This window comes from Phragmites australis, chromosome 3 (assembly GCF_958298935.1).
Source record: "Phragmites australis chromosome 3, lpPhrAust1.1, whole genome shotgun sequence".
In the NCBI taxonomy this organism is placed as follows: domain Eukaryota; kingdom Viridiplantae; phylum Streptophyta; class Magnoliopsida; order Poales; family Poaceae; genus Phragmites; species Phragmites australis.
Genome location: NC_084923.1, coordinates 44,615,409 through 44,752,118, shown reverse-complemented (window position 1 = coordinate 44,752,118; position 136,710 = coordinate 44,615,409). Strand labels below are relative to the sequence as shown.

At 45.7% G+C, this 136,710-nt stretch overlaps 15 protein-coding genes and 2 pseudogenes across 20 annotated transcripts; 9 read left to right on the top strand and 8 right to left on the bottom strand.

Moving 5' to 3' along the window:
* Positions 1 to 1,725: 1,725 nt before the first annotated feature.
* On the top strand, positions 1,726 to 5,580 carry LOC133913323 (oligopeptide transporter 3-like). The gene is made up of 6 exons (XM_062356451.1): positions 1,726 to 2,376; positions 3,354 to 3,451; positions 3,575 to 4,150; positions 4,261 to 4,516; positions 4,628 to 4,810; positions 4,904 to 5,580. The coding sequence occupies exons 1-6, from the start codon at positions 1,864 to 1,866 to the stop codon at positions 5,516 to 5,518; spliced, it is 2,241 nt and encodes a 746-aa protein (XP_062212435.1). The 5' UTR covers positions 1,726 to 1,863; the 3' UTR covers positions 5,519 to 5,580.
* A 4,369-nt stretch (positions 5,581 to 9,949) lies between these two features.
* On the top strand, positions 9,950 to 18,520 carry LOC133913322 (uncharacterized; annotated as a pseudogene).
* On the bottom strand, positions 15,032 to 25,688 carry LOC133913321 (protein TORNADO 1-like). 2 transcript variants are annotated; one of them, XM_062356449.1, is made up of 4 exons: positions 20,610 to 25,688; positions 18,437 to 20,053; positions 16,876 to 18,101; positions 15,032 to 16,723 (listed from the first exon to the last, which is right to left on the bottom strand). In XM_062356449.1, the coding sequence occupies exons 1-4, from the start codon at positions 20,683 to 20,685 to the stop codon at positions 15,341 to 15,343; spliced, it is 4,302 nt and encodes a 1,433-aa protein (XP_062212433.1). In that variant the 5' UTR covers positions 20,686 to 25,688; the 3' UTR covers positions 15,032 to 15,340. The 2 variants fall into 2 exon arrangements, with proteins under 2 accessions (XP_062212433.1, XP_062212432.1); XM_062356448.1 differs by having other exon boundaries at positions 18,437 to 25,688.
* A 17-nt stretch (positions 25,689 to 25,705) lies between these two features.
* On the bottom strand, positions 25,706 to 27,785 carry LOC133910774 (uncharacterized). Its single transcript, XM_062353047.1, has 6 exons — positions 27,776 to 27,785; positions 26,457 to 26,603; positions 26,269 to 26,339; positions 26,084 to 26,164; positions 25,951 to 25,994; positions 25,706 to 25,844 (listed from the first exon to the last, which is right to left on the bottom strand). Exons 1-6 carry the CDS (start codon positions 27,783 to 27,785, stop codon positions 25,745 to 25,747), a joined length of 453 nt encoding a protein of 150 aa, XP_062209031.1. The 3' UTR covers positions 25,706 to 25,744.
* Positions 27,786 to 27,843: 58 nt separating this feature from the next.
* Positions 27,844 to 31,259, top strand: LOC133911245 (uncharacterized). The gene is made up of 4 exons (XM_062353445.1): positions 27,844 to 28,624; positions 28,724 to 28,825; positions 29,787 to 29,897; positions 30,834 to 31,259. The coding sequence occupies exons 1-4, from the start codon at positions 27,932 to 27,934 to the stop codon at positions 31,056 to 31,058; spliced, it is 1,131 nt and encodes a 376-aa protein (XP_062209429.1). The 5' UTR covers positions 27,844 to 27,931; the 3' UTR covers positions 31,059 to 31,259.
* Positions 31,260 to 56,707: 25,448 nt separating this feature from the next.
* Positions 56,708 to 62,998, top strand: LOC133913320 (transcriptional adapter ADA2-like). Its single transcript, XM_062356447.1, has 12 exons — positions 56,708 to 56,992; positions 57,083 to 57,326; positions 57,962 to 58,027; positions 58,102 to 58,227; positions 58,307 to 58,382; positions 59,324 to 59,390; positions 59,476 to 59,534; positions 59,644 to 59,709; positions 60,132 to 60,354; positions 60,703 to 60,913; positions 61,936 to 62,250; positions 62,383 to 62,998. The coding sequence occupies exons 1-12, from the start codon at positions 56,940 to 56,942 to the stop codon at positions 62,587 to 62,589; spliced, it is 1,713 nt and encodes a 570-aa protein (XP_062212431.1). The 5' UTR covers positions 56,708 to 56,939; the 3' UTR covers positions 62,590 to 62,998.
* A 3,324-nt stretch (positions 62,999 to 66,322) lies between these two features.
* LOC133913319 (protein STRICTOSIDINE SYNTHASE-LIKE 3-like) lies at positions 66,323 to 68,706 on the top strand. Its single transcript, XM_062356446.1, has 3 exons — positions 66,323 to 67,218; positions 67,731 to 67,898; positions 67,986 to 68,706. Exons 1-3 carry the CDS (start codon positions 66,605 to 66,607, stop codon positions 68,395 to 68,397), a joined length of 1,194 nt encoding a protein of 397 aa, XP_062212430.1. The 5' UTR covers positions 66,323 to 66,604; the 3' UTR covers positions 68,398 to 68,706.
* Positions 68,707 to 69,596: 890 nt separating this feature from the next.
* LOC133910772 (ubiquitin-like-specific protease 1A) lies at positions 69,597 to 70,604 on the bottom strand. Its single transcript, XM_062353046.1, has 3 exons — positions 70,599 to 70,604; positions 70,077 to 70,142; positions 69,597 to 69,908 (listed from the first exon to the last, which is right to left on the bottom strand). Exons 1-3 carry the CDS (start codon positions 70,602 to 70,604, stop codon positions 69,597 to 69,599), a joined length of 384 nt encoding a protein of 127 aa, XP_062209030.1.
* Positions 70,605 to 70,816: 212 nt separating this feature from the next.
* On the top strand, positions 70,817 to 72,103 carry LOC133910771 (ubiquitin-like-specific protease 1A). Its single transcript, XM_062353045.1, has 6 exons — positions 70,817 to 70,832; positions 70,900 to 71,039; positions 71,353 to 71,478; positions 71,559 to 71,689; positions 71,778 to 71,853; positions 71,945 to 72,103. The coding sequence occupies exons 1-6, from the start codon at positions 70,817 to 70,819 to the stop codon at positions 72,047 to 72,049; spliced, it is 594 nt and encodes a 197-aa protein (XP_062209029.1). The 3' UTR covers positions 72,050 to 72,103.
* A 1,949-nt stretch (positions 72,104 to 74,052) lies between these two features.
* On the bottom strand, positions 74,053 to 75,282 carry LOC133913318 (uncharacterized). The gene has a single exon (XM_062356445.1). It carries the CDS (start codon positions 75,016 to 75,018, stop codon positions 74,587 to 74,589), a length of 432 nt encoding a protein of 143 aa, XP_062212429.1. The 5' UTR covers positions 75,019 to 75,282; the 3' UTR covers positions 74,053 to 74,586.
* A 787-nt stretch (positions 75,283 to 76,069) lies between these two features.
* On the bottom strand, positions 76,070 to 85,861 carry LOC133913317 (kinesin-like protein KIN-12G). Its single transcript, XM_062356444.1, has 21 exons — positions 85,567 to 85,861; positions 85,265 to 85,420; positions 85,074 to 85,157; positions 84,849 to 84,968; positions 84,642 to 84,755; positions 84,336 to 84,428; positions 84,042 to 84,131; positions 83,800 to 83,870; positions 83,602 to 83,676; positions 83,364 to 83,451; positions 83,165 to 83,223; positions 82,998 to 83,061; positions 82,848 to 82,913; positions 79,956 to 80,108; positions 79,768 to 79,872; positions 79,438 to 79,673; positions 79,010 to 79,079; positions 78,834 to 78,887; positions 78,637 to 78,696; positions 78,467 to 78,546; positions 76,070 to 78,331 (listed from the first exon to the last, which is right to left on the bottom strand). Exons 1-21 carry the CDS (start codon positions 85,681 to 85,683, stop codon positions 76,450 to 76,452), a joined length of 3,837 nt encoding a protein of 1,278 aa, XP_062212428.1. The 5' UTR covers positions 85,684 to 85,861; the 3' UTR covers positions 76,070 to 76,449.
* Positions 85,862 to 90,113: 4,252 nt separating this feature from the next.
* On the top strand, positions 90,114 to 92,311 carry LOC133910770 (uncharacterized; annotated as a pseudogene).
* A 604-nt stretch (positions 92,312 to 92,915) lies between these two features.
* Positions 92,916 to 94,101, top strand: LOC133913316 (universal stress protein A-like protein). Its single transcript, XM_062356442.1, has 4 exons — positions 92,916 to 93,332; positions 93,409 to 93,515; positions 93,606 to 93,724; positions 93,821 to 94,101. Exons 1-4 carry the CDS (start codon positions 93,101 to 93,103, stop codon positions 93,909 to 93,911), a joined length of 549 nt encoding a protein of 182 aa, XP_062212426.1. The 5' UTR covers positions 92,916 to 93,100; the 3' UTR covers positions 93,912 to 94,101.
* A 114-nt stretch (positions 94,102 to 94,215) lies between these two features.
* On the bottom strand, positions 94,216 to 95,965 carry LOC133913315 (uncharacterized). The gene is made up of 3 exons (XM_062356441.1): positions 95,406 to 95,965; positions 95,217 to 95,298; positions 94,216 to 94,566 (listed from the first exon to the last, which is right to left on the bottom strand). Exons 1-3 carry the CDS (start codon positions 95,904 to 95,906, stop codon positions 94,403 to 94,405), a joined length of 747 nt encoding a protein of 248 aa, XP_062212425.1. The 5' UTR covers positions 95,907 to 95,965; the 3' UTR covers positions 94,216 to 94,402.
* Positions 95,966 to 96,089: 124 nt separating this feature from the next.
* Positions 96,090 to 107,734, top strand: LOC133913313 (serine/threonine-protein kinase TOUSLED-like). 3 transcript variants are annotated; one of them, XM_062356439.1, is made up of 16 exons: positions 96,090 to 96,754; positions 97,024 to 97,113; positions 97,230 to 97,436; positions 98,126 to 98,176; positions 98,678 to 98,785; positions 98,870 to 98,914; positions 99,892 to 100,004; positions 100,247 to 100,313; positions 101,025 to 101,091; positions 101,501 to 101,598; positions 101,679 to 101,858; positions 102,478 to 102,688; positions 104,039 to 104,303; positions 104,654 to 104,708; positions 106,636 to 106,797; positions 107,308 to 107,734. In XM_062356439.1, the coding sequence occupies exons 1-16, from the start codon at positions 96,542 to 96,544 to the stop codon at positions 107,401 to 107,403; spliced, it is 2,028 nt and encodes a 675-aa protein (XP_062212423.1). In that variant the 5' UTR covers positions 96,090 to 96,541; the 3' UTR covers positions 107,404 to 107,734. The 3 variants fall into 3 exon arrangements, with proteins under 3 accessions (XP_062212423.1, XP_062212422.1, XP_062212424.1); XM_062356438.1 differs by having other exon boundaries at positions 97,227 to 97,436; XM_062356440.1 differs by lacking the exon at positions 98,126 to 98,176 and having other exon boundaries at positions 97,227 to 97,436.
* Positions 107,735 to 112,880: 5,146 nt separating this feature from the next.
* On the bottom strand, positions 112,881 to 115,381 carry LOC133913312 (large ribosomal subunit protein eL19x-like). Its single transcript, XM_062356437.1, has 5 exons — positions 115,200 to 115,381; positions 113,984 to 114,106; positions 113,600 to 113,913; positions 113,205 to 113,251; positions 112,881 to 113,111 (listed from the first exon to the last, which is right to left on the bottom strand). The coding sequence occupies exons 1-5, from the start codon at positions 115,309 to 115,311 to the stop codon at positions 113,087 to 113,089; spliced, it is 621 nt and encodes a 206-aa protein (XP_062212421.1). The 5' UTR covers positions 115,312 to 115,381; the 3' UTR covers positions 112,881 to 113,086.
* A 5,010-nt stretch (positions 115,382 to 120,391) lies between these two features.
* LOC133913311 (uncharacterized) lies at positions 120,392 to 125,536 on the bottom strand. 3 transcript variants are annotated; one of them, XM_062356436.1, is made up of 7 exons: positions 125,184 to 125,536; positions 122,528 to 122,991; positions 122,337 to 122,427; positions 122,099 to 122,244; positions 121,759 to 122,002; positions 121,560 to 121,664; positions 120,392 to 121,449 (listed from the first exon to the last, which is right to left on the bottom strand). In XM_062356436.1, the coding sequence occupies exons 2-7, from the start codon at positions 122,950 to 122,952 to the stop codon at positions 120,580 to 120,582; spliced, it is 1,881 nt and encodes a 626-aa protein (XP_062212420.1). In that variant the 5' UTR covers positions 122,953 to 122,991; positions 125,184 to 125,536; the 3' UTR covers positions 120,392 to 120,579. The 3 variants fall into 3 exon arrangements, with proteins under 3 accessions (XP_062212420.1, XP_062212418.1, XP_062212419.1); XM_062356434.1 differs by lacking the exon at positions 125,184 to 125,536 and adding an exon at positions 124,961 to 125,105; XM_062356435.1 differs by lacking the exon at positions 125,184 to 125,536 and adding an exon at positions 124,494 to 124,641.
* Positions 125,537 to 136,710: the final 11,174 nt, after the last annotated feature.

Below are 136,710 nucleotides of genomic sequence, written 5' to 3'. Positions count from 1 at the left end.
TGCTGGAGGCAGTTGCCGATGTCACGGATCGGCAAAGGACAGCCACAATCTTCAGCACAGTAGAATACGGCGAGGAAACCGATTCAACTGGAGTTGATCTAATAATATTGTAGGAGATAAATTTTTAAAGTTTCTATTGAAAAATGATCTTAACATAGCTAACATTGGAGAATGATTTTAACTCTCTCATGATGACAAGACGAGCACGCACACCAAGACAGCGAGCTTACGATCCAAACGCGCCCTGAATCCATTCTTGCTCTTGTGCGTACCTTCGAAAAGCTGACTGCTGACCTCCGAGCTCTGGATTTCATTACAGCAGAAACTGCGAAACGCTGTTCACTCCACGTGACCGCACAAGAACACCTTTAATCGATCCCTATGCCAAAAGTGATTGGTACAATGGTACTGCCCGCCTGCATGCCGGCCATGGCAGTCTGGCGCGCTGCCTTACTCGTCCTGTGCTGTGCTGCTGTCCTTCTGCGGCAGATGGAAGATCAGGCACGCACACCAACGCGGCGCCGCCGCCGCCCATGTGTGCTGGCAGAACCAGATGCCGTCTTTGTCGGCGTCGTCCACTTGCTCGTTTTCAGCAGCTCAGTCCCAACAGTCGTATGGATGACGAATATATGCGCGAGTCAGATAAGGAGGTATGCGTGCGTGACGCTTGCGAGGGCTGCAAGGGGGAGCCTTGCTTTTTTTAGCACACGCCGGAGGGGGAATACATGAGCACATCAGTCACTGAAATAGCTTGCTCGGCATGCAGTCGACACTGTGACGGCACCGGATTCCGTGTTGAAGGTCCAAGGTTTCATCTCTGGTTTTCTATCCGAGAGTTGATGTTTGATGTCATCCTAATCTTTAGACAACACTAATATATTAGTCTCAATCCAAAATAAATATCATTTTAGATATCGATATATATTATTTAACTACTACTTTTTTATAATATATTGATAAAATATAGCAAAATTATATTATTATAAAAATATTTCTAAGACAAATCTACTCATATTATTTTAATATATTTAAACTCAATACATAAAAAGTAATATGTAGTAGTTAACTATATACAATTTAAAATAACATTTATTTTGAACTAAAAGGAGTATATGATATAGCATGAACCGTTGCAGATTTTAAAACCTGAGGAGTCGCAAGAATACGTGTGCTCATGCAGTACTACAAGCAGAGGGTACAAATGCTCTGCCTGGGCCGAAACAAATCAAATTTTAACCTGCAACGTGTAGGCTTAGGCTCTCGAGTCGAGTCAGCTTGCACGTTGTAGCGAGAGGGTTAAAGGCGGGCACTGTAGCCTAGCCACTTTCCAAAGCAGTGAGCCGAGCGCGATTAGACTAAGATCATGTGTCCATGCGCGCCGCGCGCGTGCCCCCGCGCGCCGGGGGATAAGCCGGCGCGTGCCCCGCGGGTGCCCAGGTGGCCGCTCCCGTGCCGTCCGTGATGCACCGGTGCAGTCCTCGCGGTCACTGAAAGTTCGCACAGGAAAATCAAATTTTGTAGGACTGTATTGGAAAGTCTCTCGTGTGATTTTATTTATATTATTTATTATATGATCTAATAGTTAGATTAAAAAGAAAAAAAAGAAGAATATTTTTAAAAAACTGGATACTATTAAAATTTGCTTACCCGCACTACACTCGTACGAGGAGCAACGGAGCGGGCAAGTGCGAACGGAATATAAATAGGAGCGAGCAGGGGTCAAGCGCTACCATCCAAGAACCAAGAATCTCTAAAAGCGCCGCTCCCGTCCACCGCACACCGCAGGCAGCAGCGAAGCATCCATCGGCTTCAGAGACCGAACGGAAGCCAGTGGAGCGGAGAGAGGGAGGAGAGAGAAAGGGGATGGGGTCGCTGAAGTCGCCGGTGGCGGCGGAGGAGCTGCAGGCGGGGATGGAAGGGGAGAAGGGGGAGCGGTGCTCGGTGGAGGAGGTGGCGCTGGTGGTGCCGGAGACGGACGACCCGTCAGCGCCGGTGATGACATTCCGAGCGTGGACGCTGGGGCTGGGCTCCTGCGTCGTGCTCATCTTCCTCAACACCTTCTTCACGTACCGCACGCAGCCGCTCACCATCTCGGGGATCCTCGCCCAGATCCTCGTGCTCCCCGCCGGCCGCTTCATGGCCGCCGTGCTGCCCGACAGAGAGGTCAGGATCCTCGGGGGCCGCCTCGGCAGCTTCAACCTCAACCCGGGGCCCTTCAACGTCAAGGAGCACGTCATCATCACCATCTTCGCCAACTGCGGCGTCTCCTACGGCGGCGGCGACGCCTACTCCATCGGCGCCATCACCGTCATGAAGGCCTACTACAAGCAGACGATCAGCTTCGTCTGCGCCCTCCTCATCGTCCTCACCACGCAGGTACGATTACTTGCCTCGCTAGCTAGCTCCATGACTTCACTTAGCTGCTGCGGCAAAGATTAGCACGCGCTAAAAATAACCCGGATCAATCGAATTAAACTGTTCATCCACTTCTTCAGTTTAATTTTTCTAATCGTATGATATACTCATGTAATGATGTAAGCATCAAAGAACGGATGAAATTCTGTCGCTAGTACTTAGATTTGACTAGTTTCTTCTGTTTGGTTTCATCTCTGGGACGCGAATGTAACGTGCACACTTAGTCCACAAATGAAGGTACGGATGATACTACGTGTCAAGATGCGCAAAACCGATCAATATTATGTTGCGTTCTAGTTTGCGTAGGATTTACTTACCAGACCACCAATCAATCATGGCCCGGGGCAGAAAGCGCAAAAGGGGGTTTGAAAAATCCCATGCCCATAGCGTCACCGTGAGACCATGTGCCGGAGGGCCTACAAATAATCAGCGAGTTTTTGTTCTCTTTTGCACATATGTCTTTGTAAATTCCATGGTGGGGAACTTTAAGATTCCTGTCTGATTACTGGATCTACTTGCAAAATATGGGTATAGTCAACATTCCTAGTAGAGTATTACTCCATCCGATTTTAAATATAAATGAGTTGTATAATGACATGGATTGGTCAAGTATGGAGGTAGATATGGAATAATAAAAACAAAAATGCGCATTGGAGTTATGATGGATTTATATTTGATGTATTTGGAAGAATTTTATATGGTTATATTCGTGGTTGGATGGGTACATTAAAGGGAAGCTCAAACTCTTTTCTTTAATTTTAATTTGTATAAGTTAATCGGTCTTCGTGATACTGATTAAGTGATTAACCAATCCAACGGAAAATAGCTCGTGCATCTATCTTAATAAAACTAGAAAGGCAATGGATGCTGATGTACTGCAGATTGCTGACGTTTGGACTAGTGTAATACAATCTGCACTTGGTGGTTGCGCACTGCAGATTCTGGGGTACGGCTGGGCTGGCATGCTGAGGAGGTACCTGGTTGACCCTGCCGAGATGTGGTGGCCTTCTAATCTTGCACAGGTCTCACTCTTCAGGTGATTAAACTAAGCACTCTGTTAAGTGTTAAGTAAACCAATTACTGGCTAAGTAGCTCAAGAACCCTGCGTGAGTGGGTGCTAATGATCTTTGGGTGCATGTGCGTTTGCGTGTGCATGCAGGGCGCTGCACGAGAAGGATGAGGGCGGGAAATCGAGGGGGCCGTCGCGGATGCGCTTCTTCCTCATCGTCTTCTTCGCGAGCTTCGCCTACTACGCGCTGCCGGGCTATCTGCTGCCAATCCTGACCTTCTTCTCGTGGACGTGCTGGGTGTGGCCTCACAACATCACGGCGCAGCAGATCGGGTCCGGGTACCACGGCCTCGGCGTCGGCGCCTTCACACTCGACTGGGCGGGCATCTCGGCGTACCACGGCAGCCCGCTGGTGGCACCGTGGGCGTCCATCGCCAACACGGCCGTGGGATTCGTCATGTTCATCTACGTCATCGTGCCGCTCTGCTACTGGCGGTTCAACACGTTCGACGCGCGCAGGTTCCCCATCTTCTCTAACCAGCTCTTCACGGCGTCGGGGCAGAAATACGACACCACCAAGGTGCTCACCAGGGACTACGACCTCAACGTCGCCGCCTACGAAAACTACGGCAAGCTCTACCTCAGTCCGCTCTTCGCCATCTCCATCGGCTCCGGCTTCCTGCGATTCACCGCCACCATCGTCCACGTCCTGCTCTTCCATGGCAGGTCAGTCATTCAGTAGTTCGCTCGTGTCATCATGCATTGATGAGCTTGCTAATCTTGTGTTCGATCGGTCTTGGACTCATCCATGAACTGTTGTCCTGTTCCGTGGGCAGTGACATGTGGAGGCAGAGCAGGTCGGCGATGAATGCGGTGAAGCAGGACGTGCACGCGAAACTGATGCAGAGGTACAAGCAGGTGCCGCAGTGGTGGTTCCTCGTGCTGCTGCTGGGCAGCGTGGTGGTGTCGCTTCTCATGTCCTTCGTCTGGAAGGAGGAGGTGCAGCTGCCGTGGTGGGGGATGCTCTTCGCCTTCGCGCTCGCCTTCGTCGTCACCCTCCCCATCGGCGTCATCCAGGCCACTACCAACCAGGCACGCACGCGGCTGATTGTGTTTCATCTATTGTCCTGCATCGTACAAGATTATCGCCATCGTCGTCCCGACGTCGTCTGACTGAGTTGTTTCTCCATGAATTTTGTGCAGCAACCGGGGTACGACATCATCGCACAGTTCATGATCGGCTACGCGCTGCCTGGCAAGCCCATCGCCAACCTGCTCTTCAAGATTTACGGCCGGATCAGCACCGTGCACGCGCTGTCGTTCCTCGCGGACCTCAAGCTCGGCCACTACATGAAGATCCCCCCACGGTGCATGTACACCGCCCAGGTACTGATCTCAGCTTCAGACACGCGGTCCATTTCGGCCGTCGCCACATGAAACTGAGCCTATACATGTATGCACGGCGCTCGTGCGTCGCAGCTGGTAGGGACGGTGGTCGCCGGGGTGGTTAACCTGGCGGTGGCGTGGTGGATGCTGGACAACATCGAGAACATCTGCGACGTCGAGGCGCTGCACCCGGACAGCCCATGGACGTGCCCCAAGTACCGAGTCACGTTCGACGCGTCCGTGATCTGGGGCCTGATTGGCCCCGAGCGGCTCTTCGGTACGCACGGGCTGTACCGCAACCTGGTGTGGCTGTTCCTAGTCGGCGCCGTGCTCCCCGTGCCGGTGTGGCTGCTGAGCAGGGCGTTCCCGGAGAAGAAGTGGATCGCGCTCATCAACGTGCCCGTCATCTCGTACGGGTTCGCCGGGATGCCGCCGGCCACGCCCACAAACATCGCCACCTGGCTCGTCACGGGCACCATCTTCAACTACTTCGTGTTCAGGTACCGCAAGGGATGGTGGCAGAAGTACAACTACGTGCTCTCAGCGGCGCTCGACGCAGGCACGGCGTTCATGGGGGTGCTCATCTTCTTCGCGCTCCAGAACGCGCACCACGAGCTCAAGTGGTGGGGGACGGAGGTCGATCACTGCCCGCTCGCCTCCTGCCCCACCGCACCCGGCATCGCCGTCAAGGGCTGCCCTGTGTTCTAAGTTCTAAGCCGAGTAGCTGCCCGCAGTAATCCGTGTATGTAAAAGGCAGCATTTGCATTGGGAACCAAGGATTCAGCCATGCCTGTTACTATTGAATGCAACAAGTTGTTTCATCACACAAAGAGACACCATAGCAGCGGTGGATTTAGACCTGGCAACGAGACGGGTCAGGGCTGGGTATAGCAAGAACACATCCGACCCGAATCGGAAAACCGATCTGACCCCAATTTGCCTAATAGGTATAAAAATGCCCTTGGCCCTGAACCTGATGGGACCCAAAACCCACGCGGGTGCGAGGGCAGAAGCCGAAGCGGCTAGGCGAGTGGGCCAATGACGACGGTGATCGGGAGGTGGGCGCGGCGCGGGCCACGATCGGGAGGCGAGAGGTGGGCAGTGGCAGGCGAGCGGCGACGGGAAGCGGCGGACATGGGGCTGTCGACGACGAGCGAGCAGCGACCGGGAGGCGCTGAGGCGGGTGACGGCGGGAGGTAGCGGACGCGGGGAGGTCGATGGCGGGCGAGCAATGGCCTAGAGGACGGCGGCGGCAGGTGGTGGGCACGAGCGAGCAACAACGGGTGCGAGTAGTGTCTGATCACCGAGAGGTCATGGGCGCAGGGCGCATGCTCTTAGGCGCCCACCGAGAGCTTGCGGGCGAGCATCTAGCCCCACCCTGACCCGACCCGTAATAGAGGCTTCGACCCGTAACCCCCACGGACGAAAATCCGACCCCACCGGGTGTAAACCCATGGGACCCGACCTAGTCTGCCCCATTACCAGCCCTAGGTGGATTCATAGGAGAGAAAAAAAGTGAGTCTATAAAACATAGGTGTTTGAAGGCTTCTTACACGGATTTTTGAGCTATTGGATCTCCGACCAACAGATCAGACTTGATGCAAACGAGAATATAGCACTTTGTTATTTTTCTTTTTTTTTCTATTGCCATGAAGAGGTAAACATAACTCACCATTAATTTGAAATAGTTACCGTATCAGTATTCGTGTGGTGCCCTCCTAATATTTTCAAGGACCATCCTTGAAGCGGATCCTGTGATGGAACCTATCCACTCAGGTTTAAGTTCTAGACTCCGTATGCGTGTTTTTTTAGATTAAATTGTAAGAGAAATAATACATGTACACGTGAGTATGTGTGTACATCTAACTTATTTTTTTAAAATAAACTATCCTTGAAAAAAAAAGTAAGACTAGCTAAGGTGGCTAGCGCCTTTTGTTTGCATTTCCAAGTCCAACTTAGCGATGCGAGGCGGGAGAGGAGGTGACAACGTGAAGGATGTCCACTTGTCCAGTGGTACATCCAGGCTATCTTGCCCCTAATATGGAAGTGGAAGGAGCACAATAGTGGAGGCACAATGGCACAAGTTCCTCTACTTGGTGCATAATGGCCAATCTGATAACAGATGCTAGGTGCCTACGACACGGTTGCCTAGTATTCCAAGAGTCTATGTTTCAAGCTGAGTTACCGGAGCAGTTGTCTAGTATTTTTGGGATGTTAACGCTATGCCACTGCATCAAGGCGGGAGAGGGGTTGATGAGATTATTGGTGTGGTAACCTTTTTATAAGTCCCATCTAGTCACAGTAATTTTACAGGAATATAATAAAAAGTATTATAAAAACATATATAAAACAGTTTATTCTTCTTCTTCTCTATTGCAAAAATAGGTGACGATTACTGTGCTCCAAACATAGTTAGGGCCTGTTTGGATATAGCAGTTTCCAAAAATTATGGTATTGAGAAACTATAGTTTTAGAAACCAGAGCTACGTAATACCACGTTTTAGAAATAAAAGGCCATACATTTGGTCTCCAAAACTCTAAAAGACCACACTTTTGGCAACTCTATGAGTTTCAAAACTATAAGACCTGTTACATCTAAACACCTCTAAGGGCATGTTTCGATGTTGAAGTATTTACATACCACAATATTTGAAAACTATGGGTTTTAAAGTATCATTAGTGAAATACTGCAGTATATGAATGCCATAGTTTTTTAAGTACCAGTAAAAACTACAACATGACAGTTCCAGTATTAATGTAGTATTTTGTTTGGAGAAGTACGCTAATCAATATATACTTAGGGATGAAAACGGAAATGGAAATTCCTATCTAACTGGAGATAGTTTCCATCTAAACTGAAAAATAATAGCATGTATCCATTTCCGATAATTTCTTGGCTTATTGTTTTTTATTCCGATTCTGAGAAAAAATGTGAAATTGAAAATGGTTTGAGCAATTTCCGATGTTTTCACTTTTCTACCGTTTTTGACTATTTTACTACTTCATTTACTGGCCACCCAACATCTCAATCACATTATCACACCGTTTCTACCTCTACCCTATATATAATTTTGTCATTTATGTTAGACATATACTATTATATTGGTTGTATGTCGTTGAAACAGTTTACTAATATTTGGATGTATTCTTGTAGTGTAGTCAGTCAGGTCTTAGTGTGAATCATAAGATGACAATCCTATATATCATGTATGAATTTATCATTTGTGTTAAACACTTCAATATAATTTATCATGCACGCCGTTATGAATTATCTATTCCCGATCGATAACGGTATGTTTCCGTCCCGTAATATTGCTTTAGATTTTTCCGTAATACCAATGCCATATTCGTTTCCGACATTATCGTTATCGTATTCGCTTCTAAAGGAAAATATGAAAGTGAAAGTAGTTGAGGCCTTTACCGATTGTTTTTGAACCGTTTTCATCCCTATATATTATAGCTTTTATCAAAGTTATATGTGTATATCATAGTACCAATTTTGTTACGTGATTTTACACGATTAGTGTTACTTGACATATATGTTAGAAGTGCATATATATTACATACCATAGATTACAGTACCATATATATATTACAGCAATAAAATTTCATATGAGCTTAAGTGCATATGGTCCTCCAATAAAGATAACAATAGTGAACCACGAACAGTACCATAGAAAGAATGCAATGAAAAGAGTCTGTCAAAAAAAAAAAAGATACAGTACAACATGTGTATGCGTGTATATGAAGAATGATGCAGGCACGTATGCATATTAGGGAAACTTCACACACGAGCGTGCTTGCGCAATGGACACGCTGCAACGTGTACGTGAGGGAGCAGTGAGGCTTGGTTTTAAAATAAAGAGGATGTGAGTGGATTTTTTAAAACTCTAAAAATACTAAGATATTTCATATACTACGGTTTACCGAACAATAGTTCTATTGCATCTAAACACTTAAAGTTTTTAATACTATCATATTTTTTAGAAACCATGGTATTCCCTCAAAACTCCAAAAATATTTTACATCCAAATACGACCTAAGTTTTTTAAAACCAAATTTTTTTATAAAACTATAGTATTTTTTTTTTTCAAAACTAAAAAAAAACTTATCATCCAAATTGGGCCTGGTATATGTGACCTGCTCTACTCGAAAACATGTCCCAACGGTTTTGGGCGTTTGGCCCAGAAAAAAAAGACCGACCGAGCCACCGAGGGGAGTCCAGCGGTTGACCTCGCTCCGTCCCTCGCCGTTTTTATAGGCGGATATAGTGGGTAGTTTAGTGAATTTAAGACTACTTAACGATCCAATCTATTTTTTTAAGTATGTGAAGAGGTTATAAGGTATGAGACTATGAGCACAGAGCATAGTCACTGAGTACAAATATTTGAGATTTAATATTACAATGCTGTGAGTTTTAATTGATCTTGTAATCTTGTATATTCAATGTTGAATGCAATTTTTATATTTACAATGATGTGAGTCTCAATATTTATCCAATACAAATAGTTGATGATCATTATAGAAGAGAATGTATCTTAATATCATTAATAAAATTTAGTAAAAACTTAACAATAAGTTACTAATTGTTTTATCTTTGTCTAGAAAAAGAGAAAAGAGGGAAGGAAGCGGTATTAGCTAGTAGCTAGAGTGATGCATTGCACGATAGAGTACTAGTTGTTGTGGTTGAGATTGATTGATCTTATTAGTTGTTTTAATATTTGTTTGACAAATATCGATGTTATTGTTTTTTACTCACATGATATTTAATTAGCAGAATTTTAGAACTTAGCTTGTGTGTTTTGTGCTAACTTTGAATCATTATATGGTTTAATTATATTTATTGAGATAGATATTTTCTCAAAACATAAATGAGGATGCATAATTGAAACTTTCGTTGCTATAAAAAAACGTAAAGTGAAGAATCTATAGTAGTATTGTAATATTCTATTTATATAAGACCTTATTTCATATTTGAACAATTTATATTGTAATTTTTACAAAATTTAAACTTATTTATTAAATTTATGATACTATGATATATACATTTTAATATATATGTATTATGTTTTTAGGAAATTTTTACTTATATATTGATTTCACAATCTAATGAAAAGTTAGAGTGCCTAACAGGAAAAAAAAAAATCCTAGCTACGCCGTGGCCGCTCCGTTCGCCGTGATCCGTCCGCCTCTCTGGTAGACCCTCTCCACGGCGCCGCCTCTACGCCTCGTCTCGCGAGGCGCCGCCACCGCTCAACCCGCTGGCTCCGTCACGCATCGGGCGTCATCAGGGTATGCTGCCATCTTGTCCTTGATTCTGTGCGGTGAAGTTGGATAGTTTTCATCTGTAAGCCTTTTATCTGTAAGCTGTAGCTTAACTAAGATTTACGGAGTCCAAACTTCTGGTGCAACTTAGGACTATCGTGTTATCTGTTCCCTGAATCCCTGTTGTAGTATTCGCCAACAAATCAATTAACTAGCCGTGCGCTGTGCGCAGATGACGAACTTAACCCCACCAGCTTGGATAACTTCACAATCTGAATTATGAACTACTGGTTAGTTCAGCTTAGATGGAAATTAATGGTTCTGAAGATTGTCGGCATGCCGCCTTCCCTAGTTTCCTGCAGTGTTTTCTTTGAAAGCTACTTGCTTTTTTTTTCCTCGAACGCAAAAGCTACTTGTTTCTTTGCCCTGTCTAGTCTCTAGTGTCAATTTATGGTTATGGTTGAGGAGGGCCGCAGCGAGGCTGGCAGCCTGTGACTGTATCCTACCAGGTGAGCCAAGAATGTGCAATCTGTGGCTGAGATTTCTGTCCTAGGCATAGCTAAGGTCCCTCAGTTTATTAGTAGTACGTGAAATGAAATTGCCACTGGTTGGGAAATCATGAATTCATATGTTCTGAACAAATTTTCGTTGTTTTGCATGATCTGATGAAGTTGTGACAGATAATATAATTGCTCCTGTTGCTAATTCTGACAAAATGATATAAATTATGCTATTCATCACTTTGATGAATGTTTGTTGCTGAATACAATGCCTGGGCGTGTTTACCAGGATACTGCATATTGCAGCAATGGTACTATGATTGTTCAAGATGAGTATAGTAGTTCTTCTGCTACGGCATATTGCAGCAATGTTACTATGAAATTTTCAAGACGAGTATAGTATTTCTTCTGCTATGTTGTGGCACAAAGTTTTTGTTATTTGCAGTTAAAGATCGATGAAGAATTGCCTTCTTAGGCCATCTCCAGGAGAATCGGCTTTTGCCGATCTCTATCCCTGTGCCGTGCGTCAGAAACCGATTGCTGTGCTTTTTTGCCGATTGCCGAACTCCAGTAGCTGCTCTATTCGGCTGAACAGCGATGCGGGAGCTGCTATTTTGCCGGACGTTGGCCGCTTCTTTGCGGGGGAAAAAGAGCACCGCATCACTGTAGATAAGTGTATGCATGTGGGTCCGAGGGAAGGATGAGAGGAATAGAAGGTAGAAAATAGGGTGTCTGTTGGAGATGAAAAAAATAGAGGATGCTGCAATAGTGTTAGGGGATGCTGTAATAGTGTTATAGGGAACGGATTTTTAGGGTATTTGCTGGAGTTAGCCTTAGGAAAATGTTTCCTGTGAATCAGTATGTTATGTTTGTGTCCTTTTGATGCGGATGAAAACAATTCAGTGATGAATGCAATGTCTACACTACATCTTTTCCTGAACAGTATTTCTAGTGTTGATGTGATTGATTAGTAGCAGTAGAATTGCATGACTGCATCTTTGGTTTCATGGTGATGTCCTTATGATTTAGCTTCACTTACAGGTGTTACATATGTACTAATTACTGCAGTTATTTCAACATGCATGCCTTCCAATATCTCGGTCACTCAACTCCCCATTTTACTGTTTTATGCCTCTGTTTTGGTGGGAGTAGCAGGAAGAGATGTGCATGGGTGAAACAAGACATTGAGGTGGATGCCTGGACGGGAAGCTGGTTGAAGGGAGGAAGAATATGGAGATGCCTCACATGCAAGAAGGAGGTGAGCCTGGCGACGTAGAGGAGCAGCATAGAACCTGCCGCCCAACCAGTCCGCAAGAAGGCGGAGCAACATTACCGTCGTCATCGGCGGTAAGAGCTCCAGTGGTCATGTCCTCCATGGCGAGGTCTACTGCAACGAGGCACACACCGGTTTCCCATGGTGATCTTTCTTCCTTTTCTTTCTATGCTCTCTAGCAATCTCTTAAGCACCATTTAATTGTTGTAGCAAACTGCTTGCACTTTTGATTCCAAGGACACAGTGTGCACACACCGGTTTCCTATGGTGAGGCTGCAGTTATTTGAATGTTCGGAAAGATATGCAATGCAGTTTTCAATTGCTCAGAAATTCAAAAAAGGGCTCAGAAAATTCAAAATAGCTCTGGACTCCCTGGCTGCCGCCTCCTTCTCCCTCCTCTCTCATCCCTAATCCCCTCCAATGGATCCATGCACATAACACTATGGTCACAAGTTTTTACGCTTTCATATATGTACAGAAAAAACCTGGAGGAGAGCTGCTGGTGAAGGTTATCTCTAGCTACAAGCATATGCTGAATGTTCCTATAGACGAGGACACCCTGATGCGGAAATGCCAAGCTGCTCTTAGCATTTTTTACAGTCTCAACAAAGCGTATGGAAATAACTCTTATTTAGGTAAGATATATACTCGCAAGATGTTCCAATACCTCAATACGTCCTGTTTAGGGTTAATATATTTAATTAATGTACAGCTCATAGCATGCGTATAGTAGTGAATATCTGGAATTTCAATTTTGTTCTGGTGTTCTGCAAATTCATAGTCTGCACATAACCGTCCAATAACTATAGCTGATCCAGCCATAGACTTTAGTAGTTACTACATTATAACGCTGCAAGTGAATCTACTAGGTTTGATCGTTTTCTTCCTTAGACTGCCTGTAGTTATCAGTCATTGCAGCTTAAATATCTTCTCTTGCATATTGGCAGGTAGCAGTAATGGATCTGGCTTTATGGAGGAGCTGCAGGAACAACATAGCATCCTCAGAAACTCTATGGAACAACTCAAAATGTCAGTCTCTCAGGGCCACTCTGATTTCTCAATTGAAGGAAGTGTTAAATGAGCAGGTGTGTAAAAGTAAATGGCTACCGAAAGTGTAAGATCTCTTTGGTTGAATGAAGTATTTGTTGGATGGGTCGTCTGATGCTTGCGATGTTCATTTGTTTTCAGGAATTCAAAACGGAACAAGTCAGAAGCCAGCTTCAGGTATTTTCCTACATTCAGCGTCGCATTTTTGCAGTCATGTATTCACAAGAGGGAAATGGTAGTGAACACAATGTCACAGCAACTAATGTTGCGACAGAGCTTGCTGCAGGTGCTGCTTCAGATGAGATCCTTAGTGGCGTTTTGTCTTCAGGAGCCAATGGGGGCAACCTTGCGTGGCAAATAGAAGAGCACTCTTTTGGTAATAAGAAGCAGAAGCTGGAAGATGGCACGTATATTTCTCAGTCTCAATCACAGCCACCCCCACCCCTACCCCCGTTCCCGCATCCTGATACGTTTCAACCACCGCTACCTGAGTATCCTCCATCGCCAGAGCCTAGCCCCCCACCACCGCCAACTTTGATGTCACCCCAAATAATCCCACCACTGCCGATAACTTCAATCCCACCCCAACTAATCTCACCTCTACTACCTACAGCAGGTTCATTCGCACCCTTTCCTGGTCCAATGACTGGATCGCCATATGCCACTTTTCCATCATATACTCGTGCAGTCAACTTTCCCACGACCAACATGCCATCTGGTTTACATGCTCATGGTTTTGGTGTCATGGCTTAATAGTGCATACATAGTGCCACTCGAAGTTTCATGAAGCAAAACGTATGCAACTTTTTTTCTGCCCATCTAGTCCTAGTCGTAGGCCTCTACTGTTTTTTTCAGGTGAATTACTTGTGTTCTTAGGCAGTATAGAGTAGCTGCTCATCTCACGGTGCTTTGATTTGCGTCACTATCGACATACAGCCCGCCATGAACCTCGTTTTCTTTCACACATTTATTTTCTTCTCCGTGTTCTTATATTTTTTAGAAAGAGGCATATGCCGATTTCTATTAATAGAAATCATCGATCTTTTACAGCAAGTTTTAACGAACTCTAGGTAAAGCAAACTAAACTTAAAGCTAGAGTATCACAAGCACTTTTGTTGGTCACCAACATTTGCTCCTCTAGCATCCAGTAACAAAACCAACAACGACTGCCAAACAGCGCCAAAAATTCATTCCATCAATATCAGAATTTGGTTATCCGCGCCCAGAAACTTTCACCCAGCACTCGTGAAGAATGCCTTGTAAGCGGATTTGGAGGAGTACTTGCCTGATGCCAAATTTAAATATGGATCTTTCTTAGGTCTTTGCCCACTATCAACTAAGAAAGGAGTATGATTAGCATAAGCACTTACTCTCTCCAAAACCTTGATTTCAGTTGAAGGGAAATGCTCCTCCCATTCATTACTTACAAGAATTCTATCCAATTTTTCAAATGTAGGGTTCTCATGATCATTACTCCAAGTGTAAGCTCTTCCATTTAAATCAATCTCTCTTAGACCAACCTGGTCTATGATAGAATTAAACAAAGAGCTCCACTTGTTGTAATCCCCTTTCTTATTTTTTTTTTATTTTCTTTTCTAGTAATGTTAAAATCCCCACTCACTAAAATTGGTAAAGAACTGTGTCGGCATACACTAGCTAGCTCAACAAGGAAGTCATTCTTCCCTTCATCTTGAGTAGCTCCATACACCACCACCAGGTCCCAAGTAAACCCATCACTTTTATTCTGTAATTTAACCCTCACAAAATGATCCCCATTTTGAGTCTCTAAGTACACTAATCCTTATCCCCACCAGTATGCCACATGACCTCCCTTTGGCTGCAGCCCATTGCCAAAGAAAATCACGGCCTCCACAAATTTCATTTAAATTCTGCCCAGAAAAATCTTGCCTCCGTGTTTCCTGTAAACCTACAAAGTCAACTCTATTATCCAGGAGAATTTCTCGAAGAAACCTCCTTTTATCTATTGGACCTATGCCTCTCACATTCCAAATCAAACCTTTCATTATTTACTTTTCTTTTCCCTACCACCCTTTTTCTTAGATGGCTTCACAATTGTAGATCAAGCAAACATAGGTTATGAAACTTACGAGAACTACACCAACAGAACACCTTCAAGGTCCATATATTGATCCCTATATATTTTCAAATAATCAATCTGCGATACATGAATGGTATATGGTACTGTTTTCACTTCACGTTATAGACACATGGATCCATACACGCAGAGAAAGAAATATGCATGCATCATCCACATTACAGGGTGATAACTGGCAAGTACTTGTACATGCTGCTCTATGAACGCCTGATTCTGGGGGTATCACCATTCATCACCATCATCATCACAGAATAACACACTTTTCACCTGAAAGCACAAGGTCCTTTCATGGCTTCTTTGGAGTCTGGACCACTGGGGCTCTGGATGGCTCAAAGTGGTAGCTCGAAGATCTCCTCTTCTCTTGAGGCGATATGCTTCCTGCAGATCCACGCAATGTGGCCGTCATCTCTGTACCGAACCCGCCACAGACCAAATCTCTGTGCTATGTCCATCCCTGTCAAGATCCCTTGCCCTTTCAAGAAATCCACAAGCCACTGTCTAGCCGCTTTCATATCCTCTCCCATGTCACTTGCACCACCCTGGTTGCTGTTATTCCTCCCTTTTCCATACAGTGCTGCTGCACCTAGAGCCCCCACTGACGCGGCGGATGCAGCCGCACCATACATGACTGAGGAGTCTAGCAGGTGCACCACTTCCCTGCTCAGGTCAGGTATCATCTCCCCCATGCCGACGATGAAATGTGCACCGATCTTCAGAGCAAAGGTTAGCAGCTTCATGAACTTGCTCATGTAAGGCAGCAAGGATTTCACCACTTGGTTGTCCACTTGAATCAGATCACACCCGACCTGATCCTCCACCACATGCAACTCTCTTCGGAACTCGCACAACATGTGCACCCGTAGGGACTGCATCCCAGGCAGTATTCTTGTGACAAGTTGTTTGGAGCGGTTGTCCAGGCTTACAAAATAGAACAACTGAGGCACTTTTCTTTCCTCCAACTGGATGTTGTAATTCATCACATAGTCCATTTTCCGGTGGAGTTCAGTAACAAGGTGATACTCATAGTACCTTAAGCTTGCGATTTCCTCCTTCAAGTCCCTTATTCCTTGTTCCACTCTCTTCAATCTTTGTAGAACCATCTCAACACCTTTTGCAATGCCTAATATGGAAGGATCAACCATGTCTGTTTCAGGGATGATTTCAGATTGCTGCTGATTGTCTGGGGTGACGGCAAGTTCAGTTGCGAGGTGCTGTAGATCATAGTACCTACGGTGAAGAACTTCATGGAAGTCATCATCTGATAGCATATCTCTGGCATGATCTGATCCTGATTGTAATATGATCCTTTTACTGCTTTCAATTGCACTCCATGTATGCTCATAGTCGTACATGCTTTCTGCCGGCAATGCCAAAAGAATTTGCTTTATTTTTTTCAGAGGCAGCTGCTGCGTTTGGAGGAACCTATGTGGTATGAGATATTTTACACAGTCCGACCTGATAATGCTTTCCTCGAACGTTATACTGGAAGACAAGTTTAGTATGGTAGGGATTATTAACTTGTGGAATAGCCTCACCATGTCAGTAACACTTTTGCTTGAGCAGGCAAGCACATCTATGGATGAGTCTAATTTCACTCCCAGCTCCACTCTTACATGCACACCATTGATCACTGTATAAATAAGGTTTTTCTCCAAGTTGTAGACTGCACCCTGTTGTTGTCCCAGACACATGATTTTGTTGTGCAGACGAACCTGGAAAAGGGTATTCTTTTAGAAAGTCAAAGGGGCATTTGCAAATTTGCCACTAATTCTTGTATGTTCAGGTGTTGTCAATACGTATCTCTAAATAACATGCATATCACTTTGGCAGCTATACTAGTAGTCAGAAAAACAACATGCTTTACCTGTAGTCTTGGAAAGAAATCACTTGTCAGAAACATGTGTGTATCTTTGCATTCGAGACGCCTTCCGACATATCTGCAATCTGGCATGGTTGAAAGCCACCGTTGGGTCCCTTCTTTGCTTTCCTCAAGCATAGCTGGTACTAGAAGTAATGTGTTTGGATTCCTAGGATCCTGTTCATAACACAATTCGAGTTCCAACAACATATTAATGACGTCACTGCTCTGGAAGGATGCACCAGCTCTCCAGTTTGACCCTGGAATTTGGTTGCACAGCTTCTCTTGTAGAATCCTCTCCAGCTCTTGTTTGCGGACAAAACCACTTCTTTCTGTCTTGATTGATTTCAATGTAGCTAGTTGGCTGAGGACATCTTGATAGAACCAGTCACAATCCATGATCAGTACTCCAAGTTCCTCAAAAAATATTATTTCACCCAAGTTATGCAGTGCTTTTGCAACAGCACGTCTTCTTGTGTCCACTTTCTCCACATTATCACGCCTTGATCTCAATCTTAGTACTGGAACGTTGAATTGGCATATCTCGCGGAACTCAGACCATCTGATTACAGCTTTGTTATTCTTCAACCTCCAGTCATGCAAAATTCGAACCAAATCTTTGCATACTTCATAAACTTGAGGTACTTGCTGGAGAATTGTCTTTGTTGTCATCCGCAAATGATGAGAGAGTCTACTTACTGAAACCAATGATCTTGCATCCACGGCAAAAACAGTGGGATAAATCTCTGCATATGAATGGAAGTCTTCTCTGAGCCTTTGTACAAGAGTAGCGATTGGCTGCAGCCCTTCTGGTAGATGAGCTACCTTGTCATAATGGGTGAGAACTATAGTTACACAAGGAAGAAACAATTGTGAAACTCTCCTGGCATTTGAAACCAAAAACTTCAGCCAATATATCAGCTCCCATTCAACCTGATCTATGCTTTTGGGATATCTATTAGCAGGCTTTACAACCAAGCTAGACACAACCATGAAAAAACATGGACCACCATGCACCATAAACATAAAATCGTGTAAGGCGAAACTCTCCTCGTGTCCACCAAGATTACGCATAGTCAATTTTGTGTTGCCATCAAAGATAGCATTAATCTTATTCTCGTTGGTGCACGCCTTTTGCTCAACTGGAGTCTTCAGAGTACTTGTTACATCAATGTCAGGTGACTTTATTGGGTTCATGCACTCATTTATGGACTTATGTAGTGTGCTTTTACCTGCATGACCACATGAATTGAATCATCAGTAGCAATGGAAATCTCAGTTTTTTTTCCTATTTTCTTTCCTTTTCCTTCTTTTGGCGTGTGTGAGGTGATATTCTATAGCATCAAGTGAACAATCTATAAAACCTAGGTATTAATTTAGCAGGCTAATATTGCCAGTGAACGCGAACAAGATTACAGGAAAAAAAAGATCAGACATGATTTAATTAGCAATTCCCCAAATTAAAAGAAAAAAACATGATGGACAGCATATGCTAAATGATTTAGCTGCTTCATTTCTGCTTACAGACAATAAAGAGGAGGGCAGTACTGGACAATGCTGATGGTACCTGCTAATGCTTGGCCACATAGAAAAACTCGGCAGCAAGAAGGAGCACTTAGTGGCAAATCGAGAAAATCATTTGGCAGAACAAGACTCCCATTCTGACAGAGCTTCTCATAAATTTGGCCTGTTTTACCAGCAACATGCAAAGGTGTTTCATGCAGGTCAATTTCTTCAATCCAAGGATTAACCTCTAAAGTGCCCATAATGGTCTGCAAGATTACCTCCCCCTCAACTCCCTTGCAACCTCTCAAAGACAGGCTTCGGAGAGTGGCATTCCTTTCTAAACTTGTAAAGATTTTGACAACATCATTCGGCTTCAAGCTTGCATCATTGAGTATTGCCAGCTGAATTAGGCTCTGGTTTGTCTCCAACATCTGCAAGATTGCAGTTACACCATACCTCCCTATATTCGCTCGCTCTCCTCCGAAACTAAAAATCTTCAATGTGGTATTGGCTTGTCTCTGAAGTGGAGAAAAAGTGCTAAGAGGGCATAGCAAATGCTCCAATCCTACTCCACCAAATCTATTTCCATCCAAACTCAAGCTTTCTAAATGGGTGTTCTTGAAGAGCCCTGCAGCTATATACACCACTGCTTTGTCCCCAAGGGAACACTTGGTAAGCTTGATAGCTCTTAGGCTCCTATTTCGTTCAAGGACTCCTCTAAGCTCTTTGGTGCATCTGGACTTTAGCAGGACACCTGACATGTCTAAGGTTGTCACCGTTGTATTCCATGCCAGAGCACACACAACCCGTTGCAGCCCTTTGGAGTTAATGTTGTCGTAGATCCTCATGCTCCCAGTTTCAGGCAGGAATTCAACAATTTTACAGCTGTTCATGCCACCGCTAATGCCACGACTGCGACCCCATATGTGCACCTCCACTCTGCGGTTGCGTGCCAGCACAGCAGAGATAAGTGGGGCTGCCGCAATGGAGCTGTTGTCAAGTATGATCAACTTCTTCAGAAAATAGTTCACCTCAATCATCTTGGAGAGTTCCTCTGCCCCTTTGGAGCCAATGGAGTCCTCAAATACTTGGAACTCCTCCACGCTTCTGTTGTTTGCCAAAGCTGAAGCAAGCAATGTGGCTCCAGCGGATCCAATTCTACAGTCAGAGAAAACAACTGATTTGATGGTGTTGTTCCTTTGAAGCATTTCTGAGAGTGGAACGAGAGCAAGTGCTGATTTTGTGCTGAAAACATTCTTCTGGAATTCCATCTGCCTCACGCTCGAGCCAGGGACTAAAAATGAACAGAGAAGTTGCACCCCCTCAATCTGCCATTCAATACCATGAAATAGGAGGTTCGTCACATTTCTGTACTGCTCTTTGTACTCCACAAGGTGATGAAGAAACCTGAGCAAGAAATTGCCATCATTGTAGTCTGTGCAGATATGGACCCTTAGTGATCTCTCACTTTCCAAGGACAAGCCTGATCCCAAGTTTGCCGGAACCTGGTAGAACGCGATGTTCTCCACATCCTTGTAGGCATGCAAATCAATCTCTGCAACATCTCCTGTATACTGCCTCCTAGATGGAGATGCTATCGTGTTCGCCCCATCACCCATGCTTGGGAGGGGATGGTGGAGGGTAGATGAATAAGGGAGGAAGCAAAGACGAAGGTTGTCTTTACCATGCAAAGAGAATTCAGATGTCACATACTGCAATACTGAAGGTGGTTTGGAAAGAATTAAGTATGACAACACATGCAGAGGCATCAGATTCCTGCCTTGTCAAGGGAGCATCATAAAAGAAAGGAATAACCTTTATCTTGCTTTGCTGGCATGAAGAGAGATAACTAATGAATGAAACAAATAAAGTTCAACTATACAAGAATCTGAATGCAGAAATCTTGAGAAAGGATAAACATCAGCTCCAAAGCAGACCCAGAATTATTTAATTTGTTTCATATACCAAGATCTCAAAGTAGTCTGTTGTCATGCTGTAAATGTCATAATTTTTGCTCTGATCTTATGCACACCATGTGCATGTCCCATGATACCTAGGTGCACCCCATCCAAGCTAAAACATGAACTTTTGCAACATCAGCACATGCATTATTCAAAGAAATAAACTTTGTGCTATTCAGCCTTTTAGTTTCATCGACACCATTCAAAAAGCAAAAAGACTTATCTTCAATTGAATTTGCATCATTGGAACAAATGATGGTTTGATGTAATTACCTTTATATATTGTAGTTTTGTATTGGACTGTGGCAGCATCATGTGCTTCATTCAAAGGGAAGGCAGATTCTTCCATTTATGCATGAAGTAAGGAATAGGAGACCTTTAATTTTTGGACAAGCAAAGGGACTCTATCGTTTATCCCTCGTATTATACACAACCATTGGCATTAAAGAAAGAGGAGACACAGTTTCATTGGCATGATCAATTGATCACATGTCATAAGCAGCACGTCATGTTTTGGTGGAAATGAGAAAGTATGAACTCAAAGTAACATTATTTAACCAAAGGTGCATACCATACAAGTACAATTGCATAACCTAATAAAGCACTACATACAAGGCTTTCAGAAATTCCACCGTCCTATTGGTGTTCATTGGGTGGCCGAGGTGCTGCTTCCTTCCTCGACTTACGTTCAGATTCCTTTCAGCTCCTTTCAATGCGTGTCGTACGAGGCGCTACTCCCTCACATGCCTATGCCTATCAAATCGGCGAACAAATCTTCCGCAGCTGGACCCAATCCCTGTTCACTTCCCATCTCGGGACCCTGGTTGTCCGAGGAGCTTTGACCCTATGTCTGCTGAGCTCCGGCCCTACGTCAAGCTTCCCGTTCAAGACTCTGCCAGGCCTTTGGCCGCTCGACACATCTGCCTAGTGTACTCTAGGCGCCGATGTCATGCCAAGCCTGTTCCTAGTACGTCTGGGCACGATGCTCCACCCCCCTTGGTGGCCAGCGCTCGGAGGGTTGTTCTCATTTCGACCTCCTCTCCTGTCGCCACACGCTCTATGGCCTACTCTCCCAGCAGTTCTCTGCTCTTGGGCTGCGGTTGCCGATCCAGTCCACGCACCGCTAGGCGCTCTGCTCTGCGATTGGGCTCTCGTCCTCGACGGCCATGTTGTCGGACGACCTACAACCCTCCTGTGTTGCGGGTTCAGCAGGCTATCCTTCATTCTGGCACAAAGATAACTGAGTTGGGCATTGACACCCCTTCCGCAGCGGGCGCCCCGACGGATGTGGAGGTTGTTTCGGGGGTGCGTTCATTTCTTCAAGGACTCACTCGTGAGGTCCCCACCTCCTTGGCACCTCCTGCCCGCAACCTCTCATCAATACCAGGTCTGGCTTCGGCACCGCGGAGAAGTGCTCGGCTGGCGGCTCGGTCCAGCCTTTCGGCCATCAGACCATCCAAGCGGAGGGAAATCCTGCTCATGCGCCGCCTCGGCTTACTAAAAAATGACTAGACGACCTCGCCTCAACTTCACCACACACTCGTCAAACTCTTTGAGAAACCCATGTCTGATCAACATCTAAAGGCCATCAGAGATCTCTTCCCTGAGCACGGGCTCCCGGGCACGATTACCTCGCCTGCTGAGGGCCCTTCATATTGCTAAGTGTTGGATCCCGGTTGTTGTTGTGCCCTATGGATAATTTTAATATCTTTAGTTGGAATGTTCGCGGCCTTAACTCCAGAGCTCGCTGGGATGTTGTCCGCACCACGGTTTCTAACTGTAATGCCTCGATTGTTTGCCTACTTGAGTCTAAGCTCGAGGTTGTCAATCTGTTCTTAATTAAAAAGGTATGTGGCCCGATGTTTTCTAATTACTCCTTTTTGCCTGCGATCGGCACTAGTGGAGGTATAATCGTGGCATGCAGGCAACCTTTTACCCTATGTGTGGTTCAGGTGCTTCATTTCTCTGTTAACGTGCAAGTCTCCTCTCCGAACGAGCACACCTTCTACATGTCTGTCGTTTACGGTCCCAATGACGACAGTCTTAAGGATGCTTTCCTTGCCGAGCTCTCCAGTATCCGAGCGTCGTTACCGGGACCATGGCTCATTATTGGGGACTTCAACATGATCTACTCCGCGGCTGACAAGAGCAATGCTAACCTAAACACTCGTTCCATGTCAAGGTTCAGGCGCTTTATCTCAGAACAGGAGCTCAAAGATTTGCACCTGTTCAGCCGCTGCTACACTTGGTGAAACGAGAGGGCTCAACCCACCCTCGTGAGGCTTGACAGGTCCCTTGTCTCCTTCGAATGGGATAACGTTTTCCCCGACTGCTTACTTCAAGCCTTATCCTCATATTGCTCGGATCTCTCCCTATTGGTGCTCTCATCTTCAGTGGGTTCTCGGCATCATCACCGTTTTCACTTCAAATCGTTTTGGTTGAAAATGCCGGGGTTTCTTGAGACGGTTTAGAGTGGTTGGGTGTTGTCGAACGACGAGCAGACCAAGCCTCCGCTTACTCACCTTGACATCCTTTTGAGGAGGACCGCCAAAGTTCTCCAACGTTGGAGTTGTTCTCAGATTGGAAATATCTAAGAACAACTCCTTGTCGCTTGGGGGGTCATCGTGCGGTTTGATGTTGCGCAAGAGGTCAGGGCTCTCACCACTGCTGAAGCAGAGCTCAGGAAGTGCCTCAAATTTCGCAGTTTAGGCCTCTCCTCCCTTGAACGCTCGATCGCAGATTGGCGTGGATCAAAGAGGGGGACGCAAACACCAGACTCTTCAACGCGTTTGCCAGCTTCTGCGGGCGCAAGAACATCACGTTCTTGTCCACAATGGACAACCTGGTTTCCACGCACTCTGAGATAGAGGAGGCGTTGTACTCCCACTTTTTCTCTACTCTTGGTTCAGCCCCTCCAAGGAAGCACTCTATCTACCTTTCCCATCTCGGCATCTCACCCATTGATTTGAAGTCGCTCGACCTTCCATTCACTGAAGAAGAGATTCTTGGGGCGATTAGGCGTTTGCCGCTCAACAAGGCTCTGGGTCCAGACGGCTACACGGTAGAGTTCTAACGTGCAACCTGGTCCGTCATCAAGAGAGATGTGACCATCGCCATCTGCGCTTTCAGAAGTGGTGACCGTCGCGGGCTCCATCATCTAAACAATGCCCTGGTCACGTTGTTGCCCAAGAAGGTTGATGCAGCCTCGCCGTCCGATTACCGCCTCATGAGTCTCATTCATAGCTTTGGCAAGATCATCACCAGGACCATGGCCTTGCGTCTCGCACCCTGGCTAAACCATCTCATCACGAGCAACCAAAGTGCTTTCATCGCCGAGCGATCGATACATGACAATTTCAAATTGGTCCATTCCACGGCGTGCCAACTCAAGAAGGCCAAGAGACCTAAGGTTCTTTTTAAATTGGATATCTCTAAAGCATTTGATTCGGTTAGTTAGGCTTTTCTCCTTGAGGTTCTTCGTGCTTGGGGTTTCGGCACTCGATGGTGCAGTTGGATCGATGCCGCCCTTTGCTCTTCCTCTACCCGGTTTCTCCTTAACTCAGTTCCTGGGGCTCCTCTTCGCCTCGCTCGTGGGCTGCAACAAGGCGATTCACTATCTCCTTTTCTTTTCGTCTTGGTTATGTACACCCTCAGCAGAATTCTATCCAAGGCAGGAGAGGCTTCTATCATTGATGACATCGATCATGGCTCCATCTTACATTGATGCTCTCTGTACGCAGATGACGCCATCATCTTTCTCTCCCCAACATCGCATGACATCGGAGCGCACCTATTGATCCTTGATTTCTTTGGGGAAGCTTCTGGGCTAAGAACAAACCTGCCGAAATGTGCTGCGGTGCCCATCTGTTGTGCTGATAACGAAATCAGAACAATCAGTGATCATTTGCTATGCGGTCTTCCAACCTTCCCAATCCAGTACCTGGGCGTTCCCCTCACAACCGTCCGTCTTCGGAGGCATCACTTGCAGCCTCTGGTTGACAAGGTTGCCGCCAAGCTGCCAACATGGCAAGCAAAGCTCATCTCTAAGCCTGGTCGCAACACCTTGGTGAAAGCGATCCTTTCGTCGACGCCTCTGCACATTCTCATCTCCATCCCTGTCCTGCCGTGGGTTATCAAAGATATTGACAAGATTCGGAAGGCTTACCTCTGGTCCGGTGACAAAGAAACATTCGGAGGGCGTTGCACCCTTGCTTGGCAACGGGTGTGTAGACCGGTGACCTTCGGTGGCTTGGGCATTCTGGACCTCCGGCTGTATGGCATCGCGTTGCGACTCCGGTGGCTCTGGCTTAAGCCATGGGCTAACCTTCCTATGCATCATGAACGGGAGGTCATTGCTCTTTTCAACGCTTCCACCATAGTTGTAGTTGGCAACGGAGATGATGCGTTGTTCTGGTCTGACAATTGTTTTGATGGTCAACCCGTTCGCGCTCTAGCGCCGGACCTCCTCAATTGTGTCCCTCATGCGCGTCAGAAGAGCAGGACAATCAAGGACGCCATTCTGCACCACAATTGGGTCTAGGACATCACAGGGCCTCTCTCAGTCTCCGCGATAGTCCAATACTTGCTGCTCTGGGCACGACTTGAAACTGTGGAACCGAACAACGACAGAGACCAATTCATATGGAAATGGACCTCCTCTGGACAATACACAGCTAAATCAGCTTACCATCTCATGTTCCAAGGGTCTATTCGTATGGCTGGAGCCGAGTGGCTCTGGAAGGTGTGGGTGGCGAAGTTTTTCGGTTGGCTGGCGCTCCATGATCGCTTATGGTGTGCGAAGGAAAAGACATGGCCTACAACCTGCGGACACTTGCGCGCACTATATACAACTACCGGAAACCGTCGATCACTTGCTTATGCAATGTGTGTTGCCACGGGAGTTATGGTGACGCGTTCTGGGCGTTCATGCTCTGGCATAGGGCGTTTCTTTCATGGATTGGTGGCTTGAACTCCGGGGCCGAGTGACCCTGGATCTCCGTATAGGCTTGGATTCCATCTTTCTCCTCATCCCCTGGCACATTTGGCTCTCGCGCAATAGCATAGTCTTCAATAGTCGCTGCTCCTCTACTGATGCGTTGACGGCCAAAATCAGAGAAGATGCGGAACGGTGGTGCGATGCTGGGGCCAAGAACCTGACTGTAGTGTTGCAAAGGTTGCTCTCCTTTGGATCAATCATCTGAGATCGGTCAATGTTTCTTGCTTCTCCATTAGTTGTATTACTTTTTATATAAGCACGCTCTATGCTTCCCTGTTTTTCTTTAGACCTGCTAAAGGTCGTTGTACAAGACTCGTTTCTCTCTCCTTCTTAATATAAAGATACGCAGTTCTCCTGCATATTTGAGAAAAAAAATTGAGATATTGTTTTCATTGGCTAAAACAAAATTTAATTATAAGAGAAGACTGGCCCAAGCAGCAATGAATGCAAAGCCACCCAGTGGCGCCAGTGAAGAAAACTTCCTGTCTTTAAGATAAGCCACAGTGTAGCACCTAAAGTGAAAATGATAGATCCTCCGTCAGTAATGGTTTTGCAATCCACAATTCAGATACAACGCAAGATAATTTGAATTACAATTAGAGAGGACCATATGCTTACGTTCCAGAGAAGAGCACGATTCCAGCACTGAGGAGCCCTCCAAACTGCAAGCACGGCAAGAATCGTGTAGCGCGTGTAAATCACAGCGAACAGAGTAACACCAAAGTGTGAAGCGGACGGCACTAGTACTCACAACGTTGGGGCGCTTGGTGATCGGAGCTCCGAGTAGCGCCGCGGTGTGGACGAGATGGTACAGGGACGCCGTGTGCCAAACCTGTCGATTTCCCCCTACCCCCGATCGCAAGAAGCAGGTCGATAAATTGGAAGAAACAAGTTGGAAATTGGAGAAGAAGGCGGATTTGGGAGACCATCATCTACCTCTTTGTACGCAGGGTTCTTGGGGCGGAACATGTGCGCGCCGTAGGTGCCGAGCCCCAGAGCGGCGACCCCTGCTCAACTCAACCGCTCACCCAGTGGTCAGTCAGATTAAGGAAGCAGGAAGCGGAGAGGGGGGGGGGGGGGGGGCGAGGAAGAGGAGGAGGGTGGGTTACGGAGACGGCGGCCACCTTGTGCCACAGCATCGGACCCGTCGGCAACACCATCGTCTTCTTCCTCTTCTTCTGGTTCGTCTTCTCGGCTTGCTTCTGCTCTCTCTGTCCCTCGTCCGCTGCGCTGGTCGTCGGCAGTCCAGTCATCTTGCAGGCGCCAGTCACCTGGGTCGATGCCGCAATCCGGCACAGGCCCAATGCGACGTGTCCAAGGCCTAGCCCAGCTTCAAGAAAACGGGGCCAGACGACGAGGAATTCGCGTGCATGGCGCTTGATCCGGTTCGAAAGTTTGAAACCCCCTTCCGGCCCTGTTGGCCTCTGCTCGGCGTGCAGCAAAGGCGCTGCCACTAGTGGGAGACGTTCGCCAGCTAACACCGAGGCGAAAACGCTACGGGATAGCACAGGAGCAGCAGTATTAGACCATCTCCAATCGAGTTTCTCATTTCCTAAGCATTGTAACAGTTTTGCTTCACAATTTTTTTTAAAAAAAATTCCCTCTCATATTTCATTTCTTTCAAAATTATCTCTCATTTCACTTCACTAATCCTTTCGAAAAAGAGTTGTTAAAGGTGAGAAAAAATAAAGAATATATGAACAAAGAAAGAATTCAGAAAGGAAATAAAATAAAGATAATACGGTTAGAGATGGTTTTAGATGTGTTTGGTTCGTCGTATCTCTTCCACTTTGACCTGTTAGATACTTAGAATTACGAAAAGAAATGTGTTTTATTGTTTTCATCCACTTGACAGCCTAATTCTATAGGTGTAAATATACCATCTCACTCTGTAACTTGGTCCAACAAATACATGTTTTTGCATCTATTTATATAGACGGACGTACTTGTTAGTGTAAAAAAATAGTTTCGTATAAGTAACTAATCACAATCTTAATTTTTACATCCGTTCATCCGACATCAAATTCAATTAATTAAACAAAAAATTAGCTCATTATATTTAAGATACAACAGGTATGACTTTATTTAATTGAATTTGATGTTAGATGAGCGGTGCCAGAGTTAAGACGTATTTTTTATTTAAACTTATACTTTCTCTGTTTTTCAATACTTGTCATTTTTAATCATTTTATTTGTTTTCAAATACTTATCACTTCATATTTTTTAGACGCAGTTTCCAATTTTATTCTAATAAAATATCTCTTATCCACTTATTTACGGTAGGTTCTAGAATATTTTAGCTAGTTTCTACGATATTTTTGTTATTTTACATTTAAAATTTATACTATTTTTGATATATCTTGGTATGCGTGTTAAGTTAAAAGAGATAAGTATTGAAAAACGGATGGGTTAAAGAATAAGTGTACGGAAAACCAAAACATACCTTGCCACATCGGCAGGCGACAAAAGGAAGAGCGCCCGTTTGAATTTCGAACGCCGCCGGCCGCTTCCCACCCTCCTCCTCTCCCCTCCGCCACTCGCTCGACTTACGCAGCCAAACACCAAGGCGAGGCCGAAACGCGGGCGGCGGAAGAGGGAGATGAAGAAGGCGGCCGCGGCCTCGCGCTACGCGTCCTACGACTCCCCGTCCCCCTCGCTGCGCCGGGCCGCCGCCGATACTCCGACGCACGGGAGCAGCCGCGCGCTGGTGGTTGCGCTGAGATCTGGCCGCGACCTGCTGGGCGCCAAGACGCAGCCACAGCCCCACAACGGCGGCAACCTGGGCTCCGTGCTCCGGCGGCTAATCTCCATGGACAAGAAGCCGCCCGCCAAGAACCACCTCCCGGTCCCTCCTGCTGCCGCCGCCGCCGCAGTGAAGAACAACGGCGGCGGGAAGCTGCCGGGGTTATCGCGGAAGCTGCTGTTCCAGAAGGTCTCGTCGGAGGGGAGCAACAAGAAGAAGACGGCGGCCCTGACGGACGTCAAAAACGGTGGCAACAACGCCAACACGCGGACGCTCGCCATGGTGCTGCGCAGCGAGCGGGAGCTCCTGGCGCAGAGCAAGGCGCAGGACGACGAGATCGCCGCGCTCCGCCTGCAGCTTGAGAACAAGGACAGGGAGGTGGAGCGACTCAAGGACCTGTGCCTGCGGCAGCGGGAGGAGATCAGAGCGCTCAAGGACGCCGTCCTGTTCCCGGACGCCGAGCGGGAGCCGGAGCCGGACCGCCGCCTCCGGGGCGAGATCTCCACGCTCACCGACCAGATCCAGTGCCTCGCGCAGGAGCTCGCCCAGGCACGTTCCTTGTCACGATCATGCCGTGAGTTCTTGCCTTTTGCGCCTCGGCAGCAGACTTCTAATGCTCGGCCGCTGCTGCCGTTTCGCCATGTGCAGATTAAGGCTGATAAGCACACGGCAAGGTCGTGCTTTGACGATGATGGATACTGCTCTCCCCCGAGGACGCCGGGGTTTAACGAGGAGACCGCTTTCTCTCTGGTGTGTTCGATTGCTCCACCATTTTGTTTGCTGCCACAATTACCTGATGTGCATTTTGATATGCTGTTTGCGAAATTACGCTTCTTGAGGTTAAACTTATGCGATCTGGTTATCAATTAGCAATAAGCTTGCTGTTTCGGAAATGATTATCAATTAATAGTTCTAGCACAGTAAGGTGTTGAAATGGTGCCTTACTTTTATTGATAACGTTTTCACCGTGTGTTTTGCGTTTGTTGACATGAGCAGATTTTGAAGTTAGGTCGTTTGGGTCGTTGCTGTCATGTTTTTTGGGTTAGAAGGATTAGTTTCGTATCTATAATAATAGTTTGTACTTATTTTGAGTTAATCGGTTGTATGTATTACTTGGTACAGCAGAAGAAAACCGGGAAATGGTTTCTTCACACATTAGCTAGTAGCTACGTATTAAGAAGTGCATGCCTGTTATCTTTCTAATTCCAATGATGATATGGCCGGCGGATTGCAAATCGGTGTTTGCCTTGTCTATACTAGCTTCCGTTTTGACCTGCTTGGCATGGCATACTTCGATCCTTGACTCTTTGTGTAGTACAACAGCATTTGCGCACCACAATTCAAACAATCTTCAGGGGCTCTTTACCTTGTTTTCTTGATAATTTGAGTTAGTTAATGTCGGGCTTCTAGTTCATACTCTTCGTAGTTGCAAGTGATATTTTTTAATTTTTTTCTGAACACTGTAAACGTTGTGTATTCGTTCTTGATCTATATACTTCATGAGTAATCTGGTTAGTTGGTTTCAGCTTTCAGTTCTTACTTCATTTTTTTAGAAACAGATGAGTTAAGTTTCTTGTATCATTTCTGCAAATAATATTTGTGCTCTTCTAGCTCTGAATATGCACGAATTGTGTGTCACGTCAATGAGTGCCTAATCCAGTTCTATCTGACTTTTGTGACGATCCATTCTTGATATTTGTTGTCAACACAGGAGTGTAGCATTGGGGAAGCTGAGACGCCAAACTGCGGTAGCCCAGATGAGATGTTCAGCAAGGATCTTAATCCTTGCCTGACCCCACGCATTGCCAAGAGCAAATCTGATGTATCCGCACATTTCCATTCTTCTTCCCACTCCACATGAATTTCTTCATCAATCCTTATTTTAAAGGAAAAATGCAAAATCCTCCAAAGTCACTTGGATTTTGACTTTCCCCCCTAAAAGTTGTTTTCTTGCGACCCTCAGTTTGACTTTGTTGCAAAAAACCCTCAAAAATTAAAAAAAATAAAAAAATCATAATTTTTTTTAAAAAAACTAGAAACAATTCTAAGACCTTCTGTGAAATTTGTTTTCAAAAATCCTTTGCATCATATTTCATAGAGAGGAGGTTTGGAAAAAAAAATGTGCAGCTCATTTTTTAACTTATGTTATTTTAACTTTTTTTATGTCTACCATTATTTTTTTCTACACAAATAATTGTTTAAGTAAACTAATAAAAGTGGTTTCACTAATTTTGGGGGTGTTATAGATTAGTTATAAATTAATCTATCTGTAACACATTTACTCAATCATGTACGTTACAATAACTATTTCAAGATTTCATGTATTTTTAGAAGATAAGGATCATATAAGAAGATTAAAAAATTTATTTCATGATTTTTGGATTAGTAAATAATTAACTATGCATTTAACTCGAATTAATAAATGAGCTGCATGTTTTTTTTTACAAACTTACTCTTCATGAAATATGATGCAAAGGATATTATTTTTGAAAACAAATTTCACAAAAGTTCTTAGAATTGTCTCTAGTTTTTTTTAAAATTTATGATTTTTTTAATTTTTTTTTTGAATTTTTGGAGGTGTTTTTGCAACAAAACCAAATTTTTGAAGGGTTTTTGCAACAAAATAACTTTTAAGGGGAAAGTCAAAATTCAAGTGACTTTTGAGGTTTTTTTTTTCATTTTTCCCTATTTTAAACCTCAAGTGAAAGCAAAGACACTTGAAAGAATAATTTTCTCAAGTAAACCTTGAATTTGCCAGGAGTACCAGGAATCCATCGGTTCTCATCGCAGCAGCGGCAAGGCAGGACCGGACCACTCTTACAGCTCTTTTGGCAGGCTAATGTCGAGGAGCTCTGACCATCACAAGCCTACCTCAGGCTCCAGCAGCAAGCGACGAGTATACAAATCTGACCAAGACAAGATCTACCAAAACCTGTTTCGAGTTCATCACAATCGTGAACTTCCCACTGAAGGCAGCCTCTAGCCTCTGCTGTGTGAAATATTCATAAGCATGTGGACTTATATAGTCTGTTGATACTGGTTTCAGGTTGTGTAATAACAATGCCCATGATGTTGCAGCGAATGCAATCTTGGTTTGTGCTTTGTTGTGTTGTCCATGCCTGCCCAACTATTCGCAATGTATGTTCGGCCATAGTTAGATGAATGGGCAATGTCGCTTTTCTCTTTTGACGATGTGCAAAATCGTTTTGATAGCAATCTTTGGCCTGTGCTTTATGTTGTGGGAGTGATGGGGTGGATTTCCAACCGATTCAAGTAGTTTCTGAACTGTGAAGTGCAATCTGGTTCTTACTAGTGAGATGACTGAAACATGTGTCCGAAATCTGTTGTCATTATGGTGTCTATGAGTCACACCCAGTTTTATAAATAGATAAATTCAGATGTAAACTATATATATATATGACATGATCAAGTTTCATATATACAGTAATTTTATCAGTGCATCACACACGGTGTCAATAATACACATTTAACTTAAACAAAATAGAAAGACCTCTGAGTCTTTAACTAAAGCACACTAGCAAAACACAGCAAAACTTCCATCTTCCACATGCAATCGACTGGGGGTCTACTAGCCTAACAATTTTCATCTTCGTCAACGAAGTAGTCTAGCCCTTCCTCATTGTCTGAGCAGCATTTGATGTACAGGTAGATGAAAATAGCAAGTGTGAGTACATATCGTACACTGCAAGTATGGAAAATAAATGGTATACAAGCTTAAATAAAGAAACAAACTGTAACAAGTTAAATTTGCATAAATACCAACTATGCTAGCGAAAAGTTATAAAAGCATCCTATTTAATAATGTGATTCATCACTAATCTCTCAACTTTTAGAAACATCTCCATATATTTCTCAATTGCCTAAAAACCACTTCAAATTCTCAAACCATCAGTCTTGATACCCATCACAAGTAACCAACCATCCAACCAAACTCATCCAACTAATCATGTAACGATCTAAATCTTTCATGACTGTGAGCACGGCTAATATATCAAATTTTACATTCTGCAGAAGTTGTCCAGCTTTCCACATAAGTCATGATTGCCGGCCCAGCACTTAACACACGTCTAATCGCCCGAATATCACTACATGTTCGTTACAAAGTTTCATCAATTATGTGCACGTTCGCTAGGTTTTACCGCTGTTAAAGTGGTTTTTACACCACCTAGAAGTTCCCTTTTGCTCCTTGTAGCTCTAGTAAGATTTCACTCTTCCCTTCCACTACACATATCATACCACTATCCAAATAGTTCTGACCTTAACCGTCCCCACATATCCACTCTTACGGTTTGGCACGCACAAAACTGCAATCCACTAATTAATAGGCCAAGCATGTCACATACCAGGTCTTGTGGTTGGTACAATACGTTTTGGGTTGTTGCTCTACAAATCGGTCCTTACTTAAGTCACTTGAGCAAACACTAAACCAACAACTTAACTACGACCACCATCATCAACACCTCTTTACTCAAGGCCTAAGGTTCTATGTTGCTATACTACCAGAATTTCCTAACTCATAGTTGTATAGTTCATTAGTCATATTTAACTGACTATCCATCCACACCCTTGTGCAAAACTAAGCATAAACTACCCATCATAACCACTACTGACAACTAGGCGATAAGGAATATATGGAATATGGTACTATAAGTAGATGAGATTCAATATTAATAGCATGTATGTTTGAAATAAAGAACATATTTAAAAAACTAGGAATAGAATGTTCAAGGACACTTGCCTCTTCCAACTTTGTCAGATCCTTGATTTCTCAGAGAAAGCCCCCTTCCTCTCTCTCTCCCTCTCTCTCCTCTCCCCACCGTGACCCGACGTCGCCCCGCGCCCATACCTGCACCACGCTGTGCCGTGCCATCGCGTCGCCGCACAGGCATTCCTTGCACCCCGCGCCGCCGCCTTGCGCCCCGCGCAGCCTCTCACCCTGCGCCCGTGCAGCCAACACCTATTTAAGGGGGTGAACAGTGCGCTCGTTCCCCCCATACGCACCACACCACCCTCTCTCTCTCACCTCCCCCACCTCCCTCTCTCCCTCTCCAAGCGTCGCCGCCATTGGTGAGCTCCCCGCCGTTCTTCTCTCTCTCTCTCTCTCTCTCTCTCTCTCTCCCTCTCTCTCTCTCTCTTCTTCCCCCCAGTGGAGCATACCTGGGTCTCCTCTGTCATCACCGGCATTGCTTTTCATCGCCGGTCGAAGCTCTCACTTCCTCGCCGCCGGCCAGACCCGCCCCGCCTGCCGGATCCGGCAGTCGCCACCTCGGTCCGCCACGGACCTCCGACGGTGCGCTGCCGCCTCCTTTTGTCGCCCCCTCTCTCTCCCTCTCGCCCCCTCTAGCTCTCCCCATCGAGAACAGCCGGGCCAACTCTCCCTTTTATCTATCTCTCTCTCTCGGCTGACAGGTGGGCCCCACTGAGCCGAGCCGCTGAGCCGATCCTCGAGCCGATCCTCTAGCCCATCCGATTAAAAAAAATGAATATTTCCCCTTTTCTTTTTTTTTTTCTAATTTTCTCTCCTGGCAAAACTTTCGAAGCCCGTTTCTCCTCCGTCCTAACTCCGTTTTCAACAATTCTTCCACCGATATTCATCTAAATTCAAAATCTACCCAATCATGTTAATTTCATAATTTTTGTAATTTATTTAGTTTTATTTTAATCGTTTGATTGATTGTGTGCGCTTTTGTTGTTTGTTGCGGTTGTTAGAGGAAGGCGCATTCGAGGAAGACCCCGAGGATCCGGAGTTTGAAGAAGGAGTGGACGATGACTTCAACAAAGGCAAGTCCTACACTATTGATCATATTGATCCTATATTTTCAAATACAACCCGTAGAGCCATTGTTTCAAACAATAGGGATATGCATGATTAAGTTAATAGCTGTGATTTTAAAGAATATGCTAGAATAGTTAAGACTTAGCTTGTTCATGCCATGTCTTGATATTGTTACCTTTACTCTGCTGAAAGCCTAGAAGGTCCCCAACATCAACTATAATGATTGTTTGGATGAATGCTTGTTTACTAGCATGCTTAGGGTTGCTTTGCTCAAAAGAAAGAACCAAATTATTTACATATGTTAATCATGCCTTTTCAAAAATATGAAGTGTTGTGTGCTTAATGCGTGTGCATGTAAAGCTTGTGTTTCTGAAAAACTCTAGAGTATTGTTAACGAGGGTGAGTAAGGTACCCCACAAAGGTGGAAACTACCTTGGAGAAAGGTTCACCTTTGTGGTGTTCTTGCTGGGAGCCTCTTGCCTCAGTCGTATAAGGACCGATTTACTGTGACATCTTACCTAGTATCCATTCGTACAACCACATAGTCTGAATGGGTAGGACTTGACCTAATCCCTCCGACTTAGTTCGGTACCCACCCGGAGGCCAGTAGTGGCAATGAGGACCATGAGAAGACTTGGATGGTACGTAGCCCAATGTCTGGCTGGTGATATTGTTAAGGCTATGTCAGAGACTTGGGATTGCAAAGTGGTCCTTCTCATGGATCTTTTAAGGCCCCTGGTATTACATGGGTCCTTCCCATAGATTCATTTTTAACACAATAAAACCCTAATGCTTCTATTCTCAGCATGAATGTATATCAAACAAGGTATAGATTTTTTAAGCGATTTGCCTTCTTAGAGGAGTGTAGGTGTTGTCTCCTATTACATTAGTTTAGCAAAAAAATTATATCATTATTAGATTTTAGTCATATGAATCTAGTAAAACATTTTACCATGAACTCTTATAAGGGCCAGTATATTGTTGTCGTTTTATAGGACGTCTCATGCATTGTTATGTAATCTTGAGACAGTTTAACAATTAATATTTGCAATGTATTGTATCTTTGGTTGTCTTATATAATTACGTAACCCCTTAATTTATGTAGGAAAAAAATGAATGTTGTGAGTTGCATGGTAAGGCAAGTGCATTGGTGTTGTCTTGCAGTCTCATGCATTGCCATATAATTTTGAGACGATTTAATAGACAGCATATATAATGAGTTATCTTTTCAGTTGTCTTATAGTAATTCTGTAACCCCTTAATTTGTGTATGGAACAAATGAATGTTGTGGTTTGCATTTTGATGAAAATTTTTAGCTTATGAGATCGTTTCTTCGCGAAACAGTGGCATGTTTCTCTCACCTCCTCTCTGCACATCACCTAAAATCCCATGTGGCATTGTATGAGATGAACTTTGAGACAATTAGTATATACCAATGATGAGGATCGGTGACGTCCTAAGAGGGGGGAGGGTTAATTAGGATACTTAGAAATCTAACCGGCTCCAAAAACTTCACAAGATAAACCAATCTCAATTTCTATTTGAATGTGCTTTAGGTTTATCTAGTGTGTCTACTCTACCGCTCAAAAGAGTTTTGCAACCTATAGATAATCCTAGCAAACTACTATAGGAAGATAAATGCGTAAAGGTAGATTGCAAATATGTAAATTCATAAACGTAAATAAGGTGGAAAGAGCAAACTCAACACAATGGATTTTTATCCCATGTTATCGATGGCATAAATGCCACCCACCCCTAATCCATGTTGGAGCTCCATAAAGGATATGCTCCCGATCGGCACTCGATCACGACTCTTGAGCCACCAAGCCACCAAGATAAGGCCTCAAATCGGATGAGCCACCAAGGTAAGGTCTCACTACTAGCCTATCTTCTAGTCACTTATCTCCACGATCACTTCTGTAACATCATGACTTTAACATGTTAATTAATTATAAATTTCACTCCAAATTAAAACTTTTTATGATTACTTAGGCTAACTGAGATTAAGGAAATAAGTATATGAATATATATATATATACCAATATGTATACATTCATATATATTAAGTGTACTAAATTGAATAGGTGTTCCAAAGTGCACTAGAATCAATTTCAAAATAATCCCTACATTAAATTGGTTCATATGTATTAGTTTGAGATATTTATGGTTCTTTGTGTGGTGATTTGAAATCGAATATCTCTCGATTTCAAATCTACTATGAGATTCTATTCAGCTCAAATCCAATTCGAATTCAAATCCTTTGATTAAAATCATCTTCAGAATCTCAAGATCCAAGTCCAAATCATAGTTCAAATATGTTCAAATGAGTTGATTCTAAGCCAAGGTCAAAACTAAATTCAAATACTCCATTTGAATTTATTCCAAACTTCCTCCTCATTTTTCCTTTTTTTTTCCTTCTTTTATTCCATTTCTCCTCGGGCCGGATTTCCTCCTCTCCCTCTCTTTCTCAGCCCATCCAACCGGCCCAGCTCCCTTTCTCCTTTTCCCTCCCCCGCGCTCGGCCCACGAGGCATGCTACTGGCCCAACCATGCCAGTGCGCGATCGCCCACGGCAGAGCACGCACGGCCGTCCACGTGCCGTGCATCCAATTGTGTCGCTCGCCACCGCGGCAGCCGCCTCCTCCTGGGAAAATATCTCAGCCGGCCTCCGCCTCTCCCACTCTCTCATCTCTCTCTCTCTCTCTCTCTCTCTCTCTCTCTCTCTCCGCCCATGCTCGCGCGCCCATGCCTCTGCACTGCGAAACTTTTGCGCCCGCACACACACTTGGACAACGCAGAGTGCCCATCCCATGGGAGACATGGTGGGTGCCGCCCCGCCACCTCAATTCCACGCTGCTGCTATCGACTCCGTGACACCAGCAGCCGCACAGCCTCTCTCCAGCTCCCTTTCCCTCTATAAATAGCACAACCTCGGCCTCTCTCCTCTCGTTTCCCTATTTCGCCGTCGCCATCGCCATTCTAACCACCGCAGCTCGCCGTTGTCGATCCACCGCTTGCGTGCTACTCCGGAGCTCGAGGAGGACGTCGTCATCCCTATGCCGTCGTCCGTTCATCGGAAGCCTGATGGGAGGTCGTCCGAGCCGAAGCCGAGCTGTTCTGCCATCAACACATCGACTCTCTGCTGGCCGCTGACTCGCTTCTCAATGTCTTTAAGCATGGTGAGCACCCTGGGGCCCTAGCACCCCTCCTAGATAGTGTGTAGTCGCCCCCGTGCTCTCTCTTAGCTAGTTGCCGCGTGTCGTCGTGTGTTTGTATTGCACCGCTGTGCTTTTGCTCATCGCCGGCGTGCTAGTGCTCCGTGTGTATGGCCGACCATCGTGCTGTGATACCTAAGGGACTTAGGCCCTTTTTCTTTGGAGGTAGGCACCTCTTAGTGTAGGGGAGGTGCTGCTCGATTTTTCTCGTGTCGTTGTCCCCTCTCTAGCTGGTGTCTGGTATCACTTCCGCCACCGGCCACCCACGTTGAGCCCACCACCGAGTTTGCCGTGTTGTGTAGATCCCCGATGTGAAACCCTGGCTGAAATGTATCGCTGGCGAGCCTACTGGTGACCTCCACCGCAATCTCTCGTCACTGCTGTTCTCTCCCGCTTCTCCGCCACGCGCCCACGTGGGAGCGCATGGCCGGACCCGTCCGCGGCCGCTCGGCCTAGCTAAGTAGGCTGTGACCCAGGCCCAGTAGTGGCTGGCCTAGCCACCAAAGGTTGCGCCCCGGTGGGTCGACCCAGCTCCGCACCTGCTAAGCCACCTGGCCCAAACCCAAGTGGGTCAATATTGTGCGGCTCACCAGTGTGCAGCCAAAAGCTTGACCTAGCCCAATCCATCACTGTTTATGTGGGTCCCACCCAATCACTGTTCATGTTGGACCGGGCTACTGTTTAGTGGGCCCCACCTGTGGGTCACACCTATGAGTAGCTCTATTTTGTAATTTCATGATTTAATTGTAGATTAAATCTTCCAAGAGCCATAACTTCCCTGTTCTGGCTCCGATTTTGGTGATTCTTTCGTAGAAATTCATCTAAAATCGATATCTACTCATCTGTTACATTGTGATACCTATTATGACTTATTTGGATTTCCATTTGGTATTATTTGATTCTTCTTTAGTATAGCTAGTTGTTGATCATAGCTGTAATTGCAGAAGCACACGATTTCTGTGAGTTCTCTGCGGGAAGTGTCAGGAGCAAGGAGGATCCCAACTACAACCAAGAATTCAAAGAAAACTCCAAAGAAGGCAAGTCCTATCTCCTTGAGCATACTGAACCTATGAATTCTAAATAATCTACATGATCAACTAAAACTGAACTTATTATCGCATGTGCTATATATTGTGCTTTAACAAACTATTTGTAATAGTTTGGAAGTTTGAAACCTTAGATAAGATAACCTAAGTGCACAAAGCCTTGAAGAGCTGGCGATCAGACCGACGTGCAAGTGATGGTCAGACCATGAGCGTGCAGAGAGTTTAGGGCCCTAGCGGTTATACCGAAGGCTGGTGGCAGTCAAACCACCGACCAACGGTCAGACCGGCTCTAACGGTGATCTAACTCCTAAATTAAGATATTTTGAACCGACCGATTGGCGGTCAGAGACCTTAGGGGCAGTCAGACTGCTAGACCCTGCCGGTAGCACCTTCGTTGGGTCGTTGGCGAGTACTTCGGTGAAAACTTTGACGACGAAGTGCACCAAAGTACTCCATAGGACTTCGGACGACATGCAAAGTCTGAACACATAAAACCCCAAAAATGAGATATAGACCTAGTATTCATTAGGGTTTCGCAGCAAAAATCAAAACTGCGATCGCCTAGGGCTAGGAAACAACAAGAAAATGGTAGGGGATGTTTACCTCATCGTAGAGGAACTTTGTATTGGATCGGAATCCTGCAGGGAAGCTTTGATCCATTGATTGGACTCCCGGAGGGTGAATGAGCTCGTGAAGGAAGAAATGGCGAGGAAATCCTTCTGACGGGAAGGAAAAGGGTAAGAAGCTCGGGAAAGTCCTACGTAAAGCTCGTGGGAGTCCACACCTCCGATCTCTGGCCGTCGACACGTTGATTTGGAGCTCTCTCTCTCTAGGGTTTGTTGGAGTGAGAGAGTGAGAGACTGAATCAGAGGGAGAGAGAGGCAAATGAGAGAGGGAGAAGGAGTGAGAGAGAAGATCGACCACTTAAGGGGGCCTTTGTGCGATGGTGGTCAGACCACGGGAAGCCGTTACAATTAGATGTTATTAGTCATAAGTAAGTATTAATATGGGCAATTAGTGATGAATAGTGATATATTAAGTTATAAGTAATTATAATTAGTAAATATTGATAGCAATTATAATTATAGATGACAACAGCTCAGGGATTGGTTTAGCCAAAACCCCTCCGTCATAAAACTCGACCCGCACAGAAAATACTAATCAGGTCCCCTGGTGGTCAGACCGTGGTTGAGCCCTCTTTTCTTTCTTCTTTTCTCCAAGGTATTTAGGGTCTTCCTATCTCTTCTATACCATTTTCACTCCCGAAATATCCAAAATAATAACTAATTTCATAAAACATACCACCATCATTATTATGCATGCTTAATTTCATAATTAGAGTTTAGGATGTGACAAACCTTCCCCCTCCCCCCCCCCTCTTAAAAAGAATCTCGTCTTGAGATTCGGCAAACTCAGGAAGAAGGTACGGCGGTGGAGTTTGAAAGACTTTTCATAAATGGAAATGAACCTTGTCAAAATTCATCGACGGAATGAAAAGACAACTATTAGACCTTCACAAGAGCCAGCGGTTCCGTAGCTAGGCTTGGTCAAACTGTTGCTCAGTTAGACCGCGGAAACGGTGGTTAGACCGAAATATATACAAAGAGTTTTGAGCTCTGGCGGTCAGACTGACATTATGCTGGCGGTCAGACTACCGACCAACAGTCAGACTGCGAGCGTCGGGCGGTCTGACCACCCGGGAACAAAGAGTTTTTGGGTTCTAAATGCCTCTAGCGGTCAGACCGGTAGACCAATAGCGGTCAAATAGCCAGAAAAATGTTCTCCCAGTTCAAAAGATTTCTAAGTGCAATCCTTTGGGAACAAAATTTCCATTCAACATGGTGATGAATATAGACATATGAGATGCTCCAATATGCAAAATTACAACGATATTCACAAGTTTTCAAAAGGTTTGGGATATTCGGAGTGGATTTTATCCTCATGCTCCCAAGTTGCTTCATCTTTGTTGTGATTGCTCTATTGGACCTTGATGAACTTAATGGAATGTCCTCGAGTCTTGTGTTCCATTTCATCCAATATTCGAATTGGTCACTTGCAATATGAGAGATCCGGTTGCAATTCTTGATTTGCAACATCAATGACCTCGGTTTGAACTCAAAGGCATTTTTTTTAGTTGCGAGACATGGAACACATTATGAATGGTGGAGAGGGATGGAGGCAAGTCTAACTGATTGGCCACCTCTCAACGCAAAGCAATGATTTGAAAAGGTCCCACATATCAAGGTGCTAGCTTCCCTCTGACTTGAAAGCGTCAAACTCCTTTGAGAGGAGTAACCTTGAGATATACAAAGTCCGCAATATCAAACACGAGTTCTCATCAACGGAGATCTACATAGCTCTTCTGTCGGGACTGAGCCGTGAGGAGACACTTTTGAATAGTAGGAACATGCTCTTCTGCCTCATCTTCACCGGATTCATACCAATTCCATGGTGTTTGACATCTTTGGTCATAGGGAGCTTCAAACAGCAACATTTCAATGTTTGATTGATGACTGTTGTTGTATGAGAACTCAGTGAATGGCGAGTAAATTTCCCACTTCTTCCCATATGTGAGAGCACAAGCTTGCAATATGTCTTCCAAAACCTGATTCACCTTCTTGGTTTGACCATCGGTTTGACGGTGGTAGGCAGTGCTATAGAAGAGCTCGGTTCATATGGCTTCATGAAGGCTCTTCTAGAAATGTGAGGTAAACTGAGCTCCTCGATCAGAGATGAACTTCTTCAGAATCCCATAAAGGTAGACGATCTGAGTGAGGTACAACTCCGCATATTGCTCGACCAAATACGTGGTCTTGATAGGTAAGAAATGAGTGGACTTTGTCAACCGGTCCACAATAACCCAAATTGAGTCATATCCATGAGAGGTCTTAGGCAATCCGGTAATGAAATCCATTCCGATCACCTCCCACTGTCAGGAGGGAATAGGCAAAGGTTGGAATGTACCGGCCGGTTTAAGGTGCTCGGCCTTCACTTTTCGGCAAATATCGCACTTTGCAATATATCGAGCAATTTCTCGCTTCATACGAGTTCACCAGAATCTTGACTTGAGGTCCTAGTACATCTTGGTACTTCCCTAATGAATAGACAACAAAAAATTATGAGCTTTATCCAGAATCTTCTTCCTCAGTGCCTCAACCTTCAACACAACAAGTCTCTTCTCAAACCATAGGACACACTGATCATCTTCAGGAAAACATGTGTCCTTGCCTTCCTTCATTTTCTCTCAAATTCAAGCCATGTCCTTGTCATCCTTTTGAGCTTCCTTGATCTCATCCAGGAGGGTGGATTTGATCTCCAAGTCTACAAGAAATTCCTCCAGGACCATTTTGAGTCCAAGCCTTTGGAATTCATCATAAAGTGTGGTATTTCCAGGATTGACCATAAGACAATTGCATCGAGCCTTTCGACTCAGTGCATCAACGACCACATTCGTCTTGCCGGGATGATAATGAACTCCTAGCTCATAGTCTTTAACTCGAGTCATCTTCTCTGTCTGATGTTCAGATCAGCTTAAGTGAAGATGTATTTGAAACTTTTGTGGTCCGTATAAATATAACACAGATTTTCTAACATATAGTGGCGTCAAATCTTTAGAACGTGCACAACTGCCGTAAGCTCTAAGTCATGGGTTGAGTAGTTCTCCTCATAGCGCTTCAACTGGTGTGAGGCATAAGCAACAACGCGACCTCTTGCATGAGGACACATCCGAGGCCTATGCAGGAAGCACCACAATAGACGTCAAAACCCTTGTCCACTTTGATTTAAGCAAGAACGAGAGCGATCGTGAGCAGTTTCTTCAAAGTTTGGAAAGTAACTCACATTCACTCGACTACTCGAGTACACTTTCTTGCTTCAACAACTCAGTCATTAGCTTGGAAATCTTGGAGAAGTTCTCAATGAACTGGTGGTAATAACCCGTAAGTCTAAGAAAACTCTGGATATCGGTGACATTCTTGGGTTGAACCCAATTGAGGACTTCTTGAACTTTGCTCAAATCAACGGCAACACCATTCTTGGATAGAACATGACCCAGAAAAGCGACTTCGTTGAGACAGAACTCACGCTTGCTGAACTTGGCATAGAGTTGGTGATCTCGGAGTCGACCAAGAACAACACGGAGGCGCTCCGCATGCTCTTCCTCAATCTTGAAGTATATGAGAATATTATTGGTAAAAACCACAATAAATTTGTCAAGTTCCTCCATAAAAACTATCTTCATCAAGTACATGAAGAACGCCGGTGCATTGGTTAGGCTGAATGACATGACGATGAATTCATAAAGCCCGCAATGAGTAGAGAAAGTTGTCTTTGAAATATCCTCTGGTCGGACCCTTATCTGGTGATAGCCCAACCTCAAGTCAATCTTTGAGAAAACCCAGGCATCGTTCAGTTGATCGAACAGTATATCAATATGAAGAATCGGATACTTGTTATTGACAATGACTTCATTCAACGGACGGAAATCAACAAACATCCAAAGAGTTTGGTCTTTCTTCTTCACAAAAAGCGTCGGGCATCCCCAGGGTGAGGATCTCAGGCGAATGAAACCCTTTGAGAGCATCCCCTAAATCTACTTCTTCAACCCCGTTGAACTCATTTGGAGGCATATTATACGACCTCTTCGAAATCTAGGCCGTACTGGGAAAAAGATTAATAGAGAACTTCACTTCTCGATCGGGTGGTATTCCTGATAGTTTTTCTGGGAAGACATCAGAAAATTCATACACCACATGAATATTCTAGAGGTCCGTGGTTGTGGCAACCTTCAGGGCATACAAGTGGAGGCCACCCTATCCTAGGTGAAGAGAAATCCTCACACCACTTCAATTTTTGAGAGAAACCACCATCTTGGCGCAATCAATACAAGCACCATATTAGGTTAACCAATTCATTCTTAATATGAGATCTACTCCTCTAGTGTCAAGAAGGATCAAATTTATAGAAAACTGGACTCCCTCAATGAGAATCTTGGCAAAGGGACGAATCGATCGGCTTGCAACTTAGCACTAGGTGCATCGATACGAAATGAAGAAGGCAGAGTTTGGATGGCAATATTGTGACTCAAAACATACCCTTCCTTGATGAATGAATGAGGTGTCCTAGAATCGAAAATCACAATTGTAGGGGAAGAATTCATGAGTAACATACCCATGAATACATTGGCATCCTCATGAGCTTCCTCGAGGGTGTTGTTGTTCACTCGGCCACGCTTGGGAACGTGCGCCGTATTGGAAACTTGGGGGAACTTGGGGGAGGGGTTGATCTGACTGTGAAGGAGATGGACACCATACTATCCACATTGGCAGTGGAGCAGTTGAGGTTGACATGTGAGATGGAGGAGGTTGACTCTCCATCCCTGTACGTTGAGAGCACCCGCCCATGGAAGATGACGGAACCCTCTTGCGCTCCTTCTCCTCCTGGTGGTCCTTCATCTTGAACTCGACCATAAGGGAGGTGCTCACCAACTTATTGAAGTCGGTGAACTCGTGAGTCGATAGCTGGTCTTGCATCTTTGAGGAGAGGTCCTTCACAAACTGATATTGCTTCTTCTCATCGGTATTGACCTCATCTGACGCATATTGTGTAAGGTGGTTGAATACCTGCACATACTCCATGACAGGCTTGCCTCCTTTCTTGAGGTCAAGAAACTTCCGCCTCTTGATCTCCAACAACCCCTTGGGGATGTGATAATCACGAAAGGCTTAGCAAAACTCAGCCAAAGACACCTAGTGGTTGGTGGTGTGCATGGCCAGAAAGGTGGATAACCACGCGCCAGCAGCACCCTGAAGCTGATGGGAGACGAAGAGAGTCTTCTCGTGGTCCGCACACCGGAGAAGCACGAGCTTCTGCTCAATGGTTCCGGTGCCAGTTGTCGGCTTCGAGAGGATTCTCAGCCAGTGTTAAGGTGGGCAGCTGAGTTATAAGGAAATCCAAGAAGTCGTCCCGACATTCGACTCCACCTCCTCCTTGTGGAGTTGTGTTACACATGAGAGCATCGAGAAGTGCTGTCTGAGCTTGACAATTTTGTTATATTTACATGAGAACATCCGACATGCTCGACGGTGGAGGTCGTGGAGGGTTGTTCTTATTAGAACCCTCGGGAAGATCTCTGAGATGTTCTTATTAGAGCGGCATTTCATACGTTGTTGCCAACATATTCACTTCCTGTATCGTTGCCTTACAGGATACCCCATGCAATTATCACATGGGTAGATGACCATAACTACCATCGTATGGTGGATATTCATACGTTATTGCTAATGTATTCACTTTATGTACCATCATCGTATGGAACATAACAGGCCCCTGCCTTGCACTGGTTGAGTCCTCGATATTTACCGCCATCGTGATACATTTCTTACCTTTTTCGTCGATGCAACATGATTCATAAAGACATCACAATGTGGAAACAAATAACTTAAACGAAGCAAACAAATGTACCTTACACTTAAGGACATAGTATAGAAATTTATATATATTAGCATGAAGAGGTAAAAAGAAACTTTAGTCGGTTGCTTTAGTGGATTTGACACCTTACTGACCCACGTCTTAATTGTTTTAGGCCACTTCATTAAATCAAGTTCTAATGCCATGCTATAAGGAACCAACCAAATAGTATTCCAATTAATTATCAAAACAATCATTTGCTTAACCACGACCACGATGATTAACCAGAATATCATCCTGATAGTCTCGGCAAGTGTTTTGTGCCTAAGATCGGAACACATGCATTTCTAACATATAACATCACAATAAAGCTTAAGAAAGAGCGAGTAATTAAATTATATTACAAGTTCTTAAGCATTTAACTATTTACATAATTTACAGCAAAAGGAAGCTAGGAGGATAAATAACAATTCACCTCCTAACCAAAATTAGAAACTACGTCACGGAAGATTAACATCTATGAACCAACAAAAGCTAGATGGCCTTAGGCTCCACCAAAAAGCCTCATCACATGAGTAGTTTGCACTACTTATTTCCGCCACCTACATCGGCGGGTGTGAAGTAGCCAACTGCAACAATAGACAGTGCTTAAACGATGCAAGCGGTCTATGGAATCCGGGTTCCTCTCCCGAACTACACCGAGGAACTCCCTTCGGTGATGTCACGTCCTAAATTTCATAATCGCATGATTAAGCTTAATTGTGCGTCATTAGCATCATGATTAAACTCGAGGCAAATTTGTTTTGGCGCACTAGTGCAATTCGTTTAAAGTCATTCGGATGAGAGAAGTGAATTCGGGAGAGAAAAGAATGGATTTCGCAGTTAAAATGGATTTCTTTCTTTTACATGTGAGACCCACCTAGCTGGCCGACCCCACATCTCACTCACTCTCCCTCACTAACGTGCAGCCACCTGCTCCCACTCCCTCTCTCCCATGTCCTCACTCCCACCTGTGCTCAACCGGCCAAGCAAGCACAGGGGAGCTGCCCCCTTTCTCCCTCTCAAGCTCTCTCTCCCTCTCACCCAAAATCCGACCTCAAGAGAAGGATTTGAAGTAAGCATGTGGTACCATTGCGATCACGTGCTCATAAGCTATCCATTCCTCTAATTCATTTTTGTTTTCCCGAAGGATTTGAGCCAGATTTGGTGTCTTCTGGTGTTTAGGGTTGAAATGTGAAGAACACCGGATTTCTTTGTCTCCCGAATGATTTCCTCCGTTTCCTTCATCCCCCGGCGGTCACCCAACTCCACAAGCACCGTGGGTAAGTCTCTTAGGATTCCCATGGCGTGAATTCAAGATTTGGTTAATAGATTTCGAGTTTAAGTGAAGTTCTTGAGTTCTCGATAAAATTGGAGCAAATGAGGGTTTTGGATGAATTTGAGTTAGGAATTGAGTTTCTAGGTTGGGTAGTGATTTCTAGGACCCTTGAATTAGCTCTAAGATGTTTCCTTTTGGTATGGAGAAGTTCGCAAATCATTTTGCCAAGTTTTCCCCCTCTCAAACGGGCTGTTCTGGAGCCACCCGGAGAATCCGGGTTAACCCGGAGGGTCCGAGTGACTCCCAGCTGAAAATAACTGAGAGCTCCACCCGAAGGGTCATCCGGAGACTCTGGTACCCAGAGTATCCGAGTTTACTGTTCATCAGCTTTTTTTTCTTCTTTTGTGCTAATAAATTGTAAAATTCATAGTAAATTCTCCGTAGCTCCAAACATTTTTAAACCAAATTTGTTGGTTTCATAATAACCTCCTCTACCCATTAAAAATATCCCTAGCCATGAAATAGTTAATTAAATTTATGAGATGAATTAATTAGGTTAACACTTCTTTAATTCGCCACTAATTCTTTACAAGTCCAACATGAGTGAATCCAATTTTGCTAGTCTCCTTATGGCTTGCTCTAACTAGGAAAAATATTTTCATGCTTTATATGGCATATTTTATGACAATTCATCATATGCATATTATAGCATGCATTATTGTATTTCACTCATACTCATCATTGCATGCGCTTTTCTTTAGTGAACAAGGAGCCAGAGCGTGATAGACCATGGTTGAAGACGCCTCTAATCTTCCGAATTTCTGCGAGTGTTGCTTGGGCAATTATAGGTAGTCACCTGAGCAGCAAGGCAAGCAACTAAGCATATTGCACCCTTTTGTTCAATTGAATAAAGTATAAAATTGATAAGCTATGCCTTATGTATGTTTGCATGGTTAGTAAGTCAGTGTCGGGTTGGTGGGGTAGAACCTATGTTAAATTGCATATCCATATCCTTGTAATCTTGGTAGCTTGGTCGATGTCTAAGAGTCTTTCGATATGCTTAGCAATGCATAGGTCAACGGTAGAAGTCGAACGACGGTGCATCCGTTGTTCGCGAGCATAGGGCTCACTTATGGATACAAATGCTTAATGATGATTGAGATGGTTGGATGAGTGGTGAGTATGAGGCGACATATGGGTGATGTTAGGGGTGTTTTCTGCTCCGGAGGAGTTCTTCGGGGTAGTTCAGGAGAGGAACCCGGACACCGTAGACCGCTTGCATCGTTTAAGGTCATTCGTCGGTGCCATTAGCTTTAGCACTTATCTTACTCACCACATGCCGATCTAATGGTAAGGTGAGCTAAATACCTCTGTAGCTGTGATCATTTGGGCCTGAACATCGATGGTGTGAGCGGGCGGGCTTGTAAGAGGTGCTAGTTTGCTTCGGGAGTAGTTCTAGTACCTCCGCACCGAGCGATGCACGATCCAAACGGTTGAGGCTTATTGGGAAAGGTTGACATGAGTAACCCCTTATATGGATCTGTGTGGTCATGCAAGCCGTATGGTCCTCAAGTCGTGTGGGTCCAGGAGTACCCCCTGTAGGGTGTAAAAATATTTTGAAATGCCGCGCTTTCGGTCATGAGCATGCTATTGTTTCATCCGCATCGGTCGTAGAGTTTTTGCTTATGGTTGATGGTTGGATATGTGAGAGAAGGTTGAGTTGGTCTTTGTTACATGTATGTTCATAATGGTTCCATTTATTTATGTTCAGTTGGTTATGGCAGGGTAGAGTTATGTTTTTGTTGGTTAAGTTAGTTGCTCACACCTATATATCTAGGTTGCTTACCACTTATGTTTAACTTAACCATGTGGCTTTTCCTTGCTAATGGCTCAATGTATAATCCTTGGAGTCGAGCTATGTATATGTGCTCTATATGGTTTAAGTCTTGCGAGTACCTTCGTACTCATGCCTTTTCAGGTGCTGCCGGTGAGAAAGAGCCAGTGTTTGGCAACTTCATGCCTGCCGATCAGGGTGGCGGGCAAGAGTTGTGCATCCTACTCTCGGAGGTCGTGCTTTTGGGTGGAGCCTAAGGGCATGTGGCTCCACTCTCTTTTGTTGTATAGGTTTATGTTTCCGCTGCGTAGTTGTTGTTACCTTTTGATGTAAATTGTTGGAAATAGTTGCATGCTTAAGAACTTGTAATATAACTTTAATTACTTGCTCTTTTCTAAGCTATGTTGTGATGCTAAATGTTGGAATGCATGTGTTCCGATCTTGGCGTAAAAAACGTGCTGGGACTACCGGGATGATATTCTGTTTAATCATCGAGGTTGTGATTATGAATAATGATCCTCCTGATGATTAATTAGAATATTATTTGGACGGTTCCCCACAGGTAAACACCGCCCACATCTCGTCTCATACTCATAACTCATACAACCCACATCATTATCATTGCGTTTGTAAATAATAAGTAAGCCCTAAGCTCGCAAATAATGGTTACATGATCCCTCGACTTCTACCGAAGACCTATGCATTGCTAAGTATTTTTGAATAACCCTTAAGTTAGACATCGACAATGTTAACAAAGCTACATCACCGATCCTCGTTGCCGCCATGTGCCTCTCCTCTGTGCCTTGGATCCGAAACCTAAGGCCCAGATTAGATCAGCCCTTACCCCATCAGCATCTAATCGCAAGTCGCCATGTGTCCCTTCATAATCCTGGTCAGCATCCTCGCCATGTCAGCCCGCCACCTTAGCTGCCACATCACCGATCTCGTTGACGTGTCAAGCCCGGTTAGCAAATCCATGTTTTTCAAAACAAAAATAAATCTGATAATTCCACTAATTGGTAATTTTGCAAATAAGACCCTGAACTTTCCTGTTTTCGTAAAAGAGCCCCTGTCTTTTACTTTAGCTCCTAAACTTTGTTAAGACTTCCTAGTGATCTCCTGGCAACACACCCCGAAAGTGTGTAAAGTGCTTGGTCGATACTGCAACATGGAGACTTTAGTCACTTGCTTGCAGGTGACAAAATCACGACTCATGGGGAAAGCTGTAAAACCTATGCAGAATGTAAAATCTGATATATATCAACCGTGCTCACGGTCATAAAACACTTGAATCCTCACATGATTAGTTGGTTTTGGGATATGGTTTTGGATATGGTGGTGGAATAATTATGGTTATGGTTTGGTGAAACTGGTGGTACTAGATGGTTATGGTTTACAGGATAATCAACCTTGGGTGTTGGATAAAGGTAGGTTTAATTGGGGTTACATTCACTTAATAGCTTCTCAATGTTTTAAAAGTCCAATTGTTTTCTTTACTAGCATATGCAAATAAATCTTTGTGTTAGTTTGTCATTGTTATAAGGTTGCATATCAATATTCTCCTGTACACTTGTTGAGCGCGTCATGTTCTCATACTTGCTATTTTCCCTATGCCATACGACATGTGTGGTTCTGCTCAGTGAGTGAAGATGTTGAATATTATCAAGATGAGGTTGCGACGTTCTAGGCGCGTGTCTCACGGTCGGTTGTTTGCGGTGTTGTTGGGCATCAGTGCTTCTGTTCTGCTGCAGATATCTACAGAGAAGATAATATATGTCAATTGCTGTAAGAGTTTAATGTTTATTCTATAAAAGTATTGCTTTTGTTACTTCACTTGTGAAGTCCTTATGTGTGTTAAACATCTTGAGTGTCATGTCCCCAAATTCTTAATCACGCAATTAAGCATAATCATATTTTTTAAGCGTTATGTTTAATATTGCGTAAGTATAATTTGGAATGTTTATGCAATTCGTATGAAATCATTTGGATGTGAGAAGGAAATCCGGGAGAGAAAATGATTAAATTCGCAGTGAAAACGAACACTTTTCACTTACATGTGGGCCCCACATGTGGCCCCACCCTCCAACTACTTAAATGGGCAGCCCACCTACTCTCTCTCCCCCACGTGCTCCCTCACTCCCACACGTGCAGCTGCAGCTGCAGCCCCCCTCCCCACTCAAGCTCCCACTCTCTCTCTCCATTTCTTCTCAAATCCGAGCTCAAGTGAAGGATTGGAGGTATGCATGTGGTACCATTGCATTCTAGAGCTCATAAGCTACTCATCCATCCAATTCATTTTCGTTTTCTCGAAAGATTCGAGCCGGATTTGATGTCCTAAAATTATGAAACCACTTTTGTTAGCCTTGTATTAACATGTTCTACACATTAAAAATACTATGAGCCATGATATGAGTGTTTGAATTTCGTTGGTTAATGAAATACGCGCTGAGGTTTAATGAGTCATTGAAATGGTTTCAATCTTTAACATTTCATAATTAATTGAATCTAAACCCCTTATATAGTGTATGATCATGTTTAGGTAGAGTGTGTCTAGTGTTCAAGTTGAATCGATCGATGAATTATAGAAAACGTATTTTCAGCCTAGGTCCATAGTGTCCGGACAAAAGTCCGGAGGGTCCGCACATGTCCGGAGTATTCGGAGAAAAGTCCGGATAGTCCAGAGTTTGCCTGAGTTGCGCAATGTCCAGATGTTCCGCATAATTTTGCGGATAGTTCGCATATGTCCGGAGGTTTCAGAGGTTCTGCACTTTCAGTGACTTTTCAAATTGGTTTGAGTCCCAATTTTATTCTAGCTCGTATGTTTGCACTTTTAACATGTTTTGCGCATCCTATGGCATGCATTGTTGCATTTCATCCATACTCATGGCATTGCACGCGTTATTCTTTTTAGATAACGTCGAGCCGGTGTTCCAGGAGAGCGAAGGAAATTTTGGGCAGCCACCTGAACAGTTGTATGTGGACAACATCCTCAAGCTTCATGGTATCCCGAGTAGAATTGTGTCAGATCGCGGCCCTCAATTCACCGCAAGATTCTGGAAGAGCCTACATGCCACCTTAGGAACTAAGTTGGACTACAGCTCAGCCTATCACCCGCAGACCGATGGGCAGACAGAACGAGTGAATCAAATCCTGGAAGATATGCTAAGAGATTGTGTGCTCACATATGGAAAAGATTGGGAGAAAAGTTTATCTTATGCAGAGTTCTCTTATAACAACAGCTATCAGACAAGCCTGAAGATGTCACCCTTCGAGGTATTATATGGGAGAAAGTGCAGAACCCCTCTTATGTGGTCTGAGGTCGGAGAACGCTGTCTTTATGGACCAGCCTTGATAAAGGAGGCTGAAGAGCATGTAGCCAAAGTAAGAGAGAACTTGAAAGCAGCTCAAAGCAGACAAAAGAGTTATGCCGACACTAGAAGGAGAAATCTTGAGTTCGAGGCAGGAGATCATGTATATCTGAAGGTATCGCCGATAAGAGGCACACGAAGATTTCAGATTCGAGGAAAGTTAGCACCCCGATACATTGGAACATACAAGATATTAAGCAGGATAGGTGCCGTGGCATACCGCCTCGCACTTCCAGAGGAAATGGCAGACATTCACAACGTCTTCCATGTATCACAGTTGAAGAAGTACTTAAGGATTCCTAAAGAGCAAGTACCGATAGAAGTGACAGACCTTCAACCGGACCTACGGTACCAAGAGCGACCAATAAAAATATTGGATACAACAGAGCAACAAACCAGAAGATCTGTGGTCTGATTCTGTCAAGTGCAGTGGAGCAACCACACCGAGGCTTAAGCTACCTGGGAGCGTGAAGATGATCTTCGGAAGGAGTTCCCCTACCTCTTCGAAGAAGAACCTCAAATCTCGAGGACGAGATTTTTCTAAGTGGGGTAGGTTTATCAAATCCCTATTCCCCCCCTTCCTCTCTCCTTTCTCTCTCTTTCTCTCTTCTCTCTCTCCCCGTGACTCGCCGTCCCGTCGCCGCGCGCCGCGTCTGCCGTCTCGTCGCCGCACCGCGCCGCGCCAGCAGTCCTCGCGCCCCGCGCCTGTGCCTCGCGCCCCGCGCCGTCTCGCGCCCCGAGCCGCCTCGCCCCGCGCGCCGCTCCTCGCCCCGCCAGCCGCTATAAAACGGTGAACAGTGCAGTGCTTCTCCGAGCCATCTCGCTCTCTCTCTCTCTCTCTCTCCCGAGCTCTCACTGCCCTCGTCGCCCTCGCTCTGAGAGCCCCGCCGCCGGTGAGCCCCCCGGTTCTCTCCTCCCTCTTCCCTCTTCCCCGAAGCGTACCTTCGTCGCCGACCGCCACCGTTCTCCGTCGCCCGGCCGCCGCTGCCTCTCCGCGCCGAGCCGCTCTCCCTCCGGCCGCCACCGCCCCCGGCTGGTGCCCTGCCGCCGCCCTTCCGCCGACGCGGCTCGCTGCCGCCGGTGCCCCATCGCCCCTCTCTCTCCCTCCCGTTCTCTCTCTGCTATCCCGAGCCGGTCGGCTCTCCACCCTCTCTGCTCTGCTCTCTCTCTCTCTCTTATATTCCTCCCCCCCCCGTGTGGCTAACATGTGGGTCCCACTTGAAGCCGAGCCGAGCCAGCTGCCGAGCCCACCGACAACGAGCCGTGAGCCAGAGCTGAGCCGATCCCAGAGCCGAGCTGCGAGCCGAGTCCAGTCCGAGCCGACTCAGCCGAATATTCCGGGAATATTCCCCCATTTTCTTTTTTCTGAATTTTCCTCCCGGCAAAACTTCCGAAGCCCGTTTCTCCTCCGTCCTAACTCTGTTTTCGTCGATTCTTCCACCGATATTCATCTAAATTCAAGATCTATTCAATCATATCAATTTTGTAATTTTTGTAAATTGTTTGGTCATTGTTTTAATTGTTTGATTGATTGTGCCTTTGTCGTTGTTGCGACTATTAGAGGAAGGAGCATTCGAGGACGACCCCGAGGACCCGGAGTTTGAAGAAGGAGCAGACGAGGACTTCAACGAAGGCAAGTCCTACAACCGTTGACCATGTTGATCCTATGTTTTTAAACACAACCCGTAGAGCCATTGTTTCAAATAATAGGAGTATGCATGTTTAGATTATTAGTTATGATTCTTAAAGAAATGCTAGAATAGTTATGACCCAACTGGTTTATCCCATGCCTTGTCATTGTTACCATTATTCCGTTAAAACCCTAGAAGATTCCCAAATCAACTATAATGATTGCTTGGAAGAATGCTTGTTTACTAGTATGCTTAGGATTGCTGTGCTCAAAAGAAAGAACTAGATTATTTACATGTGATATTCATGCTTTACAATAAGAAATGGTGTGTGCTTGGTGCTTGGTGCGTGTAACACTTGTGTTCTTGGGAAAACTCTAGAGTAGTATTGACGAGGGTGAGTAAGGTGCCCCACAAAGGTGGGAACTACCTTGGAGCAAGGTTCGTCTTTGTGGTGTTCTTGCTGGGAGACTCTTACCTCGGTCATATAAGGACCGGTTCGCTGTGACATCTCACCTAGTATCCCCTCGTACAACCACATGGCATGTATGGGCAGGACTTGACATAACCCCTCTGACTTAGTGCGGTACCCACCCGGAGACTGGTAGTGGCAATGGGGACCAGGAGAAGACTTGGGTAGTGTGTAGCCCAAGGTCCGGCTGGTGATATTGTTGAGGCTAAGGCAAAGCCTTGGGATTGCTAAGTGATCTTTCCCATGAGCCTTCTAAGCCCCCTGGTATCTTAGTGCCCATGGGTGGATATTGTGGCTTCGTTGTGAGGTCGTTACGTCTCGTTATGACGGCTTCACCAGTTGCTAAGGTGGGAGCCTGTGCATATCTTGTGGGTAAAATGTACAATCTCTACAGAGTGTTAAGCCTATCCGGATAGCCATGTCCTCGGTCAAGGACATGCTATGGTTTGGTCACAATGATTAGATTTTCGGCGTGAGTATCTCCTTGGTGTGTGAGTGGGCTGTGTGCCCGTGTTTTCGAAAAGAAGGATTTTGGCTTTGTGCCCTAAGCCTCCTGGACTGTGTGTCCGCTGGCAAAGTCTTGTGGGAACTGGCGGGACGAGTGTATCTCCCCCAAGGCCGTCAACCCCCATAAGCTCAACTTATGTGTTCTCTTCGGAAATATTTTTATTGAAAGTTAGTCTTTGCAAAATGAACATTGCATCAATAAAACTAGCTTTTCGCAAAACCTAAAAGACTTTATAGCCTTATCCTTGATCGACCTTTAAGCATCTAATTTTTCCCCTTGAGGTAGGACTTGCTGAGTATCTTATGTACTCACACTTGCTAATTGTGGATCCAAATGATCCAGAGGCTGACTTCGTCGAAAGAGAAGATGAAGATTAGAGAAGCTGGTTTCGTCTGCACTCAAGCTACCTGTAGGGCTTGGGTCGCTTTGTGTCTTTCCGCTGTATTTTGAGGGTTTGTAAATTATGCCTTCGGGCTTCTATTGTAATGAACTCTGTATTGTACTTTATTATCGTATTTATTCGATATATGACTATGATGTCTATTTCTGTTAGAGTTCGTGCGTACCAGCTACTGATCCAGGGACTGGTATGAACTACACGAGGTGACCCCAAAAGAGGGGTCCGACAAATGAACTTATGCAACAATGAAAGTTAATTAGTTAATGGTATAGAAACATGGAACTTTAGGTCTTGAGCAAATATGTGGTTGTGAAGGTGACCATAGAGATGTTGTTGGTTTAGTCCTTGCTCAAGTGACCTAAATAAGGATCGGTTCGTGGAGCGACAACCCAAAAAGTAACATAGCAACCACGAGGCTGATATGGATAAGGCGTGACATAGTAGTTAGAGTCTATCCAATGTGTGTTGTGTCGGCACAAAAGGGGGCTTCTGGGTCAGAGTTAGACTCGCGTAAATCCTGACGGTGAAACCTGAAGTGACGGTAACACATACTGGGAAGATTCTTTGTTAAGGCTTCCTAGTAATCTCTTGGCAACACACCCTGAAAGTGTGTAAAGTGCTTGGCCGACACTGCAATATGGAGACTTTAGTCACTTGCTTGCAGATGACGAAATCACGACTCGTGGTGAAAGCTGGACAACCTCTGTAGAGTGTAAAATCTGATATATCAGCCGTACTCACGGTCATGAGAGACTTGAATCCTCATATGATTAGTTGGTTTTGGGATATAATTTTGAATATGGTGGTGGAATAATTATGGTTATGTTTTGCTGAAACTGGTGGTACTAGATGATTATGGTTTACAGGATAGTCAACCTTGGATGTTGGATAAAAGTTGGTTTACTTGATGTTACATTCACTTAATAGCTGCCTAATGTTTTAAAAGTCCAATTGTTTTTTTACTAGCATTTATGCAAATAAACCTTTGTATTAGTCTGTCATTATTATAAGCCTACATATTATTATTTTTATGTACACTTGTTGAGTGCGTCATGTGCTCACACTTGCTATTTTTTCTATGCCATGCAACATGTGTGGTGCTGCTCAGTGAGTGAAGATGTTGAAGATTATCAAGATGAGGTTGTGACGTTCTAGACGCGTGTCTTCAGGTTAGTTACTTGCGGTGTTGTTGAGCATCAGTGCTTCTGTTTCGTTGCAGATATCTACATAGAAAATAATATATGTCAATTGCTATAAGAGTTTAACGTTTATTCTATTAAAATATTCCTTTTGTTACTTCACATATGATGTTCTTATGTGTGTTAAACATCTTAGGCACATATAAGCTGCATCTGGTTTTGTCCGTTAAAAACTGGATATGACAATCGTCGACCAGCGGTCAGACCGGCTCTAATGGCGGTCTGACTCCTAAATTCAAATATTTTGAACCGACTTCCTGTGGTCAGACTGGCCCTAGTGGCGGTCAAACCACCAGACTCTATCGGCAGCACCTTTGCGAGGTCGCCGACGAGGACTTCGACGAAACCTTCAATGACGAAGGGCACCAAAGTACTTCATAGGACTAAGGCAATATGATTGTTCAGATGACATGCACGGTCCGAACACATAAAATCCCAAAAATGAGATCTAGACCTAGTATTCACTAGGGTTTCGTGGTGAAAATCGAAACGGCAATCGCCTAAGGCTAGAAAACGACGGAAAAAATATAGAGAGATGTTTACCTCGGCGTAGAGGAACTTTGTATTGGATCAGAATCCTTTAGGGAAGCTTTGATCCACCAATTGGACTCTCGGAGGGTGAATGAGCTTACGGAGAAAGAAACGGCAAGGAAACCCTTCTGACGGGGAGGAAATGAGGAAGAAGCTTAGGGAAGTCCTCCGGGAAGCTCATAGGAGTCCTCACCTCCGATCTCTGGTTGTCGACACATCGATTTGGAGCTCTCTCTCTCTAGGGTATGTTGGAGTGAGAGAGTGAGAGAGTGAGAGAGTGAATGAGAGGGGGAGAGAGAGGCAAATGAGAGAGGAGTGAGAGAGGCGATCAACCACTTAAGGGAGCCTCTGTGTACTAGTGGTCAGACCGCGGGAAGCCCACGTGGTAAGCCTACATGGCTGTCCACTTGCTGGTCAGACCGCAATTGAGCCCGATAAGACCGCGAGAAGGGTTTTTGCTGAATTTTATTTTAATTTCCTCCTCTTTTCTTTTCTTATTTCTCTAAGGTATTTAAGGTCTTTCTATACCATTTTCACTCCTGAAATATTTAAAATAATAATTAATCGTATAAAATATATCGTCATGATGATTATATATGCTTAATCTTGTAATTAGCATTTTTGGATGTGACAGCTTGGGTGAAATTTTTTACATTTTGATCTTTTTTAAAAGCATATTCTACTAATAGATCCATACGACGCCGTGACGTTTGGCGTCATGCTACCAATCTTTTATTTTGAATTTGAAAAATCATACGTGGTAACTATTATAATATCAATTGTCGCAACGCCATATTATTCAACCACAATGTCAAATATCAGGTTACCGTAAAAAGATTTTTTTTTTTTTTTACATCGTTTCCTTATAGATAATTTTTTTTAAAGGCCCAATTCTAAAAATTCCACGAGGTCTGGACGGCTGGACCCAAGTCCACCACTCCCCAATGGTCGTCTTCTCCACGACACATCACCCCTGAATCCCAAATCAAAACCCAGATCTCCCCAAAATCCCCAATTCACCCTCCCGCTCCTATCACCCCTCCCAATCCGACTACGATTCCGTCCGATGCGGATAGCATCCGCGTAGCAAATCCCCGCGCCCCTCGGTAGGGGTAGGGTTTCGAGGGTTTGGGCCGCGCGATGGGTCGGTCCCGCGGGGTGCCGAATTCCGGCGACGACGACACCGGCCACAGGTTCGCGCGACGTTCCTCCATGCTCGCCATTTCGTCCTACTTCTCGCGCGAGCGGAGGGTTGAGCCGACGGTTCCGGTTGCGGGTTGCAGGTCGAAGCGGAGGAGGGTCGCGTCGAGCGGGGATGCGTCGGACTCCATTTCCGCGGCATGCGGGGGAGCCGGCGAGGGAGGGGGCAAGAAGGCGCTCTACCACTGCAACTACTGCAACAAGGACATCTCCGGGAAGATACGGATCAAATGCTCCAAGTGCCCCGACTTCGACCTCTGCGTGGAGTGCTTCTCCGTAGGCGCCGAAGTCACCCCTCATCGGAGCAACCATCCGTACAGGGTCATGGTTAGTACAGTATTGCTTCCGTTGTCTCTGTTGGCTCCTTTTTTTAATAATGCCCCAGTAACCGGCAGTTACTGTACAATTCAAATACGATTGGCTAGCCTCCAGAATTAGTTGTAAGTTGTTGAAGTCTTGGTAATGCTAGTGTTGTGAACGCACATACAAGTTGCAGCTGCAGCGGTTGATTGTTTATTGGAACATTTTGAGCTGGTGAGCTGAGAGCTGTGTTCTCGAAGTAATTGGTTCCTCAATTTTGACTTCGTATTTGACTGACCAGCTACAATCAGAACGGATCGCTACCTTAGTCAAAATGAAATAAAACAGAGAAAATGTAGCAGCCAAGGCCATGTCGACAGAAACACTCTGCCTTTTGACCTTGCTTGCTGTACTACACATGCTTATTCTCGCATAACCCAAGTAAACTCAACCTTCTAACCTTGCTTACCCAAAAGTGTGCTCATACTTTCATCCTTTCTTAACCAAAGACCAAAGTACAGTAAAACTTTAATCCTTGTTCAACAGAGTAGCTAACCGAAAAATTGGAACTACTATGTACCTGAGCACTTAAATATCTAGTGCTCTATCTTGTAGGATGTCATTCCTGATGATGTCTTCACTTGAATGAAATTTTGCAACAGGACAACCTGTCTTTCCCGCTTATCTGTCCAGATTGGAATGCAGATGAAGAAATCCTTCTTCTAGAGGTAATGTCCACGCTCATTTGGTCTATTTACTTCATTCGCAGTGTGTTTTGATTGTTTACCTGTTATGATTGAAGGGAATCGAAATGTATGGTCTGGGAAACTGGGCTGAAGTTGCGGAGCATGTTGGTACCAAGACGAAGGCTCAATGCATTGAGCATTATACAACAGCATACATGAACTCACCTTGTTATCCCCTCCCGGTAACTATTCTTTCTACCTGTTTATATCTGCTGTAAAAAAGTTTGTACTTCTTAATTCAATATTACCTCATGGTTGTAGGATATGTCTCATGTTAATGGAAAGAACAGGAAGGAGCTTCTTGCCATGGCTAAAGTGCAGGGTGAGAATAAAAAAGGTGAGTCATAATCAGGTTTGTCTTTTCATGAGATGAAAACAGTCTGTGTGAGGTGGCATTACAAATATTATACATTTTATTTATTGTGTCACAGGGAAGAAAGGGGAGGGGGTGTTACAGTCATTGGGTTTGGTTCATACATTCTGACATACTTTAGTGCAAGTTAATTGGTGATAGGTGATGTGATTTAGTGTTTAGGTGGTATATGTATGCAGATATCTGATCTTTGGTGATAGTATGTCAGGTATTTAGTTGCTTGCTGAAGTGGCTTTTCAAAAGCACTTAATTTTCTACTTTGGATATTGTATTTGGTTGCAAGTACATTTTTTGGAGTTGTGACACCAAAATTGTGTATTAGTAAAAGTTACCATAACTAACTAGATTTCACAGTGTATATAAGAGCTAAAATCTTGGTCTTACCCCCAATGTATGGTGTTAGTGGGCTATTGATCTAGTTGGTGGTGCCATGTTACTTTTATTGGATGTAAGATTTATTGAAGGAAAAAAACATCTGGTGTTGATCTCACATCCACATGTACACCTTGATTTTGGGAGTTGTGGGTTTAACACACAGATTTTTTTTAACATGTTGATCTTATCTACCTCCTTTGGTCCCTCCACCATCAGCATTCTTCTTACCCCCAATATCATCAGCAGTAGCAGCAGCAGCATCACCACCACACAGCATGTGCCTGTATCTGCATGCACATACATGACACATGGATCTTCTCACATGCACAAGCTAATAATCAAATAAGGCCCCTGCAAGTAGTTGTTATGTTGGTAATGATTCAAATTGTGGGGATGCTGAGTATTTGCTGGCTGTTGTCATTTGCTATTCATTTATGAAAAGAAGAATAACAGTAGATAGTAGATATTTGAAAAGATGATATCTTACTATCCTGGTTTGTTTGTCTCATCTTTCTTCTTCTTTCATATAGGGACTTTGTTGTTACCAGGAGATTTAACTCCTAAGGCTGAATCTCCATTTTCTCCCACCAGAGTCAAGTATGCCGTTCTTTCTCTATGAATGCCTGTGAATATGTCTCTTAAGCTTCGAAGAGGATAGTTACCAACTATTTATCTTGCATAGGGTGGAAGATGCACTTGGAGAAGGTCCAGCAGGTCGATCACCTTCACACATAGCTGGTGGTATGTATTGGAAATGAGTACTTTGACTAGCCCAATCCTGAACCAGTAAATATTTTGTCTATGTCAGAGATGTTGTCATATTGTGATAATTCTGTTTGATTTGCTGCAGGTGCAAATAAAAAATCGTCAAATGCTGCACAGATTAAAGATGGTGCTAATGTTTCAAAAGTTGAAGGTACAATCATAGATAAATGCACCACTGTTATTTTCAAATTTGTACTTTCACTCAGCATCCAGGCTCCGGTAATGCCCACACATCAACAATAACACCTACTTGTCATTCCCTTACCAGTGATGAGTGAACAGAGTAATTTGAAATAAAGCAATTCTTAGAATGTGTTTCCAAGTTTTCAACTTTTGAGATGTGTTTGATCGTGATTGTCACACTAGTAAAAAGAATGCGCACAAAATAATGATAGTGCATAAACTTTGTTTAAATTTAAGGGTTTTTTTTGTTAGAACACACTAAGAGAAATGAACTGAAGATAGAGGATTTCTTGATGGCATGGTATGCGAAGTGTTTAGAAGCTTTTTTTCTTTCACCTTCCTGCAAAAATTACTTGCTGAGCCTTGGCATGTTTAACTTGCTTGTACCAGATGGTCATGTTGATAGAAGTATTGGTGTAAAGAAGCCCAGATATTCTGCAGATGAAGGCCCTTCGTTGACTGAGTTGAGTGGATACAATGCAAAGAGACATGAATTTGACCCGGAGTATGATAATGATGCTGAACAAGCGCTCGCTGAAATGGAATTTAAAGAAACTGATTCGGAAAGTGATCGTGAATTAAAGCTACGAGTGTTGCGTATTTACTTGTCCAGGTTCGTTAACAGTGAAGAAAATATTTTGTTCACAGTAAACAGAAACAGGCTATATTATTGCAGTAAGTTTTAGTGACTTTGTTCCTCTGATTTCAAGATCAATGTCTTGTTCTTTATTGCTTTTTCTTTGTTTGCAGTAGTTACTGTTCAGATGAATTTCATGTTCGCAATGCTTTAGTTGCTAGGTAATCAGTATAAATAGGCATGTTTGTATGTTGCTTCATTAGCGCCTGTAATAGATTATGTTCAATTATGCAAAGTGTTTATTTGAAGTCCTCTATTCTTTAGAACCTCTTCTGTGCTTCCCAACCATTTTTTTTAAATAAGAACATATGTTTGCCTTTATAGGCTTGATGAAAGAAAAAGGAGAAAAGAGTTTATATTGGAAAGAAATTTACTATTCCCTAATCCCTTGGAGAAGGATCTTACAAATGAAGACAAGGAAATTTACCATCGCTATAAGGTCTTCATGCGTTTTCTTTCCAAGGAGGAACATGAAGCTCTTGTTAGGAGTGTCATTGAGGAGCGAAAAATTCGGAGGAGAATTCAAGAGCTTCAGGTGTTATATCTTTTTCCTCAATTTAATGGGCGCACCTTTATCCTTTATGTTTCTTCATTGCATGCTGCCATGCTCATACTAAATCAGCTATAGTAATGCCTTCTTAATTCTTATTTGAGAATGATATCATTTTGAAGTTCCACCATATTTTATCCACAAGAACAATTTATTCCATTGATTGGTGGCTTTATATGCTTGTGTTAAGCTGAGGAAGAGTGATTGCCGATAGAACTTGCATGCAGAGGAACAAATATATTGAATATAATCGCACATGTTGGCTGAGAACTAATCCTTTACAAATTCTTTGTCATGTTTCATTTTCTTTTCAGTTGTTACTTGTGCCACAGAAGTGCAAGTAGCTCTAACACTGCATAAAACAATAGAATGTTAAACTAACCGCGCAGTTTCTTTTTTATTGAATGACAGAAAAGATACAAATAGTGCATGTGTGAGGCTAGATGGATAATTCTGGGCCGAATTCTTTATTATGTGAAATTTGAACTTTTTGCTCCATAGATGGATGGTAGGCTTGCAGATGCCGCAATATTCATAATTTCCCAACTTCATTTGTCCATTTATTGTATTCCCCCTTGCTCTGCCCCACCCACCCATCCACCCAACCAATTATATGTTACTTTTTGTATTCTTGTGAACAACACTTCATTTCCATCTGTTCTTGGGAGGGAAACCTGATGGTATTTTTGTATCACTGACTTGCATGTTTCATATCTTGTCTTGGAAGTGGCACTTGAATTCTTGTACGCAATCCTGCATACAACTTTTTTTGCACTAGGCTTTGCATATGAAGGAAGTCTCCCTTCTCCTGGAAAACAGTAAACAAATTATAATCCTAAACCATGATATACTTGCCATTTGGTGTTGGTTTCATAAAACGCAAGCTCTCTACTGATCACATGGAGAACAGTTATTGATCTGTGTCTCTGCCCCTATGGTCCTGGTAGCATCAATATATTCTTGTGTGCAAATAGAATTGTCATTGTTTATTTATTTTGTTGACTCAGGAATGTCGTTCTGCTGGATGTCGTACACTGGCTGAAGCAAAGATACACATCGAGCAAAAGAGGAAAAAGGAATATGAGTTAAATGCTCAAAAAGCTAAGGAAAGCGGCCAACTTATTCCAAATAACAAAGCAGCACAAAAGATGAATCGACCTATGAAAACTGAGACTGATGGGAATTTGGATCCAAAGAAAGCTGGTGCTGGCTTAGACTCTGGTGGTAGGGATTCTCCTAAAACCACAGGACATACAAATGTTAAACAGTGGGATGATTGGGATATAGTTGGTCTTCCTGGTGCAGAGCTATTAAGCGCCAGCGTAAGTACATTTCAAATGTCGTTGACCTTTTCGGTTACTCGTGCTCTGCTTTGTGCATATTTAATCTTGTTGCTTTGTTCATACTTTTGGTGCTTGTTACAATAAAGAAACCTTCCATCCTTTTAATTTCAGGAAAAAGTTATATGTTGTCAGAACAGATTGCTGCCCAGTCATTATCTGAGGATGCAGGAGGTGTTGATGCAGGAAATGTTCAAGGGTAGTGTCCTCAAGAAAGAAGATGCCCATGTATTATTTAAGGTTGACCCTGCCAAGGTAGATACTGTATATGATATGGTAATGAAAAAGCTGGGTAACCATGAGGAAGCTCCAACTGTCTAGCGATGCTTTTGAGTCTTGCCTTGTGTGACTTCCGGAAAAGCCAAATCTTAGTTTCTCATTTTCAGCATGACTGAACCACTGCTGAAAATGGAGGCTATATTAAAATTGACTTGGCCACAGTTGAAAACAGAAATTTGTGTCAGGTGTCTGGAGTACAATAAGGCATTCCAGCCAAATTGTAAAATTATCGCCCCCAATGAGAATGTGTAGCATGAGTTGCCATTGCTGTTCTTTCCAAGAGGATAGCTTCAAATTGTTGAGAGCGTACTGTCACAGATGTGCTAGTGCGGCGTTGTAGGTATAGGGCTTGAAATGATCTACCGTCCTGTATGTAACATTGCTCGCGCCCTATTTTATGCCATTGTACCAATCTCAGACATTGATTATTACAATTCATCTTGCTGCCAAATTCCTGTTGAGTGATGTATGTTATTTTGAGGGTGCATCTAATGCGATGCTTGGGCTTAATCTTTTTTCTGTGTGTTGGTTCAGTAGAGTGCAGATCCTTCAGCTAGCTCTGGACACTTTCAGGTCAGGTCTGAACCTCTGATCAAACGAACGAGCTTCACCTCATTGAATTGTCACTATCGGTAGTAATTCGGATAAGAAACCGATACTCACCATCAGGATGCGGACCTTTTTGCACCTTTTTTTTTTTTTTGCCAAGTGTCAGGGAGTGCCTGGGTATACTCTTAAGAAGGAGCTGGGCATACTCTTAGGAGGTGGGCACCGGTTTGAGCCTGGGTGGCGTCGCTCTCGATGGAGCGTTCTACAAAACGAGCCAGCGTTCGTTCCCTCTTTTTGCACCTCAAGAAGAGAAAAGGAATCCTTGCCAGTAAAGCTCTCAGGTTCACATGTCACTTCATTCGGACTTTGCAAAGTACATTCTCCATTTAGAAATAGTAGATACATTTATTTTGAGTTTGGTTTTTGAAATTGGATTTTAACTAAAGTTTTTTATAAAATATATTTATAGTTACAAAACTTATATAATGTAAAATTATTTTGAATTATGAATTAAGTTATATAATTTTTATACATTAGAAATCCTTATAATTTAATTAAATATTAGTTAAATTGTCCAAGTAAATAAAATTTAATTTTTAAATATATGCCTACTATATTTTTACAGAGATAGTAACGGATAATGACCCATCTCATAATACTGTCGAGTTAGGTCGTCAAGCCTTTTTTTTTTAAGTCAAATTTGGCTATAAAGGACACTCCTACTTCATGACTTCTGCTGTAGGGCACGCGCTTTTTTTTTCTCTTTAGGAAAGACATTTATGAAATTTGGTTATTTGTTGGAGGATACTGCAAGCACTAAATTTTAATATTTGCCATTCTGGAGAGAGAAATAATTCGAAATACTCTTAATACCCTTCTGACCGGCCGAGCCCACACGTCAGAGCCTCTCTCTCACTCACTATCCTCTCCATCCTCGTCCTTCGTCACTCCCTCCTAGAGGTGAGACTTGGGCCGGATCGGGTCAGCCTGACCCGACCTCTTCAGGCCTCGGACCTTTCGGGTCGTGCTAGGATAGCCCGAGAAAGTGTTCGGGTCGGGCCGGGCTGGCCCAAGCCACCTTCAGCTAGGTCCAGACCCGACACGGATGCACGATGAGCATTGTCGGGTCGGGTTGGCACGAGCCCAGCACCGCCACACTCCACCGCACTGGAGGACGTATAAGGACGCGAACCTATTTTTTTACCGAACTGGACCGCCCATTAAACCTCATATCAAAACCTGATCCGACCTATAAATCGGACTGAATCAATCCGGCCCATCAATGCTCGGGTCGGATCAGACTTAGACTAGACCAGATCGTGCCGAACTTGAACCGACCCAAAAAAACACGGCCCAAATCTCAGCTCTACTCCCTCCACACACACACACACACGGTCCTCCCTCAACGACTCCTCCGCGCCGCCGCGTCCCCAGCCATGCCGTCGTCCCATCCGAAGCCTTCACCAACCGGTTCTCCTCCTCAGTCGCCTTCTTCCTGCGCGACGCCGCCGAGACCCGCCACCGCTAGACGGCGAGATCTACGCGGATGGGCTCGACGCCAGGAAGGAGCTGGTGTTGCGACTTGTGGACGTGAGGAGGGCGGTGCCGGAGAGGATACTCAATGCATATTCAACCGAAGTCTGGAGTACTGCAGTGGTGCCCCCATCTGCCTCCAGGACCGGCCATCTCTTTTCTTTGTGTATCGACCGTGGACTGGAGATCCATCCATCCGACTTGGATGATTTATTCTTGAGTAGAATATACTAGCGGTGCTCTGCTATGCCATTTAGATCCACGAACAACAGTTTGTATGCTTGGAGATACATCCGTTCTGTTCTGTTGCCCGATTCGTTGCCGCCCGAGCCCAATCTGGTATCACGCGCGTCTGATTCACCACCGCCGCCGAATCAAGCTGTTTGGGCATGGGGGCGGCGCTGCCGCCTGCGAGCTCGCCTCGGAACGGGGACGACTTGATCGGGTCAGCCATTGACGACGGTGGGCAGGCCGAACGGAAGAAGGCCCAGCCGCACGAGTACACGCCAGCGCTGGGACGAGGGGCGAAGGACCTTACAAGTGGGCCCGAGGGCAAAATGGACTATATACCTCATCTCTCCCTCCTCGTCGGCCTGAAATGAATATTTTAATACCAGCAATGTCCTCTGGCAAATATTTCCTCGGATACAAATAATTAACAACTTTGACTTTAGTGTTTAAAATTTGATCATTGATTTTTCACAAATATATGAGCCAACATTTATAAGTGTATGATATTATAAAAATAATTTTGATAGCATATCAAGTGATATTTATATTATATCAATCAATTAAATATTTAAAAAACTAAAATTAGTAAAGGTGAATAGTAAAAGTAAAAGTTGTCAAATATTTGTAAATGAGGGAGCCACTTTTGGAGTATCTTCCCCCATTTACCTAGTGATCTATAGGTTGTTCAAATTAATCAAATACTAGAAGGAGATATTTAATGTCATCCCGTGACATCTATGTTGACATGTGAAACCTATTAAAAATTAGGCTATATATGAGCGACTATGTGACTTCTAGAGACTATGTTTTTAAAATCATAATCCTATTACTATCTCTGTTTTCGTTTACGTGTTACCGGTTTTTTACTCTAGCATTTTTTATCTTGTGTTTTTTTCTACAAAAAGTTTATAAATATTTTAAAAAATTAGCATTATATTCGTTGTGAAATATAATTCATTAGTATGGTATATTTTTAAGTATTTATAAATATTTTATAAAAAAGTAGAAACTTAAAATTGCTACTCCCTTTAGTTTTAAATATATGACGTTTTGACCAAATATGATCAAATTTTTAAAACTTTGACCATCAATTGTTTCTAAAATATTTATTTTGAAAACCTCAAAATATAATATTATAAAAGTATTTTTCAAGATAAATCTACACAAGTGATTTTTATATTTTTAAAATAAATACTTAAGAAAACTATTGACGGTCAAAGTTTTAAAATTTTAATTAAATTTTGATCAAAACATTATACAATTTAAAATCGAAGCAAATACATTAAAAAATTGGTGACAAATAAATAAAAACAAGTAGAATTATTAGGTAGGACCTGCTGGACTGCTGGTCATTATCTTCTTGTCCGTACGTCCAATCTCTTCACGAACCTTGCGAGAAGAAAAGGCAGCGCAGGCGTGGCCATGTGGGTGAGAGTGAATGCCCAACGGTGATTGGCAGGGGAGGGTGCACGGACGGAGGCACGTGACGCTCCTCCGAACCAAGTGGAATCGGAGGGGTAGTTGGCATGTGTGGGGCGTGCGTTTGCGACGTCGCGCCCAGCGACGCGTCCGCGGCGGGCGAAGTGTACAGAGCAGCGGCAGCCTGGGCGCGACGAAGTGATGACCCCTCGTTAAGGTGAAGCGAAATCCATCACCATTTCCGCTCTCACCTCCACCGCTAGCGCGAGCGCGGCGGAGAAACCAAAGCGACCCGCGCGGGAGAGGCGAGGGCGGAGAGAGCGGGATGGCGTCGGCGGGGGTGGTGGCGGCGGCGCTGGCGGTTGCGGCGCTGGCGGCGTTCTGTGGCACGGACCCTCTGCGGCTCGGCAGCATGGTGGAGTTTCCCGGGTTCGAGGCGCACCACGTGGACCTCCCCGACGCCGCTGAGATGCCAAAGCACGCGGACGCCCGCGAGCGGCTCCGCGGCGCGGAGGTGCGGTTCCGCGGCGAGGTGATGGGGCCCGAGAGCGTCGCCTTCGACCCGCGCGGACGCGGGCCGTACACGGGCGTCGCCGACGGGCGCGTCGTCTTCTGGGACGGCGCGCGGTGGGTGCCCTTCGCGACCACATCCCCGCGCTGGACACCCGAGCTTTGCGGGCCCAAGGAGTCGCCGCTGGAGTACCTCCCGAACGAGCACGTCTGCGGCCGCCCGCTCGGGCTCCGGTTCGACAAGGGGACGGGAGACCTGTACATCGCCGACGCCTACTTCGGGCTGCTCAGGGTCGGGCCCGAGGGCGGGCTGGCCACGCCGCTCGCCACGGAGGCAGAGGGCGTGCGGCTCAACTTCACCAACGACCTCGACCTCGACGCCGAGGGCAACGTCTACTTCACCGACTCCAGCCTCCATTACAAGAGAAGGTCTGTGCTGCCACTCATACCTTCTCTGCTCTGCTTTGCTTAGCTGTTGTTTCATCTCATCGTGTTGTTTGGTTGCACACTTCCGACTGTCGTATGATTGTACCATTTAGCTCACTTCATAGTTGAGTAGACCTTAATTGTTGCTTAATTGTTTTGACTAGTTACTGATGTAGCATGAGATGCAATGCTATGATCTGTATGATCTGTTTGATCCTTCGATCACGTCACAGATTCCCATCAGTGAGTAAATTCACATGCTTTCCTACAAAAGAATGAAGAAAAAGTAGCAGCCAACATAGAGCCTAAAGCAAATGATGGCTTCATCTGTGTTCAGGGGCAATTCTTTTTTTCACTGTTCTTTTGGGGAACTTTTTGCTTCTCAGTTTCGTTGCAGTGATCTTGCAGTCAGAGAGTCTATTGTTCTATTTGGACCTTATTTCATCATTTTGAGGTGTTTTTGGTTGATTATTTGCAGTAGCTAGTAACTGACCAGTGTGCTCGTTCATTTGCAGGAATTTCATGCAGTTGGTTTTCTCTGGAGATCCCTCTGGGAGGCTTTTGAAATACAACCCTCGCACCAAGGAAACGACAGTTCTAAATCGCAACCTCCAATTTCCCAATGGGGTGTCCATGAGCAAGGATGGCACATTCTTCGTCTTCTGCGAAGGATCGCGTGGCAGGTGTTTATGCTCTACCCTACATTTGGTCTAGGCACTTAATTCTTCTCCTCCATACTGACACTTATTGATGTGTCATTGTTGAGACAGGTTGAGCAGATACTGGTTGAAAGGTGAGAAAGCAGGAACCGTGGATCTTTTCGCCATCTTGCCTGGATTTCCAGACAATGTGAGGACCAACGAGAAAGGCGAGTTCTGGGTCGCAATCCATTGCCGACGCAGCTTGTATGCCCGGCTCATGAGTCGCCATGTCAAGCTGAGGAAGTTCATGCTCAGCCTTCCTATCCCCGCCAAGTATCACTACTTGATGCAGATCGGGGGCAGGCTCCACGCGGTGATCATCAAGTACAGCCCCGAGGGCGAGGTGCTCGACATCTTGGAGGACACTAAAGGAGAGGTGGTGAGAGCCGTCAGCGAAGTGGAGGAGAAGGATGGGAAGCTCTGGATAGGATCTGTTCTGATGCCGTTCATCGCTGTCTTCGATTATGCCAAGGCATCTTAGCCGCATGGGTGAAAAACGGAATATGTGGAATTCCTGACTACCGTTACACTTCTCTGAAGAGGATGGTCGACCCCAATAAATTTAGTCTTGGAGCATCCTAGAATCGCTTGATTGATTTTTCACCTTTCAGTAGCAAATGTAATTCGCTCACAAGTTTTAGATTGTCTCTCGAATCTTTAGGAATGAACACCTCATGTTTCTGAGCCCATATTTGTCAAGTGTGCTCCTTGTGTTTTGATCTGTTTCAACTTTTATTTGCTCGATGACGAACGCAGCTTTTGAATTACAGTGAGAAGATCGTTCTCGCCATCGTCGTTTTATGCTTCATCAGGCTTAGAATAATTACTTGCAATTGTTATTTGTTTCAAAGTCCTTACGGTGCAATATGATATCTGTTGGTGAAAGGTATTATAGATTTTATCTATCCATTTGCTAGGATAATTTAGTAATTATTTTATTATTTGAGTAATAAGTCAGATGTACCTTGAGGGTAATTACGTCTTTGTTGTTAACATTTCATCGTACGTGTGCTTGTTTGTCTCACGCCGTATATACACGCAAGGTACGGTGTGTTCTGCCGCTGTCGCAAATACACGCAAGGTACGGTGTGTTCTGCCACCGCCGTCGGTGTCCAGGCTCCTCCACCCCTCTGTGCCAGGCCAAACAGCGCATCGCCTGAAATAGTAATCCAATTGGAGAAGAACAAGATCCGATCAGAACTCCAAAAGAAAACTCGTCCCAATTTGCAGCTACGAGTGACGGCCCATCTGAGGAGTAACCTTTGCTTCAGTAGTCCCCTTCCATGTTTCCAGGCTACTCAATGTACGAACCCTTCAATATTCAGAAATATTGCAAGGATATTTTGGGGAACACAAAGGACAACGAGAGCGGCGAGTCTTTTCTTGGTTTCAAGAGTGTCTTTTCCTTTCTCTGATCTACTTAAGATGTTTGTACAAAGTAGTTCAATGTTGTGCTGAAAACATGCACTGTAACATGGCAAATCATTTTCTTCCTGCGCATCAATAGTTACGAATGCATCTCTGTCATTTGATGGGAACAATATTCTTCTCGTCATATTCACTAAACATCTTCCAGCCAAAATAAATGGTTTCGGTAAAAGACAAGACATAGAACAATATTACTTTTTCATGTTTGTTACGAACTGAACAAATATTACTAAAAAACTAAAATGGTCGTCTCTAGCTAAGTGGAGATCCATTTCCAAGAAACTTAATCTTCACCTCATTAAGGGTGGATTTCACAAGTATGGCTGCCAGCTTCCTTCTAAATCTATCAATTAGTTCCTGATTGAAGTCTTTCTGTAATCTATTTCCATTCCAGTGCTCCATGAATTTGAGCACAAAGAGGCCACAGGATGTGCTGTCCTCCTGATGCGGCAACCCTTGCAATGTGTTGATGTCCCAAGAGGTGACATCCAAATCTTTCCACCACTTATAATCATTCCTGTCTTCATCTGGCAAGTGCTTCATATAACGCTCGAAACCTTGAACCTGAAAGAATAAAAGAATATTTGTGTGCGTAATACATGTGTAAAGTACATTTATGTAGTTATAGTGCTTAGAACGAATAGAAATGCCCACCATTGCTTTTACTCCATGAAGAATTGCAAGGTCTTGTTCTGAATCTTTCTGTGGCACTTGCGAATTAAGCACATGTACCTGACGGTTCTCTGCATTCACTACTACTAAGAGCCAGTGATGATACAGGTACATGGGGAGGAAAATCTGGAAAATGATTTTGTTAAATATTGTGTACAAATAGTTATACAAAAATGATAATAATATAATTAAAGCGCACCATATGATGGTTGATATAATTCATTAATTTACGAAAGTTGTGCAACATTTTCAAGCTATCTCACAAAAAACTAACTCGCGCCCCTTGCATTATGTAGAGTGTGAGTGGCCATAAAGCATTCAAGTCCTCCAAGCCAGTAACGTCAACGTCAAAGGCGTGTGAGAAAGGTGAACGCGGTCTCGAGGAAATTGGTGACAAAGGATCATCACCAAAAATGGTACAAGGAAAGGGAAGAAACCAACTAGGAAAACAGACGTTGCCAATCCGGCAAGGGCTGCAGCAACAAAGCACTTGGGCTTCAAAGATGATGAACTTGTGATGGATCATAACAAACCAACCAGGAAAAAGGATGACTACCAAACACCGCAAACAAGGGTACTCACCCGCATCCCATATAGTAAACACATTTCGAGCAAAGTGACCTAACACTAAATCTTATAGGGTAATCGCAAACACAAGCAACAGGCTTCAGAATCAAATCTTACGAAGGTCACAAGGTCGCCATCAAAAAGGGAGCGCAAGACAATTCAAAACAAGGAGGGTGACTTTGTATGCTACAAACCCAACCAGAAAAAATGACCAAAGCCGCAAACTGAAAGCTATGTGCCACAACGTATGTACTTGGTTATCTCTTTTAATTTCCTACATTAGTTCGCAATAACTGTTTTCCAATTGTACTTGCAGTTGCGGATTTCAAGTGCACCGAACAAGAAGCTCCCACTATCGAATCCATCAAGTTATCGCCAATAACTAAAAAGTGGGTGCACATCGATGATGTAAGCATAAACACAGAAAATATGCTGACAGCTTGGCTTAATGACCAGGTTAGTCAATATATGTAAATTTTATTCCTATGTAACCATCAACATATAACAATAGATGATTCTTACCTTCTTACAGATCATGAACGCATACATCCACTGCCTTGTTGATGATCAACATCTTAAAGTTAGGTCGGGTGAAAATGTTTTCCTCTCGGATACGTTCACTCCCACTTTACTGCAATCAAGTGATAGGACTATTGGGTGAATCGCTCAAAAGGCAAAACAGTACCTCAACCATGATATGGTAACACTTGCCACCCTATGTACTGGAACCTATGTTTAGCATAAACAAATTATATTAAATTTGCTACAGGTATTTTTCTCAATTAATATCAAGAACAAGCACTGGTACTTATGTGTTGTCAACGCCGACCTACGTACCATTGAAATACTGGACTCATTTGGGCCTAGACAAGATCTCTCCTTAGTCACTGCAACGGTAACCTGTTAACACTCTAGTGACCATCATTGGGTATGAATATTTCATGGCACAGTTGTAATAGGTTTTCGACTGAACAGCTCGTAGGGTTGAAGATCTATTTAGACATCTCAGTACAGGAACTAGGATCGCAACCCAATAGGTGGAGGGACAACAAGGTCACAACTTGGCTAGTCAAAAATGAAGTGGACATGCCAATGCAAGAGGATGAGTGAAGTTCCTTTTTTTTCATCAATGCTCCCTAGAATTACTTCTTGTTACATAATTATCATGCCACTAAATTTCTCGCAACGATGTAGTTCCTCGTGCGGATTGTTCACGCTCAAATTCATGGAATGTTGGACAGGATTCAGTCTACGCCCCACATTTACACAGGTATGTCTTACTAGAATACTTTATTACCATTGAAACTCATTGCATGGCAATGCAGTGTTCGTAACACTTATTCCACGTTCAACCCTTGCAGGAGGATATAATCAATTTCAGACTTAAACTAGCGGCCATTTTAGTGCATTCTCCCCTTAACAAGGTAGAAGAAAGCCCTGGGTCAGGATCAAATGAAGAGCAGTGAAATAATGACTGCCAAGGTGAAGATGGAGACATGCAAATAGTTTAAGACCAAAAGACCCCTGGACAGTAGCTTCTCTGTGTTATTGAATAGTAAACCATTTGGTAAGGATACTAGTGGTCTTGGAATATATTCAACAGTTTCAGGAACAATTTGAAAAGCTTAGAAGCCTATCAATTGCTAGAATCATGCTTAGTAGTATGAGTTCATGATTTCTGCACTATTTCATCTTGTCCCCTTTTATTAACATGTTTCGAATCATGCTTAGCAGCCGATCAATTGCTAGAATCTAATCAAACCACAAAAACAGCAATTAGCCGACTCTAGTAAGACATGGTTACTCTTCTATTCAAAGAACAGCATTGTTTCATGATTCTCATTACCTGGAATGGGGATCTGGTGCCCTTGTAGGCAAGTCTCTCCATGATCATGCGTGTGATCCCCAGCTTGGACATCTCCAGCCCCTCCTCCATGGCACACTGCCGCCCGCCTCTTCTCCTCCATGTACAACGCCCACTGCACAGCGTTGACCTCGTCTCCCAGAACCCGATGCACGCGAACTCTGGCGATGTCTTCTTCTCCGGTGAACTCAATGAAATCCGGCGAAGGGGTTACGGTTAGGGTTCGGGATTTTAGGGGAGGGATTCGTGGCTGCCGGTGTTAGAGGGATGGCCGGGGAGTTCGCTGAACAGGCGGTGGTGGCTGGCGGTGTGTAGGGCGGCGAGGCGGCGGGGGCGTCAGGGATGTAGTGGTTAGCGGCGGTGGCTCCAGCGACGGGCAAGGAGGCAATGGCGGCAGGGGAGCACGGGGAGGAGGGGCACTAGGAGAGGGGCGACAGAGGAGGGAGGGGCGGCGGAAGAGGGTGGGCCACACCGGCGTCGGAGAAGGGGACGACGAGACGAAGGGTGGCGGCGCACAGGTCAGGTGGCGACGGGGTTGGGAGAGAGACAGCGGCGGGGAATGAATGAGAGGAGCGATTAGGTTTGGAGATATGAATGCCAGTACGTCTGAGACGTCTGATCTACATCTAAGGGATCAAAATTTGACAGATTTTTACCTCTAAAATCAGTCATCGGATGACCTTCCCTACCCTAATTGAATATATAATTTACAAGTTTACCTTCATTTTTTCCAATCTTCTCCTTATAATACCTATGATACTCCTTAATAATACTCATGATACTGGCGAGCGAAAGAGTATTATTAGATCTATCTGTACCACAGATAAAGAAAATGAATAGCAAGCACTCATTTGGATGTACCGTAAAAATCCTCTAATTTAAGACTCTGCAGATTTGAAAACCATCAAGCTTGGAATACTGAATACTCTGTTCTAATCTCATGATCCCTAGAGACACTACACCTCTTTTTATTGAATCAACCTGAACCTAGAGTTTTAAATCTCATGACCATCTTCGTACGGCCCTAGACCACCTGCATGCTTGCCCATGGCACACGCTCGTAGGTTACGAGTGAAACAGCTGCATCATTCACCCCAACGCCTGCCACATCTCGCGGCCTAATCTCGCGAAGCTCCTGCCATGAGGCGCGTTGGAAGACGTTGATCTTTCGAAGACGAGGTCCTACGCGAGCTGTTGATCTTTCAAAGACGAGGTTCTACGTGAGCTGCCAATCCAGCATGCAGATGCTATCAGTGTAATTTGGATATGAACATGGATTCGAGTGTCTGGTTCATCAAAAAAAAAATTAAACATACGAAATATAACTCAGAATCCGATTCAGATTCAGTAAAAAAATTAAAACACAAATGTCCAGATAAAGCTGGATGCTACCCATGAACAACAACCGGGAGGCCCGACGCCGGCACAAAGCTTCAGCCGCGCTGAGATCAACCGGTTCGACCGGCCGTTGCCAGCCCACGGTCAGTCGGACACCAAGAGAAACCACCAACACGTCCCAAGCCGAAGGGACGCAGACGCGGGAGAATCGTACAGAAAGTATCATTGCTACCGCGCTAGAGAAGGAGGAACGTACTGCATCCAGCATCCATAAATTGCAATGTTTATTTTAGAGAACAGCAGCACAAGTCATAAACTGCAATGTTTGATTACACAAGTCGATAACAAAAGACTGTTTGAGGCCGGGATATCTTTTTATTCCATTATCTAAAAATGACAATCGATGATTGTTCATCTGTTTGACCACAAGTTTCAGCATTTGCTGCTCTCTGAGGAACCAAAGGGTAAAAAGAAGATCCAAGACATGAGGACCATCATTCCTGTCCTCTGTCTGAAACTGCCGGCCGGCATGGTCCATCCCCCAAACAATTGCATGCCAATCCAATTATCCAACCCACACGGACCGAGCTCGCACGTGTGGACAAAGCACAATACAATCACTCGCTGTACCAAGTGTGATGCACTGATGCTACACATGCTGAACTGAAACCCAAGAACGCCTATACTGAGGAGCCAATTAATCTTGCACTCTTGATACCGTTGACGAGTAATTGGCTATTATGTACGCAGGAAAATTGCAAGAAGAAGAAGAAGAGGAAGAAGAGGAGGAGGGGCACGTTGCTATTGATGCCGCATGGAGGAAGTGCTGGAGCTGGAGGAGACGCTGCGCCAGAAGCCGGCGCCGTAGAACCGGGAGCCCATGATCTCCCGCTCCAGCTCCGACGCCGCCGACTCCGCCTCGCCGCGCGCCTCCTCCTCGATCTCCAGCGGCGACGCCGCGGCGGCGGCGAACATCGCCTTGCCGCTACTCCCGGACGGCGACGCCGCCGGCCTCTTCTTGCCACTGCCGCGGGCGCGGCTGTGGTGGCGCCTCCTCTTCACCCGCCTCATGAGCTCCGCGGGGAGCCTGACGGTGACGAGCAGCAGGACGTCGAGCAGCGCCAGCGGGCAGCAGCAGCATACCGCCGCACAGTTCGCCGCCGCCTGCCCCGCCCCCTCCCCGCACCCCGGCTGGGGCTCATGCTCCTCCTTCCCGAGCTCGTACTCGCGCATGCGCCCCTGTTCTTGGAGTTCTTGGCGCCCGGGCAGGCGGCGGCTACCGAAAACACAGCCAAGAACCTACGGAAGATACCCGATCCTCGAACTGGTATTTAGAGAGAGGTAGAGAGACGGCCTCGTGGTTGGTGGAGGAGAGAGAGAGGAGGAGGAGGGGATAGAGGCGGCGATGGCGTGGCGTTGCCTTTCTTGCTCGTGCTGCTCTACGCCAGGGAGGAGAAAAAATCAACCCCCAATTTCCTACTTGCCGTGACGTATTTATCGCTCTCGTTGCTGGATGGTCACTGCAAAATTCCAACACCAAGAAATATATTTTGTATTTCTGTCGAGACACGGCAGGGTTATGACGACGGCCAAGCGGAGAGCGATAGGGACAGCCGAGTGGACTCCGAGTCGGCTGCTCGTTTGGCTGCTCACTCAGGACGAGAGCCGCCCGCGCGCGCGCACGCGGTCCGGGGACGCTTTGTTGCTAAGGATTCGCGGTTTCTCCGTGGCTGTGACTCGACGTGATAGCGCCCCTGCAGAGATCTGTCTATTATATTTACGGTCTGAACCCAATGAACATGACACATGCTAATTTATTTCTTTTTTTTTACACATGATTTTTTCTAACTTGACCAAATCTAAACCGTAAATAGCAGTATCCTAGTATTATTCTCGCCCAGGTGTGGATATTTTGGATGTTGGCGTCCGTCTTGTTGCGTAATTGACTGGGTCAAACGGTGGTGGTGGTTGTCTAGGGCTACAAGGTTGCGCCACTTGGTTGTTGAGCTAAAAAAAATGGTAAAATACCGCCTGCGCGTCGTTATTGTATTTTTCAAGCTGCTGATCAGCGGAGCAGGAAGCAAATTAAGCAAAGGGACAAGAGCTGAAGAAGCTTCCAGAGCCAGCCCAAACTAGAGACAAGACCTCTGGAAGCGTCCAGAGTCAGTCCAAAGTAGCACCCAAAGAACCAACAAGCAGCCAGAGCGCGGTGCAAAACCAGGCACGCTGTTATCAGGAGAAGATCACACTCTTCATCCAGCAAGCAAATGTTCAGGCTGAAACGTGCAACACAAGACTCACTGGAGCGCCGCATTCTTTCACTTGTGTGAAGCATCAATGCTGGCTCAGTTAACTTATGATACAAGACCACCCACGGATTATTAGTCTACAGAATTACAGAAACAAAAAGGTCAAGCCCCCAAGAAATCAGAATCATGTCGAATCAGTTGCTGTCTTGCACCTTGAAGCTAGAACACGATAGAATAGGTGGTCCACAGAACAAACATCAGAACATTCGGCTTCAGGACTTCTCCATCCTGCTACGATACGAGTAGCAGCATGTTGCTACGATACGAAGAATGTGAACAGATGAAGCCAAGACAGACTAGCCTGTCAGTAATTGCATTTGCATCTGCGAATGAAATTGATGCTAGCTGGGCAGATTCACAAATTAGCCTGACCGTCGAGAAGCAAAAGCTGCTTAGCCTCAGAGACATGAATCCTGATGGCCTCAAGATCCACCTCCACCTTTTCGCCAACGGGCAGCATGGGTTCATCCAAACTGCAAGAGGTTAAGCTTCTTCTGTCCTGCAGAAGCTCACCCAGGTCCCGCATCGCTTGATTTAGCTTCGAATGCAGCTCATCCAAGCCCCTAGCTTGATGCTGCAAGGACTCCTCACATACTTTCATCTCTTCCTCCTTCAAGTTGACTTGGAAAACGCAATCTTGGTAGTCAATCAGCAAGCGCTGCATGTCCTCCCCGCTCTCCCAAATCTCTGTCAAGGTATTGTCACGGACAAACTTCTCGATGTCTGCTTCCAGCACAGAGAGGCAGCTATCCTCTATTTCTTTTTCAAGGAGTTCAATCTCACAATCAATATAATCACATTTGTCCATACTTTTTATTTCCTTTTGCACCATGACAAGCTGTTCATGGGCCTTCTTCAGTTCACGTGAAAGCTTTATCCGCTCCTCCTCAGATTTCAGCAGCTCAGTTGCCTTGCCAAAATTCTTGAGTTTATGCAATGGTGCACTGGAAGTATCCAGATTATCAATAGCAAAAAGGACCTTTTCTTCTTCCTTCCTTTGAGCTTCATAACAGCGAAGCTTCCGTTTAAGGCCATCAAATTTGTTTCTCAACTCAGCTTCAGATTCATGTGCTTTTGTCCTCGCAGCAGATAGTTCATTTTTGCGGGTTAGGAGGTGATTCAACTGTTCCTTCTTTTGATTCATTAATTCAAAGTTGACATCAAACTTGGACTGAGCAAGGGCTTTGGTCTTCAAATCCAAGTTCCAACATGATGCTGCAGGCAGGAAATACTTGCCTTCAAAAGAACTTTTCTTCTCCCGTGATTCCGACTGCGCAGACTTCAGGGCTTTGATGTCTTCCTGACCATGCTGCATGTCTAGACAATGGAGCTGAATGCTTGCAGAAAGTTCTTCCGCCTTACTACTAGCCATTTCGAGTAGTTTAAAATATTTTATTGCATCCTGAGCAGACACAATCTTGTCTTGGACAAGCTCCAGTTTAATCCGCACAAGCTGCAACACTTCCTTAAAAGCTACAATCGAGGAGTCATGAACATGTTTTACTTCAAGATTCTCAGGATCTGCTGCTTCAAGCATTTCAGCATCTTTCTCATCCGACTGAATCTCTTCCATGGTTTCAGAATCGCCTTGCTCTAAAATCTTCCTTTTGAACTCATCTCTTTCCTGCATAGCTTTCTCATACAAACCCATAAGTCTATCATTTTCCTCGTGCATCTCTTCCAGTTGAAGACGCAATTCTGCAAATGTAGTTCTTGACAAGTTGTCCTCTTGGATGCATTTTTCACCCAGTATCTTAGGCTCTTCGTCCACACTGGATGAGTTGTGTATAGACAAATCTGATGTGCCTACTGGTTGGGCTTCCAGCAGATCATCTTCATCCGCAGAGTTTCCTCCAAAAGGATGGCTGCTTTGCTGATCACTTGCATCTTTAGTTTGAGGAATGGTAGGACAGTTTCCATCTTGATTCGCCCCAACATTGACAATAGCGTGTTCATAGAGCTCAACTAATCTCTTGTTATCCTCAATCAAAACCTTAAGCTGCATCCTTAATTCTTCATTCTCTTTGGCCAAACCAATCGCAGTTTCATGAGCTTCTGCTTCCCTTTGACTTGCAGAAGCTATTGCGTCAACCAAAGTCTTAAGTTCCGTCTGAGCATCAGGCAGGTCATGTAAACCGGCATCACCTTCCTCCTGGAGCTGGACAGCCTTGAATTCTTTATTTGTGTCATCATGTTTCTTTGTAAGCTCCAACTCTGTGGTCAACTCATCAACACGCCTGCGCATTGTTCAGCAAATACAGTAAATCATTAATATCTTAATAGACTATGGAGGAAGCAAACATATTGATTACTATTTACTATGCAATAAATTCTCTAGTAACAGCATGGCCAAGGTACAAAAATAGTTATACCTCTCAAGTTTATCTTTTGCTTCCAGGCAGAAGGTAAACTTTTTACGCAATGACTCGATTTCTCTCTCATTTTGAATAGCCTGTGGTACAAAATTATAAAGTAATGTTTCAGCCACTAACAAGTATGCATAATATACACAAGGGTATAATCAGAGTTGCATATAACCAACCTGCAATCGAAGAAACTCATTTTCCTCATCACCAGCTGACTCCCCGAATAATGAGAGGTCCTGCACAAGTAATTATATCTATGTCAAACCAGGAGAACATGTAATAATGCTGTAAAGTAAATATATCAAAAAGATTTTTGGTTCAGCTGACAGTTCCATGTAGTAATTCAGAACTTTATATATAGTTATCGACAAACCTTGTTAACAGGATCCTTCTCATGCATAAGCTTCCAGTCAAGTGCCTCTAGCAGCTGCAAATCAAGTTGGAGATGTTGAATAAGCTCACGACTTCAAGAGAGTGACGGAGGTAGTGACGGAGGTACATCATTAGCGTTCCCACCATCTGAGATCCAAATGACTTCATAATGCATACCTTATCTTGTAAAACAATTATTTGCTCATGCATCATTTCCCGTTCACCTTCATCAACAAATGTCTGCAACCTGATTTTTTTAATTAAAAAACGACATTAAGCTTTCAACTCTACTAAAAACACCAAGCAGATAAACCAGAAGGCATAGTAATAAGCTTATTTTAGACAATAAAATATTCAAGAATCAGTTATTCCTAGACAACAGTCACACGAGATAACAAAAGTTGAGTTGATAACCACATCATAAAATATTCAACAAAATAGAAGTGATTAGTAACAACATAATAAAAGGTTAAATTGATAACAGAAAGCAGCTTATTTCAAACCATAACATATTCAAGAGTCAGTTATTCTTTGCCAGCAGTCACAAGAAAATAAAGAGCCGCTAACCATTTAAGGAGCACCACAATATTCACAGCAATTCTAACCTTCGCAGCTCTTCCTTTAATTGTAAGTTTTCCATTGCAAATTTTGTAATTTCTGGATTGCGATCTAGTTGACTTCGCAGGACTTCCAATTCCTTCACGAGCTCTTCCTTCTCTTGCAAAAGATGTGCTTCAGCAGATAACTTCCCTGAAGTAACTTGCTCCAATCTTTTGATCCGTTCTTCACGAAATTTAAGCCTCATCTTGAAACTTCTTACCTCTTCAGATCTTTGAGCTGCCTGTGGAGTAATAGAATATTAAAGTTAGCAAGCATATGACTATCCGTGAACATTTTTTGCTTTGGTGAAGTGCTTGTAAGGTAGAACTACGGACCAGCTGTTCAGCAGTTAGCTTTGCAGCAATTGTTGCCTTCAATTTTACTTCCTTCTCTTGTTCCCTCCTAAACGCAGCAGCAAGGGCAGCATCATAATCTTTCCTCTGAAAACAAACACACCAACAAAAACAGTGTAAGTAGTCTGTGAAGCACATCAAGTTCCACAAGCAATAACAGCTATGAATACCTGTGTAGCCCTTTTATCAAAAAAAAGTGGACTGAACGTGCCAGGACCTTGATCCCATTTGAATGTGCTAGGAGACTCACAGACAAATCCATGGGAACCAATGTCTTCTGTTTTTTCAGAACTTACTAGTCCTTGCAAACGGCTAACTTCTTTCTGCAATAGTAGAGCAGTTTTAAGGTATCATGCATGACAAATTACATATTAGCAATGTTTGTGCAGTAGAATATTTTGAGCAACAGCTCTTAATCTACATGAACAATAGCAGACAGGTCCAAAATTCAAGAACGTGTCATTCTGAATCCAAATGTCAAATCTCTATTTTTTTACCCTCTCTCCCTCTTTCTCTCTCTTCTTCGTCTCTCTTCCGTCTCTCCCTTCCCCTCCCCGTGACCCCGCCGCCTGCCAGCGCCGACAGACCTCGCGTCCCACGCCGCCTCGCCCCGCGCACCCACTCGTCACCGGCCCTATTTAAGAAAATGAACAGTTCGGACTCCTCTCCCCATCCCTTCCTCACCTTCGCTCTCTCCCCACCGAGCACTCCACCACCTCCCCCCGAGCTCCACCGCTACCGGTGAGCCCCCCGGCCCTTTTCTCTCTCTCCCTCTCTCCTTTCCCTCCCCCTGTAGACATACCTAGGTCCCCCGCTATCGCCGGCCGCTGCTTCCCGTCATCGGCCGCCGCTCCCGTCGCCGGCCGCCGCTCTTTCGCCCCTGCCGAAGAGCCCCCACATCCCGCCGACCAGATCCAGGCCGCTGCCTCCTCGATCCATCGGCCGGCGAGGCCCGCCACCGATCGTCGCCCCTCTCGTTCTCTCTGCGCCCGAGCCAATCAGCCCCTCCCCTCTCTCTCTCTCTTTTATCTCCCTCTCTCTCCACAGCTGACAGCTGGACCCCCACCGAGCCAAGCCACCACCATAAATCGAGCCGAGCCCTGAGCCGACCTAAACGGAATATTCTAGGAATATTCTCCACTTTTTCTATTTTCTTAATTTCTCTCCCGGCAAAACTTCCGAAGCTCATTTCTCCTCCGTCCTAACTCCGTTTTCAACGATTTTTCCACCAATATTCATCTAAATTCGAGATCTACCCAATCATGTCAATTTCATAATTTTTGTAAATTGTTTAGTCATTGTTTTAATCGTTTAATTGATCGTGTGCGTCTTTATCGTTGTTGTGATTATTAGAGAAATGAGCATTCCAGGAAGACCCTATTGATCGTGTGCGTCTTTATCCGAAGTTTGAAGAAGGAGCAGACGAGGACTTCAAGGTAAGTCCTACAACCGTTGATCATATTGACCCTATGTTTTCAAATACAACCCGTAGAACCGTTGTTTTAAACAATAGGATTATGCATTATTAAGTTAATGGTTATGACCTAGCTTGTTTATGTCATGTCTTTTATTGGTACTTTTATTCCGTTGAAACCCTAGAAGGTTCCCAACATCAACTATAATGATTGTTTGGATGAATGCTTGTTTACCAGTATGATTATGATTACTTTGCTCAAAAGAAAGAGATTATTTACATATGTTAATCATGCTTTTCAAAAATATGAAGTAATGTGTGCTTGGTGTGTGTGTGTAAAACTTGTGTTCTTGGGAAAGCTCTAAAGTAGTGTTGACGAGGGTGAGTAAGGTACCCCACAAAGGTGAGAACTACCTTGAAGCAAGGTTCGCCTTTGTGGTGTTCTTGCTGGAAGACTCTTGCCTCGATCGTATAAAGACCGGTTCGCTGTAACATTTCACCTAGTATCCACTCGTACAACCACATGACCTGAATAAGCAGGACTTGATATAACCCCTCTGACTTAGTTCGATACCCACCCGGAGGCCGGTAATGGCAATGGGGACCAAGAGAAGACTTTGATGGTACGTAGCCCAAGGTCCGGCTGGTGATATCGTTAAGGCTATGTCAAAGCCTTGGGATTGCTAAGTGGTCCTTCCCGTAGATCTTCTAAGGCCCCTGGTATCTTAGTGCCTCATAGGTGGATATTGTGACTTCGTTGTGAGGTCATTACGTCTCGATATGACAGCTCCACCAGTTGCTAAGATGGGAGCCTGCGCATATCTTGTAGGTAAAATGTACAATCTCTACAGAGTGTTAAACATATCCGGATAACCGTGTCCTCAGTCAAGGACATGCTATGGTTTGGTCACAATGATTAGCTTTTCAGCGTGAGTACCTCTTTGGTGTGTGAGTGGGCAATGTGCCCGTGTTTTCGAAAAGAAGGATTTTGGCTTTGTGCCCTAAGCCTCCTGGACTGTGTGTCCGTCGGCAAAAGACTTGTGGGAATTGGCGGGATGCAAGTATCTCCCCAAGGGCCGTCAACCCCCATAAGCTCAACTTACGTGTTCTCTTCGGAAATATTTGTATTAAAGATAGTCTTTGCAAAATGAACCTTGCATCAACAAAACTAGCTTTCCGCAAAACCTAAAAGACTCTACAGCCTTATCCTTGATCTACCCATAAGTATCTAATATTCCCCCTTGAGGTAGTACTTGTTGAGTACCTTATGTACTCACACTTGCTAATTGTAGACGCAGATGATTCAGAGGCTAACTTCGTCGAAAGAGAAGATGAAGATTAAAGAATCTGGTTTCGTCTACACTCAAACTGCCTGTAGGGCATGGATCGCTTTTGCGTCGTTTCCGTTGTGCTGTGTGGGTTTGTTAATTTATGCCTACGGACCTTTGTTGTAATGAACTCTATGTTGTACCCTATTATCGTACTTAATCGATGTGTGTCTGTGATATCTGCTTCTGTTGGAATTCGTACGTACCAGCTACTATCCAGAGACTAGTATGAGCTACACAAGGTGAACCTAAAGGAGAGGTCCGACACCAAATGTCTTCAATATACAGTAAAGTTATAGAAAGAACAAACTCGTCTATACCTTAAGGTGCTGGATCTGTAAACGCATGCTGAGAACATCACCTGAAGCATCCTCGTTTATTGTAGCCTACAAAGAGCAGTAGTCGGCTGATGCTTGCAGAATGCCAAGAAAAACATGTTACATAGTAATTAATATGTGCTGATTACGTACATTATTCCTGATGTATTTAGCTCGCTGTGCAAATTTCAAAGTGCTTAACGTCTCAGCAGCACAACTGGTTAGAAAAGGAGAAACATGTCAGTAATATATCCAGTATAACTATTTCAAAATCAAAGGTACAATTGAATAAAAAAGACAAGTCACGATTAGGAATCAACCAGCTAGATGGGCTTATGTTTGCAATTATAGTCGTCTTCGAATTTCCTCCAAGGGAATCCTGGACAGAAGAGAAAAGGAATAAACAAAACAGTAGCCATCAATGTAGATGCAAATTCACATCTAAACGTTTATTCATATATATCTCTAGCAGTCAACTTACAACATGAAGAACTTTACCGGTTCAGCTGTGCATATTACCTGGAGGAGAAACGTTAATTTTGAATCTCGATAGGGAACATGGTGTGATTTTTTGTTGGATACGGCAATGAGGTTTGTAATGACAAGTCTGCAAGAATGCCATTGAACGAAATAGTAAAAAAAATGTAATATTGTGGCTTGAATCATACACGGTACAAGAATCTAAGTTCAAAACAAACTTTAAAATGTTTTCTATTGTCTGAGGTAACTAGTAGAAGATGATCAGCTAAGAGCTAACCCTAAAGTTGAGAGTGACTTGTTGATGTTGGTCGCTTCCTTCAAGCGCTCCCCTTCAGCACCTGAGCTCTTTTGCCTGCATGGCAGAAGTCACGCATGCTGAGTAGGAGTGAAAGAAAATGACAAGTTTGTGTGCTTGCACTGAAATTCTAAGAAATTTGTATCTAAACTAATAGACAATGTTACATGTGCAGCTTACCTCTCTGAGCCAGCAAGATCAACAAGGTTGAGTCTAGAAAATCTGTGGTGGTTGATACCTTGCGACTCCCACTGTATGGTTAACTTACAAGAGTAAGTGAAGGAATACATACATGTGCAATAGGTTACCCATAACCATATGCTTGCATGTATATTGACATCTTTGAAACTAAAGACTAAGAATGAGCAACCGATTACACAAAACCTATAGAAATAGGTTTGGAGAATACGTATTTCATGTACCTTACTCTCTATCAGACAAGTGAAAACACTATGAGAGCGGCTACTTGCTCTGTTCATATTGGTGGATGCCACCTTTCTGTTTGCTGCCCCCTGAAAAGAAAATAAGAGAGTACATTTAGATATAACTCATGTAGTGAAACAAAAACTTAGGTACCTGACGATAAAGTGATCTGTGCAAGCTTGATTGAAACTGGAAACTGGTAAAGAAACTGAAGCTTGCAGAAATCCCAATGACGGGAACAAACTTGAGCACAATGTATAAATAAAAAAATGCAATCATTTAATCAATTTAACCTCTATAAGTTGTTGCATCGCTTCTCGAGCATTGGAGACGTCATGTTCTGTCAGATTCTCAACATGGACACCCTTTTTGGCATCCTCTCTTATCTGCAACAAAGAAACTAGAGCTAATCAGGTCATGGTCCAAATAATGTATATGTCAAAATATTGAAATTTTCCAACAGCACTTTACAAAAATGCAAGAAAGAAATAATAGTGAATGCCAAAAGAACGAGAGATATTGCTAGATTAGAGATAAACAATAAAGACCAGTATAACATAATCCTTGCATGATATTTAAGTGTGCTTTCAGTGAATTACATGCAAGTTTACAGAATTTGGGTTGAGTAAATCCAGAATCTGCTCGTTATAAATCTCCAAAAAAGAGCATTTACAGGTGAACCTAAGCTTTTCATCTCTCCTTATTTCCTTTTCCTGCAAACAGTAGTAAAAGGAAATTAGCTAATAGCATGCCATGTGCAGCTAAAATGAGGCATCCACAAAAATCAACAGATCATCAAAACTTGCCTTTTGGATTCTTGAAAAGAGATGCTCGAATACTCGAGGCGTCATACCACAGTTCACATTGTTCCTCCGTGTTCCATTTTCTATATCACCAAGCATTGTGTGTGTTTTTCCGCTGCCAGTCTAGCAGAACCGGATACTTTTGTAAGGGTAAACGTTCAAAGGTAAATCGAGCGTAACATGCAATCCTTCTGCAGCAGCAACCGGTAAGTGAAACATGTAGCTCACCTGCCCGTAAGCAAACATGCAGCTGTTATAACCAGCCATGCAGTTCTCCACCATGGGCACCCCAGCAACTTTGAACAGATTCTCCTGAACAGCACAAACGGAGTAGCATTTACACATTTGCACAAATAGATAAGCCAGAAGAAGAAAACGGGGACGAAATCTGGACCGGGGATCGAGAGCATCAAGAGCACCTGCGTGACATGCTCGTCCGCGACGAGATCGAAAGTGAACCGGGATTCGGGATGCCCCGTCCAGGTGAGGCTCTGGCTACAATCCTGCCTGATGCATGTCTTGTGCCCCTGCAGCGATATCTCGCTGCTGCTGAGCGGCCGGATACGGATCACAACCTGCAAATTGGAGCAGTTAAGCAACCGCCAACATGTGCTCGACGAAATGCTCACGGACACAGCCGCGCGACACGAGCGAAACCAGGAGAACCGGCAACGGGGAGGAAGGTGAAGAGAAGCTCGCGGCGAGGCGGAGGAAACCCTACCTGCACGTTGTTGTCCTTCCAGAAGGCAGGGTCCTCCTGGAGCTCGAACCGCGCGGGGGCGGGGGCGGGGGCGGAGCTGCCGCCGCCGAGCTCATCGTCGACACCGTCCGACGGCATCGCTGGGTGCGGCGGAGGCGGAGTTCCGGCGGCTGGACAGAGTGGCGGCGGTGGATCGGGGGTGCGGGTGAAGGGGGAGGATGCGAGATGGGGTTTTGGTTTGAAATGGGGAGCGTAGGCGGTGAGACGTTGGCCGATTTCGAATTTGGGGTCGCGTCCGCGCAGCGCTGCGTGGGGGTGGTCTTCGAAGCAAAACAATTGCCGCGGGGTCAGAGATGTAATATATATAAATAGTGGTAACCGGATAAATGTCTTATCTCATATCTAGGTCACTACTACTCGGTAGATTTTGAATGGAGTGATTGAGAGAAAATTCGAAATGTAACGCTTCGTTTTTGAATTTATTTGCCCCCAAACTCATTAACAATACTACCAAACAATGGGCCTACAAAATTCACTCCCTCTGTTCAAGAGTATCTGGTTCTTTTGACATGATATTGTCTCCAATAAATAACTTTGATAATAGGTTTTTCATGTCGTTTTTTTAACAAATATATTATATTTTGGAAGTACTTCTTATAAGGGATCCTATGATACAATTTTATGTGACTAAATCAAATATCCTTATGTGGCTACACGCTTCACTAATCCAGCTTGAATACTGGCTAATGCTCCTATTTACCCTTTTTCTGCAACCAAGATTAGCTGCATATTTAATGCCCAAAAAGCTTAACATATACTTCAACTCTTAAAAGCTTGACAACACAAGATAAATTTATATTAATTTCTATCTAAATGTGCTCTAGTTTTATCTAATATATCTACTCTATCGATCAAAGCGTTTACAAACTATCTAAGAAGTTAAATTACAAGTAAGTAAATGCGGAAACGTAAATAAGGTAAAGAAAGTAAATTCGGCACAAAATTTTTTTCCGTAGTATCAATGGCATGAATGCCACCTTTAATCCACGTTGGAGCTCCACAAAGGATATACTCCCGGTCGGCACCCGGTTACGACGCTTTAAGCCACCGAGTCAAAAAACAATGTCTCCACCCTGATGAGCCACTAAGGCAAAATCTCACCACTAGTCTCTCTTCCGGTTTCTCGCCATCGTGATCACTTCGGAGCTTGAGCCACACAGACAAGGATCCCCGTGCCCCCGCACAATCACCTTGCCGCCGCTCCACACCAAGTCAAATGGTCAACAAGCTTGCCGACGAGTCACCAAGACTCCAAAGTACCGGCGTACCAAAAGTTACATTGTTGGATCACTCCTTGATGCACTCTCTAGGCAGCAATCACCTAGCAACTCACTCTCTAGGCCTATAAGCACTAATCAATCACTAATCTTGTGCTTAATCGCCTTGGATAATCACTTTAAATACTTTGGTAGCTTGTATATCTTCTCAAGTGTACATGAATTTCTCTGAAATCTAGCACCCTCAAATGACTAAATGGAGGGGTATTTATAGCATCAAACTCGCGCACTAGTCCTTAACCCAACGATTCTAAAAAGCTGTTAACACCGGATCATTCGGTAAGTACACTCTCACAAACTAGCCGTTGGAACTCCACTCAAACCTCTGTGAACACTGGATACTCCGATGTATACTCCACCTTTATCACCGGACTTTCCGGTAAATATATCTTAGCCATCAGAGTCAACATCTTCTCTGTGTAAATTGATCAGGTGTATTTTTCGGTGCACATTACTTCATCACCGGATCATCCAGTGCGTTATCCTCAGCCAGCCGAGCCATTACAACCATCTCTGGAAAATATGCTCCAGTGTACATTCATCACCGGACCATCCGGTGCGTTATCCTCAGCCAACCGAGCCAATGCAACTATCTCTGGAAAATATGCTCTAGTGTACAAATTGTAGAGCACCGGACTTTCTGGTGAGGTCACTGCATTCTCCCCTTTGTTAACAATGCTTTGGTGCATTCCTCCGATGTGTTCAAATCAATCACCGGATTACCTGGTGGGATCTTCTGCTTCTTTATCATCTTTGTACTGCTCATTGTCCAATGTTGTCAAATCCCTAAAAAAAATTACACTTCTCCCTCTTTCTCTCTATTCTTCCTCTCTCTTCCATCTCCCCCATCCCCTCCCCGTGACCCGTCTACCGCCGCCGCCTGCCATGCCGCGTCTGCCGTCCCGTCGCCGCGCGCCGCGCCGGCAGACCTCGCGCCTTGCGCCTTGCCTCGCGCGTCGTGCCGCTGCCTCGCGCCCCACATCGCCTCGCGCCCCGAGCTGCCTCGCTCCGCGCGCTCGCCAGGTCGTCGACCCCTATATAAGGCGATGAACAGTGCAGACCCCCCATCCCCTCCTCACACCCACTCCCTCTCTCTCCCCGAGCACTCCGTCGCCTCCCTCCGAGCGCCGCCGCCGGTGAGCCCCTCCCCGGCCCTCTTCTCTCTCTCTCCCTCTCCCTCCTTTCCCTCCCCCTGTGGGCGTACCTGGGTCCCTGCTATTGCCGGCCGCCGCTCTTCCTCCGCTGGCCGCCGCTCTTCCTTCATTGACCGAAGCTGCTTCTCCGCCGCCGGCCAAAGCCGCTTCCCCGCTGCCGGCCAGCTCCGCCCCCGCCAGCCGGTTCCAGCGCCGCCGTTCTAATCTGCTGGCCAGCGAGGCCCGCCGCCGGTGCGCCACCACCGCCCGCCGCCCCTCCCTCTCTCTCCCTCTCGTTCTCTCCGCAGCAGAGCCGGTCAGCTCCTCCCCCCTCTCCTCTCTCTCTCTTTTATCTCTCTCTCTCTCTTATCTCTCTCTCTCTGTGTAGCTGACAGGTGGGCCCCATTTTAGCCGAGCCGAGCCGCCTGCCGAGCCCACCGACAACTGAGCCCACCGACAACCAAGCCCACCGATATGTTAATCATGCTTTTCAAAAATGTGAAGTGATGTGTGCTTGTTGCGTGTGCGTGTAAAACTTGTGTTTGTGGGAAAACTCTAGAGTAGTGTTGACGAGAGTGAGTAAGGTACCCCACAAAGGTGAGAACTACCTTGGAGCAAGGTTCACCTTTGTGGCGTTCTTGCTGGGAGACTCTTGCCTCGGTCGTATAAGGACTGGTTCGTTGTGACATCTCACCTAGGATCCACTCGTACAACCACATGGCCTAAATGGGTAGGATTTGACCTAACCCCTCTGACTTAGTGCGGTACCCACCCGGAGGCCGGTAGTGGCAATGGGGATCAGGAGAAGACTTGGGTGGTGCGTAGCCCAATGTTCGGCTGGTGATATTGTTAAGGCTATGTCAAAGCCTTGAGATTGTTAAGTGGTCCTTCACGTGAATCTTCTAAGGCCCCTAGTATCTTAGTGCCCTATGGGTGGATATTGTGACTTCGTTGTGAGGTCGTTGCGTCTATGATAGCTTCACCAGTTGCTAAGGTGGGAGCTTGTGCATATCTTATGGGTAAAGTATACAACCTCTGCAGAGTGTTAAACCTATCCGGATAGCCGTGTCCTTAGTCAAGGACATGCTATGGTTTGGTCACAATGATTAGCTTTTCGACGTGAGTATCTCCTTGGTGTGTGAGTGGGCTGTGTGCTCGTATTTTCGAAAAGAAGGGTTTTGGCTTTGTGCCCTAAGCCTCCTAGACTGTGTGTTCGCTGGCAAAAGACTTGTGGGAACTGGCGAGATGAATGTATCTCCCCCAGGGCCGTCAACCCCCATAAGCTCACCTTACGTGTTCTCTTCGGAAGTGTTTTTATTAAAGTTAGTCTTTGCAAAATGAACATTGCACCAACAAAACTAGCTTTCCGCAAAACCAAAAAAACTCTACAGCCTTATCCTTGATCTACCCTTAAGCATCTAATTTTCCCTCTTGAGGTAGGATTTGCTGAGTACCTTATGTAATCACACTTGCTAATTGCGGATCCAGTTGATCCAGAGGCCGACTTCGTTGAAAGAGAAGATGAAGATTAGAGAAGCTGGTTTCGTCTGCACTCAAGCTGCCTGTAGGGCATGGGTCGTTTTTATGTATTTCCGCTGTGTTGTGAGGGTTTGTTAATTTATGCCTACGGGTCTCTGTTGTAATGAATTCTGTGTTGTACTCTATTATTGTATTTAATCGATGTATGTCTGTGATATCTACTTTTGTTAGAATTCGTGCGTACCAGCTACTGATCCAGCTGGTATGAGCTACACGAGGTGACCCCAAAGGAGGGGTCTGACAAATGTATTGTCTTGCTTCATCACCGGACTATTCGGTGAGGCTTTCATGCCTTTGTTCTCCTTTGATATAGATGCTCTGGTGAGTGTAAATACCCTGAGCACCAGATCATCCGGTGTAGTCATTTCTCATGTGACTTTTTTTAATTTAACCAAATTTTATCTCGGCTTCGGTGCCTTCTTCATATATTACATTCATGAGACCTACTAACATATATTCTTGACAAATATGTTAGTTCTAATGACTATATTATTATTAATTATCAAAATCACAATTAGAATCTAATAGGACTATTTTCGCTAAAGAGGCTCGAGCATGACCTGCTAGCGAGGAGCTCAAGAAATTGTTGTGGCAAGTGGACGCAAAACTGAGCGAGCAAGATCGTCAGAGAGCCAAGGTTGCACAAGCAATCGCAGCAGCCAAGGTCTCTTATTGCCCAAAGATTAACACTGCTATACTACCATTCAAAACTGACCGGTGCTATTTGGTTGTATGTAGGATGTTGCTGCTGCCATGGAGAAGAGAGGGATGAAGCTTTGGAAGGAAACCTATCAAGAGCTGATGGGGGTTAAGAAGCCGAAGCTGGATGAGCAGGGCGTGCTCCACTGGCCTGTTCTTCTTCTCTATCCGGAGGTCATGTCGAGTGACTTCGTCGAAGATTTTCCAGAGACTGATACATTCTCACCCACCTTGGACGTCATATCCTTCTGAAGTTCCATGATGCGTTCTTTCTTAGATTTAAATGCGTAGATGTGTAAGTAGCATCACTGAATTGTGATATCCTTAACTATCAAACATGTTTTCAGAAAGTTTCCACAATTGCCATGGGATGAGAACCACGCTTACACAAGGGAAGCCATTGAGTTGTACTACCAGGTTTGTGTGAATGCTTTGAACTTTGCTTGAGATCGACTCCTACATAGTACAAACTGCTTATAAGTGTATTTATTTTAGCCGGAGATTGTGAAAAGCAGCTTGTAGATTGTAGATTGTAATAAGCTAGATTGTAAAAAGCTAGATTGTGGATTATAAAAACTGCTGAAAGGCGGATTGCTGAATTGTTACAATCTGTGAGCTGGATTGTAACAATCTAGTTGTTTGTTTCAGTTTACAGATTATGATCATAATTCAGTTTTTACAATTCAACTGTTTGTTTCAACTTACTGATTGTGACTATAATCCAGCTTTTACAATTTGAAACAAACAGTGCCTAAATATGTTGGGATGTAGCCTTTTCAACAAAGCGTTGATGCCCTAAGATGTGTCAAGTAGAGGCCTTTTTGTTTTAGCTATAGATTGTGAAAATCAGTTTGCAAATCATGGAGTATAAAAATCTGTATCGTGAAAACTGGATCATACAATCTGCAGAATCTAATGAAAGTCAGCTTTTACAATCCAGCCTATCTGCATGCTAAAACAAACAAACCCTAAATCTGTTTGTGAGCAGATAACATATTCTACTGAAACCTGCAAAAGCTGTACATTTGAGTTGTCTCTAGGATTAAGCAATAGAGTTTAACAATCACATGATGCAATTTGTGGACCAAGATGGTTTGATCCATATGTTATGATATATTTTAATTTTAAAGTGTTGGTATTGGCTATACTTAAAGTAGTTATTGGTATACTTCAGTATTGTTATTGATTACTGGTAACATTTTGAAAATCGTAGCTTCACAGCATCCTGTACAGATTTTGAAAATCGTAGCCTCACCTGGGAAATCAAGAGGTATTGAAACCCAGAATTGGATACTGTCATGCTGCACGTTATTACCAATTCACCATCATCTAGTTCAATTTTTGTAGTTCAGTAACCTTTTGGGTTTGTTGCTCGTACATTCAGGACCGTAAGGTTCGGCAATACTAGTGTAATTCTTCGGTAGGTCAGCTTTACGATAGAGAAGCTTGCCGTCTGTTGCTGTTTAACCGACTCTTTACTTTGATTCATTAGGCTGGTGTTGGCACACACTTTTGTCCAAAAGTGAAACATTACAATATCTTCTAGAAGGTACTGTAGACCCAAAGTCGCTTCCAGAAAGCCTTCTTGATGGGGAGGATGGAAAGCATGATACTGGCAAGAGCAGCACAGTTACGTCAAGTATGTGGGCACAACATACTCTTTATGGTTTTCCATCTTTACCTTATGAGTCTATTCTGCCATCAGCAGAAACTAATTACAGCAAGAAGCTTCAATATTGTTATGCTGTACTTATGAGTCTTCATACAATTTCTTGCATTCTGCTTTCTTGTCAGGTGAAGGCTCTGGTAAGTGGGTCAAAGTAAAGGAAGGAAAAACTCTTCAAGAAGTGCTGCAGCACAAAGACTATATCATCCCTGCAATTCCTGGTTTGGTCCTTCAATCTCTGTATGCTTTACATGACTACATGTCGAATACATATAGTACCCAGTGGCAGTGAACAATTACACTCCATCGCTCTACATGCAGTGTTCTTTGCTGTATCAAGAAAGTCTACCTCCTATAAAGAGTTCAAGGCTGGAAATTGGTCTTTGCCATAACACCACACTGCGTTCACTTTATATCTGGAAGACGGTAACGGAGCTAGGATACGATCAGAAAACAAAAGATGTTCGATTGATCATCGTTGTATGGTTTAGGATGTTGTGAGAGGATGAGGTGCTCTTATACCAGCATCTCCAACCATGCTGAATTTTATTTTCCCCCCCTCCCCACCACTCTGTTTGACTGATGTCTCATGGAGAAAGACACACAAAATATAACCTGATATGAATTTCATCTGTGGACCTAATTCAGCATCTGCCATGGTGGCAGACTGGCAGTGTGCGTTACTGGTGTGATATTCAACTGAAAAGTTGATGTTCCTAGCTACCGGACTTGGGCTGAGCTTCCAACAGTTCGTAGAAGTGCCTTGTTGTTTCCTGATGGTTCTGTCTGCGTGTCGTGTGCAATTTGCTGTTACGCAAGCGCTGCCATAATTTCTAAGTACGCACCTTCTGTTGTCAGTATACGTGGCGTGCCTCGTGCTGCCATGTTCGTTACATGCGCACCAGAACCGGGGGCAGGTGTCTGCACCACGAGCTCTGGACGCATGCACGGCAGGCAAGACGCTGCAACGAAGGCACGAGTTGTGAAACGGAGCAAGAGAACAAGAACGACCGCCTCGATCAGCTGTATCCCGTGCCGGCGTGCCGCCATCCTCGCAGCCGCAGCCGCGCCGGAGTAAGTACAAACAGGAGACGCCATCACTGTCTGTGCTCGAAGTCGGGTACAAATATAGAAGGCGTAGTGAGCCAAGGATTAGCCGGTTGCGTGCTTTAGAGTGCGCCATGGAGAAGACGGAGGCGGCGGGAGCGGGAGGAGAAGAGGCCGGGAGGTTGACGAAGGCGGCGCCGGCGCTGAAGGTGGTGGCGGCCGTGGACGCGAGCGAGGAGAGCCTGCACGCGCTGTCGTGGGCGCTCGACAACATCGTGCGGTGCCACCCGGACTCGGCGGTCGTCGTCGTCCACGCCCAGCACGCCGCCGACCACGTCGTCTACCCCGTCGCCGCGCACGGTATCGGTAACACCCGACCACCCTGCTCGAAGTAACGCGCTGACGCTGACGCTCCGGTTCGTGCCGTGTACGCGCGCTGAAGGCATCGCCTACGCGCCGACCTCGGCGGTGGAGTCCATGCTGAGGGCGCGGGAGGAGAACTCCAGGAGGATCGTGGCGCGCGCGCTCGACATCTGCAAGGCGAAACAGGCAAGCGTCTGCTCTGATCGTTCGTCGCTAGATGCACGGCAGCTTTCTCTTCTATTCGCAGCGTGAAACGCCGGCGAAATCGACGCGCAGGTGGACGCCACGGCGGCCGTCGTGGAGGGCGACGCCAAGGAGGTCATCTGCCAGGCCGTGGAGCGGATGCAAGCCGGCCTGCTCGTCCTCGGCAGCCGAGGCCTCGGCAAAATCAAGAGGTAGCGAGCCAGTCGATTAACCTGCTGATCTGTGAGCGACTTTTAATTCATCCGCAGCTCATGTATGCTCGTGGTAACTCGACGATGACGACGCAGGGCGTTCTTGGGCAGCGTGAGCGACTACCTCACCCATCACGCCGGCTGCCCCGTCCTGGTCGTGAAGCCGCCCAAAGCGCACGCCAAGTGAACAACCCAACTCCCGGAAACCTGTGAACTACTCCTACTGAACTTACTTGAGTGTATGCAGTGACCTGTGCCGTCAATAATGATGTGACAAGCTACTCCTTGTCTCCTACTAGAGATGTTCATACAATGTACATACCGAATAGTAGACTGATCTACCAGCATACAATGAGCAACAGATGTATAACTGCGCGAATTGCTCAAAATGCCTGCTTAATGTTCGGAAGCATACCCTCAATCGTCCATCAGCATAAACCATGGTCCAGTAAACATGATCATGAGGGAAGGGGGGGGGGGGGTACATTGAGTAAATTGTAAATTTTGACCATACACATCACAGCACACAGATTTAGCAGGTAAATGCTACGATTGTCCTAACATAAGCGATTTTTTAAAGAGCCGCGAACAGCCCTAGAACATCAAAAGCATGCAGTAGCTATTTTTAAGCAGCACATCACCAACAACAATAGTCACGAACAATTTAGTAGTGTACAGCTAAATGGGCGCACCGTCACTTTGCTCCCAACCACCAAGTCTGTCCCCAGGATTGTAATTTGTGAACAATCTGAACTCGTTGCCCAGTTTATTCGAGTGTTGAGGCTTGAAACCGCAGGGACGAACATTTAGGAGCTTCAATGCCCGGTCCTTCTGAACTTCCCCTGGCAATAAAAGTGAGCATCATGTGAATTTCGTTAGAGAAAAACATGGGATGAATTATGCATTTTGGTACAGTATCACAAGATCTCATGAAAGGTGGCATGCTGTCCAACATATTGCATAATGTTTAGCAGGCATGACTAAGAAGGTTAGCGATAAAATTCAAATCAACTGCACAGCTGATGCTACAATTGTTCAAGCTCGAGCATCTGCAGCTGCATACAATTTGAAGCAGATGATGTCATTGTGAATGCTGTAATAGTTCGAATTCATTGCGTCCAATTTCTACTCTAATTAATACACACTAATACCAATGGATCATTCTACCAAAAGTAACAAGACAGTATCAAGTTCCAGTCATCAACCAATAGACCTCCTGGCAACACTGGAGATGAAATGATCATAAGGGTAGACTCTAACGCTTATCGAAGAACACGTCGAACTATCAAAGAAGCATTTTTTGACTACTTGAAGCCTTACAAGGTCCTGAAGGATCAAACAGGGAAAATAGGATGCAGCAATTCTGTTTCATTTCGAAAGAAAACTGCCGGGAGCTAATGGGAGAATTCGTTATCTGACACTCGATAGAACAACAATTCACGATTTGACACTTGCATTCACTTGACACAGAATTGCCACAAGCTCCAATTACCTGTGAGCAACAGCAGGAATGAGCCTTCAGGCTGCGCGAGGAAAGACACCGTCTTGGCAACCTTCTCCAAGCACTCCTTACTCTGCACGAAAACAGCCAGCAAATCACCGTTTCTCCTCAAATTATACTCTCATCTCAAGAATCAAGAACTAATTAACAGTAATTAGTAGCCTCCCGTAGAAACCATACCAGGTAAGGAGGGTCGGCGACGACGACACGGTAGGCGTGCTTCATCGCCGGCGGCAGCTCCTCCGGCCGGCTGTAGTCGTAGAAGGTGAAGTCGCCGCCGTACTGCCCGAACCGCTCGTCGTACTCCAGCAGCTGCGCGGGCACGCCCGGGTCGCGCTTCTTCAGGTAGGCGTAGAGCGTCGGGCACGCGACGCAGGCCACGGCGCACGCAGCGGCGGCCGAGCCCGGGTCGGAGGGGGAGACGAGGCGGATGACCTCCTCCGCCAGCGTCTGCGCGGTTCGCTCGTCGTACCAGAACTGGCTCAGCCGCCAGTCCTCCGCAACCAGCTCCACCCGTCCTTCCCCTTCCCCTCCGTCCGGCTCCAGCCGCCGCTGCTCTGCCAGGAACTCCTGCAGCGCCGCCGACGCCGCTGCGCTCAGCTGCGGCGTGTCATCCTCCTCCTCAACGGCCTCCTCGCTCACCCTCTCGTCCTCCACACTCGCCGCCATTGCATCCACCATCTCCAGCCTCGGCAGAGGGGCGGCGGCGGCGGCGCACCGTGTAGTAAACGCTTCGCTGGTCCACTTCGACAAGACAAGCCCATGGGTCCGATGAGCTTGACAACATGGGCCTCCTTTATGGGCCTAGTGGGCTTGTAGGCCCAGTGGAGGTGAAAGAAAAGGAGCAGTGATAAAAGCGGAGTGGCAATGGAATCGCCCGCAGAAGGGGAGCGGAAAGGAGAGGGAAGGAGGGAAGTGGGTGACCGCCGCGCCTCCGTATCCGGGCGTGACGAGCTAGGCAAGCGGCTCGCCTCCGCGTACGCCTCTCGGCGTTGGCTCGGGCCGCCGCCGCCGCCGTGCGAAGCAGCTGGAACCAGCGAGTCAACAGGCAGCATAGGGGGAAGGAGGCGGCGGTTACTGCTCGCTCCGCTTTGGCCTGGTCGCCGCCCGTCGTGTTCGCGCCGCCACCACCGCCTCAGCTCGCCCTCCCCGCCGTACGTCACGCGTACGACTAGGTTGTGGTGATAGATCCATCCGCCCGCCGGCTCGTGTGATCGCGCGCCGCAGTGGGGGAGGAAGTGCCTGGCCCGTGCGGTCGGGTTGCTTCTTCTGGAAGCTTCGGGTCGGGCGATCCGGTCTGAGCGCAATCGGCGGCAATGTCGGGCTCCTCGGCGGCGGGGGAGGACATAGTGCAGCACCTCTCGTCCAACTCCAACCCGTCCTCGTCCAAGCTCGCCAAACTCGAGGCCCGCATGGCCGGCAAGGCCGTCTCGGTGCCATCGTCGCCGCCGCTCCATCCCATGGTTGCCCCAGCCGTCGCGTTCATGGACCAGGAGGAGCTGCCCGAGTCCTCCTCTTCCGATGACGATGTCAGCCCTAAACCTTGAACTCCCCCCTCATACCTTTCCTTTTTTTGGCTCAAGCGTGGTAACCTAGCATCTTCAATTGCTTTGCTTGTGCATTGCCTATGATGCTATGATCGTGCTGGTTAGAACTGTTTGTGATGTTTCTTTTGTTCAACATGTGCATTTAGTAGTTTGCTAGTGCAACTGACTGCAAATTAGTCAAATATCTCTATTTTCACCCTTCTTCTACCCTGGTCTGATCCCATCTAATGTTTCCTGTTTTTACTGATCAGAATGGTGAGGAGTTTTTGATACAAAAGAACACCCTGAAGCGTCCGAGATCTCCAGATAGTGACCACATCCTTGCTCTTGGAAATTTTGAGGTGTGTTCATCAGATACGTGATTATTCTCTTCTGCATTTTTCTTAGGATTCACTCATGAGTCATAACTCAAGGCATTCTTTTGATTGGTGCATTCTCTTGTAACTGTAAACAGCAGGGATTGGCGAATGAGGCAGAAACGATGTTAGATGTCATTGACGCAAGACCGTCCTTAGACAAGACAAGAAGAAAAAGGCAGGGCCGTGGAAGGGGTCGAGCTGGTACAGGCCGAGGGCGTGGCTCAAAAACTGTTGATCAAACACGACCGACGTTGACTTCCTCAGCAGTTGTAACAAATGGTCAACTAGATAAATTAACCAACAAGGTATGCCGAATAATTTTATCACCATGATCTCGATTTACATTTCTAACTGATTTTGATTCGCTTGTGGGCAATGGCTGTTTGTGTTTGTACTGTGCTACTATCATGCACTTAATTTATCACGTACAAACTTCTGGCCTCTGGGCCCTTCTCGTGAGAGCTATTTCTGAGCCATTTGAATCATAAAGGCGACAAATATATCAGTGAAGAAATTGCTATACTGTAGTTTGCTATTATTCAGGCTTATAGAAAGACCTTAGTTTGAAGGCACATCCTGATTAGGGGTAAAGTTTGGTCAAGTAGAGATTGGTGAAACAGAACATTTAGCAAATATGTAAACACCTAAAAATTATGATTTTGCCACTTGATGCAACTAAGGTTGATGAATTAAGATTGAAGTTATTGCACCTTCCTGGAGATATCTATAACACCTTAAGATTACACATTGAGGGTTTTGGAATTTCGCATACCTGATGAAATTGAAAATTCTGTACAAGTTTCTGTTCAAAGATAAGCTGGACTTATTCGATTTTAATGATCTAACTGTGAGAATCGACCAAATAATCATACATGCCTATCATAGGACAAGGACACAAGATGTGGGAGTACACTTTTGAAGGATTTGTTTGTAGTAGCTCGTATTACATTTAATTTAGTGCCTCATCTGCTAAATTATTAACAAAATCCAATAGGAATCCCGATCAAGCGTTCAACCTGGCACTGATGACAGGGCTGCTTTACAGGTAGCACTCATTGCTTCACATCATCATCTCCTGTTAGATTTGTAAATATCTCCATTTGGTTTTGAACACAGTATGTATCTGAATTTTTCTGGACTTGTAATGCTATGCTAATGCATCCGTGTTCTTGCACTATATGTTTCATGTTTGCCTGCTTCTGAATCCTTTTGCATCTGTCTAATTCATATACAGGAATCTTTCTGATAGATTCTGTAGATGGCTTTCATCCTTTTTTTCTCTTCCTTTGATGGGATAGTGTTCACTTCTTTCATTTTCACTTGTCGGTTTAGGCAATCCAACCCCGTTTAGGCAATCCAACCCCGTAAAGTAATATGCTGCTGATAAGATATCCCGTGAAAAGCATAAACAGCCTCAGTGGAATATTTTACTGAAACAAGCCATGTCACTTAGGGATGTTTGTGAATAGACTATACCAGACAAACCCGTGTATGGTCTTTCCTTTTTGTTTCGAATTTCTATTCTTAAGTACTCTCCATTGAATAGGAAGAATTATCGCTGTTACGTGGTAAAGTTGTATTTTTGGAGGAGGAGCTTGTTAAATCGCGTCAAGAAGCAGCCAATTACCGTCAGCTTAGCGATAGGTTAGCAAAGGTAAGGAGATACTTCCTATAAGTTTTCATTTGAACAGGACTTCCTTAGTGTCTCTGACCTGTTGGCTCTCCATTATTGTGCCAGGAATTGAAGGATCTCAAAGATCATGATCAACAAATGAGATCAAAGGTTGTCAACTTGTTATCTTCTGGTTAACCTTATTTGTTTAGCTACTGTTCATTCTTTCGTTTTTATACACTGGTCTGTTATATCCTGAAACCTTTAAATTCACTACTCAGGCATATCATTGTTGAATAACTATAGGAAACAACTCGCTTTCTTCTATATGCACAGAATCATGTATATTATAATCTGCTAAAAATTGTATGCTCAATATCCTTTTCCTATTAATACGGCAGAGATGATCATGCACATTATCACATAATGGGAGTTTTGTTTGTGGGCATACCTGCTATTTGTCCACATGTTGTATGTGGGTTGGGTGTTTTTCTTTTTCTTTTTCCTTTGTGCAGTGGGGGCATTGTGGAAGCAAGCTGACCATAGTTGTTTTGCTTCAAGGCTCTCTTAGTTTTTGTCCTGTTCCCTTGAGTGTGGCTGAGAAAACCTAGCTTACCCCGATACTTCCCCGAAGTGTTGTACCGCGATACGTATCCGATACGCAGCGATACGTCTCCGATACTTCGCAGGCCATAACCCCTCAAATTGAAGCCCCTCATTCTTGAACTAGCTGATCTCTCACTAGATGAACCAGAACTTGAGGTCATGCTTTTTGAAGATGGAGAATTCTGATATAGAGTCATCTCAATTATTCGGCCTTGTGCCTTGTATCCAGTATAATATAGTGCAATATTTGAACTTGTAGGCTAGTAGTAGACTAGTAGTATACTAGTATTATCTATTTGAACCTGAACTCGATTTGTTGGTAGTTGGTACGAGGAATCATTCATATCATTCTCTATAATTGCTGCATTCTTATTTTTAATTTATATATATCGGCGTATCCTTGTTTTTCGAAACTCCCGTATCCCCGTATCAGTGTACCCGTATCGGCGAATCCATAACGCGTATCGGGGCATTAGTGGAGAAAACCTACTCCTTCCATGCTACCCATGCAAATCTAACTGTTCTCATTTTTATTAATGCAGCAAATCAAGGTTCTATCTGATCTGCTGATAGCTGTGTCAAAAGCAGAGAGGCAAGAAGCACGAATGAGGATAAGACAGGAATCTTTCAGACTTGGGAATGTTGGTGTTATGAGGTAATTTCCCAATGTCCCAGCAATTAATGCTTAATAGTAGTCGGAGAGCTCCTTTTATCAGGGGAATCGTACTTTCGTTAAAAGAGTTCTCCTAACTATAGCTCCATCCAGTATTCCTTCTAGTATTGACACCTTGAAGTTTTAGTAGCAGACGCCATTTCTTCTTTGCTTTTCATGTTCTGTGTGGATTATCCATTTCAACGTTTTTTTGTTGTTGTTGACTATCCTCCTTCAAAACTCAGGGCTGGAACTATTATATCTGAAACTTGGGAGGATGGCCAGGCAATAAAGGATCTTAATTCTCATTTGGTGAGTTTCTGCAACTCCATATATATGTCTACTTGCATGCACATATTAACCATGAGATCATATAATGGTTCGAACTGTATAACTTGTATTTGCATGACTGTCCAATTGTTAGTACACTGTAGCAATTTTACTTGAGAAGGCGCTACCTCCACTAACAGACAACTTTTTTTCCATACTTTTGTGTTACAATTCTGATCACAGCGGCATCTTTACTTAGTATTAGTAACCTTAAGTCATTAACATCCAAATATCTTATAAGATATGTTGATCTTGTATACTAAACATCTTGTTCAGAAGACAAACATTTGTACTCCCAGTATACTGGTCCGGGACTCTGGGTTAGCCTGGATGGCACGGGTGATTTTACTGACGTAATGTGGGCAATGTAGTTCAAATTTTCACAAATCTTCATCTATTGAGGCATTTTGGTTGCTCTGCAACTTTAGTTGCCTTTGATTCATGACATTCCATGACTAGTATTTAAGGTTGACTTCACCTTGGTCTTATCTTGTGACTACCAGCCATGGCACCACCTATGATCGTGCATCCGTACATAAGCATTTCTTCCTAAAAAATGTTCTCACTTGTGAACTGTAAATAACATTAATATCTTTTACATGCTTTACCTGTTTGCCTTCTACACCATCCTACTTTTCGGTAATGATACTTTCATGTTGCTGAGTTGCTTATGTATGCTGGATCTTTCTGTAGAAATCTTTGCTGGAAACTAAAGAGGTTATTGAAAGGCATCGTAAATCACTTAAGAAAAGACAATCTGGTAACTCTGTTCTTTATTCCTTCAAATTATTGCTTTTCCTTTATTGCTTTGTGCTGACTTGCTTGGGACTAAAAGGCTTTGTTGTCGTATTGCCTGGTGCTGACTTGAATTCTTCATAAGCTACAAATTCTACTGTCTTGCATATGTTTGGCACAGGACGTCAATGCATGCCAAGTTTGTTCCATGACAAAGAAGAATTGAAATTAAATGAAAGTTCATGCAGATCTACTCCCATGCTACTCCATTTCTAGCTCATTCTTTTTATACGAAGGAAACCTTCCTCCATTATCACTAGCGCCAATAAAAATTGCATAGCAGCTTAAGTGTATTATTTTTTTCTGGTAACTTTTCCTATATTTTTCACTTTTCTTTTTTGTTCATTATTTATTTGTTATGGCTTTCTGTTTAGACAAGGGTGATGGCAGTGATGCTGAGACTAGCATGTCTGAGGAAGATATCCTCTTACAGGATGAGATATGTAAATCTCGGCTAACAAGTATCAAACGGGTAAATTTCTTTTTGGGGCACAGTTACTTGCCTAATTGGTACACCCTTTCTTAATCTGCTTTCCTTGAACTGTATTTTAGGAGGAAGAACAGTGTTTGAGAGAAAGAGATCGCTATGAGTTGGAAAAGGGGAGGCTTATACGTGAAATGAAGCGCCTCAGAGATGAAGATGGATCACGCTTTAACAACTTTCAAATTCTTCACCATCGTTATGCTCTCTTAAATCTTCTTGGAAAGGGAGGGTTCAGTGAGGTTTACAAGGTAGACTCTTGCTTTACCAACTTTGTAAATAAATATGAGATATATTATCCTATTTTAGTCAACCTTGCCTATTTAAAACCATTCATTCTTTTCTTAGAACACGGAATTTGCAGCTATTTGTTTTGATTGCCTTATTTCGTTATTCATATGTGCCCTTATCAGGAGAACTTGATTAAAGAAGGTAGGTATTACTTAAGGTCCATTCTGGCTGGGTTAAGATTGGATGTGATCCTGGCCCATCCAAAATGGTCCTGGGACATAAGGCGTGATGAGTCAGATAAAAAGAAACTAATATATCAAACATACTAATATAATTAACATTGAGATTAAATTCATTTGTAGGTAAGCCTGGATGAAAACAACGGAAGTAACATGTCTGTCACTGAATTTCTCTCCGAACCTATTCAAATGTCAAAAATTTACTGTGGTAAAATAACATGCAATATGTATCATCCTAAAGTAGTTTTGATGATTATTATTCATGTTGAATCATTTGACAAGTTATTAGCTTACTTTTCATGAAGTCACTCCAATATGTATTGATATAGCATGCAAATTCACTTAATTGAAATTTGAGTTGATAGCACCAGCAATTACATGAAACAATTTCTTTGGGCAGGCTTTTGATTTGGTGGAGTATAAGTTTGTGGCATGCAAGCTTCATGGTTTGAACGCTCAATGGAGTGAGGAGAAAAAGCAGAGCTACATACGGCATGCAATTCGTGAATATAACATCCACAAAACTTTGGTTCATCCAAACATTGTCAGGCTATGGGACATATTTGAGATTGATCACAATACATTTTGCACCGTCCTAGAATATTGCAGTGGTATAATATGTTTGCTCAATGATCTTCTAAATTCTGTTTGGTATGGCTGCGTAAATTGAGTGCCTGTTGTTATTTGTTTGCTGTTGCTGATATCCACTTGCCGGGGACTTCGTTCTATTGTCTCATGCTGGCATAAACTTCATAATACAGAAATGCTAGATAGATATCAATCTTTTGCCGGTCATATATTGTTATTGGCTAAATACATTCATATTTGTCAAGTCGTACTTGGATAAATTTGTTCCATTTTGTCAGTCAAAACCTTAGATGGTTCTTGGAGAGGTAATGAAAAAGTTGTCCATCAATATAACATTGACATGAGTGTATAAATTGTTGCTTCCATAGATTTGGTCGGTTTATACAATTATTGCTTCCACAATTTTGGTCAGACTAGGATAGGTTGCCAATTGGAAAAGAGGCAGGAGCAACATGCTCATGAACAGGGATCAAATCCCCCTTATCTCGACAATAAGGGACAAATTAACAAAAAAGCTTGGCGGCCTGATTTAGGCTTAGCCGGGCACATGACAAAAAATCAGGCTTGGTTCGTGAAAAGAAAAATACAATTGTCATTTGGGTTCAGTACCATATGAAACATGATTGCACGTTATTAGTTCCATAACACATCAGCAGACCACAATATTTGATCATTAACATAAGAAGTGTGTTTGATCATTATTCTCAGTACTGCTGGTTTCTAATGGAGTTGGTTATTGTCTTATAATGTGCATGGCATTCACTAAACTGAATTTGCTTTACTGCATAGAGATGGCAGCGGATTGACTTTGGTGTAGCGAATATCGAATAGCACGCGATATAGCGGACACCGGACACTACATACATTTCTACACTAGAATATTGGAAAAGAATAATAAGAGTATAGTAATAATTTTGAGTTATACATGTATATAAAGCCTTCCTGGTTAAAAAAATATGTTCAATAAATACCAAATATCAATTTACAAGCATAACATTTTGTATATATTTCAATACATTTGCAAATGCAACTTTCAAAATTATATCGGCCGCTACCACTGCACCACCGGCTGCTATGTTTCCGACTGCTAGCCACTACATCGCTGTCGGCTGCCAACACTATTTAGTACACTGATACAAGGGAAGTTATACATTGTGTCCCATTGAAGAGAGAACTTTCTTCCTTTTCTGCCACAATCTTAATTGACGTACATTCCATTTGACTCATATTTTGGTCAGTCATGTGAAGCTTTTCAATTAAAATGTTCTAGTCGTTAATAATGATTTCCCTACCTAAATCTACGACTTCCAGATCAGGAAACCGTGATTCGTGAGATGTAATAATGTTCTCTTCATTGCTAATGTTTTACCCAGGCAAGGATCTTGATGCAGTTCTTAAAGCAACACCAATTCTTCCAGAAAAAGAAGCAAGAATCATAATTGTTCAAATATTTCAGGGCCTTGTTTATCTTAACAAGAGGGCTCAAAAGATCATTCACTACGATCTAAAGCCTGGCAATGTTCTCTTCGACGAGGTTGGTGTTGCAAAAGTTACAGACTTTGGCCTCAGCAAGATAGTGGAGGATGATGTTGGGTCTCAGGGAATGGAACTTACTTCTCAGGGAGCTGGAACCTACTGGTGAGTGTACTCCTTTCCAGTTGATCTCTTGCACTAGCTCACGGAAACCTTCAAACTACCTGCTCTTATGGAATCTTTTAGCTGCTTACATTTTTTTGCTACACCTGGTGCAATAATCATACTATTTCTATTAGAGTTGCACTAGAACCTTTTAAAGGAATTGTTATTACATTGCCAATGGAAGTTTCTAGTTTCCAGTAATGTCTTGCGTGAACAAGTGGGAAGAAACAAAGCATTTCATGCATTTAGTTCTGATTTATGGCAGCACATCACTGCTTCCCCTTTTATGACCATTGTTCCTTTAGTATTGCAGTATTTCTCTCTATAGTTATTTTTCATTATATTTTCAGGTATCTTCCCCCAGAATGCTTTGAGCTCAGCAAAACACCATTTATTTCATCTAAGGTAATGGTAGCTGGCAATCTGCCTTTTAATGTAAATAAAAATTGTTCCATCCTAATTGGGGAAAAGATATTTTGATTATTGTGTCCTTGTAAGTTTATCTTGATTTTTTCTACTCAGCCAATTGTGAAGTGTATATATATATATTTTTTCACGAACACGCAGGAGAGTTGCGCATCATTTCATTAAGAAGAAAGAGTGACCCAATTTATAAGAGAAATTGGGTCCGAAAACCTTAACAAGCTAAGCATTACAATCCGCGAAGATAAGCTCGCGCGCAAGACAAAGAATAAAGAAGAAACCCCCTTAACCCCCCTAAACAACCGGACGATGAAAGTACGGAAAGTAGCTATAACCCGGCAACCAACAACAAACAACATCCACCAAATGATGCTACACCGCAAGCGCTATGCCCAGCTAGCACTTCGACCAGGACAGCACAACGACTCAACAGGCGGAGCCAAGCTCCCACATCTAACTACCCGACATGGTTGACAGCTCCAACGCCAGACCACAAGCAAAGGTGGGTCCTGGGACATCGGAACATAGAAACTGCCGCTAAGAGCTGAAGGTGATGCGAAGCCCCGCCGAACAGTCAGACGAAGGGGCTAGAGCGATGAAGGAGGAAGGAGTGCCCTATAAGGAGTGCCGCCAATTGTAACACCAAAGAATCGAGGGATTCTCTGAAACGACGCCAGGAAGGTAGCGGCAAAGGTGCTGTCGTCACTCGTTCGAAAGTCGAACAGGGTTTTCACCCGGAGAAATCCCAGAGGGAAGTATCGTCACGGCGCCTCTAGGAAGGTTATGACGCCCGTGAGCGCCACCGCCGTTGACAAGGCAAGATGCCTGTCAGTGTTAGGGCTTTCGCCCAAACCACGGCACAACCCATCGAAGCCAAGGCTCGACGGGTCGACTGGACCATGCAAAAACAATCAGCAACACAAAAGCACAAAGCATCCGCCAGATAGACGATCGGAGGCGAAGACCTGATCCACAGCAACGTAGAACATGGCCGCCAGGGTAGCACCAATATCGTCATAAACGACGGTTGGCCCCACCGCAAGGAGCAAAGGGATCACTGACGACCCAGCCAGAAGCACGATGCGGTAAGGCCAGCAGGCCAGGGGGGGGGAGCCGGAGCAGCCCACCGGTGGTGGCACCTCGGAGGCCCCACGACAACATAGCCCGCCAGCCCCCCGCCGAGCCGGCCGTCCTAGCCATCCAACTTGGAGGCGGCCAGCCGAGGTTGACAGCCAGCAGAGGATCGGAGGGAAGCAGATCCGGCGATGAGTCGCCCCAGACATGTGACGCCCGACCGGAAACGCTCGGGTAGCTCCCACACATCACCACCAAGCCCCAGAGAGCGGCAGCACCGCCGGTAGCGGATCCGGCCTTGGGACACCCAGTTTCAACCGGCTAGAGACGAGGGCGGCCGGATCCGCCGCCACAGTAAAAGACCAGTGGGGGGTGGGGGAAGAAAGGGAAGGGAAGAGCGACGGGGGAGAGGGGAGAGAGGAAACGCGATGCCTCGGCTTCGGGCTGTCGCTGGCCGCTGGCGTCTGTCCGTCGGCTGGAGTTAGCTGGCTAGGGGACGGAGTTGGGCTACCAAATAAGATAATAGTGAAGTATATTCACCTGCCAAAGATAATAGGTCTCCTCAGTTAGTAGTTTTAGTGAATTTTTGCAGGGGATATTTCTGTCGAGAGTGGCTAGAACGAGGGAGGTGGTTGGGTGGTCATGCAATTTTTACGTAAAAAATCGTATCCTTGATCCCTAGCTTAACCAATGTTTGTAAGGTCTGAACTTGTTTATGAGCCTCCCTGACCTATCAACACAAACAACGATGATACTTTGGCAAGGCCAGATATGACCCTTCAACTTCATCCTGATTAGTTATGGTGCATCATCTTTTCTATTCGCTTTCATGCAGGTGGATGTTTGGTCAGCTGGTGTGATGTTTTATCAGATGCTCTTTGGAAGACGTCCTTTTGGCCATGACCAGACTCAAGAGAGAATACTTCGGGAAGATACAATTATCAACGCACGTAGGGTGGAATTCCCTTCAAAGCCAGCTGTATCCAATGAGGCAAAGGTCTGTTTCCTATTTGTTCAGATGGTGTAAACATCTTCATATCTATCATCCCATGTGTCGATTCCATTACTACCAGATGCTATATGTCAAGTGCAACTGTCCGTTTGGTTTAAACTGGTGTGCCTCTAAGCTCTAGTATCCCTCTAGGCTCTAGTTTTATCATGAATTAATTAACAACCTGGTCTGAAAATTACACATGTCTAGCTCTATTATTTTTAACTCAATTTCATGCCCTGTTTATGGTCTAAATTGCACCACCTTGTTTGACCTGCATTTCGTTCTGCCCTCCTTAGCTTTATTATGTTGAGTAGTTTGGCAAAAAAAGAAAGATCTTGCTTTACCACAAATGAAATCTTTTAGCTGTATCATAGGAGATCCTCAGTAATAAGTTCCCATTTATCGTCACTTTTCAATTGACTGTGCACTGGAAGTACTAAGTGCAGGCCGTTCCAGTCTTCTGTGTGCTAATTTGATCCTCTCTTTTTTCCCATTGTACCTGAACATTAACAGGATCTGATACGCCGGTGCTTGACATACAACCAATCAGAGAGGCCAGACGTCCTAACCATAGCTCAAGACCCTTATCTCTCATATGCAAAGAGGTAGGCACTACTCAGGACAATATTTTGGTGGGGGTAGCGGCTCGCTGAAAGAGATTTTGTATGGGGATGCATACTTGCAAAGGAGCAAAGGATTCTACAAATCTACAAGCTCAAGAATATTGCAAAGGGTGTAACTGTATATGTTGTAAAGTTGTGTTGTCCCCATAACAGCAATGACCTGAAGTCCTGAGGGCATCCGTTCAAAAGTCAGCTTCTTTGTAATCTACAAGAAGCAACCAAGCAGGCATTGATTTGAACGGGCTTTGCACTCTTTGAAATTTCTTGATGCTGTTGCGCTTCCCATGCATGTTGATTTGAATGATGAGATTTGTGAAGATGTTCCAAATTAGCAGATCAAGTAGGAGCACATGACAAACAGGATAATGTGTAATTCTCATACTTGTACCCCATTGGATCTTACCGGACTCTAAAAAGGAACAACACTTGCATTAATCCACACACTCTAAGCCCAATCAGTACCAAATCTTTTGGTGGTAGCCCACACACTCAAGGTATTATATGATTGACGAATAATTATACCTCATATTGATCTCTAATACTTTTTAATGTATATTGTATAGTGGTGATATTGGTGCGTGCAGAACGTAATCGATTCGCAGATGAGAAATGCTTGGTTGAGGCCAAAGTTTCACGTATTAACTGCAACGGAGGGAGTCGTATGATTGTAGTTAGATGAATTTGATGTAAAGTCACATGTTATTAATAAGATGTTAGCAAATATGAATTATTTGGTTAGTCATGTAAATGATTTGATTCTCTTTGATGAGATATTCAGCTAGATCATTATGAATATACACATACGGTACTTAATACAGTAGTGTCTAAAGATAAATAATAATTGAATGCACGTTAAGGAATGATATTATCCATGTGGATGTATTTTATCCTGCGTCTAGGATAATTTGCTCTAATTTTGAGTATCTGAGCAAAGAGTTTGGCATAAATTAGCATTATAGAGTATCTAGATGGTCCATATTATTGTTGAATAGAGCCACATATATGTTTTTGAAGATGTTCAAGAAATTGGGTGGTATATTTTGAATTTTAAGGTAAGAGGATCTTAAAATTAAATTCACTGTGACACTTGTGGTGCGTATAAATCTGAAGATTTTGAAAATACTGCGACCAATATAATTGTTAATAATTTTTCTCATCATCTCTAATGTAGAGTGACCAAGACAGTCATGTCAAGTCTTGATTTGATCAAGATAGAAAAAATATTTTGTACACAATATGTGATACGTGTTTGATATATGTATAGTATAATCCAAATGATATATAGGGAAGCTTGCCATATCCGTTGATTAAGAAGAAAAATTCCTGTTTTGTTATCATCAAGGGTTTCGATATAGAAACCATTCTGATGGATATATCTATAACTTATAAGGTATAGATTGAATCGAGATACTATAAAACATCATCGATTTTAACTTAAGTATCTATAGAGAGAGTAATTATGGCACGACCAAAATCAAAAATAATTACATCATGTCCAACTATTGTCAAAACATTTTTTTTTCTTAGTAAGAGATTGGAAATATTTTGGTTTCCTTAAGTATTGAATTTGTGGTGCATATGTCCACAAGGCACATTTCCTCCATCGGATTGATTCCCGTAGTAATCTATATATAGAATTGAAGAATTTGATATGCAATTCTTTATTAGATATATAGAATACATACAAACTTTATGTAATATGATAGTGCTGATACAATATTGTATTATAATATTTAATGGGACGTGGATAATATGATATCTATGGAATTGGGAGACTAGTTAAGATCTCCAAATATATCGTATAAAGGAAATTTGACAAACATATTTTCCGTGCTCATGGATCTTCTGGTTGTTACTTGGTTCTTGTAGAATTTGTTGTGAACAATTAGCCTCCTTAGTAGGGTCCGATTGAAGATTAAAGTGTGCTTTAAATCTTTGTCCTTGAGCAGGTCAGATATATTCCATTGATTATAAATATAGATCAACTAAATGTTTGGGTTGCGGTATTTTTTAATAGAGTGCTTATAGTATCCACACTTATGACAAATATTAGATATGTTAAGTTTGGAAATGCATTGACCCTGATCCGGTGCACATGGCTTCTACTTCTTGTTGCGTTTGCGTTTACCATTAAAGTTATTTGGATGACATCTAAATGAGCCACCGAACTTGTTGTTATTCTGGACATTTACATATACTTCAGGTAAAAGAGTACCGCCAATTGGACGTTGATGATAATTCCTTAGAAGGAGTTCATCATACTTTTTGGCCTGAAGTAATACATAGATTAAGTTAGAATAAACATGGTATTGTCTTGTACGGTATTGTTGTTATAAGATTCTATCAGTGGGAAGCATAGTAGCTCTTTCTTGTCCGCATATGTAGGTTCTTGTTCGCAGAAACGCAATTTTGAGCAGATTTTATGAATAACATGATCGTAATCTTCGACGGACATAAAGTCTTGAAGTCGGAGATGTGTCTATTTATGACCTGCATTGGACAGAATGACTGTCTTCTATTGTTCATATCTTATTTTGAGATCTAGCCATAGAGTGCTCGAATTCTCTTCCATCAAATACTTAGATTTGAGATCTGTATGTATATGGTGTCTTATTATATATAAAAATTCATGTTTAACTTGATCCGGTAGCGGTGTTTCTCCCCTCTTGGGGAGGTGGTAGTACCACTACTTTTCCACAGGACACAAGACTGACCTTGACATCTATTGCCTATGTTAGATAATTGTGACCGTCAAACGCAAGTTTATCGAACTCTTTACCGGTCATTGTATCATACATGGATTTTGAAACATAGATTTGATTAATTTACTGTACATAAATTAAAAATTATTATGATAATTTTATAATAATGATGCAAAATTTTATAGAGTTAAGGTTAGACTTGAATTGCATAGTGTAGACATCAAATTATATAGCTAACACATTGAAGATAGTCACCAAATGTGGTGAGATATCGCAGTGGTACGAGGTATAATCTGACATTTGTCAGTAGACGTCTATGTTTCTATTACTTTGTGTTATGCTAAGTAGAATATTTGGAAGAACACATTAAAGATAGTCATTAAGTCAAGATGATAAAATATAGATCTTACAATAATGGTAGATAATCTGCAAATATGCAGTATATGCCACTGTTCCATTACCTTGTGTTTCACAAATATTAAATGGAGGTAAGCATATAGAAGGTAATAATCAAAATGGTGTAGACCTCAAATGTAATGATTTAACCCTTTGACAATAGTCACCAAAAATGTTGTAGACCGTATAGCAATGGTTTAACACATTGACGGTAGTCACCAAAAAATGGTATAGAACGTACAGTAGTGGCGCGAGTAATTCGCTGTTATGAGCATAATCTACAAATATTGCAGTAGATTTCGTAACATCCATGACCTTGTGTTATACTGATATTAGTTGAGGTAGTCACTTAAAAATTTGCATTGTAATTCTGGTTGAATTAAGCACTAACAGGCATAAAAGCACTTTGGACTTAATTAAGGTGAATTAATGTATAATCTTGTAAGAAAATGAATCTTAATTGCAAAATTATAAACTTAATTGCATGTTATATGGATTACATTAAGCAAACACATTGAACATGACATAAATTCCAAAAAAAAAGGATATGGAATGCATATTTACTTGATGTAAATATAATATAGTGCTATACATTTAAAATCACAGGGTTTAAATGTAAAAATATAATGCATAGTATAGTTAATGACGCAATTTAATAGAAATATAGGGTCTTCTTTGTAAAATGGCCATTGGCCTCTTGATTGTCGGTCGAATTGCTTCTAGGCTGCACCCCATCAAGCCTTTCGACCCATTTGATCCGGGGGGATCCCATATATGCTGGATGGGGGGGGGGGGTTAGGGTTAAAATGGCTGCCCTCCTACCCGCCCACACATTTTGAGCCGCCGCCACCGACAGGACGCCACCACTGTGCGCATATCGTTGGTCGGTAGGAGCTTGGGCATGCCGCCATCACCGTCGGGATGTGAGCCACGACCGACTCGAGCATGCCGTATCGGGAAGTTGAGGCCGTCATGAGTGCGGGTCACTACCGGGAAGATGTGTAGCCTGGCGTCACTGCCAAGAAGGGGCCGCCTTCTGGCTCGCCCAAAAGGGCCGCTGCGGCTTGAGGGGAGAAGCCCCCTGATGCGCCGTCACGGTTGGAGGGCAGTCGCCACCGAAGTCTCAGGACTTCACCTGCGCCTGCGCCCGGAAGGTCGTCTCACCGATGGGCAGTCAGGGGTCGCCGTCGGGCAAGTCGAGGCCACCGCATGGCCTCTATTGGGCAGATCAGGCTACTATGGGCTGCCTCATGGGGGCTGAGGTCACCGACGCATGGTAGGACATCATTGGGTCTACATTGGCAGTCCGACCGACGTCGTTGCAGCCGTCGCCTAAAGGGCGGCTAGTGTCATCGGCCACGAGGAGCCATCGTAGCTGCGCTTTGTGTAGCGTGCGCCATCACTTGGGTAGGTAGCCGCTTCAGAGCAGACTGTTTGGGCACCATATGCGGGTAGAGGGGGCGCCTCCAGATGGGGTGCAGCTAGTTTGGGCCGGTTGTAGTCTGTCGTGTGAAGAGAGTCGCCCGTGGTCACCGTCAAATAAGAGGGAGACCAGGGGCGCTGTCGTTGGGTAGCCACGGTGAGGATAGAGAGGACGCTGATAGCGTTCGGTGGATAACAAGAATTTGGAAGGTAAGGACATTACAGATGTCTTCAATTCTTACCTTCTTGTTCGCTGCCAAATTAAAAGAAACTGTGACGATGTTGACCTATCGGTGTTCTTCTGTTCTGGCTGATTGACACACTGCATCGGGGGTGAAAGGAGACATCCTTCGCATTGATCGTCGTAGTGCTAGTGGTGCCGTACCTCGCTGGTTCATGCTCCTACCTATGTAACGGAGGAGGCTTCCGACGAAGGATCGTGACAGGCAAAGATGCGACATCATCTACTGCCATAGGAAATGGCTTGGTGTGACGTATTGCAAATATGAAATAAAAAGAGTTGAGAATGAAACTCTTACATTGACGTATAGGTTGTTTACATATTTATAAAAAAAATACGATGAAAAAAATATCTATTAAAAAACACTCTTTCTAATAGATACTACTTTTGATAATTAATCATACGTGTACACCACACCAAAAAGCGTCTATTCATACATTCTGCAACAAGCGCAATGCCCAGGCCAGCGCCGCCAGGTTGTGAATCCCGAGGCCACCTAGCTCCAGGGGTCGGCCGACTCTGGACCACGCCACCAAGCAGTACCCGCAGTTGGCGGTTTCCATGGCGGTTGCTCTCAAAAGATAGAACCGGTCGGAACAAGGACGTGTATCGAGAACGAAGGGTCGACATATAGCTGCATCATCATAAGATAAGCGAAATAACCCCGGGACGTAGCAGGGAATGAACAGCCAATAGTATAACTAGGTTCATAAAACAAAACCAGATTTTCTGAGATCAACTGTTTCAAAGAAACTCTGCATAAACAAGTCTGCTACATCCAACGGAACAAACATGATATGATATTCGAGATACCGAGACGCGACACTTGATATATAACAAAACAGTTCAGACGCTCCAAAATTAGGCTAGTCCTTAGTACCAGAAGGCTAAAGCTTCGTATCAAACCTTCACTTCTTAATTTTCTTTGGTGCCCTGTGTCATTGGAATATGCAGATAAGTACATCAATAAAACATGATAATCTAATCAAAAGATAGTGAAGGAGTTCCAAGGTTTCTGGTACTTACGCTGCGGCTAGAGCTGGAGCTGGAGCTGCTGCAGGTTCTCTCGGACCCTGTATAAAGAAAAAAATGCATTTAACCATGGGTTCTAAACAGAAAAAAGAAAAAAAAAACAAAATAGCAATGTTCTAAATGTCTCAGCATTTGAACAATCATGTCCCCAGGTAAACAGTTTAGAATATTTGAAACTACAATGCAACCCTGACTGATAGAAAATATACCTAATCAAAGAAAGCCTGCTTGTCATATTAAGCATAAGCAATACGATTAAATTTTTCTTTGAATAGACTTTAGTTTTTCCATTTATCACCAAACAACTCTTAAATGGTTGTTTTACAGACAGCAAGTGCACCCAAGTTCAGAAAAAAATGCAGGTTTGAATCCATCAAACAATGTCATACCTGAGCGAACCTCTCCTCCCTCCTGGCAATCTTCCTTTGGCGGCTTGCCTTGCTCTTAGCACGCTTGGCCTCAAACTGATCAGAAAGTGTCTTCTCTCTGGCCTTCTCAGCTTTGGACTTGTGAATACTCTCCATAAGCACCCTCTTGTTCTTGAAAGCGTTACCCTTGACCTTCATGTACATGTCATGGTACATGTGCTTGTCAATCTTCTTGGCCTCACGATACTTGCGCAGCAGGCGCCTCAGAACACGCATCCTCCTCATCCACAGAACCTTGGTGGGGAGCCTGGCCTCCCTGGTACCCCTACGCTTACCTGTACAGAGGGCAGATTAACAAATTTACAAGACTAGGAAAACAGCCAAATATGCATTGCAGTAATATACCATATCCAGAGTGACGTCCCTTCTGCTTGGCCTCATGCGCCCTCCTTGCACGGGACCTTGAGTGGATCTTCTGAGGCTTCTTGATGATGAAACCATCCTTAACCAGCTTCCGGATGTTCTGCCCTGTAAGTTTTGTAGAAAAAATGGTCATGTTTATGTTCCTTTCAGAAGTTAGATCAAAGAGAAGTTAGATCAAAGAGTAACAAGGAAACAAGAAACTACAGTAGCATGACAATAATTTCAATACTCAGGGGCCCATGCACAGTACATGCAAATCAAGAAGTCATTACATGGGCATTAAATACACGAAGAAATCTTAGTAATAAGTTCAGCAGCAATACCGTTTGCTTGACCCCTGAGTATGTGGAAACCAAGTTCTATGATCAGGGTGAAGCAAATAGTTCTAGACCATTTTTCTTTATTTTTCAGAACACTTCAAGAGTTACATGTGAGAGTTTTCATGTGTCGCAATTATTATGAAGCTAATGAAGTCCCTAGATCCGATGCAAGTGGACATTTGGTAAGCGTGTAGTAGCAGACCCAGCACAAATCTATATGCACACATAAATAAATACAAAACGGCATCACTTGTACAATTCCGGCCAAAATATATCTATACCAGATAAGGCGGTATCATACACAAAATGATGATTGGTGCAACGGTAGCGCGCAACAAGCTGGCAGTAAATACAGCCCAGATACACAAATTAACAGTGCCTCAAGGGAATCGATCATCCACTAATCATCAAGTGAGTGCAAACAAGCAATACAGGTACGTAAATGCCGTGATCTAATTAATACGAACACCAGGAACCACGGCATGCAAACCAACCCAACTTATCACCGCTGCCTATACCCGTAAAATGAACTGACGTGCACATCCGCGTCAAACCCATTTAGAAAGCTATGAACCCCAACAATTGCGAACGGCGAGGGCCTAGCTGTCTGGCAAACGGATCACCACAGCTAATTTCCTAATGGAATCACCACTAGACGGGAACGAATGGCCCTTAACGAAAACTTCAAAAATCACAGGGTGCGGCATGCGCCGCGCTGATTCCGCCCGCTTCAAACCATCACGCGACCCGAGCAGACCAGCAGATCCATACGACCACAACCCACTGAGCAATCAACGAACGCGCCATGGACGGGCGGACGCGCTGCGCCGCAAGGGTACGGAGAGGAGAGGAGGGGAGGCGAAGCGGCGTGGTCTTACGGGAGTTGGCCATGGAGATCTCGCTGACTTCATTGGGGTCGAGCCAGACCTTGCCCTTGCCGCACTTGAGGACGCTCGCGGCAAGGCGCTTCTGCAGCTTCAGCGACACCATCTTCGCCGCCGCCGCCGATAAGCTCTGACCTGCTGTTGTGGTGTGGTGGCGCAAGCGGTACGGGAAATGAGGAGGGCGTCTTATATATCTCCGGGCATTAGGGTTTCCTTCCCTCTCAAGGTGGGCCGGGCCTGCGTATTATCGATGAGTCAGTCGTATTAGGCCACGGCCCATTATATTAGAAAGCCCGCCACGCGTTCTAAGTCTTTTCTTCTCTATTTCGGTTATATTTGGATAAGCTCCAGCTCTAAAATCCGTACAGGATTTGAAATTTATAAATAAAATAATATAATTTAAATATTATTTTTAGTCTAAAATAAAAACAATATAACTCAATCAAATAACATCTATCTGTGCCAAACAGACTATTTGTTTCGGATTATTTTCCTGTTTTCCAAACCTATGTGATGTAGTGTGCTGCAACTTCACCTGGGTATTGTACTTATTTGTCGAAGAAATTATTCTCAGAGATAGAACTCTATCAAACAGATACTTTCTTTTAGATTATTTTCCCATTTTCCAAAAGCATGTGATGTAGTGCACTGCAACTTCACCAGGGTACTGTACTTGTCGAAGAAAATGATGGGGTGATTTGATTATTTGTACTTTGGTATTGTTAGTAATTTGTACTTATTATTCGAGATTAATGGGGTGAATAACAATACAATTTGTACTTATTTGTCGCGGAAGCCTCTTCCCTTCCAGAATTCAGCATAATGGCTTCAGCAGACTGGTTCAGGTGATCTTATCTATAGACCTGAATTCAGGGCTATCTACTACGTACTTGGCTACTTGTTCATGTTCAGGTCTGCAGACCTGCAAGCAACCTGGTTGCCTTATTTGTACAAGCCTTATATGCAATGACGATCTAAATGACTTCAGAGACAGAAACGAGAAGTATCTTGGAAATTATGGTGGCAAAGGTAAGAAAATAGAGGACAGGCACAAGTTTTGCAAAAATTCATTGTCATGGTAAGATGAAAAAATGCCGTTTTTTTAAGCAGATAATAGTTTGATACAATAATAATATTGCACCTGTTCATGTTGTTCCTTGATAACCGGATATTCGACTATTCAACAATTCAGCATGTTGAATATATTTCAAATATAATGTACGAGTCCATTTATATTAGGACTTGGAATTGTAATTAAAGTTATATGGTAGAGTTGGAGCTCTATAGGGGTATAAGCTTTGACTAGATCTTATCAACAAACATCGTGTTTCTAATATCATTAGTGATCTTACGTGCATCATCTCAGTAGTCCAGCGATTATGCAACATATGGAGATCTGTTGGTAACACCTTCCTGCAGAGCTGTTTTTCTAACAAATGGTATCAAGAGCTTAAGTCATATGGATCTAGAGGCAGCGAGAGATATTGTAGAGGCACAAAAGATTACGAGTGGAGCATGACATCGGACGCTGCGCGCAAGGGATGCACATAGGGCCGCCGCAGGCTGACGCAGACGTACGGACGGCTCGTGGTGCGGGTGGTGGCGTGAAGACGTCGCGGACGCGCGGTGTGCGCAGGTGCGTACAGGAGTGTTCGCGGTGGCTAGATGCGTACAGGAGTGTTCGCGGTGGCTAGATTTCTAGCCGCACGGCGTCGTCGAGGGCAGCATGATCTCGTCGCGAATACGTGAGTCGCGCGTCGAGGTGCGCCCGTTCGATGGCCCTTAACGCGGGGGCCGGTGTCGAGGTGCCACGCGCGGGCGAGGCTGCGCGCGTAGGCGTGCACGACGGCTGCGCGCGCGAGGCCGCGGGAGGCGGCGGCGGGCCGGTGCTAGCGTCAGGGTGCGCGCGGAGTCGTGCCACACGCGGAACGAGACGCATAGGCGTGGGAGGAGTCCGACCCGGACTCTGCGTGTTGCGGTGAGCCCAGGCGGGTTCTGCGATGGCGAGACGCGGGCAAATATGATTTCAGAAGGAAAAAGACCACAAAAGACCAATGAAATGGGAAATTCTGCCAGTTTATGCAAGTGTTCACTTGTTCTCAGTGTTTGTTCTTTATGCTCGTGAATAATTGATCTACCTTCATATTTGTTCGCCTTCACTTCTTTTCTTGCTATTCCTAAGTTGCCATTTTTTTTTCTTGTTATGAGATTGGCTTTGAAATGTGCCAAGTCAGTACTGATTTTTTGGCACTGGATGAGCTTTTTAAGATGTGTAGGAACAGGAACGAAAACAGTTCAAAAACGACTAGAAAAAGTATAAACCACTTTCAGTTTTGTATTTTCGCTAAAAAATAAAGTCGATAATGATAATAGCGGAAACAAATATGACATCGATAAATAAAATCGAAAACAGTATTACCAAAACAGAAATATGCCAGTATCGATTGAGAATTAATAATTTAAACTCGAAAGAATAATCTGATGTCAAGACTCATGAAATCCTATATTAAAAAAAGCAGAATTGGGTTAATTGGCGAAAAAAACTGAAAGGAACACGAGTACATGACTCTCTATCATACGTATTCAGTATTCACACTACTTTGTGATCGATAAAGGAAACAACACAGATGGAATGGAGTTGCATGCATGATTTAGATGAGCAGAAGAAAGTAGAGCCATGCTTTGTATTGCACACGGCACTAGTAGTACTTGGTAATTACAAATAGAGATGGCAATTTTACTCGCGGGTACCATGTCCGGTAGGCACAGATATGGACATGCTTTTTCGCCTATGGGCAAGGTGGACCGGGTACCCATGAGTATATAACTATCATTTGTATTCACGGCTCGTTTGACAGAGCTTTACATTCTCCAGAAACGTTTTGGTTTCAGATTTTTTTTAAACGTTTCTCTGGTGAATTATCCTTAATTTTCTGAAAACGTTTGGCAGGGATTCTTAAAAAAAAATAACCTGAGTGATTCTCGAAACGGGTGAAACACTATTTTGGGTGATTCTCCTCGTAGTGTTAAAAATGAGAAACATTTCAGGTGATTCAAGGTGAAACGTTTCACATTTTAGTGCGTTTGGCAGGAATTCTAGAGAATCACCAGAAAATTTGAAACGTTTCTTGCAACCAAACGAAGCCTGAGTATCCACACTACTTTATGATCGATAAAGGAAACCACACAGTTGGAATGGAGTGCATACATGATTTAGATGAGCATAAAAAAAAAGCAAAGTCATGCTTTGCATTGCACACAGTACTAGTATTACTTGGTAATTACAGATAGAAATGATAATTTTACTCGTGGGTACTGCACCCGATGGGCACGAGTATGGGCATGCTTTTTCGCCCACGGACATATCGGGCCGGGTACTCGTGAAGGGTGGGTCGGGTGTAGGTCTATACTTTTGTCTGCGGGTACCCACAAGTAGACTCGAAATATCTCACTCCACCATCAAGCCTTATCTTCTCCCAAAGTCCCACTGTCTGTCCCTATTTGCAGGCAATGCTCTCTCTCTCGCTCTCATATCCGTGCGGTGTTAATCGGGTCGGCAGCCACCACACGGCTGCCCCCACTTGCCAGGCGGCTGCGCTCTGCCCCTCCCTGGCTAACCACCATCGCACGGCTACGCCCTGCCTCAAGCCGGCAATGCCCCGCCCTCGGCCGATCGTCAGCCATCGCACGGTCGCGCCTTGCTTCCGTTTGCCCGCCGCCACCGTGCCTTGCCTCTAATCGACAGTTGTCGCTGCCCGACCGCAACTTGCCTCAAGTCGGCCATCGCCGCCACCGCCCGACCGCTGCTTGCCTCAAGCCGACCGCTGTCGCACGACTACGCCCTGAGTCGGTCACCGTCCCGCAGGCGACCCGTGGGTTTCGGGTACCCGACAGGCACAGGCACAAAATTCCACTTGTCATTTTTCATGGGCACGAGTCAGGTATCCCAATTCGGGTCTTGGGTCAAGTATGGATTTGCTTCGTCTGCATCTGACTCCACCGGTTGACATCCTTAATTATAATAGAGGATAGAAAACAAAGCAAAACAGGCGATACTTGGTACTTTTGACGCTCGAGGCTGGTCGACTAGGAGCCTCGGGTGATTAGCAGATTAACATAGGAGTTGGGAGACAGGACAGCCAGACTAGTCACGGGATTGACGAGAGGCTTGTTGGTTGTTGCCTCTGTTGGACTGTTTGAAAATTATCGTCGAAAATTCCGAAACGAAAAATAGAAAAACTAAAAAACAATCGGAAGTGGCCTAAATCATTTTCGCTATTATTTTTGTTTCCATTTTTGTGATACATTATTTCTAACTTATGCGGTTAAAAAGGTTCGAAAATGATCTCTGTAATTCCAAGTTTTATCGTTTTAGTTTTCGTCCCAGGTAGGAATCAGTTTTCTTTTGCCCATAGAGATAGACAGCCCTGAAAAAAAGAATTGAGCAAAAGACTTAAGCAAGAATCTTATATTTACTAATTGGAGGCTTCTTTTGGTACCTCCACATTAATTCTAGAAAAATCTTAGAAATTCTCATAAAAAAACAAAACATCCGACCGTCGAATTGATTGATTGACTAACTGTAACCATAGATCAACAACCAGAAGAAACAAAAGATTAAAAAACAAATCAGAGTCCAACTCTAAGACTACTTCCTTCCTGATCTTTTTTTTTTTTTTTTATAGATATCCTTTGTCCAACAGGGTTACGTTAGCAAACTCCAACTTAGTTACGTTAGCAATAAACACACTTTTCCAAATCAATTAAAATATACCAATTAAATATACATGTAATCAGATATTACAAAATTAAAACAACAGAACACAAACATATTACGGATTATCACATAAAAGTAATATCAAAGAATTTATAATGTATCTCAAAAAAATAATATGAGATACGGTGACAATATTAAAAATAATAATAATTTCAAAAAATCAAGAAACAAATAAAAATCAATTTGCATAACACATAAAATGAAAATTATAAATTAGATCTATTCACAAATAATAAATATGATTTCAATATTATGAATAAAAATTACATTTATATTTTATATTCTAATATTTAAATATAAATAGCTGATGTATCTTAGCATACAATTATTATTAACATAAATATCTAAAATTTAGTTGTATGTTAAATTTTTAACCTGTGCAATCGTAAAGGTTGATGCGCTAGTATCATATAAGAATTGAGATCGCTTATCAAGTGGATGCTACTCCACACTGAGAACTGAGCGTACACCATAAATATAAATCGATATGAACGGCCAAGGAGCCAAGAACTACATGTCCCCGCGCCTGTGCACTGTTCCAATTTCCTATCTCTACCACCATCCTGCCGGAGCAGATCGCCGCCACGGCACCGACGTCTAGGACGTCCTGCCCTGTGTGGTGAGCCCGTAGCCGAGTGGGAACAGCGGGTCGTAGTGCGCGTCGCCGTAGTTCATCGGCAGCTGGTCCACGGACTTGAACCACGTCCGCGGCAGCTTCCCGGTGAACCCGTAGTCGCCGAACAACACGTCGGTGACGCCCTGCCCCTCGGTTCCTGGCAGCCACGCGGCCACGAGCGAGTCCATGGCACCCAGGAACGGCTGCACCACCACGGGGCGGCCACTGATGAGCACCGTCGCGCACCGCACGGCGCCGCACACCGTCTGGATGGTGCTCGGGCCCGGGTCCGGGATGGTCAGGTTCGGGCTGTCGCCCTTGGTCTCCGCGTACGGCTGCTCGCCGACGACCACGATGGCGTAGGAGAAGCCGCCGTTCTTGACGAAGTCCGCGTCGGGGTTCTCCGCGAACACCACCGTTGTCGAAGGGTCCACGGCCGCCTTCACGGCGTCCAGGATGGTGGTGCCGACGGTGATGCGGCCTGTGTCGCCCTGCCACTCGATCGTCCACCCGCCGCACTGGTAGCCCAGGTTGTCGGCGTGGCTCCCGGCCACGAGGATCTTGGCCGCCTTCTTGGGCAGCGGCAGCAGAGGCGCGTCACCTGGCTTGCCGTTCTTGAGGAGCACGAGCGACTTCCTCACCGCCTCCCTCGCCAAGTCCCTGTGCTCCTTCTTCCCTAGCTGGTCGGCGAAGGTAGCGTCGGGCATGGGGTTCTCGAACAAGCCCATGGTGAACTTGACGCGCAGAATCCTCGTCACGGCGTCGTCGATCCTGCTCATCGGGATCAGGCCGCTGTTGACGTGGCCGGTCAGGATGCTGATGAAGTTCTGGTAGTTGTTGGGCACCATGATCTGCAACACATCACAACAATTGATCAGCGTCATCTCTAAGCGATCGATGCATGAGCCTGATACGGTGACAAGTAACATTGTAATTCAGAGCTGCTGCTAGTTTGGCTTACCATGTCAATGCCAGCAAGAATTGAAGCCTGGACAGAGTAGGAGTAGTTTGCCCCTGGAGGGCTGGTGATCCTGTCAATGCCCTCCCAATCAGAGATCGTGAAGCCCTGCGAAAACACAAGCAGAATGAGATGAGTGTCTGAAGACCGCGGAATCGAACCGATGAACATCTCAATTTTACAAGTGCAGCTGTTTTTTCACCTTGAAATTGAGCTGGCCCTTGAGAAATCGGGTGATGAGGTTGTGGTTGGCGTGCATCTTGAGGCCGTTCCAGCTGGAGTAGGAGATCATGACGGTGGAGACGCCCTTCCGGAGCGCGTTCAGGTAGGCCGGCATGTGGATGCTCATCAGGCCCTCCTGGCTGATGATGGTGTTGTTCTCGTTGATGCCATTCTGCGTGCCGCCGTCCCCGACGAAGTGCTTTGCGCACGCCGCCACCTTGTTCCTGCAACAATTTTTGCAACAGCCATTCATTCAGAACATCACCCAAGAACAGATGCAGATGGATGAACAACACCCAATCCGTGCTGCGAGGTCTCACTTTCCGGCGACGTAGGGCATGCCGCTGGTGAAGTTCTGGGGAACGTCGCCCTGTAAGCCCGGTATGAGCTCCGTCATGGCCTGCACGATCCGGTGGTCCTCGCTGTAGCTCTCATAGCACCGCCCCCACCTCGGATCACGGCACACCTGCGCACACCACCACCACCATTAAGTCCAGTTCAGCCAAATGGGATTAGAGAACAAATGCTGTCATTATTGCTGAGATTGTAGATGCTAACCGCAATGCAGGGCGCGAACGCGTATTGGATGCCAGTGGCTCTCACTTCGAGTGCGGTCGCGGCGCCGATCCTCTTCACCAGATTAGGATCCCTGTGCAATGCGAAGGAACATGAGGAATTTATTGAAGCACAACTTCTCTTTCTGGCGTTGCAATGCAAGGCAACTAAGGAAGAATGCATGTAGTGCTTGCCTGGTGGCTCCGAGCGCGACGTTGTGGGGGAAGATGGTGGCGCCGTAGACGTTGTTGTGGCCGTGGACGGCGTCGATGCCGTAGATCATCGGGATGCCGAGCCGCGTGGACAGGCAGGCCTTCTGGAAGTCGCTGATCATGCTCATCCAGTCCGCCGCCGTCGCCTGCTTCCGCGGCACGCTCCCGCCGCCGCTCAACAGGCTCCCGATGAAGTTGTCCTTGAGCACCTGCGGCGAGGCTACCTGCCGCTCGATCTGCGTCATCTGGCCGATCTTCTCCGCGAGCGTCATCCTTCCCAGGAGGTCGGCGACGCGGGCCTCCACGGGCTGGCTTGCTTCCTTGTAGAGCACGTACTCCGCGTCACCGTAGGCCACCCAGAAGAGGAGCAGCACCGCGGCCATCGCCGGCGCCGTGAGCAGCGCCATCCTGTGGCGGCGCAGGAGCGGGACGAGGCGCCTCCGGACCTGCCCATCGTATCATTGCAGCGACCACATCAGTACCTCCGTGAGGTGGTCCTCCAGCAGGGGCTCGAGGACGCCCGCCATGCCGCTGGTCATGGTGGGTCAACTGCGGCAAGAGCCAGGAATGCAGAGATGCAGAAATGCAAGGAACCATGGCGAGACGATGGCTGATGTGTCATGAGTGGTGCTTGCAAATGTATAGTTAGGGAGTTGCTAATTTTCAAGCACATGTTTTCTCCTCTTTTCTCGGATGACGGTTCTGAGGTATCCAACGATTCATAGTCTTTCTTCAACCTCCAACCAAGCTAATAGTTTTTCCAACCTCTAGCGCGCTCACTCCCCCGCCCGTCCTGCCTTTGTCTCGCTCGTCACCCTCGCCGCACTAACCACTCCGTTTTGGGGCTACCCGCCCCGCCATCAGCCCACCGGCTATCTGTCGCCTAGCCCACGGCCGGCGGTGCCCCGCGCTCGCTTCCTCTGCTAGACTGGTCTGCCACCCGCCGACTTCCCTCTAAAACTGTAGGGCTCAAATCCTCGGCGGAAAAACTAGCTGGCGGAAGCCCCGAACCTAACCTCTCTTCGCCGGCGGAATTTGAACGACGTTGAAATCTCAGGCGATTTCAGGCATATGAAGATTATGAAGGGTGGAGTAATTAACAACAATTAACATTTAACAAGTACACGGTCAGATCAAGGTGTCTTTTTGATTGATTTCGATGTGAAAGCAGGTCGCCTCTGTTCATGCTGAGCAATCACATGACGGGTGAAGATGCTAACATTGGATTTAAGTAGTGTTTTAATGGCAGAGCGGCATAGTTTACTTTGACACAAAGGGATTAAGATGAGCATACTGGAGGCTAGGGATTCCAGCAGGTGTTGTGAATTTGTACTCGTAAAATAACAACAGAGAGTAGGAATCATGCTGGGTAAAGACCATAGCTACAAATTGCAGTATAACAAAAGCTTGAGCACATTAGTAAAGACCCAAGAACAAAAGATTAACTGTCAATGAAAGAAAAACCAGCACACTAACATCTAACGATTTGCATGGAAGGTACTACGACGACCGGCAGTGACACTAAGGATGAAGAAGGGAGCTAAAGCCATGCGAGCCAACCAATCAATCACCAGAAGTAGAGGAGAGAGGCTGCAAATGTGTGAGCCAGGCAAGAACAGGGGCCGGGCCGGCTTATATGAAGTGCCAAGTACAACTACAAGTGCGTTTATTCAGGACTGGCACTGCCGCTTCTATGAGGGAGATGGTGAAGAAATTCAATGCGTTTGTTGCAACCGATTGGAATCTCTCTCACACACAAGGCCAGCATTTTGCCCTTCCGAAAAGCCCAACACGCGTGAACGGCCGGCCCCTTCATTCAACTCCAGGGTCCGGACACGCGCTACATGCCATAAAAAAGAGGCACGCCGGTGCAGTGCAGCGCATGCACACCTGTGCAGCTAGTACTACAGCTACCACTGGATTGAGCAAGAAACCGCCCTTCTCTTACCAGAAAGCGGAAGCAGATGGGAAGAAGATGAAGGAGGCGAGCATCCTGCTTTCTCCTCCCCGGCGAGTGCGCTTTATATAATGGAGCAAGCAAGGCGAGGCGGATAAGGGCTAAGGAGTGGTTGGAGCAGGGACCGCGCCGGCCATGGCACCTTCAATGCGAGCCACTCCTCCCGGCAGAAATATCCTCCGTGATGATCCGCTCGTCGTCCCGCCTTGTTGTCTTCCTGCGCGGCGAAAGCAACCCGCTGTCCGCTCCGGCCGGTTCCCGACGGCGAGAATTACTACTGGTTTGCTACCGCGGTTAGTTTGCAAATTGCAAGCATGAGTGACTAAAGGGAGAAGACGACGACGACAAGAGTCACGGGAGCTAGCAAGAGCGCGACATGCGTGCGGTCAATCTGACACAATAAGATTGCAAGTTTGCAACAACTCCTCAGCTTTCTTAACTCCAAGTTGAGGACTCACTCGCGCTAGCAGTTTCATACCCATCCGTCGGGACGCACAAGGAAGCAGCACGGTGAGACAGAGCAGCGCAACAATGGAGGACGGGGAGCACCGGCCAACCAAGCCGGCTCGTGCAGTTGTGTAAGTTCGACCAATGTTGGAAAGGGGAAATGCAAGAGGGGAGGAAGATGACTAGATGATGCATCTGCAAGAGAATATATAAGCACAACTGCCTGTTACTTACGGGTTGGTGCTAAGTAGTCGTCCTGCTCAAGGCAATAACCGCGATTGAGGCGACGTCCTCCCGCGCGACGATGGTTGCGTGTTACGACGCCGGCGATGTGGGGCGGGGGCAGAGTGGCCGGTGCAGCAACAGGGACGACAGCGACGCCGTCCCGATCAGCCGCAATCTGCACACTGTTCCTTGACGGCAGCACCCTCTAATCTATCCGCACAGTGTCAATATTGTCCTGCTCCCTCCTCCTCCTACTCAGCCGCGACTATTCTAACAAGTGGAGTGCGCAGCGAAGCAACACCAAGCCAGGCAAGCAACAATGGCAGGACGGAGGAAGACGAAGAGGAGGGAGGCGCGCAACGGCTAGGTGTGGGTGGTTGGGCAATGGAGGAGGCAGTGATTTATAGCGGAGGAAGTGAAGGACTCGAGAAACGGACACGGTCGAGCAGTAACAGAAAGACAGCGACAGACAGAGAGGTAAAAAAAACAAATTCTATCTGACATCCATATCATTTATTCCATCTAATAATTAAACTGGAAAACAGAGATAGAATAAGTACGGTCGTAAAAAGAATATTTTGCTTCAGGAAGGCGGACGATGCACAGGAAATTCCGCAGAATAAAAAATCCCCAACGTTTGAATCGGGGGCGCATCGAGGCCGTACGCGGGAGAGCCGACGGCCGGGATCGACCCGGCAGGCCGTGGAGTAGTTGTTAGGTGGCGAGGTGAACCGGGAACGTGAGCGCCATGCCTGGTCTTCTTTTCACCGATCTGCGCTTTTGAAAGCCAACCAACGGTTCCGAACTGTGCTGCTCAGCTGGTTAGCATTGTAGTGGAACCTGCCGCCCACCTGCGTTTGAGTTTTATCTCGACACATATACTCATATTATGAGTTTTAGTCTCGGCACGTATGCTCATATTAAATCTTAAGAAAAGTATATACATACATATATATAGATGTGTTAAGTAGTTGAAATACATACTAGTATTATGTAAGATTATACCTATCATCTTGTTTAGATATATGTGTGGGTGAGTGTATATCCCACTTGTACTTAAAAAAAGCCAACCAACGGTTAGAAATGCGATGCGATGCAAAACAAACGCTGGGGCTGCAGCTGTTGCGCTCGTTCTTAATAGTGCTTTCGTACTACAGCTTCGTAAAATCCCTATGCTTCTCATGCGTTTCTGTTCTCGAGCTGGATCTCGATTTCTTTTTGTTTGTTTGAGATATGTGGTTGATTCGATTCTTTTGTTCGTGCATTTGTTATTTGAACTTGGGAGCTGTACCGTTTGAGTTTCAGTCTTTTGGACGGTGCATAGTTTTTCTCCCTTTCTTTTATAGGCTGCGAACGTTGTCTAGTTTTTTAAACTAGCAGAGTGGTTCGTATAAAATAGCATGGCTAGATTTGTTATAATATCTTCTTTTAGCAATATAATGCCTTTGATTAGAAATATAAGAGTCTTTCGATCTTTCTTGTAAGACAACTACAAAAATATGTTATTCTATGACAAAAAGCTTCATGGCAAAAACTCATAACTTCATGAATGATGAACTATTAGTGACGATCTTGATGTTTTTGTTATGCCCTTAGGGTTGGCCGCCCCCCGAGCTTCTATTTTTTTTTGACAAAACATAGTTTTTTGTCATTAAATATATAACATGTTATGATAATATTATATTTTTTTTTCATTAAAGATGGAGCATTTTATGACGATGTTACATTTTCATCATTAAAGAAAGAATATTTTATGGGAATGGTCTCATATGCCTCTTCGGATGGTGAGTCGAAGACCTCTGGTGAACATTGTTTATTGACGAAGGATGTAGTTGTGTATTTCAGGAAATGCAGGACAAACAGACCCTTCGAGAAACCGACTCATGCCTTCAAGAGTAAACTAAAGGCCAACTCGCGACATCGAGTATCATCACAGGCGAAGCCTCTACCGGGCCTTGAGACGAAGACCAAAGTCCAGCACGCGACGCTACGGCGAAACCAATCGAAGGGGTGCCAAAGGTCCCGTTTGCAATGGACCTTCGTGAGCTCAGTCGAAGGCGTGGCGTCCGCCGGAGCCCGTGTAGAGGAGGAGGGTAAAGTTGTAAATATACTAATGTATTTAGTATTGTACCAAAATACCATTGAATATTTCAGAAATATGGCAGTTAGGGGGGCAACATTGTAAAATATAACTTGGAGTGGTTGAGTACGCGCTATAAATAGATCAGCACTGTAATTGAAGTGACGATAGTCATTAAATGATATCGCACAGTTCTCCATAAGCGCGCCACTTTAGGAAACCTTCGGCTTTCCACCAAAAGGGATGAAGTCCCACCCCTGTATTTGCTAACTTAGTCTCCAATAGTTGGTGCCGTCAGTGGGGATCGCACATAGCGAAGACATGCTACCCAAAAAGAAGCCGAAACCACTCGGTACACCGGCAACGCTGCCAGAGCGGCCGATTCCAGTGGGGGCTTCGACCGAAACACTCCCTTCGGCGATGGAGCCAGTTAACACTTCGACCAGTGGAGCTGACAGCATCCAGCTAGGACAAGATGCTGTGAATGTGGTGGCCCTAGGTGATGGCATAGCTCGTCACGAAGACATTCTCCAGGAAGATGCAACTACAGCAATACAAAGAGTGGAAGCTAATATTTGCGCTCGCTTCGGCAGAAGAAAGAGGGAAAGCACATGTTGTTGACGAGTCTGACGACCTCGGTAACCTGGGAGGCTATGAAGAAGAAGAAGAAGAAACTAAAGAGCAAAGATCGTCCAGGCTAGAAGCCGAAGAATTGGAGAGGTAAATTGCGCAGAAAATATGCATGTTAGATAGCTTGGTAGCAAGTCAGAAGGCCACAGAATACTGCCAACGAGCCGATGAATCCAGAAGAACCCTGGAGAAAATGCAAGGAGATTAACGTATTGCAACGGGCAGATGAACAGACTCGTCACATGATGACCCCTCTGTCAGCATTTGAAACACGACCAACGCGGGATCTTCACCTTAGGTCATGCACAGGCGACCCAGAATCACCACTCTCCATCAACTTGCAGAACCAGCCCTAGCCTCCGAGCTTCAAGATACCGAGGGTGGCAAGGTTTGACAAAGAATTAGATCCAAAGGAATTCGTTATGAGTTTCGAGGCAGCAGTTGAATCAGTTGAGGGAGACTACACTACACTGGCAAAGGTATTTGTGTTGGTAGTCAAGGGGATAGCGAGGTCGTGGTACTCTGCTTTGCCTCCAGGATCCATTTACTCATGGGAGTACTTGTGTAGTGCCCTTTTATAGTAATGTCCAAGGCAATCGAGTAGAGAAGGTTACCGCTGGCGACCCCTCGCAGTCGAGCAACAGCCAACAGAGATACTGTAAAGCTATATGCGTTGCTTTGTGCATGTTCGCCGCTAGGCGAAGGGCTTGAGCAAAGATACCATCATCGATGCTGCTATCCAGGGCATCAGAGGAGGACTTTTGGCAGGAAATCTTACACGCAAGAGGCCGGATAGTGTACAGGAGCTTCTCAACAAGATGGAGGAGTATGCAAGGTATGAGATGGATCACCTTCGAAAAAAAGTGAGCTGGCAGCGTCTAAAATGTCGAAGCCAGATTCATCGAGTAGGGACTCAAACACTGGCCAGTCGAGGTTCATGCCAAAGCATATGAAAAAAATTGAAACATTTGAATGCATATAAAAGCAAAAGGAAATCAACCAGATAGTTTTCGGACCGGTCGAGGTTGTTGTCGGGGGATGAACTCCTGTCACAGGGATCCCGAGAGACCCCTTTTTAAAGATTCGGCCGGGGGGATGATCCTGAACGAGTTCGTCGGGGAAATAAATGGAAACAAAAATAAATGCAACGGTCGGTGGTGGGGGATGATCGACCTAGTGCAAAAAGAAATAAATGCACCGGGGTTTAGACAGGTTCGGGCCGCACGGAGGCGTAATACCCTACTCCTGTGTGGATGCAATATACTTCCTTGAAGGGAATCCTTCAAGGATGTGTCTGGTTACAAGGGTGTATGGCTAACAGAGAGCTTGAGGCTCCCTTGCTCTAGCTCTACTCGAGCTTGCTTGTGGTGTTCTTCGAGAGTGTCGGGTTGGTTTTTGGGCCTGTCTTCCTGTGGTTCTATCTCGGTTTCTCAGATCTGTCTTCCTGTGTTATCCATCCCTTCCTTTTATGCACACGCCGACCTCGACTTACCCCAAATGAGAAAGTGGGGGCGCAAGTTCCAATACACCACGGAGAAAGGCGTCATCATTCCGTCCGGGCGAAGTGACAGGGGCGGTGGAAAAACGCGGTGCGCATCCGACCACCCGTTATTGTGGACGTCCTGGCGCCGTTGAGGGGGCCCACCGGGCGGCCACAGAGGCACCCGGTGCGCCCACCCTATCTTGTTCTTCTGCCAGGGCAGGGTGGCAGGCGGAACGCTTTAATCCTGGCAACATTATCCCGAGATACCCCAGATGATACGGGACGGGACCCGTGCCATTAATGGACCCACGCCCCTCTGCCAAAGCATGGCAGGGACTGACACTGCGGCGCGGGTAGTTGGGAATGTCAGGATGTCAGGATGTCAGGCCGCGCATGCCCATTAAATGCAGCTTCGGACCTTTGACTGGCTGACACCTCGCCGACGGGTCCTTCCGGGTCGTCGGGGCGTCGGGTGATCTTGCGCAAACCTTCGGGGAACCGAGTCCTCGGGGGCTGCCACGTGCAGCCCCGAGCACTCTCTCCCGAGCCCTCCTGTAGAACCTTCGGGGAACCGAGTCCTCGGGGGCTGCCACGTGCAGCCCCGAGCACTCTCTCCCGAGCCCTCCTGTAGAACCTTCGGGGAACCGAGTCCTCGGGGGCTGCCACGTGCAGCCTCGAGCACTCTCTCCCGAGTACTTGGTTGTTTAGCCCATCGGGGGACTATGGTACTCGGGGGTGAGCGGGCACCTTCCCGAGTACTTTTTTCCCGATACTTGGACTCTGCGGGTCATCGGGGAACTGGGGTGCTCGGGAACCAGAGGCTGTGGTCCCGAGCACCTTCTCCCGGAACTTAGATTTTTCTCATCCTGTAGGAGGGACTTCGCGAGATAGTGACATGTGGCGGATGGCCGGCCTGGTCTCGGGACTCAGGGACCTCCGGTTCCTGATACACCGACAGTAGCCCCCAGGCCCATTGGGAGGAGATGGCACGGAGACTGCGGATGGGCCCTTCGTCGTGGTCGAGGCCGAGGCTGGCGTGGACGCCACATGGCAGGCTTTCGAGAGGTGGCCTTTTTAGACCCGGGCCTCGGGTATGATCCAGCGGGGAGACGAGTAGACGCGTGTCCACACAACTCCCGAAGGGTATGACGATCGTACGGGCGGCACGCGCAGCCACCGCGCAGATCGAGGAAAATACGCCTGGCAGCCGCTGACGCCGCACGATCGGCGGGAGATTCGCCTGGCGGTTGCGCCGATCGAAGGGGCGTTTCGCCGAGCGAACCGTTGGGTGGCAACATTTGAACTTTGAGATATAAAAGGGGGAGGGGATCGGTCCGTCCCCCTCTTTACGTCTTCTTGCACTCCTGCTCTTGCCTCCTTCGTGCTCCGAAGCCCTTAGGAAACTTTCAGGCGACCGGAGCACTTCTCCTTCCCTTTCTCCAACACCAAAACACCTCGACTCCTGCCGAGATGCCGAGGGTCAAAGGAGGCCGTCGCGATAAGGCTCCGGACAGCATTCTGCTGGAGTCTCGTCTGAGGAATGAAGAGGCGGCGGCCAAGATCAGGAAGTTGTTGGTGCCCGAGGGGCAAGAGGGAGCTGTGGTGGTGACACCGGCGAGCCTGACGCCGGCGACAACCGTTCCCGGGTGGATTGTTCTCTTCACCTCTTTTGTGGCGGCGGGGTTGGTGCCGCCGTTCTCCACCTTCTTCCTCCAAGTGCTCGAGACCTACGGCATCTAGCTGGTGCACCTGAGCCCCAACTCTGTCGTGGTGTTGGCGGTCTTCACGCACCTCTGCGAGATGTTCGTGGGGGTGGCGCCTTCGGAGACGCTTCTACGACACTTCTTCGTCTTGCGGCCGGTGGGGAAGAAGAGAGGGCACTCCACGGCGGATGTCGCGGGGTGCTGCAACCTTCGGCTACGAGACGGCCTGGGGGAGCACTACATCCCACAGGTACTGCGCAGCAAGTGGGAGGAATGGCGACGGGACTGGTTCTTCATCGACGTCGACCCCCACGAGCGTATTGATCTACTAGAAGCGGCGGCGAAACCTCGGAGGTCGACGTGGGAGGTGCCGTCACGAGAGGACGCGAGATTGGAGCCGGTGTTTGAGCGCATCCGGCATCTGCGCGACCCCGGGCTGACCTTGGTCATGGTGGTGGTGGACTTCCTGCGCCGTCGCCTGGCGCCCCTGCGGGAGCAGGCCCGGCCGTGCTGGTTCTACACCGGGCCTGAGGACATCACTCAGACCCAAATCGGCGCAAGCTGGGACCTGGGCCCGGCGGAGCTGAGGGGCATGGCCCGAGTGATCACCGGAGTGGAAGACATGAGCCGGGTGGAACTCCCGTGGCCGGAGATGGCGCTCTATGCCAATCCCGATCGGGTGGCGATCATGGCGCAGCTACCGGAGTTCGATGCCCAAGGGCTCGTGGACCGGCCGAGGAGCCAGAGCCCCGAGGCCTCCGAGCTCACTAGTTGGACGAGCTGCTCTGCGAGGAGGCCACGAACAGCTCGGCGCGGGCTGGCGACGGGGCCGCCGTGTGTAGTAGCTGCCGCGCCAGAGAGGAGGGCGCCGCCGACACTGCAGTGGTGGTGGTACCGGGGGATCGGGGGAAGCGCCCCCGAGTCCTCATCTCGGTGCCAGATTCCCCGTCGTCGCCGTCGGAAGCGGCGGCGTTCCCGGTCCTGGAGCCGCGACTCAAGCGGATGGGGCCTGGCCCAGCGCCCGAGAGCCGCGCGGTGGCCCCGTCGAGCCCCCAGCGGAAGAGGCGACGGGAGGACTCTGGGCCGGTGCTGCCGGACCCGGACTTCAGGCTCCCGGCGGCCAAATGGCAGTATCGGGGGACGACGACCGGGTAAGTTTCCTTCTTTGCTCTTTCTTGGGCGCTCCTTGCCCGAACTGAGCTTCGATTTTGATCTTCGCCTATCTCCCGCAGGCCGATCGCGGGTGCCACCGCGATTGAAGGGGCGCGGGAGCCGAGGCCAGAGCCAAGGCCGCCGGCCGCGTCGATGCAGGTGGATGCAGCGACGGCGGGGGCGCCAACGGTTGTGGCGGCCACGGGGAGGACGGCGGAAGCTGCGGCCGAGAGGAGGACGGAGCAGTCGTCCGAGCCCTCGGCGCTGGCGGAACCTACCCCGGGCATGCAGAGCCCGGGGCGGATGATGGTGGAGACATCGGCCTTGCCGGTGCCGGCGGACGCGGCGGCTGAGGCGGGAATGCGGCCGCCGCCCGAGTCTTCGGCACCGGTGGAACCTACCCCGGGCAGGCAGAGCCCGGGGCGGACGGTGGTGTGGCATCCCGTGGAGACCTCGGACCCCCCGGAGGCGATCTGCGGGGAGGCCGACGCTCCACCGGCGCCCGGCCAGCCCGCCGACCCCTTCCTGGCCGCGATCGAAAGCGTCCAGGTGGCGGTCCGGTGGCTGGGCGCGGCAGTGGACGCGAAGGAGGGGCAGCTCGAAGCTGAGCGCGCCCGGCTGACTTCAGAGAGGGCGCAGCTCGCGAGCGCGCAGGAGGAGGCCCGCGCGGCGGCCGCGCGGGAGCAAAAACTCCTGGAAGATACCCGTGCGGAGGTCGCGCGGGAACAAGAGATTTTGAAGGCCACGCGGGCGGAAGCCGCGCGGGAGCGAGAAGACACCGCCCGCCTGGCTGAGGCGTCGAGGCAGCAGGCTGCCGAGGCCCTTGCCAGGATGGGGCAGGCGCAGGAGAAGGAGGCAGCGGTCGCAGTCCGCGAGAAGGCGGCGGAGGAGCTGCGGGCCGAGCTGACCCGTCGGGAGGGCGAGGCCGAACAGACGCCCGCCGACCTCCAACGCTGGGAAGATGACCTCCGGAAGATCAGAGAAGACATCTCCCGTTGGGAGGAGGACATCTCCCATCGGGAGGTGGACAATGAGATCACGGCGGCGGATCTAGGTGCCCGGGAGGACTCGCTGGCCCAACAAGAGGACGTGCTGGCCCGTCGGGAGGGCGAGGCTGCCGCGGTGGCAGCAGCCGCCGCCACCAGGGGGGAGGAGAACGCGAAGCACGAGGCGGAATTAACCGCCCGTGAGCGCGCCTTGTCCGAGCTGGTGGCGCGGACGAAGCAAGCTGCCAGCTCCGCAACCGACAGCGGTTCTTCTGGCCCGGCCGGGGACCAGGGACTTGAGGCGCAGCTGCGAGCTGCGAAGAAGAAGCTCGAGACCGCGTTCATCTCGCGGGTCAACCTGCAGCACGTGTTGGAGGATATACTCCGACGGATGCGGCGGGCCGTGGAGAAGGGCAGTCTCGGACGGCTCGTCGAAGACCAGAAGAGTGACAGCCCCGCACGACAAGTCCTAGGGCTTTAGCTGGTTTACGAGCGCCTTGAGGCCCTGCCCTGGGCCGTCCAGGAACTCGCCGCCCGGGAGGGACGCGGCTTGGCCCATGCTGTGGCCGAGCATGTCCTGGCCTGCTACCGAAGTAGAGACCCAAACTTCCCGCTGGAGCCGGCGCGGGAAGGAGTGGTTGAAGCCGAGGGAGAGGCTGCCCGGGAAGCGGTTCGGAGTACCGCTGCCGAAGTGGCGGCCGGTTTTAGGCGGGAAGTGCCACCGCCGCCAGCCCCCGGGGATGATCCAGAAGACTTGGACACCGCCTCCGCCGTCGACTTGGCTTTTTGTAGTCGTTTTTCTTTCTTTCGTTGTTATCTTGACGGATGTAAATATGGGAGTGATCCCTCAGAAATGCTTGTATTTGCCTTGTGAATATAATGGCAGCTTTTCTTTGGGCTCGCAACTCCAGTGTTCTTGAGTACTTAGTGTTCCTTCCGATGTTTTGCCTTGAAGCCCCGGGGAGTACTCAGTCAGACCGTTCCCGACCTTTCCATCCCCGAAAACGAAGTTGTCCCGATGCTGCTCTCGGCGCGTTCAGCCCTCGAGCCCTCGCGAGTCCGCATCATCTAAATTGAAAGACAAAGACACGAACTTCCTTGCTCGGGAGATGGATCGATCCAACACGGAACACGCCGTGACCGGTGAACACTTTTTCACCTAGCGACCACTCAGTTAGTAGATGGGAGATGCGTGCGGGCGGAAATGTGACCAAGAGTCCCCGTGGTCCGGTGGTGCCCGGGCTTAAGATGGACCGGACCGAGCACTGACAGCCTGCCCCTGAGGCCTCAGCTCCGGACTACTCGAGTAGCTCGAGCGATAGGATTACCCAGGGCACCAAAGGACTTGGTAGTGCTCGGGGTCCTTAAAAGCGGACCGAACACCACGACCACCACGAAGGGCTTCGGTCGGACATTACCGTACGCGCGGTACACCTTTCTACGAACCGCTCTGTCGTTCCAGGAAAAAGTAGACACACGGTAGGGTTTTGTGCGCTAGGAGATCATCTTGCCGAGCAGATTAAAATGCGAGGGCCCCCGAGGATGACTCGGGAACATAAAATTATTGCCCGGACAGCTGTCGGCCTTTCGGCCAACGGATCCAGGAAGGGTGTGTGCTTCCGAGCTCGGGATGCCCGGGGACTTGGTTCCTTCAGCCGGAGTGCCCGAGCGCCCTGGGGTACGCGAGGATCCCGGGGTCGGGTGATCTGGTGCGCTTTGTCAGTGCGGTACTTGTTATAGACTGCTCTCGTTTTCGACCCGAGACCTCTTGAATACCCAAACCGGCGGACGAGAGCGGACAGAGGCATAACCCAGAGGTCCTATGGTTCGGTGGTGCCCGGGTATGACAGACCAGATCGAGCACCGACAGCCCGCTCCGGGGGCCTGAGCTCCGAACTACTCGAGCAGCTCGAGCGATAGGATTACCCAGAGCGCCCCGGAACTCGGTAGCACCCGGGAGCCTGCCACGACACCGAACACCACAGCCTACCATGCTGGACGTAAGTCAGCGACAACTGCCCGCATGCATACCAATTGGGATTCTTTTATCAGCGGGGAAAATGAGAGAGCGAACTTTTTCTCGCACAATTGAGCATCTCACCACACAGATTAAACATACTGTCGGAGGATGAACTCCTGTCGCAGGGATCCCGAGAGACCCCTTTTTAAAGATTCGGCCGGGGGGATGATCCTGAACGAGTTCGTCGGGGGAATAAATGGAAACGAAAATAAATGCAACGGTCGGTGGTGGGGGAATGATAGACCTAGTGCAAAAAGAAATAAATGCACCGGGGTTTAGACAGGTTCGGGCCGCTCGGGGGCGTAATACCCTACTCCTGTGTGGATGTAATATACTTCTTTGAAGGGAATCCTTCAAGGATGTGCCTGGTTATAAGGGTGTATGGCTAACAGAGAGCTTGGGGCTCCCTTGCTCTAGCTCTACCCGAGCTTGCTTGTGGTGTTCTTCGAGAGTGTCAGGTTGGTTTTTGGGCCTGTCTTCCTGTGGTTCTATCTCGGTTTCTTAGGTCTGTCTTCCTGTGTTATCCATCCCATCCTTTTATACACACGCCGACCTCGACTTACCCCAAATGGGAAAGTGGGGGCACGAGTTTCAATACACCATGGAGAAAGGCGTCATCATTCCGTCCGGGCGAAGTGACAGGGGCGGTGGAAAAACGCGGTGCGTATCCGACCACCCGTTACTGTGGACGTCTTGGCGCCGTTGAGGGAGCCCACCGGGCGGCCACAGAGGCACCCGGCGCGCCCACCCTGTCTTGTTTTTCTGCCAGGGCAGGGTGGCAGGCGGAACGCTTTGATCCTGGCAACGTTATCCCGAGATACCCCGGATGATATGGGACGGGACCCGTGCCATTAATGGACCCACGCCCTTTTGCCAAAGCATGGCAGGGACTGACACTGCGGCTTGGGCAGTTGGGAATGTCAGGATGTCAGGCCGCGCATGCCCATTAAATGCAGCCTCGGACCTTTGACTGGCTGACACCTCGCCGACGGGTCCTTTCGGGTCGTCGGGGCGTCGGGTGATCTTGCGCGAACCTTCGGGGAACCGAGTGCTCGGGGGCTGCCACGTGCAGCCCCGAGCACTCTCTCCCGAGCACTTCCTGTAGAACCTTCGGGTAACCGAGTCCTCGGGGGCTGCCACGTGCAGCCCCGAGCACTCTCTCCCGAGCCCTTCCGTAGATCCTTCGGGGAACCGAGTGCTCGGGGGCTGCCACGTGCAGCCCCGAGCACTCTCTCCTGAGCCCTCCTGTAGAACCTTCGGGGAACCGAGTCCTCGGGGGCTGCCACGTGCAGCCCCGAGCACTCTCTCCCGAGTACTTGGTTGTTTGGCCCATCGGGGGACTATGGTACTCGGGGGTGAGCGGGCACCCTCCCGAGCACTTTCTTCCCGGTACTTGGACTCTGCGGGTCATCGGGGAACTGGGGTGCTCGGGAACCAGAGGCTGTGGTCCCGAGCACCTTCTCCTGGAACTTAGATTTTCCT

What these genes read in the sequence shown, in the direction of transcription:
- LOC133913323 (XM_062356451.1), top strand. Translation starts at nt 1,864, where the DNA reads ATGGGGTCGCTGAAGTCGCCGGTGGCGGCGGAGGAGCTGCAGGCGGGG. An exon ending in TCATCGTCCTCACCACGCAG is followed by an intron (nt 2,377 to 3,353) that starts GTACGATTACTT and finishes TGCGCACTGCAG; the next exon opens with ATTCTGGGGTACGGCTGGGC. An exon ending in TCCAGGCCACTACCAACCAG is followed by an intron (nt 4,517 to 4,627) that starts GCACGCACGCGG and finishes AATTTTGTGCAG; the next exon opens with CAACCGGGGTACGACATCAT.
- LOC133913321 (XM_062356448.1), bottom strand. Translation starts at nt 20,144, where the DNA reads ATGCCTCTGCATGTGTTGTCATACTTAATTCTTTCCAAACCACCTTCA. An exon ending in ATGTGGCCAAGCATTAGCAG is followed by an intron (nt 18,102 to 18,436) that starts GTACCATCAGCA and finishes GTGGTCATGCAG; the next exon opens with GTAAAAGCACACTACATAAG. An exon ending in ATTTCTTTCCAAGACTACAG is followed by an intron (nt 16,724 to 16,875) that starts GTAAAGCATGTT and finishes ACCCTTTTCCAG; the next exon opens with GTTCGTCTGCACAACAAAAT.
- LOC133910774 (XM_062353047.1), bottom strand. An exon ending in TCACCAAGCGCCCCAACGTT is followed by an intron (nt 25,995 to 26,083) that starts GTGAGTACTAGT and finishes CCGTGCTTGCAG; the next exon opens with TTTGGAGGGCTCCTCAGTGC. An exon ending in ATCGTGCTCTTCTCTGGAAC is followed by an intron (nt 25,845 to 25,950) that starts GTAAGCATATGG and finishes TTTTCACTTTAG; the next exon opens with GTGCTACACTGTGGCTTATC.
- LOC133911245 (XM_062353445.1), top strand. Translation starts at nt 27,932, where the DNA reads ATGAAGAAGGCGGCCGCGGCCTCGCGCTACGCGTCCTACGACTCCCCG. An exon ending in TCGCGCAGGAGCTCGCCCAG is followed by an intron (nt 28,625 to 28,723) that starts GCACGTTCCTTG and finishes CGCCATGTGCAG; the next exon opens with ATTAAGGCTGATAAGCACAC. An exon ending in TTGCCAAGAGCAAATCTGAT is followed by an intron (nt 29,898 to 30,833) that starts GTATCCGCACAT and finishes TGAATTTGCCAG; the next exon opens with GAGTACCAGGAATCCATCGG.
- LOC133913320 (XM_062356447.1), top strand. Translation starts at nt 56,940, where the DNA reads ATGGGTCGGTCCCGCGGGGTGCCGAATTCCGGCGACGACGACACCGGC. An exon ending in ACCATCCGTACAGGGTCATG is followed by an intron (nt 57,327 to 57,961) that starts GTTAGTACAGTA and finishes ATTTTGCAACAG; the next exon opens with GACAACCTGTCTTTCCCGCT. An exon ending in GGAGAATTCAAGAGCTTCAG is followed by an intron (nt 60,914 to 61,935) that starts GTGTTATATCTT and finishes TTGTTGACTCAG; the next exon opens with GAATGTCGTTCTGCTGGATG.
- LOC133913319 (XM_062356446.1), top strand. Translation starts at nt 66,605, where the DNA reads ATGGCGTCGGCGGGGGTGGTGGCGGCGGCGCTGGCGGTTGCGGCGCTG. An exon ending in AGCCTCCATTACAAGAGAAG is followed by an intron (nt 67,219 to 67,730) that starts GTCTGTGCTGCC and finishes GTTCATTTGCAG; the next exon opens with GAATTTCATGCAGTTGGTTT. An exon ending in TGCGAAGGATCGCGTGGCAG is followed by an intron (nt 67,899 to 67,985) that starts GTGTTTATGCTC and finishes TTGTTGAGACAG; the next exon opens with GTTGAGCAGATACTGGTTGA.
- LOC133910772 (XM_062353046.1), bottom strand. An exon ending in TGAATGCAGAGAACCGTCAG is followed by an intron (nt 69,909 to 70,076) that starts GTACATGTGCTT and finishes TTATTCTTTCAG; the next exon opens with GTTCAAGGTTTCGAGCGTTA.
- LOC133910771 (XM_062353045.1), top strand. An exon ending in CAGCTTGGCTTAATGACCAG is followed by an intron (nt 71,040 to 71,352) that starts GTTAGTCAATAT and finishes AATTTGCTACAG; the next exon opens with GTATTTTTCTCAATTAATAT. An exon ending in TCTCCTTAGTCACTGCAACG is followed by an intron (nt 71,479 to 71,558) that starts GTAACCTGTTAA and finishes TCGACTGAACAG; the next exon opens with CTCGTAGGGTTGAAGATCTA.
- LOC133913318 (XM_062356445.1), bottom strand. Translation starts at nt 75,018, where the DNA reads ATGCGCGAGTACGAGCTCGGGAAGGAGGAGCATGAGCCCCAGCCGGGG.
- LOC133913317 (XM_062356444.1), bottom strand. Translation starts at nt 85,683, where the DNA reads ATGCCGTCGGACGGTGTCGACGATGAGCTCGGCGGCGGCAGCTCCGCC. An exon ending in CTTGTCTGATAGAGAGTAAG is followed by an intron (nt 83,871 to 84,041) that starts GTACATGAAATA and finishes TTAACCATACAG; the next exon opens with TGGGAGTCGCAAGGTATCAA. An exon ending in ATGAGTTTCTTCGATTGCAG is followed by an intron (nt 78,547 to 78,636) that starts GTTGGTTATATG and finishes TTTGTACCACAG; the next exon opens with GCTATTCAAAATGAGAGAGA.
- LOC133913316 (XM_062356442.1), top strand. Translation starts at nt 93,101, where the DNA reads ATGGAGAAGACGGAGGCGGCGGGAGCGGGAGGAGAAGAGGCCGGGAGG. An exon ending in CGTCGCCGCGCACGGTATCG is followed by an intron (nt 93,333 to 93,408) that starts GTAACACCCGAC and finishes CGCGCGCTGAAG; the next exon opens with GCATCGCCTACGCGCCGACC. An exon ending in ACATCTGCAAGGCGAAACAG is followed by an intron (nt 93,516 to 93,605) that starts GCAAGCGTCTGC and finishes ATCGACGCGCAG; the next exon opens with GTGGACGCCACGGCGGCCGT.
- LOC133913315 (XM_062356441.1), bottom strand. Translation starts at nt 95,906, where the DNA reads ATGGTGGATGCAATGGCGGCGAGTGTGGAGGACGAGAGGGTGAGCGAG. An exon ending in TCGCCGACCCTCCTTACCTG is followed by an intron (nt 95,299 to 95,405) that starts GTATGGTTTCTA and finishes GTTTTCGTGCAG; the next exon opens with AGTAAGGAGTGCTTGGAGAA. An exon ending in ATTCCTGCTGTTGCTCACAG is followed by an intron (nt 94,567 to 95,216) that starts GTAATTGGAGCT and finishes TTTTATTGCCAG; the next exon opens with GGGAAGTTCAGAAGGACCGG.
- LOC133913313 (XM_062356438.1), top strand. Translation starts at nt 96,542, where the DNA reads ATGTCGGGCTCCTCGGCGGCGGGGGAGGACATAGTGCAGCACCTCTCG. An exon ending in GGGAATGTTGGTGTTATGAG is followed by an intron (nt 100,005 to 100,246) that starts GTAATTTCCCAA and finishes TTCAAAACTCAG; the next exon opens with GGCTGGAACTATTATATCTG. An exon ending in AGGATCTTAATTCTCATTTG is followed by an intron (nt 100,314 to 101,024) that starts GTGAGTTTCTGC and finishes ATCTTTCTGTAG; the next exon opens with AAATCTTTGCTGGAAACTAA.
- LOC133913312 (XM_062356437.1), bottom strand. Translation starts at nt 115,311, where the DNA reads ATGGTGTCGCTGAAGCTGCAGAAGCGCCTTGCCGCGAGCGTCCTCAAG. An exon ending in GGGAGGAGAGGTTCGCTCAG is followed by an intron (nt 113,252 to 113,599) that starts GTATGACATTGT and finishes TTCTTTATACAG; the next exon opens with GGTCCGAGAGAACCTGCAGC. An exon ending in GCTCCAGCTCTAGCCGCAGC is followed by an intron (nt 113,112 to 113,204) that starts GTAAGTACCAGA and finishes CCAATGACACAG; the next exon opens with GGCACCAAAGAAAATTAAGA.
- LOC133913311 (XM_062356434.1), bottom strand. Translation starts at nt 124,984, where the DNA reads ATGGGTATGAAACTGCTAGCGCGA. An exon ending in GTCGCGCTCGGAGCCACCAG is followed by an intron (nt 122,428 to 122,527) that starts GCAAGCACTACA and finishes CGCATTGCACAG; the next exon opens with GGATCCTAATCTGGTGAAGA. An exon ending in AGGGCCAGCTCAATTTCAAG is followed by an intron (nt 121,665 to 121,758) that starts GTGAAAAAACAG and finishes GTGTTTTCGCAG; the next exon opens with GGCTTCACGATCTCTGATTG.